General features: G+C 38.1%; 1 protein-coding gene across 1 annotated transcript; it reads left to right on the plus strand.

Annotated features, from left to right (window-relative positions):
- Window positions 1–22,599: 22,599 nt before the first annotated feature.
- DNAJC1 (DnaJ heat shock protein family (Hsp40) member C1) lies at window positions 22,600–121,423 on the plus strand. Its single transcript, XM_082753491.1, has 12 exons — window positions 22,600–22,849; window positions 58,886–58,987; window positions 59,976–60,022; window positions 66,402–66,567; window positions 67,477–67,574; window positions 68,605–68,698; window positions 78,413–78,503; window positions 88,431–88,597; window positions 107,406–107,525; window positions 118,360–118,408; window positions 118,921–119,405; window positions 120,459–121,423. The coding sequence occupies exons 1-12, from the start codon at window positions 22,706–22,708 to the stop codon at window positions 120,525–120,527; spliced, it is 1,632 nt and encodes a 543-aa protein (XP_082609617.1). The 5' UTR covers window positions 22,600–22,705; the 3' UTR covers window positions 120,528–121,423.
- The last annotated feature ends 473 nt before the right edge of the window (window positions 121,424–121,896 follow it).

Raw genomic sequence — 121,896 nt, forward strand, 5'->3', positions numbered from 1 at the left:
TCTACATTGACATTGACTCCATCCCAAATTCAGAAGTTCATGTAAGGCTGAATCCAAAGTTGCTGACGTAAATGACTCCCTTTCATTTTAACAGCCTGTGTATTAGGCTCATGATGCCTACAGTGTCTTAAATTCTTGTATAAATGTTAAACCATAACTTTGTCTTAACAGAACTATTAAGATAACTGAGGGGGAGATAATTATGATTGTAATTACTCTTCTTTTATTATTATCTTATATTTCAGTTGAAGTAACCTCATGTTGTTACTTTCTTTTGATTACCACGGTTCATTCTTTTGCTTACATTAGATTATTATTTTTTTAAATATCATATACTTATTTAATCAACTGGCCCTTTTAGAACAGTTATGATTGTAGTAAAATTGTTTCAACACTGACATCTTCAGCATCTCCCTTGATACCTCTTTGCATCTATTTCAACAAATTGCAGGCTATTTATCATTATTAATTGTTTACAGTCTTTCAAGCAGTCCACGATTTATCTCAAATTATTTAATGTAGACCCCTCATTTTTTAAAATATGAAGCTGAGTTATGTCATTTTGCCAATTATCTAAGTAAAGAGAGAGTGGGGTTATTCTGCTCATTGAAAAACAGTTGTATTTTAGCAACTGTGTGGTAGTACAATATATACAGCCTCATCTAGTCATGTACATCTTTCCAAGCAAGTAACAATAAAAACTTATTTGTTATGTGATACATGACTATGTATGTTTGTATATATATATCTATAAAAACACACATACATATATATGGTTTCACATTTGCTTCTATTTTTTAATAAAATTTTAGCTGCATTGGAGTTAAGATGTTTTGGGATTCTCCACATATATGGCTGTATTTGTAGGGCCTTAATTCTGCAAAATATTTAAGAATGTGACAGTGTGGAATTACACTGATGTCAGAAGAATTAAGGTGCTTGAAAAGAAGCACTTACAATCTTTAAGTAAGTTTGAGCTTCGAGAACCTGAAGATGAATCAATTCTAAAATAATGATGGATATTTTTCTGGTAATACAAGTGTGAATATTTAAATGGTGGATATCTGTTACTGACTTACTGATGACAGAAACAAGCATTCAGTCCTGTAACAAAACTCTTTTTATTTTTTATGATGATAGAGATCTAATTTTTAGCCCTTTAACTACTCATATTTTGAGACTGCATAGTATACATCAGTACTTCTGACATGTATGATTTCAGCGGAAAAAAAAAATCCACATTTGAGAGGAAAAAATATTTTCCAGGAAACAGGCTGATAAAATTTAAATAGCAGGTGTTTGAAACTGCTCAGTTGTTTAGAAAGTCAGAATTTGCTGAAAGGAAAGGAATTTGTACCCAAAGAGCAGGCAGCATATTAAAAATTCATGAAAAACTGAAAAAAAAAATCACATATGATGTATTGTGGAACCATGTGATAAAATCAATTTCACGGCGAATCATGCAGCTTTGCAGTTGAGTGTTGATAACTCATGGTTCTGCTGAGAGTGTTGGAATATTTAGTATTTTATTTTAAAGCCCCAACTCTTAAATTCATATGATTACAGTGGGAATTCCAACTTTAATTAAATTGAAGTAAGTCCCTGCCTGGAGAACAGAGCTACAAGACATGTTCATGTATGCTCTAAAGACCTAGAAATCAAAAGACAAATAAAAGCAACCTGTAAATTTTTGTTTGTGTAGACTTTTATGACTATTAGATTGTAAATAAATTTTATTTGTTTCGTCTGGAGACTGCTTTATTCAAAATGAGTAACAATCTACAATACTGAGCTAAAGATGGGAACACGATGAAATGAGACAACCTACACAGCAGTCTTTAATTTAATACAGGATTGCAAAGTGACAAACTTTATCTTGGTAAACTAAAGCACTAGCAATAAAGGTTAATGAGGTAAGAGCAAAAAAGTAATCTACCTTGCTGCCAGTGAAAAGACCCACCCAACTGCACCGTGTATCTGAAATGCCATCAACATTCATAATGAGCTGTGTGTAAAGAACTCAATAAATGATGAATCAACAGACAAAACATTTATCTTTCCCCACTGTTATTTTCAGATAATAAACCCAATGACTTTCTCAAAGAACAAGAAGGTTTTGTTCCAAGAATTACCACAAATGTATTCCTTTGAAACTCTGGGATGTCCTTTCAGCATTCACTCTGGTCAGTTCTGGGGACCATACTGGTATATTACACACATAAAAATAACAACAGCATTACAGAGCTTACAGAATCCAGTACTTCAAAATCTAAAAGTGCCACAATCGAGGTTTTGTGTAACTCCAGTGTTTTATGAACTCAAATCTGATTTTTGACTGACACAGTTGGTAAACCTTAGCACTCGTACCTAATGTTGGAGATTGGCCTTTCTATTTAAGTCCTGAAGAAGGATTTGTCCAAAACCCTTTAAACTTGATTTCATAAAAGACACTATGCATGACTGAAAATCTTGCTTGACAAGCATAACCGATACATAGTTTTTAATCAGTGATATATGTTATCTCTTTTACAGATCAACCATGAGTTCAGACACTTTTCTTCACATAGCTCTTCATCAATTATCAGTGTGTTCCCTACAGGCTAAAGGCAAGCGGTCTCTAAATCCAGTCCCTCCTGCCTCCCCCTTGCTCCTTCTCCTCATTTTGTCATCACCCTCTGCTCCCTGATTTCTTGTCCAGCCAGTCCCAGTTTCACCAGTCACTTTATAAAGATCTGTTCCATTCCCAGCCCAGCTCTGTCCACCCAGACCCAAGTGGCTCCTTTCTCAGGCAGCTTCTGTGAAAGCAGTGCAAGTCACTGGCAACACAGAAATTTCATGTTCCTTTTTTCTCTGCATGTTAAGAACAAGTATTACTGGGAAAGCTCAAATTCTGCTGCATATATTTGGTTGGAAAAAGATGCTATATGGAACAATATAGTAACATAGGAGACTGGAAGCACAGGAGAATACTCCGTGGTGCAGGGGGTGGCACTTGCTTATTTGTAGGCACACAGGAGCTGGAGGTAGGTGGAGCATACTCTGCTAGAAAAGTGAATGATGTTGAAAAGATATTTTTTATGAGCCTTTTAAAACAGAAATAATAACTAATCTTCATGTACTCATAGCTTTCTGAAAATTTACATTCCTGAATACTTTGTCATTTGGTTACAGAAAGCTCTGCATAAGTTAAAAATAAAGTCAGCAAATAGTACCTGATGTGAAAACCACAAAGATAGTTGCATCTTCTACAGATATTTATTTATACAAAGAGAACATATTCACAGGAATATGTTCTTAACACAGAACAGTGTTTTCCCCTATTCTCACTGAAAACGAAACTGTTCTGATATTTTTAAAAAAATAGTAAACCCAGTGAGGTAGATAGTTCAACATGGATACTTAAAGGTTAGCAAAGCTACCAGTAGTTGAAAATGGAGCTTCACGAATGGTAGTTACAGTAACAGATTATGGTAATTGAGAAGAACAGGGATCAAAAAATAGCAGGCGTTATTTCCATGAGTGATTCATTCCTCCCTTAGATATTTCAGTTGCTTTGTCATTTAGGATTATCAGGTTTTGGAGATCAGTTCAATTCCTAGATGCAGAGCTTCATGAAATGCAAATGCACATGAAATCCTAAACCATGCTGTCTAAAGAAAGTCTCCTTCCCGGGCTGCTCCCCCCTCTTCATCATCCCCAGACCTCCAGTCCTGCCATGATGGGAATTCACTATGCATCCCATTGGGCTGATACAACTTTTCCAAGGCTATCCTGTTAGCTGGCTCACTGAAACAGCCTGGTTCAAGCTCACCTCTGGGTTTACTCACAGCCTTTTACAGCACAGATAACTTGGATTTCAATATGGAGGATGCTCCTCTCGAGGTCTGCTAATTCAAGTGACAGTGGCCGCCATGCAAAATTTCACCTGGAGTGCCTACAGCAGTACTAAGAAATGGTAACAATACTTCTTGGGATACATCCCAGGATCCTTAGCACTGCAGTTCACTAAACTGCTTTGAAATTTTTCCCAAGGAACTGTCTTTGTTGGATGGTAAAGAGTGTGGTATAGTGGCACAGAAGAGTGTGTGGTAGTGCCTTCACTGTGCCTCCATAACTACAGGATATTTATACTAACAGTTGATGAATTTTATTGGTTTAAGTTGATAATTCTTGCTGATCTTGGGTCAGCCAATATAAACGGGAAATAGCTTTATATTTGATTTAAGAATATTTTGTATGTGGTTAAGATTCAGGTCAGGGCAGAGTTCTAAAATGTCTATTTCTGCCCATTGTGGTTTTCAACACAGAATCACAGAATATCCTAAGTTGGAAGGGACCACAGGGATCACTGAGTCCAGCTCCTGTGTAAGATGTCAACATGCCCCATGCTTTTTTGCTTTCAGTATTGCTGTCTCTTTTTAACTCATGTCATTGCCTGCTTGACTCAGTCCCTGCGAGGCGGCGACAACAGAAGGTGGAGACAGCAGATAGTGGGAGAGAAATCGGTTACCTTTCAGTATCCTCCAGTCTTTTCCTGAGTTAGTTCCTTGCTCAAACTGCTCTTGTTCCAGATGTGAACTGAGGAATACTTGCATGTTATCCCTATATGATTAACTATGTGATGAAGACAAAATCATTGAAAATTAAGTCTAAGCCTTTTTATGGGAAGAACAGTTAAAGCACCATGGGGCTTAGTGGAGCTGCTTCTGCTGACGCAAGGAATGAATCTGGACAAAATTTTACTTTAGTTTCTAAGTTCTGTGCATTCATGAGTGTTTGCATCCCCTTAGCTCCACGTGACCTTTCTTTGCATTTCAAGAGCAGTTCATGAGACTGTATCTCTGCAATCACATTGGGCTCCTATCAATAGGATTGTTGTGCTTTCTCCAACGAGATTATAAGCGCTCATTTGCTTGCAGCAGAAGTTTTACCAAGCATCTATTCATATCATAATGGATTATTGACATAACACAGCAGACTGTTATGAAGTATTCCACCATGTGTAATTAGAGAGTATTTAATCTGCATAATAAAAATCCATATGAAAAGTTGTTGTCATTCATGCCCAAAAGCTGCTTATCTAAATGAAGTATCTAGTTTGCCCCATAGACTTGGGGATGGAAAACAATATTTTGAAAAAATCTCATGTAAATTCAAGATCGCTAAGAAGGTGCTTTTACGCAGCCAGATGTGGGCAATCTGATTTTTTATTTTTCCAAAAAAGAAAATAATAAAATGGCATATGGATTTGAACATTAGCTTCCAACTTTCACCTCGGATTATGTTTTTTATAGCCATTTCATAAATCTTTACTTTCCCATTCATGCCTTTGGTAGGATGCCAAGGCAGTATACAAGGAGCCTGCTCAGGGTCCTCCTGCCAGGGCTGGGGAGGAAGGGTGAGGCAGGTTCTCTGCACTGTGGCACCTTGTAATTGTTTTAACAATCCATCCACCCAGCGCTCCCACGCTGGCACAATGGGCAAAAGGTCAAGCTACCATCTGTATATAATTTAAGATCCATTAAGGTATGTAAAGTAGACCTTAACTGGGAATGGGAGTGATTCATAGACCATCACTGGGTTCTCTGCATTAGGAGAATTTTAAAGTTTAAAAAAATGAGGTAACAGAAACTGTGACTGATAAAGCAGTCTAAAGCTGGGTAGAAAACCAGGAAGTAGAAGAAATATTCCATTCCTATAACCTGCTTGGGCTCCCTTCATGCAAGCTTTTACTAGACCAAAATTTGCAAACAAAGCTGTGCTAGCATAAAATAGGGGCTCAAAATATTTATAAATATGTTTATTCATGTTTTTTATTATATTTTTTCACATGTTTTAATAAACAGTCTTTTGATTTTTATTTTGCTAAGGAACCTCACTGAGTTCAGAATTCACCAAAGCAGAGGGATAATAACTTTCATTGCAAAGAAAGGTTTTGTTCAACTGCTGCCACTGCTTGTTATGTCATGGCAAAAATCTGTCTGTAAGTAGCCTGAAAACAGACAAATAAAAAGAAAAAAAAAAAAAAAGGAAAAAAAAAAAAAAAAACAACCAACAAAACACAGAGGTAAAACCTCAGCTATAATTTTCACATCAGCCTTTTACAGTCAGAATACAATATAGCCATTTTGTGGTATCATAAAGGGTTGTTAGTTGTTCTTCTGGTGATTTAAAGCCCTAAAATTGTCAGTGTAGTCTAGAATATTATTGTGCACAAAAGAAAACTACGCTGCATAAATTTCATAGTAGCTTTTCATTTTGGCATCAAAATAATAAACTCAATTACTTGAGGAAAGGCACATGTAAGTACAGTAGGCTTGTCATGGCTTTCATGAACCACTACGTGTGTGTTGAATTATGCAGAAGTGTAGTTCACAAAGAATTGAGAAATTGTGCTGACACACGAAGGTAGAGCAATATTCAGGTGAGCAAGCTCTATAACGCAACATTTAAGCGCCCACTGCAGAACTCTTACTTTTCTATCTAGAAATTAATGTCAAAGTGAGAACAGATGAATGGGTAGTAAGTTGTTCTAGAGTTGGCCTTAATTTTAGTACTTAACTTTCGAATATTTGTCTTTATAAACTTAATGACGTTCTTTTAATATAGCTATTTGCATAATAGGAATTTAAGATGATCAGACTTGTAAGTTGCAGGCTCCTCCACATCACAAGATTAAGAGCATGTTTTTGTGGTTTTCAGCTGAGAAGCTAGGATTTGGGGTTGTATTGTAATTTAAACCAAAGAAATGTTATTGTATGCATAAAGCACTTGGGGCTATCTTAGGAGAGTCCCAAGACAGGCTATCAACCCAGATATTATACAGAGCTTTCAAGAAATGGGACTTTGAATGTCTGAGGTTTTAAAAAAAGGCAAATGTGATAAGAAATATGTTGAAAGGCGTTCTAAATCCCTTCATCAGAGGGAAAGAGATAAAAATAATAACACTTGGTAGCTAAAAAATATAATCTGTAGAAATCTTAATGAAGCCTAATGACTCATGTGAGCTGTATTGTTAAATTTACTATCCCAATTTTACAGATAAGAAAGAAATATGAAAGTGAAGACTAACATTTTCATCTTTCAGCTGTGTTAAATTTTGGAACTTGATCCGTATTTACTCATGTGAGTGTTGTGTTCTTATGTGCTAGTGAAAGAGGACTCAGAATCGAGCCCTTATTGCAAATAAAAATTAAACTATCCCATAAAGGAGGGAGAAGTTTGGAAGGGAGAAAGAAAGACCCCCAGTTTGTCAGGCGGCTAATGATTAGTGACCCTAACAGTTGTTGTTTGAAAGCAGGATGCTGAAAGCTTTTTTAAAAGGCCAGCCACCCATATGTCTTTGCCCTCTGAAAGAAGAATGTGTATTTTAATGGTTCTCAGTCAATGTCAGTTTGGTCTTCTCTGTCTTTTGGAGCCTGTACTTGAATTCTTGTAGAGCAAGTAAGCATCCATTAGGTTTTAGTTACTGTGTTGTTCTGCTCGTGTCCTTCTCATGTTAGCTGGTTGTCCCTTGGCTTTGTCACAGTCTCTTCTATGTCAGAATTTGTAAATTCAGAATCTTACTCATTTTCCTCATTCTTTTCCATCACAAGCTGTGGATGTCTCCTACCCTCTCTGCAGTCTCTGTGTAACAATGACCATCTCAATTGGAGAATACTGCCTTTTGAGCCCCTGATTTGCTGTTACTTATGACTTGCATACAATGTGCTATCTTGTGGTTGCTTAACTATGCTTCACCACAGAGATTTTTACGGTATTTCTAAAGCATTTGTATTTCTATGGGTTTAGCAAAGATGGTTATATAACCAGCTAGTCCTACAGATTTCTATTAAATATTTCATCAGATGACAATCTCAGTTTCAAGAGTTCTGCTCTGTAATTTAGTTAAGTAGAGGTTGCATCTCCAAGGATTTGTTTCAAACCACCTTTTAACAATTTTGACATAATTTTCTATTCAACGAGAATTGCACCGTGCAAATGTTATGCCCAACATTTTGGTCTCCCACATCAGGTTCTGCTTTTTCAATTTATTTTTTTCTTTGGTATGCTTTAGCACTGTTTTTCTGTCATTATCGTGTTGATGCTTTTTGGCTATTTGCAGTGAATTTGGTTTTCCCTCTTGAGTAACTATCTGCATGGATCTTCACACTGTCGTGTACAGATGAGCAAGCAAAATTATCCAAGTGGGAGATGAGCAAACAGCTCTGTCCTCATTCCAGGCATCCAGTGTTGAAGAATTCTTTGGCCCCATCTCAGTGTGAAGGAAGACCCCAGACCCTCGTTTCAACTTCTATACTTGTATAATTATTTATAAAAATAGCATGCCAATAGAATGTATACGTATGCCTATTTACATAATATAAAGTGTATCTTTTAGTACTCCACATCAGTGTAAATAAATAAACAAAAACTGTGCTCTTTGCTCAAATTTTCAGCTCCTTTTTTGGCAGAAACTTCACGGGCTGTCTGTGAAGTTGCCCGCTTCCCTTACTTGGCATGGGATGCCGGACTTTCCCCTGGGGAACCCGTTTTTCCACTTCTGATGGCTGCAGCTTTTTTTTCCTCAATGCCTGAGGGAAGTGCACATCCCTGGGAAGATGTTCAAAGTGGGATTCAAGTCCTGGACATGTAGGCATCACTGGTGCTATCTCTGAGAACACCTGAGGAAACTAGAGGGTACTTCAAAGTCAAACAGCTTGGAGAACAAGTTGTCCAAGCTTCTAGATTGGTTCAGATTTCTACACCCAGAAAGAAGAAACAAGATGTGGACTAAAGGGCTATTCTCTGTCAAGATGTGTTTTGGTCAGATGCAGGTCTACGAAGGTTGGTTGTACTCCTTTAGGTCAGAAAATTTCCCACAAAACCTCCTGTTTTGGGATGGTGACTCCTGAGCCTCTCCAGAGCAGCTGTGCCTCTCCCACTGCTGAGACACAGGACTTTTAATACTCACTTCATTCCTGCCTATGATGATTCTTACAGGTCCTATAACATGACACCAATTCTTTCTTCAGATTGCTTCTGTTTGTGTCCGAGGGCTTACCAGCTTCCTTTGTGAGGCTATTGATTTGATAGCACTTACCTTTATAACTTGAGGGTTCCTTTACATGTAAAGTCCATCAGAAGAGAAAGCACAACACTCAACTCGAGCTCTTCCTCATCTTCCCTGGGAGTTGAGCAGGCTTTCCTCTCTTCTGTTAAATATCCCTGTAGGAACCTGTAGCTCCATAAGCAAAACCAGAAGGTGAAGCTAACAGGGGCTCCAGAAACACTGACCTGCCTCTTTGGAGCAGGGCAGAGTAAGGGAAGAACCCTCTTTCAGTGGGCTTCCAGGGTGTTCTTCAGGAAAAAAGAGCTAACCGAAAATCTCTCATTCTTTTTTATGATTATACAGCTTTGCTATCACATTACTCCTCCACCTTAATGTAGCCAGAGGAATTTCCCATGGACTATGATTTACTTCTTCCTTGTATAGACCAAGCCTCTGAAATCCATAATTAATTGAAATTTGATTTATAGGGATACTTTATGTCACTTTAAAGAATTCCTCTGAATCAACTTGGTGGATATCTTCTACCACCGACCAGAGGCTGTCCCTTGTCCCTTGGCTGTCCACAGGAAATGCCACTCTTCCTTCCCTGGAGATGGCTGGCCTCTATAGTTCTTAGATGGTTTCTTGATTCTTCAGCCAGAGTATTTCTTCCCAGAAATTTCTTTCATGACCATAGTCATAGTAGGTAAGACAAGGCATGACTGTAGTGATTCTTTCATGGTCTGTGGCAGTTTTTGCTCCAGGACGCCTAGTCTCCTGGTACAGTGACCTAAAAAAACACCGTTATTCAGTGCCAAATCCTCCTTGTGCTGAGCTTGCCTCCAGTTGGCAGTAGGCAGTGGCTGTCTGGATTACAATTTACCTGTTTATCCTGGTTGGTGACACCCTGGTAAACAACTGCAAAGATGTCAGCAGGCACATGCAGAAGGTGTGCTGATACATGATGATAATTTATAGGATAGGACTTTTTGATCTGGTTGTTGAAGTTTCCTGGGCAGTCACACCCACATTGTGTCATCAGGTGGAAGAAGGTTTTCCACTGGGGCTTGCTGAATGTTTTTGAAAATCCCCAAAGTTTCTTCCCGTCACAGGCTTCTAACTCATTGCCTTATAAGCTTGTCCTTTTATCCTTGGTAGGACACTTTCCAAACCAATGACTTCTTGTTCCAAATGTTTCCTTCATTTCCAAGTGAAATCAGCCTTGCAGCTATTTTGGTCAGGAGAGTAAAAAGAAATGGTGGGTTTCTTATATACAGAATGCTGTTTGCTACCTCTTTTTAGAGTTTACCTTTTATACTCATCCTGAATACCTTCATAAGTAGTGTCAGAATTCTGTCTGAGTTGGAAGAATGATTTTTATCAGCTGTTCCAAAGCCACATGCTTCCAGGACCGAGCTGTCTGGCATACCTTTGATATTATGTCTCTTGGACTCAGAAAAAAAATATCTGGCTAACCGTGCTTGGGTATAGTTACACTGACAGTATGAGTGACATTTAGCCACGTATCTCAAAGCAAAAGAGTTACAGACAAGCTACCTTTCCTATGCTACTTCTCTATACAATTATCCATTTCATTAGGTTCTACTTTCTTTTTATATTTTTGTTTTCTGTTTCCTTGAAGTTCTGTTTTTCTTCAATGTGTTTTTTTTTTCATCTAATATCTGACTTTTGCAGTACTAGAATAGAAACAGTACTTCATTTCTGAAACAATTGCAAATGTTAACCTTTCCTAATTTTGTCTTGCCTTTGCTTGCAGTTCACACTCACCACAGCACAATTAGCCTCCTATGAGCTGAATTTTTGTTTGTATTCAACACAATTAGATTTTAATTTCAAAAGTCTTGCTGTAACTTCAAATATAATATTACTTGTGTGCTGTGTCCAACTAAATAGCATGCCGTCTTTTCATATTCAAAGCTATTATCCAGTCTTTGTATGTTCATCTCTTGAATAATTTTTGCTAATGATTTATCCTTTCTAGCTCTTTGTTTCTCTTCTGCTCTGGTCTGCAGACTTTTGCAGAATAGTTTTGTTCCTTCCAAATATAATGGATTTGCCCAAAGGCTGCTTTGGTCTATATTTTATTTCAAATCTTTGTGCAATCTTTATGTGACTTCTTGCAAATCCACTCTGATTGTATTTTGTAGACTTCTCTATAGAGCCTTCTGGTTTGTTTTGCAGTTGCATCTTTTTGTGGATTTACAGTTTAATACATATAAAGCAGCACGTCTCCTTTTTGATTTCTTATATGAAAGTGATACCTCCTCAACTTTGCCTTTCTGTAACTGAAGAATATTGTTCATTTCTTTAGCACTGTGAAATAGTTGTCTTTTTCTTTTTTCACCTGCATGTAGGCTATTGATTAAATCTGGTATTCCTGACCAGCAGTATTTTTAGGCTAATTATAATTTTCTCAGGAATAGAAAAAATACTTCACCCACTTTGCTTCAGTTTTCTAGTGCATTTCTTAAAAGTTAGAGGTATCTTGTAGTCATTAATGATTTCTCTAAGGTACCTTATGCTTGCTGTCTTTTCTTCTACTTGTGTATCTATGCCATTGCTGCTAGCACATGTTTTTCTGAGGTGGCAATGAAACACAACTCCAAATTGTGATTTGTAAGTACAACAAATCATTATTATAACTAAAGATAAGCTGATGTTGGGGAAAGATCTGCGTGTCCTACTCAATCAGGTGGGTAGTGCTGGCTGAGTGTAACAAGAACTGCTTCAAACTAGAATGCTTAAAGTGCCTTTTACCATGAGTGTTATTCATAGGTGTTATGTACTTAAAACTGTCTCTGAAGTTAAATGAGGAAGGAGCTAAGTGGAATATTTACACACCAAATTTAAAAGAGCGAGGTTAAAAATTGGCTTGTAATGCCTTACAGTTTAGGAGTTCTAATGTTCAGTTGAATTATTCAATGTTGTTTTTATGGAGGTATTCCAGAAAACTGCTTTCAGTTCTGAAATCACCGGTCTCTTTCTAATTGAATGAAACTTGGCAAGCCTCAGACCTACAACAAGCACAGGATACAGGTACAATACTTTAATATAAAAAAGATTTTATTCCTGTATTTCTAAAATCAACGTAGCTGAGAAACCACCATTTTGTCTCACTTATTGTTCAGGAAGAAAACAAAATGGAAACAGAAAGCAACAAGATCCAATTTGCTCATTCCTCGACTGCATAAGCTCTTTTTTTTTTTCTTTTTTCTTTTTTTTCTCCAAAATAAACCTTTACGTTGCTTCTCTGTCCTTCTAACAGATGTTTTGGTAACTTGCTGGTGAAAATGAAGACAGGAAGTAAGACAACAGTTTGTGAAGGGTCTTTTCTCATGGGAAATATTACTTTATAGTAACTGTAGTATAATCTGCAATAACTCCAAATATAACAGAGAAGTACAAACAGAAAGCAACAACAGTAAGTACTTCATGGTAATTATAGCTCTTTGTCTTAGAAAGCTGATAGCTAAAGGCAATTTAGATGTTTAAACTGACCAGTTTGATTTTAGATCCAGATCTCTCTATTAACAGGCATGTAGATTGATGTTGTGTGCTAGGTTTTGCAGAGCGAGGTACAGTTTCAGGAGACAGCTTTCAAAAAATACTGATAAAAGCGTGACAGAATGATTTGTAAGACAACCTTGTGCGTAAGAAAATGTATATTTAAATGATAGCCAGAAGACTATCATGACCACCATTTGAGTTTACTTTGAGTGCCATTGCTATTTTGTACAGTTCTTAGTATGGACGAGACAGTGTCTCTAGTTTCCCTACATATCCTTTTGCAAAACACTTGCTGAATATTCTTTTCCATGAGGCAAATATATTTTTCATGTAAATTAACAGATGATTATCTTCAGCAGTGAGCCATGGAGTGAAATTACGGTTTTAGAAAGCTGACTGCAGCAGTATTTAAAATTTTCTATAAAGACAAATAGGCATTCCAGCTCAGGAGGGACTCATTCCTGCACCCATGCCTCTTTCCAGATCTTTTTTTTCTTTCTTTTTTTTTTCAGTATTTCTGTACTGTAAAAACACTGCACAGATGATGAGATTTTGGCACAGACTGCAAGCACTGTCATTATGAAAGTGCCATCATTCTGATGAATTTTAGCCCTGGCTGAGGGATGACTGCTAAGTAGGAGCCTTATCCATTTGCCCACCTTCTACGCAGGAGCATGAAGAGCTGGGGAGAAAGAACACGGAGTTTAGACATGGGGATGCAGAGACCCAGAGCAGCTTTCCCCCTCCCTGTTCTCCCAGGACAAAACTCCTGGAGACAGGGGAATGGAGGAAGAGGAAGGGGAGCAGAGGCGGCTGGGTGGAGGTGTGCTGGGATTAAACCTGCCAGCTCTTGGGACTGTCGCGCAGAAGCGACAACCCATCTGGGGATGACAAAGGAGGAGCGGGTGGTGGGGAGGCAAAATTGTTGTGACTGGTGGGAACAGGAGATGTAGTGTGGGGAGTGGGGGTAGGATCTGTTACTGGGCCTGAACATGGGGAGCAGGTGTGTAAGTTAGCTCTCTTTTAATTGCAGAAAGGCCTAGGTTACATTTTTTAATACTGCTGGGAAACCAGGCACCACTAACAGTCACACGTGTGCCCAAGGGATAAGTAAAAATCATTCAAAATCAAAACAGAGACCAAGAAAAAACACAGTTAATCTTTTCAGCAGCAAGCCTCATTATTTTTTACCTCTTGTGTTTGAATGCACTGCATTCTTTAACAGAAAGATTTAGCAAAATGCTAGGAATATTTCTACACTAACTAGGAGCTGCACCATCTAGAGGGCTCGTCCTTCTCTCCGTCAGTTCTTCAGGGGCTGGTGGTCACAGGGACATGCTTCATGCTCCTCTGACCTTCTTCTGCTTGGCTGTTATGGCCAGAGTACTTGACCTGTTCCCAGCTGGACCTGGTGGCAGAACAGGCCTGTTTTGCCCCAAAGCCCTGTTTTGTGAAAGGAAAAGCTACCCTGTTAAAGGAGAGCTGGGTGGTTGCTTAGGTCTTTTGTGAAAAATTTGTCCGCTATGAGGAGACCTGGAAGGTTACCAGGTGTGTTCCCAAGCCTGGGTCAGCTTTGCCTCTGGATGGAGAATCCTGCTGTGCCAAGAGGGGACAAATACGCCTTGGTCCCAGCTCCTCAGCCACTGCCAGGCTGGGGGAACAGCCAGGGAGCTCGGAGGGGCTGGGGTGGATGGAGCAGAGGGAGAGGAGGCTGCACAAAGTTTGGAAGGGGCAGCGCTGCTGTGGCGCTTGAGCTGCTGGTGGATGGCAGAGGTCCCTTGTGACACAGCGTCCCGTATGGAAGTTGTGCCCCTTTGTGTGGCCATCATGCAGGAAACAAACGTGCCTGTTTTTTGACAGCAGTTAGCTTCAAAACTGCATGGTTGGACATGCTCAGTCTGTCTGCTTCACCTGCCAGGTGCGTGATTTCCTGCACGTGCACAAATCTGCACGCGTGCAGTGCGGCTGCCCAGGACCCTCACGGCTTTCTAGGCACAATCTCTTGCCCTGTCGTCGGTACGCCCGCAGTCACTGATGGCTGGTGGCACATAAATTATCCGTCAGTGACACAGGAGTTGTGGGAGGGCAGCCTGCACCCAGCAGGAGGTACTGCAGAGAGAATTCCTTCTGCCCTTCCCTCTAACACGCCGCAAGAATAAATCACCTACTCAGCTCTAAATGGTGCTTAAGTGATATAATGGAGTCCTTCACTGGCCTGTAGACACAGATAACAGCACTTTGATCTAGTGCTGATTAAAACTGTTGGTCTGATGCTTGTTTACTGTTTCAAAATAAATATGTTGCTACAAAAATAAAGCCAAAAATAGAATTTGACTATGCAATCAAATCTGGGATAAATGGGATAAGGACTATAGGGCTGTTCTTAAGCTTTAATATTTATAGACAAAGGGTCATCAAATTCCTTAATATTTGCAGGCTATGAGTTTTCTGAGCTCGCATTGTGGGCTAAAAAAGAAGAGAATACTTGTGTGGCAACCCAAGTCAAACACATTTGTGGATCTATAATTTAGCTATTGCATCCATTAAAACATCTATTAAAATGTGGTTCCTTTTCCCAGCTTTCACAGTCTTCATTTTGGGAAGATTGCCATGCTATTGATGATCTATTAAATATAGCAATTTTTGTGTTGCAACTTTTGGATACTTTGTGCTCAAAGGATGATTAATTGGTATGATGGACACAAAAGTGGATCCAGGCAATGCCTCTGTGCAAGGTCCTGCTCCATGCCCTCGAAGCTGCCTTCTCAGCACGCCAATGCCTGGGAACACCTAACAGGAGCATCCACAAACTTAAGTGATTTCTTTCTGTACATGCCACATGGAGAAGTCAATATTTATACGTCATACTTGATAGAATTCATTAAATATATTTTGCTAAATAACACCCTATATTACATATTCCTTGTCTAATATTTGCATAAGGAGGAAGTATTTGTTATGTGAATTGAATGCCTGTTAAGAAGGACTAAATGAGTGCACCATATTTAATATTTATTTGGTAACACAACGCAGTAGATATGGGGGAGGTGAGAGAGAATGCAAATACAGGAGGAAGAAAAAAGTGATTAAAGGGCATGGACAGAACACAAAGTATTTCTGTATGACAACAGTGGTTCTGAGAAAAACAAGCAGCACGACAAGCTCAGATATTTTGAATTTAGGTTTTTTAAATTAAATATTTTAAATAACAAACAATACTTGAGAAGGGCCATGAATGACTATTCACAGCAGACATGATTTATCTGAAAATGGTGTTTCAGGGCGTCTCCAGAGGTGACTTACTTCTCTAAGATCTGGACCATTAAGGTTCTTCATGTTTGGGGCACCTTTTATCTTCAGCGGCAGGTTCTTAGTAAGAGAAATCTTTATTTTTACTTTTCTGTTGTTTTTCTGTCATGTAGTTGTAATGAGTGAAATTCATACTCCAGCAAAATCTAATAACAGCAACAACAAAATGTCCACATTGTTGAGAGCTGTTAAAGCTCTCAGGACTACCTACTGGAGAGTATAGATCTGGAGAAATTGTACTGGGCAATAGGTTTTTGTGAGAAATTGTATTGCAGAATTTTGGCAAAGTGCTCTGGATGGCATTTTGTTTTTCTGAAAATAATGGTTTGCAGTTGTAATGAAAGTATTATCTCTCTCTATTTTCTGAAATTGACTCCTTGAGAGCAAATGGAAGCCAAACTGTACAGACAGAGAGGAAGGATTTGGGCTATTTTTGTTACAATTTGAGGAAAAATCAAATATAAACTACCAGCAGCAAGATGCTGTGATATGTTGTTAAAAACAAGCACTGTCCATGATTAACTCCTATATACGTTTGCTGTAACAAGCCCTTCCCTCGTATTTTTGTCAGGTTGTGCTTGCGGCTGGTCAGCCTTTCTGTGCATGGTCACAGTTCTGTGCACTAATATATTTTGTGATGATGTATTTTTATCTTTTGCTTTAATTTACTGTTATTCTCTTCTCCAGCATTTTTTGGTGCTAATATCTTCCCTTCTTGGGAGAGAGATTTTTGCAAATCTCACAAACATAGGTACCTCCATTTTAATAATTGGGAGGTAAGTGTTACATAGTGTCACAAACAGAATTGTATCATCTGGGATTTGGTACCTCTTCATAGCAATAAGCAAATTCTTTGATAATATGCAATGTTAAACTCATCCTTTTTCATTTGCCAAATCAAATTTGTTTTTTTCTTATCCCTAACACCAGGTTTACTGTGGTAAGGCAATGAAGAATACAAGGAGGGACCAGTGCAGGCAATTAAAACCAACTGGAATACAAATGTTAGGACACTGGTTATAGGTATCATTGAGTTATTATAAGGAAGGTATTGTCACCGTCCTTAGCACCTACATGTTTTTTTCTTGTAAACATAGTGTGGGACCTGGCAGAGGAGTGGTAAAACCACTACGTGTACAAAGAGGACCGAAGCTGCTCTCACATAGCAGCCATCTTGTTCCACTTCTTCATGGTCCTTCAGATTGCTTTCCCAGCTTTTGTCTTAAAATCAGAGTAGTCAAGATTGGAAAAAAAAATGGTAAAGATGTCCCTCTGGTGTATTACTAGGTCTGCACACTTTTTTTTTTTTTTTTTTTTTTTAATATATATATATATTTATCAAGTCTGTAATTACTGTGAAGTAGAAAAGGACCTTGGAAGGGTCATGCATCCATGAAACTGGTATAAAACGTTCTCTCCAGAGAAATAGTTCTTTGCCCCCTGGTGGTGAATTAATTTTTAAAAATATTACAAAACACTTTTAGGAAAGTTTACTTGAAATTAAAAAGGGATACTAGTTGCTTCAGCGAATACCAGTAAAAGTAAACTGCTAAACAACACTTAATGTGTCAAACATAATTAAGGAAAATCCTGTAATGAACAAGCTTCATCGGTCTTTGATAGCCACTACAGAACAGAACAAAATGAATCAACATCACCATTCAAAAACTCTACGAGAACTTCTGCATTTCTAAGTCATGTTTCTCATTTTGCCTGGTCTCTGGGTTTAACACAAATGTCTTGAGAACATGTTGTAATCTTGAGAATAACTCATTTCCAGTGTTCTTATATTACAGACTGAAGAAATTATATTCATGCACAGTATCTTTAGATAGACCCCACTCTGGAGACTACTAGTATCATCTACACACTCAGAGCTCTCATTCTTGGAGACCAGTACAATATTCCCTGGTACAATATTAAAAGACCTGTACCTATTTCTAAAGGTTGACTTGAGGTTTTCAGCCTGAGTATATGGAGTGAGGAGGTAGGTGGAGTACCAGGATATCGTTCTTGGAATAGCAATAATAAAACTGGCATGGAAGTCATCCACTTTCAGTTTAAACCACAGATCATTTTGAAAGGTGTTAAGAATACATTATTTAAGAAGATGGTATAAGCCTTCAAATCGCTGATTTTGTCTTGTCTTTTAATTCTTGTGCCTCCTGAATTCTGCCTGAGACTGTGCTTCCCTATGTTGATGTTCTGCTACAGGAAAATACATATTCAAATATAATGACAAACTACTGTCATGTCATGGAGCAAAACATTATGCATTTATGCTGGGAAAAGGCCACTTATGATGATCAAGCCTTTCACTTGTTGGCCTTATACTGTTGGGAAGTGGTTGGCATTCTGAAGATGAAACCTTTTTCTCTGTCCCATGGTGTGTGAGTTATCCTGTATGATGTTAATGTGGCTTCAGGTAGCTTTTCAGTTTGGAAAATAACATCACCAGGTATGGCATACTCAAGGCAGGGCTTGTTTTGGTTTTGGTACTAATGATGTAACATGAGGGGAAAGAAAAAAAAAAAAATTAACATAGCTAAAAGAGAGGACTGAGCTGCCCAGACCAGGCATGAAATAGCTATTTCCTAAATAATATTCTTTCATGTCTGATGGACTGTAATAGAGTCAGCTTTCTGTTTTTAGCTCTGTTGCTTTTGCTTCTCTTTCCATTCCCACATTTCTTTCTCATTACTTTGACTTATGTCTGGCCTAAGGTAACAGCTGGTCTACACAAATGGCATATTCCTTACAAATCTTTCAGGGGGCAGGGTTGCTATACCTTTCAGGGGGCAGGGATCCTGTTCCCCCTTATTTTTCCACTGCCATGCTGGATGCTACCTTCCCTCCTTCTCTGCTCCATTCTGACTCATCCATCTGTGTGGTTACATCCATCTGTGTGGATCTGGAAAATGATCTGGCTGTAACAAACAAACCCTTTAAAAAGCCAGATCAGTTGGCTGGCAGGACAGAGCGCTAGGGAACATCTCTGAGCAAGGTGCCTGCCTTCTCACCCTCTGTGGGAAGGCAGCAGAGCCCTCCGAAATTCCCTGCCAGCTGCCAAGGAGAATGCCTCCCTCCACTGCGTTTAGCCTCACTGCCTGGGGAACAGCTTGCTTTGAGCTCTTAGGGTATACTTATACAAAGGTTGTATTTTTATTTTTTTCCGATGGGAAAGCCGGTCTAAGCCAGGCAGTTTCCTGCCTGCTATGCCCTCTTGTTCTTGCTCCTTCATCGCAGTTCGCTGTCCCCTTGATTGTGCCGATGCAGCTGTTTCTGGGCCGCGCTGTAAATTGGATCACTGAAATAAATCCGAGTTTTTGTGTGCGTATGTGTATGTATGTGTGTGTGAACAGCTTTTTTTTTTTTTCTTTTTTGGAAAAACCTGGATCATTTCAGTCATTTGATTTATAACGTGGCCCACAAAGAGGTGAATTAGCACAGCCGAGGAGGCAGCGAACAGCGGCGCAGAGGTGGGAACAAGCGTCTGGGCTGGGGGAGGGCGCAAGAAACTCTTAAGCCAGCTTTGTTAGCACAGAAAACTACTGTTACTATCCAAACCCATGCAGAAGCACCCAAACTGAGCAGCCAGAAGGGAAAATCAGAATAGACTGCGGAGCAGTCAAACTCGTGAATTGCTAAGAGAGAAGGTTTACCTTTAGGGAGAAAAAAAAAAAAAAGTGGTCCTTTAATAAGCTCTTTCCACTGGTCTTCTTCTATTTGAGACACCAAAATAGCAGGCTCACTCTTTAGCTATTCAGAATATGATTGTGTGAATCCTACTGGGCTTTAAAGTATGTTGGTCTTTCAGTGGTGTTAAAACAGTAATAATAACCGGTTCATGCCTCGGGCCTCGGGTGCTACTGTCAATTAGCATCAGAACATAGATTTATTTAAACAAGATATATTCCTGCATATGTTTCTTGCCCTTACGGTTTGCAAAGGAGAGCTTAGTGGCTGAGTGTACCTGGTTCGGTGATACCTGCCTGTGTGTGCAGGCAGAGAAACTTCAAGGCAGGGAAAGGAAATGCCATACTTGCCTTTGCAGCTCCCAATGTTCTTAAAATAAAGGTGCTGCCCAGCTGGGGAGGCTGCGTACAGAATATGGTGCTCAATTAAAAACACTCCTCTGATCCTCTAGCCATTCAAATGTCATGTATACGTGTTAGAAACAAATAGTAATACCTCCCAACATGAGTAACTTTAGACCACGATGACAAAGTTGTGTGGAATTTTCTACCTTCTCTGTGTTTGTGTCAGAGTTAGCAATACCAAGACTTAAACTGTCATCACTGCTCATCTCACTCAGCCGTCACTGCCCCTGTCACTGCAGATTTCTCACATATACTCTTTCAGCAAGCATTGCTGAATTGGTTTATGTTTGCTTTGTATTTTAAGTATTTTTCTGAATCCGAGAGAGAGAACTGACTTCTAATTTAGTTGCTCTATTTTGTGCTGTGGAAGTCTAATGTGACTTGGATTAATTGAAGTGTTGGAGAAGGGGGAAGGACTCTAATGACTCACCAAGAAAAAATAACTGCTTATGACTGAAACAGGAAAACAGAAAAATGGAAGAAACTGACATTATTATGGTGGTACTTCAAGTCTTTTAATAGCATTTTTAGCATTTTCTTCCAAAAAATATCAGTATTTATTCTTGGGGTACAGAATGATTTTAATGGAAACTTTTAAACCAATCTCATTGTCTAGCATTAAAAAAATATATATAAATAAAAATTTAGAAATGTTACATGCAGTATCAGGCCTTCTCTTCTAATAGTTTACAAAACAGTGTAAAAAAATGGGTATTCAAATTTTCCACATTGTTAAAACTGATTGGAATAATTGAAGTATGCTGACTTAAATGTAAGAGATCTCTTAAATATAAGAATCATAATCCTATTATCATCAGTGGTTTTTTTTTTTCCTGTTATTCTTTCTAAATTCCCATTCCTCTCGAGTGAAAGGCAGCATAATTTAGCTGAAGAATTCTGAGATGTTTCTTTCAAAGTAACTATCATCTTCTGTTGCTCTATAAAGGATTGAAGCCACAATCTACCTGAAATTGGTGGTCAGCATTAGGACAGTTTTTCCTAGTCTCAACAGAACTGATCAGCTACTTTTATCATTTTTTTCAAGGTTTTAACTTCAGTTTCAGCAAGAGCAACCAGAGACAGATTTTGAAAGCGGTCATCCTCTGTTACAAATTCTGAATGATAAAAAATAAGATCAAAATTAAAAAGGCTTCTTTTCAAAGGATGATCATTGTACTAGATCAGCTTAACTAAAGAGGCTTAGGAGCTAATGAGGCAAAATGAAGTACATATTGAAGATACAAAACAAGGCAGAAAGGAAGGCGAGTTTGGAAAGCATATACTAAGGGGACTGGAGTATTGTTAGTCTGACATTTAAAAAAACTCTTTAAGCTGGTTTAAAAAACAGACTGCCTTGTTGAGCTCTTCATTTGCCTGTGGTTTCTGATGGTACTTTGCATCTTTAGACTTTGTACTACAGCCTTGTGGGTTGGTAACTTTTTGAATTGAAAGCTGGTATTTTTGTGCAATAAAGCTTGAGGCTTGAAAGCAAGGAGAATCAGACAGACTAGGCAACAAAGGGAATTTATGCTATGAGTACTGCTCTACAAAAAAGAATAGATGAAGAAAATAATTAAGAGGGAAGAAACCAATTTGTAACAGATTCAGTTACTCCAGCAAAACAAAGCAGCTGATAAAACAGCTAGCCCAAGACTTCCTCATGACTTTGCAATTCTCTAGGAAAGGATTATTTTTATGGCTCTGTGATGAAGTGAAAGAAGCACTTTTTAAGATGATCAGAATTAACAGTTAAGCGCTCCTTTTTGAGAGGTGTGAATTAAAAAAAAAAAAAAAGTCAACATCAGATGTTGGTTAAATTATCATTTCCTGGCAAATGGGTTTAGGTGTCTTTTCAGGAAACAGAGCCAGAGGCAGAATTGTGGTCCTAACAGCCCAGAGGGCATGCATATGGGATGTGGAAACATAAGTTTAAATGTCAATCTGATTAATATTTAAGTAGTTTACTCAAGGGGGAACAGCTTCAATAGAAGAGAATGCCTGAGACTCCTCCGAGTTGGAAAATTATAGAATCATAGAACATGATAAAGGTGATGATGTGTGTGATAGATGAATTATGTATGTATGATATAACTTCTATGAAATTGTGATACAATATGAATTGATGGGGGTTGTTTCCAGCCCGATCTGAATGCAGCAGGGAGCCACGTCTCACTGCCCCCAGCACGCACCCAAGGCTGGTGTACGCAGTGCCTCACTCCTGCTAGGACGTCAGGTTAGCAGCTGGGATTTTGGTAAGATACTGTCAGGAAAGGATTTTGGTGAAGTGGAAAAAAAAATAAAAATGCTTTCTGAGGTTAGTTTCAGAAAACCACGGGTATTTTGGCGGTGACTGACAACGGCCTTCCTCAGGGCGACAGCTGGGCCTGGAGGGGAAGGGGATACGGCGAGAGGAGGAGGAGGAGGAGGAGGAGGAGGAGGAGGAGGAGGAGGAGGAAGGCCGAGGCAGGAAGGGGAGGGGGCAGCACCACCCTTCCCCCCCCCCCTCCACCGCCTCCACTGCGCCAGCGCCGCCGGTTGCCGGGGCAGCTGACGTCACGGCGCGCAGCGGCTGCGATTGGCCGCGGGGAAATTCCGCGCTGCCCTCCCTCCCTCCCTCCCCGCCGCCCGCCCCCGCTGGGGCCGGCAGCCGGCGGGGCCGGGCCTGGCGCCTTCCCTCCGCGCCCGGCCGCTGCCGCCGCTGCTGCTGCGCCCGCCCGGCCACGTCCTCGCCCTCGCCATGGGCCGCCGGCCGCTGCTGCCGCTGCTGCTGCTGGCGCTGCTCCTGCCCCGCGGCCGCGCGTGGGACAGCGGCGACCTGGAGCTGTTCGACCTGGTGGAGGAGGTGCCGCGGAACTTCTACGACTTCCTCGGGGTGCAGCAGGTGAGCGGGGGAACCCCCCGGACCCCCCCCGGGCACCCGGACCCTGCCCCCTGCAGCTCGCCCCCGGGTTCCTCGTTGCTGGCTTCGCTGCCACTCTGCACCTTCACCTGGGCTGTGCTGGTGCCCACCTGGTGGCCTGCTGCTCTGTGCTCCGTGCACAGCCTGGCTGCACCTCTCGCACACCTCTGCCATCTTCTTGACGCTGTCTCCAGGCAGCGTTCCTCTCCTGACTGTCTAATCCTTTATATCTTTAACGCTGTCCCCAAAAGACCCTTCCTTTTAGGTTTCTCTCCTAGCACCCCTATGTTGTGGTGGGTGACCCTGCTGTTGTAATAACTCCCTTAACTTTAAAGCCTGTCCTGTATGGTCCTTGTAGTTGTTGGGAATAAGGCTATATTCAGGTGCATCTCGTTAGGGCCTCTGCAAAAAAAAAGGGAGGTGTCTGCACCTGGAAGGGTCCTGGTTTTTGGAAATTACCAGTTGCAAGATGGTAGCTGGGGGATTCCGAGCCTTTCATCTCTTTTTGTTTTACTTCTTAAGCTTCTGGTGTGAAATACTATGGGATGTCATCCTACGTACACCCCAGAAACCTCTGCTGCACAAATCTCATGTTCATGAGCCTAAAGATTGCCTTTTTAATTCCTGAAAGGCAATTTTAGTGTTTAGGTAATTTAGGGATACAATACTTCATGTTTTGATTACTGATGTTCAAATCAGATGCTCATCTTTTTGTTCGTACCCTCCACAGACCTTTTGTTTAGGGCTGAACCTGTACCTTGCACAATCAGACTAACAAAATATAATGTGAACTAACAGAGTACTTCCTTACTGATGTCGTACTTCAACTTGGGCATTACATGACTAGAAGATCACAATGGAGAACTTGAATCTCCTGCAATGTGCAAGCAGAGAAAAAGTTGAAAAAGCTGTACGGGTTCACAGGTTCTTCCACGTGGCGTCTTCTCCTGCTGCTTGCTTCTCCAGCTCTGGCCTGTCCCTGCCTTTCAGACACGGCACTGAAGTAGGGCTCTGACTTGGGCTGACTCGTAAGGTCACAGCTGTGGTTTGGGTTACCGTGGCCAGAAGGTGACTGGTCTTGTAATGGGGTCAAGGAAGTGCACAAATGTCAGGTATTTTGTACTCTGCCTTGGATGCCTTAACACAAAGCTGCCTTTTACCATAATGTCTCTGTGTTCTGTTTGCACATTTCTTCAGGTTTTCTGCTATTTTCTAGAGCTATGACTCAATGGAGATAATTTACTGGTTATTTTGTACGTCACTATTGTTTTAGTTGGCATGCCTTTGACTACAGTGCTGTGATTATCTCGTAGTTCTGGCGCTGGTGGTTGTGTGCCCAGATGCTCAGGTGTTTTTCTTGGGGTTTTCACATAAGAGGGACAGAGACTGTGTGAATATAGCCTTTGTGGCTGTGCCTTTGGACTGTTTCACAATCTCTCATTCATCAAAGCTGGTTGTTTTTTTTTTTTTCCCCTGTCTCCGTATTCCTCTGGTGTTCATTGGTATTCATTGCCTTGTATTGTGTCTTGATAATCCCTTCCCCCATGTATTTATGGGAGAGGGAGATTGGAAGCAGGATGTAAGTTCCATGTCTAAAATGCAGATGCTCAACCACGCTTATGAATGGCAGCATATCAGGCTGCCATATTTCTCCAGACATGTCACCTTGTATTTAAAAAAAATAAAATTAAAAAATACAGGGAATGAGTACAGTACTTTCTAAAGGCATTACAGCATTAGATCTTGGTAGGAGAATTGTGGTACTGGTGTTTTGCTGAACCTCGCATGCACTGTCAGAGGCTGCTATTGCCCTCAAATGGCAAGGTGACTGTGGGAAGTCCTCTAACTCTCTCGCGTGCTTTGATGAAGCCTCTGGCTGCTGGATTTTCCCCTGGAATTGGAAAGAAATTATGACTTTGGTTGCTAGTCCATATTTACTGGACTAAGGGGTTTGTGTTTTGCCTTTTTGGTGACCTTCTGGCATTGCACTCGCAGAGCATTAGGTTCAAATGCTACAGCTGTTGTGCTTTCTGGCATCAGTGGCAGGGATGTTGGAGGATGTTATAATGAAAACGAGTTTTGTTGTGAAAATGGAACGACAAAGAGTAAGATTGTGACTTAGTTATTCTAATAACTGTGGTTAGCGCTTGAATTCAAGGAAGAGTTGGCTGAGAAATCTACAAGGGTTTGAGGACGGAAGGGGCCTCTGGAGGTCATCTTAGCCAGCATCCAAGTCGAGTACCTAGAGGAAGAAGTATCTGAATGGGATGCAAGGACACAATCTGTTAAGCCATTGGATCCATAATAACATACCATTTATAAAGGAGAATTAAACTTAGATATATTTTTTTCTACTGCCATTTTGAGCAATTCCTAAATTGCTCTACCTTCATATTTCTTTGGTTGTGCTTAAATTGATGATGTGATTAACTCGAATGGCTCACTTAAAATATTACGGTTCTAAAGAAGTTTGACCTAGCAAAATGGAGAGATTAAGATAACCTTTGGCTTGATAAAAGATTACATTTCCATGTCTTCCACTTCTTTACCAAAGTTGTGTCCAAATGAGGCAAATTAGAATCATAAACTCTTGACAGATCAGCTGTAATAATCGCTCCCATAATCACTTCAATATGGAGAGCTTCAGACTGCCAAAGGGATCAGGACCAGATAGCACTCCTCTCAAAACTCAGATGAAGTTGCTGAATTAAACCAGAGACTGTGCAGACCTGGTCATAAAATTACCTTGTTACCTGAGAATGTGAATGTGCAGAAGCGATGTCAACTTCTTGGAAAAAATCCAGGAGGATCTGGGGAACTGTGAGCTTGTAGGGCAACACATGCCCCGGTGGAGTTAACTGTATCTGTTACAGCTTTTACTAGCCAATACCTGCATGAATGTGGCATGCTCTGGATGAATCGAGCTGGCATCAGCTGCACCCGTGCAACTTCTTGCCAAGGTATGCTGTTGATTATAACTGTGTGTATGTGGCTTCAGGGGGACTGCCCGCTGCTTTACTATTTTTGGCTCCCTGGAAGGAAGGCACCGCAGGCCTCTGATGTCTTGTGAAGCTTTAGGATTTGCTATAGAATACGAGAGGTTTGATGGAGAGGTTTTTAGGAAATGTTGCATGTTTGTTGGTGTTACCAACACTCGGCAGCATGCCGGTCACATGAAGAAGTGCTCAAGTGCACGAGCTGTACTGTGAGAATCAACCAGGGCAGGGCAGCGTGCCTCGAATCAGTGGGGACCAAGGAATTTCTGAATGAACCTTTGGTTTCTGCTGGCCGTCAGATAAGGGAACAGGTTTGTATTGTAAGTTCTGCTGGGCCCGGGCTGTGTATGAAAGCAAACACAAAGTTTCTCCAAGCATCCTTTGACGCGGTAGAAGAGGCCCTGGGACCTTGTATTCCCGAGGAAAACTTAATGTGGGGGTGCGACTTGCTGGCCGACACTGTGGGTGAATATATAGCCTCCAAAAATATTGAGTGCCTTCTTTAGTAGCGGTTTGTACCTTCCTTGTGGCACATGAGTTTTATTTTGGAAAAGCTGAATGCTGCATTGGTGTCACTACTAGGCAGCAGATTTGCTCGGTGACGGTGCAGTGCCAGGTCAGAGCTGCAGCCTGCGAGCTCCTGGTGTGTTAGCAGTTCCCAGAAACTGCAAGACGTGAAAACCCAGGCATCGGGTTTCCTTGGCTGCGAGAAGCCACGGCCAGCTGGAGGTGTTGGGCCAACGGGCCCCTTCAAAGGCCGCAGGAACAGAGAGGCTGTGTGTGCCCTCGCAAGCGGCGCAGCCTGGCAGGGCCCTGTCTGCAGAGTGCAGCGCTTGGTGCCGAGGAGCTGATGCCCACACTGTTTGCCTTTCAGGGGATTTTGTTGCTGAACTCATTCCAGGCTGGCCACGTGGGCTCGGTGCCCGCTTGTGTTGAAGCTCCTGGTGTGTGTATTACAGCTCGGTCCTGCCTGAAAGGAGCCCAGTTCGGCCCCTGCAGGGCTGCTTCATGGCACGCTGTCAGTGGGAAAAGTAAGGAAGCTTGCTTGGTATGTCCTTGGTATGCTCCTTAGCACATCTGTGCTGAGAAACTGAGGTAGATGTGCTTTATGGGAAATGGCTTATGCTGGATTTTACCTCTTGCCGTTGCCTAGTAAGGCAGAACCTTGCCAGAAATGAGCCCCGTGACAAATTACCTGGCTCTTACGATATTCCCAGGCATGATGTCAGTCGAAGAAAACTTTCTCTAATAAGTTCTTGCATGCTGCAAGTGTGTTGGCTGCTGATACTCATCACCGCAGTTCTAAAGCTGCAGATTCACGTGTGTAAGAAAAGTTCCTGGGCACAGAGCTGGTCATTTCTTAGCCATTCATTCTGGACACCTCTGAACCTGTCAGTGTTACATCGTCTGGTGCTGCCTCGGTTCTTGCTTTGAGTGGTCACTGTCCAAAAAAAAAAAAGCATCAACCAAAACAAAACCCAACCAACTAGACAAAAAGATTTTTGCTGTAGAGCTTTTGGGGAACTTGAGTACACAGAGTGGTCCCCTCAAGTGGGAGGAGGTGTGTAAGGGAGAGCCGTATCTATTCAAGGAATGCTCTCGAGTCCTCAGCAAAAACAGCCTACCTGTGGAGGTTTTCACTCTCCTGGGGCTGGCGAAGTGTGTGTAAGCAGGATGAGGTAGGAGAAATAGGAGAGATGCCCAGAAACTGAGCAGTCTGTTTCATCTTCCTAGTGACAAATTGTATCGTGCTCTAAAGGCTTATTTTGGTTGCTCCTTCTAACACTCAAGGCTGTTCTCTTCCCTGATGCTTTCGAAGGGTAACGTATGTGGGCGCAGTGTTACTAAAGTCATCTGCAAATGTTTTAGGGAGAAAAAAACCCTCGGTTGGTAACACTGGTTTAGTCTCCCAAGCTTTGTAAGTATTTGATTCAGTGAGATAGAGCTTCACACTCGCGCAATTATGACGACTTGCTGAGATGATTGTGACAAAGCTGTGAGCTTTAGGCTTTTCTTACTTTGTTTTGTAAGATTACTTTGTCTTTGCATGACAATTCGGATATTCACTCCGACTTTTGAAAGCCTTGTGCCACGAAGCACCACGTAGCAGTTTGATGGCTCACTACTCGCATGGGAGGAATCAAAGTTGCTGGGATGGGGATGAAGCATCGCGTCTAATGATTCAGATTCTAGATTCAGAAACCTGTTTCAGATTTTCTGCTTCATGTTCAAAATACATATTAAGGGGGTCTAGTAGTTTTGGAAGGGTTAGACTTTAATGCACAGTTGGCCACAGAATCTGAATTCCATGGCCAGAAAATGAAATGTTGCATCAACTTCAATGCTCCAGTCTGTCAAAAATAATTAACTTCTGTAACATCCAACTGCGCATAGTAGTAGCAGACTTTTCTTTGGATGGTGAGAGATCACAGTTATTTCTCGAATCTGCATGTTTCTTTTGGGTGGTGGATGAAAGGAAGGGTTCTTCAGAATCTTTTTTTTGACTTTGGTTCCTGTTACGGCAATTACAGCTGATGCCAGTTACAGCCAGGAAGACCACCAAACCCACTCATCGACACTGAAGCTGTGGTAGACTTCGTTGCAGTACTCCAAACAAAAATAGCAATAAAAAAATCCCAACAGATTTCTTGCTAGTGGCTTTTGCTGTAATTTTGGTTTATTCCACAAAAGTAATTGTGTGTTTTTTCTCAATATGTTATTTAGACATAACTCTGCATCCCTTCATGCTTTTTAGCTTTCTATTTAAATCTGCCATGTTGAAGTTATACATGGAAGTGAGATTTCCAGCAGTTCTGGAAACTGTTTTTCATCAGAAATGTAAATCAATGCAAGTTGTGCAAAGTCGTTGTTGAGATTATTCACTTGGATCATATCGAGCCAACTTGTTTTGACCTACGGGATGGTTTGCTTGGAAGAAACGCCATAGAGAACCACTTGTGATACCTGTGCTCAGATTTGTAACTGAGAATGGAGCAGGCTGCTGGATTTTGTATTTATTGTTTTTAACAGTGCTGATCTCTCAGGTAAGCTGCTGCTACTTTATGTAATGTGTTGTGTAGGTGCACCGACAGGTATCGTGTGTGAATAACAGTCCCTGATGCTTTTGTTCATGGTTGCATTATTTTAAAATGATTGAGAAGTCTAGGCTTGAAAAACTTACATTTTCCAGTAAAATGTGTTTTCTGTATTGTCTTCTACTGACTTTTTGCTTGGACATTGTCCAAGGAAATCTATTTTTGTTTCTTATGTTGTTTTTATTACTTTGTTTTTTTGCTTTGATTGTTGTTGGCTCCTGTCTTAAAGACATGAAAGCGTTGTGGAATTTGCCATTAGAGGTAGTTTCAGACACTTACTGATAGCTTTCCTTGACAACTCAGTCATGTCATACTTTTCTGCTTTATTTCAGATTATTTTTCTTTTTTTCTTGCTGTGCAGAGGGATGTGCAGCAGGGAACCCAAGGGAGCTAACAGCATGCAAAGGGCTGTGGAAGGGATAAAATAAGGAGTGATGATTTATTTGTTTTGTCTGCAGCAACAATAATGTTTTAGCTGTTCTTCTCTTGCTCTCTGTGCTTTCCACTTTGCTAATCCGTTAAGGATGTGCCCATAATAGCTTGGTCTTCAAATCACAGAAATAAACAACGTGCTATTTTAGCTCCTAGAAGTTCTGCATTTGATTTGCAATTGGTTGAGTGACCAGTTTGTTGGGGGGGGGGGGGGGGGGGGAGAATGGTAGGTGACCTGTACCGGTGGCCTCTGCTGCTTGAACATGGGTGTGTTTTTATGCTTGTCTTGAATTCATGTCCTTTGCTGCAGTTCTGTATGGGATGATGTTGACCACCACATCAGGACTCGTGCCATCTCCCCCTTATGTGGCATACATGGGAGGGGAGGCAGCTGTGTTCCAGTGGAATATCCAAAAAGCGTGGCTGTTTGAGCAAGCTACCCCGTCAAAAATAATTATCTTCCTAAAATGTCCCATGAATGTGATACTGGGGTGAAGACTGGAAATGAGTGCAATATCTTCACTGCTTCACGGCTTGCAGCCAAACCACCTGGGACTCTACAAGCGACCCTTGTGCGAGCCGTGGGTGGGTTGGTTGCTAATAGCAAGTTCTGCTCGTGCAGCTGGAATGGGAAACACTGCATATTTGTCCTATCTGGACTGCAAAATATCGAATACCTGCTCAAGATACAGTTCTATCTTGACTGAGAAATCAATTTCAGAGACCAACCCAGTCCAGTATTGTCTTTTCTGGCCACGGTATTAATTTAATTAGGTTTAGCCAACTGTCATCAAAGGCCCTCATACTTCCTGATAGCAGGCAGGATAACTAGTTCCCTGATGATGATGGAATCCTGTTAATTAAGACACTGCCATTGAATTTGTTAGAAAAAAATATGGAAGCCATGGGAATGCATCTTACATATTCCAGAAGTGAAGAAGCTCAAATTTTACAGTTTTCTGCTTGCTTTAGGACAGAAATTTTAGAAGATACCATGCCCCTGCTGATAGTTCTCTAAATATCACACAGGTTTTCTTTAAAAGTTCTTTGTTAAAGTCCTGAACTCTGAGGGAAGCAAACACAAAGACAACAAACGAAATTATATCTTAGGAAGAAAAGACATCTGTAGTCAGTGTTAAGTGCTGTTTATATTCTCAGATGTATTTGCATGAGAAGTTGGTGTGTTGCAGGGTAAAACAGCAACCTGTGCAAGGGCACTTAAATAAGTGTCCCATTTTTTTCTAGACTTCAAATACAAATTCAAATGAATACAAAGAACTATTTTGTACTGAAATCTTTAAAACATCTCAGTTTAAAATATGACACACAACATCAGGATTAAAGTTCTCTATTATTAAGGTAGAATTCGTACTTCAAGTGTATTTCTCTCTAACTCTATCCCTTTTACAGGGAGAATGAGTAGCGTGTATTTGAATACAAAATGTTCAGGTAATATGACAAACTTACAACTTCAAAGGCTTAAAAAAAGGCTCAAAATTAAACATTGTGGTTTTACCACAAAGCTGAGATAAAGCTTAGGCATGTGTGATAAAGATCAGCTACGCTACTAAATAATTGCACTAATGTATCTCAGTTTGCTGTCACGCTATGACAAATTGCAGCCTACTCAGGACACTCTTAGGTCCAACTGTTAAGGTAGCTCAAACTAGAAATCATTCACCAACACCTCTCCTATGAAACTGTCTGATCTTAAGACCATCCAAATGCTGCACCGAATACCTTGTACCTACAAAGCTAGACTTCCTGGAAGGTGCAGATCAATTTAGTCTTTCATTGCCTCATGCTAATTATTGTTCTTTTGGCTTCTCAAACAATCTCTCACTCTTCAGCAGTGCAGATGACAGCAAAGAGCCAAGTCTACCCCAAATTCACATACCTTGGCATTAGTCAAGGTGCATGCACAGCATGGAAGCAGAGGGTAGGATTAGATCCAGGGTTTAATTACTTTAGGTAATACCTAGAAGTATGAGTATCTCAAGAAACTCTGTTTAGCAGAAAAAGAAAATAGATTGTACACTAAAGAACTATGCTAAACCCTTGAAATACTTGATTCAATACAACTTTTAACTTTCATATGCCAACTTACAGTTCCCACATTTCAACCAGGTTCCCTGGTGTGAGATTTATTTTGGTAAGTTTTAAAAACTTGGAGAAATGGTGGTGTATCATAAAACTGCCTCATGTCTTTTTCCTCAAAGATTCAAGGCTAGCATTTGATAGAAAATGAAAATCTAAGTTTTCACAGTGATTTATATAACCAAAAAAAAAAAACAACAAAAAAAAATAATCTTACTTAGCCAACAGGAATGATCAGTGACCTTACTAATAAGTGGCAGCATCAAAATTAGGAGATCTTGAGTAAGATAAGTAATCTCATTGCTTCCAAGATGATGAACTTCAGAACATCACAATAAGAAGCTTGCTTAGGAGTTGATAAATCCACGGAATTAGTAGGGTATGAAGGTACCATTAGTCAAAAGGGGGTGGGGAACAACTCTGCGTTAACCTTACCTCAAGCAACAATACAAACCCAAAGCCTCCCCAGGACCTTCTGAAAAGACAACTCCTGTCCAAGTCTGAGATGGTACGGAGTTACTGCTAGGTGCAAAGTTAACAGAAGCAGGTGATACAGTCTCAAAATCCTTCAGAATATCTCAGAGGCCTGGGCTCCTGAGAAAATGTGTGTAATCATACATGGATAACAGTAGAACAACAAAGCTGCATTAATAGCAGCTATTCTTTTAAGTAATTGATGAATAAAATGGCAATTTGATCGTTTCTGGGCCAGTTCCCGTAGAATTGTTTAAATATGCAGCTAAAAAATGTGTGGACTACTTCTAATTTGTTATTATAGACTTCTTATTTAGTTTGCCAGAGCAAACTAAAATATCAAACTGCTTGTCTTTTCAAAACCTCTGTATTTCTTTAAATGTAATCAAAAGCAGGGTGCTGGCTATGGACTGCTTGATGACAAAAATATAAAAAGTTTCATTTGGGAATAAAGCTACAGCCCTGCAATTGGTTAACTCATTTCGTGAGTCTTTCCTGTTGGAGGTGTTCAGGAGATTCCAACACCAATGCATTCTTTGCAGTAAACAGATCAAGAGAAGCTAATTAGCTAATTCAATTTGAAGTAAATATACAGGCACGTTTATGTATATATATATGCATACAGGAAAATCAAATGTGAAGATATTGCCAGGATGATGGCTTCCACTTGAGATCATTGTTGAAGGAAATTTCTGTACAAAGCTGCAGACCTGCAGGTGAAGGAGGACCTCAGTACTGGGGTGAGGACACCACAAACTGTGCTGCCAGGGAGCTGGTTCCCATCCGTACCAGTAAATAAATGAGAAGAGATCCCGAGAGATACAGCCCAGGAAGTCTGACATCCATCCTTGCTGAAGGCAGTAGGGTCTATAAAAGTGAAGTCCCTGGAGCCAGGATGTGCTTGGTCTGTTGGAAAGACACAGCATGGCTTCTGCAAGGAGAAACCCTGCCTCACTGACCCACCAGAGTCCTGGTGTGCTCTAGTGAGGGCATGGAGAGAGGATCCAGCAGGCACGGGGCTGTCTGGTTTGGCAAAAGGTTTTGACAGGGTTCCACACCAGGGGTTATCCAGGAAACTAACTTGCCACAGGATGGGACGAGGGAGTCTTAAAAGCACAAGATTGATGGTCAGGACACAAAAAGCAAGATTTAATGGCCAGTTTTCAGGGCTGAGACTAGGAAGCTGAGAAGTGTCCTGCTGGGGGATTGGTGTGGGGACTGGCTGGATGCAACACTTCCAGTGACAAGCTGAAGAACAAAACACCTGGTGACATCTCGTGGTACTGTGAGATTAACTTCACTGTAGGTAAGGTGACAGGCAAAAATATATAAAGCCATAGTTACAGAGCAGAACTTGAAGCTGGCAATTACAAACCATGAAGCGACCTTAGATGCTGCTGACAGCTCTCCAAACCCAGTGCAGCAGCAGCTGGTTGAACGGTGCCGTCCGGAATGCACCCCCTAACATTGCTGATCAAAAACCGGGGAATCTGAGAGGTGCAGGGAAAAACTGGGTTGCAAAACATGACTAGGTTCACATGTTCTCCTCAGGTAACACCATCCATTGCTCTTGGCTGTATTATTTTTGCTTAAGAAGTAAATTTAAGGGTCACCTGGTCAGGAGCGTATACATAGGAAACCAGGCAGTGCACACAGCATCCAGCCTTCCTGGAAGGCATCCAAAACAAGGTAAAGCTATTCAGCTTTCTCAATTGCTAATAACACGAAAAAATCCATGATTTCTAAACTGGTACATATTTATCCAACTATAAATCCTCTTTGGAAGCCATGCCTGAATGGCACCACTGAGGAAAAGATGCGTATTTCCTTTTTAAATTGATATCTTCAGTGATCAGAGGAACGTGTAAGTGCACGGAGGTTGTGATCTTCAACAACTCAGTCACAGGGCCCTGGTAGTCTGTCAGCTACCTGCTCTATCCCTTGTGCTTAAATTTAAGTTTACTAACCAATGGTCAGCACTTCTGCCAGAAAATTAAGGTGTCTACACATTGTAGTCATTTATTAGTAAGAAAGTTAAGTGTAAAGGTATAAAAGGCAAAAATCCCCATGATCCAGATAATTAGCAAATCAGTAACTCACGGACAGGCTAGGCTCTACCTGACCAGTAGAGAAGCAGCTTTTCTTTGCAAAATTAACAGAGCTTTCTGGTTAAATTCCTCATATTAACCAGAAAACACAAAGACCAAGAAGATTTACTGAATGGATTACTGGTGTGCACCAGCTTGGGAACTCTCACTACAGAACTGAACATGAAAGTACATCAGTTATATTTCATCTTTAAGTACAGCACGTAACTTAGGTACAGGAGAGGTTTGTTCTTTCACCGTTGTAAACTGCAAAATGCAACTGACTGCCTGACACCTTCCATCTGTATTTCGGTAGATAGAGTCCAACATTTGAATCCACAGTTTTGTTTTGATCATTGCTGGGTTAAGCTTGTAGTGTTGAAAAAGTATTGGAGCAGGAAAAAAAAAATCGGTGGAAGTGAAACTACAAACTACATGTTACAAACTCACAGCAGTATTTCGTACTTGTTAGCTGGGAAACTTGTGTTGGAAAACAAGTTTATTCAGAATTTTTGATCAATTGAAAGAAGTACTTGAGATTTTTATCTTTCCATTGAGTAAGCTTTTAAATAATTCCTAATAGGAAATGAGAAGAGGCTTCCATTTCAGATATTTTAAAAAATATAATACCTACTGTTTTATTGTAGCAGCCATGGTTAGACACAAGATCCAGTAAAAGCAATGACTAATATAGTTATAAACTGTCATAAAACTCTACGTGGCATTCAGCTTTTCTACCTTACCATCACAGCATTTATATTCCATAAGATAACGCCGGGTGAATTAATCAGTGACTATGCAATGGTGATTATTAACTACATTAACTGTAAAAACCAATCTAAATCAGTTTGAAATTTAATCAGAATCATTGCAGAATCGATCACAAAATATGTTGGGTGAGACAGATGTGTGGATGGGGTATTTAGGGACATGGTTTAGGGGTGGACTTGGTCCTGTTACGTGATGGTTGGACTTGATGATCTTACGGGTCTTCCAACCACAGTGATTCTCTGGTAATGATGGTAATGATAATTACTGCCCCTTAAGGAAGAAGCTACTTATCTGTATCAGTGCAGTGAGGCTCCTTCAACAAGCAGACACGCTTTGTGTTGAGACAGCAACATTTCAGAGCTATAGCCATGTACAAAGCACAACTACACTAGTTCTGCCTTTCCTCTGTAGTCAGGGAATGACTGGAGTGACATTATTTCAAAATTTCCAGTGCATCTTCAGATTTTCTCCAAAAGTTTTCCAGATCAGCACTGAGAAGAATTTCAGATGTAGCAAAGATGAGGGACTGCATATTAACTGTCTCGTGGTCTGATTCCACCGCTCATTTGCTTGACACCAAGAAGAACACTTGGAAGGCCCAGGAGCCAGGTCGTTTAAGAAATTTGCACCTAAGCCATCCATCAGATGGGAGCCCAGTAATACCCAGCATCTTGGCACAAACTCTGCCAGGGGTTTCAACCCGGTTTTCAAGGGTTACATTCAAACTGTGTTCTTGTTTATAGAACAGTAACGCACACCACATGTACAACATAGGCTGCCGCGTGCATTCGAATTGTTTACAAATAACCACTTTTATACAAAACTATAATACCCAAACAAGGTTGACAGTCTCACAAGCTGCTAAAAAGCCCAACAATCTCTTCGTATTTTATGAAAAAAAGCTTCAGAAAAAAAATATGTACACACACTACTGTTTCATAACCCAAAATTGAGCAAAACAAACTTTTACCAGACACAACATACTAAGCAAAAGCAAGAACACCAAGAAGCAAGCCAAAAACAAAACTGCAGGCTTTCAAATGCTGCGTTAACTTCTTAGTCCGCTAAGATATTGTGGAAAACTGAAACAACATTCCAGGTATACATTAATTTTCTCCTTTTATTCTTTTTAATATCAGAGCTATTCTTACAGATGAAAACCCCTTTGTTATTGCTTATGCTCTCATTCCTTCTGGCTCAGCTGTTCAGCAGCACCACATGCTCTTTGTTGCTGGCTCTGCTGAGAGCATAAGGATCATCAACCAAAAAACATTTTTAAAAACAGATTTATTTTTTTTCAGTATTGCCAAGTATTGCATCCTAAAATTAAAATAGCATCAGATGTGCCTCCAAATCTCCCTTAAAGCTGAACTTTATCTAGATCTGATTAGAAAACCGTGTTAACCTTCATTGTAAAATGGCTCTGTTTTATACACCAACGTAGGAGGAGGAAAGGCTCCTTGAAGGACATTGATCACTCAGATAGCCCTAAGAATGAAAAACGAAAGAAAACTGGTGGGCTGCAAAATGGGAATTAACTGAACTTTTCCCCCCAGTATTTAATGGTGTCTTTGCGTAACTACATTAATACTAAATGAATGTTAATTTGCATGCAGAAAAATGCTGTTTTATGGTAGGAGTACTTGAGATAATCGTACAGGCTTTAGAAAATGCAGTTCTGACCCTGTCACGTGCCCGTGCTTTGGCATCCCTGGAACGTCAGGAATAACAGATCCGCGTACTGGCAGCAGGCACCTTGAGAACAGGACTCATTCTCACGAAGATCTGTCTTGTAACGACTTGATTAGTGAAAAGTATCATTACAAGAGGTGAAGAAAAAAAACCTCGAGGTGAGTTATACTAGTGTAAAATCTATCACCTAGCCAAGTGTGATACAGTGTGGGATAGCACTTTGCTGGGTCTTAACACGCTGGTGAGAGGAAGGGAAGCCGGAGAATTCCAGCGGGTACTTGGAGCAGCCGCTGCCGGGATGTTTCTTACCACTGCTTTGCAGATTACTTCACAGCCTCGAGCTCTTCTGCATTAAATTTTTAAGGTACATGTTGAATTGGTGATCTTAGCAAGAATGATTGCATATGCTCCGGTACAAATGCTTTAAAACTGTTTGATTTTAAGCATCAGTAATCTGGAGGAAGTCTTGTAGTTGCTAATGCAAACCAAGGAAAGAAGCCAGTCTTCAAATGAAACGCTGATCTTTTGGTGTCATGTGGAGTTACATCTTGCTTATCAGGACGCTCTTTGATTTCTGGTTAAGTTGAACCTTGGTAGTTTTACTTAGATGAAGTGTGGAAGCTTGTTTTCTGCCAAAGCAGTGTCCGGACAATGTTTTGGATGAGTTGATCTTAAATTTCTAGGCCATAGCGTTCCTTCTAGGAGTGAGACACCCTTCGCCCAGAAAAGATCCAAACAAATCCCTGAAATGAGTGAATTTCTCTCTGTTCCTCTCTAGACTTCATGGCAGATCTGCTTAGACCTGCCCACTAGGGTTGTGTTTCCTAGGTTAATCTAATATTTGGGAAAAGGTCTGCAGTTTTCACTGGGCATCACAGAATTTTTATTTTCATTTTGCCGTTTCCATTCTCTTCAAATTATCAATCCCAGAATAATGATAGGGAACAAGATAGTTACCTAAATATAATGCTTGTTTTTCTTTGCCGTGCCATGGGCTTTATTTTCCACCAAGACAGCATTGTTTCTGGGGCTGCACTGAGGGTTTTTCTTTATCGAGGGCGGTATATGGGGTCCCTGGTGGCCGCAGCTGAGAATCGCTGAGCTGACACCGATGCTCGAGTGCAAAGGCTGTGTAAATACCTCTTAGGAACCCTCTGTGTTGCAGTTCATGGTGATTGTCCACGCAACCCCTGGAGCTAATAATTATTCTGTCTTTTTTGATGATGTTTTCCATGGCTTTTGTGCTGTTGGTTTTCTTCCTTCTGTTCTAACTTTCAGAAATAGAAGGAGTGAGCAGTCTGACAGTGCTCTGTCCTGCTCAAGCATATACTATACTTTGTCTTCTCATTCCTCTTTTTTTTTTTTTTTTTAATCCTCTTATTAAGAACTACATTTATCAGTCAGAGATACCGTAACTTTTAAAACACGCTGTCTCTGGTTACATTTCCCTATCAGCGCATTCAATACAGCCTTCTGAGAGATCTGCGATTAGCTTGGGTTACAAGTAGTCATGTTCAGGAAGAATAACTAAGGATTTTATTTCATTTTTTAAATCTCCAATGTCTTCTACTTCTGTTTGTCACTCTTAATCTTGGAGGTCATCTTTTCTCTTTATTCTGTGGTTGGCTTGTTGGTTTTTAAATGTATTCCTGCTGCCGTCGTGTTTTACTGTGGCTTTCACTGCTCATCATAAATTCAGTCCTTTCTTTTAGCTCAGGAGCTGAAGTGCTTGTGTGCACCCTGGTTAACTTACATTTTAATTGCTTCAGGAAGAGCCTTTTTGTCTAATCCCTGTGCTTTCTGTAACTAAAATGACTGTCTAAAATTGGTGTTGGCTTTTCAGTTGGACCTCGAGATTGGATTGCCAAGCAACAGGCGGTTAGAGCTGCCTCGAGCTTAAAGCTGCTAGTGATTTTAGGCTGCAAGTTATAATTCTTCTCTGTGTTTCTTTTTTATTCTCTTACTTTCTTGCTTTAAAAAAAAAAAATCTCATATTTTTCATTTTTTGGTATCTTTGTACTCATGTTGTTTCTGAAGGTCCATTTGCATTTCTGCATGTCAATGCAAATCCTGTTCTCCCTCCCTCAACAGTGCAGAAGAAATCATTGTCCTGAGTTTCATAATACATATTCCTGATCATTTGTGGCTTTCTCTAGTCATCCTTGAGCAAATATTTGATGTGGTCTCAATTTTGGTATATAGGTGTTACACCAGTGGTTGTTATGAAGGAGAATTTTCCACAACGGTGTTTGCGAATTTCAGCATTTCAGCATCGTTGGACGTGCAGGCTGGGTTTTGGGGCTAAGCAATCAGAGAAGTCAGATCTCTCAGACTGCCTTTTGGCACATGGGTAGCATGGGTCTCTGGAGGTTGCTTTCCCAATGACATGGATGCCTTTGTGTGAGCCAAGAGCTTCTTGGCAGAGCTCGCTGCTCAGTGGAAGTAGGTGAGCAGCCACCCGGTTCTTTGGCAGCACAGATTTAATCTGTGGGCTGGTCTGTATGGGATCTGGTAGAAGGTATTCAGTGGTTGTTTCTGTACTAAGGTAGAGGTATTTCAAGTCGTGGTGAAGACCTTGTGAGGTTTCTGTAACTGTGATGAGCGGCCACGAGAAGGTTGAACCCTAAGTCAAGGTGTTTAAATCAAAGTAACCAAGGGCTTGCAGTGTGGCTTTATTCTGCTGCTCCTCATTAGCTGGGTTTCCTATTTATTCCACCTAGACAAACCCTCCCAGGTTTTGGTGCGGTCTGTGTTTGTGTCCCATAGGTTGGTGTTGATAGCAGAGCCTTCTGACACAGCGAATGTCCCCACTTCTCACAGCTGGGCGCACAAAGGCAGAGGCTGCCATAGCTGCATGCTTTTTTTTTTTTTGGTGCTGCCAAAGTCACTGCAGCCCCTGCTTTTGAGGGACTGCCAGTAGGCAACGCTAAGGCTGAGGAGATGCTTGTGCTCTTCCCTCTAATTAACGTTGCGGTTTTCCTTCTCATCGCCAAATTCAGTATTTTTCAAGTGTATTCAAGTGCATTTCAACCGTAATGTCTTGCTTCCATTATTGCTAAAAAAAGTGTTTTTATTGTGAGACCTTGTTGTTCTCAATATGATGTTGGGGAATATGGATGTAGACCTTTATTCTGTGCAATTTGAAGTAAAAACGAAACGTGGATTTTGCAACCATTGCAGAATTTTTTGCGTGAGGCTTCTGAGCACTCCAGAGCAGATGTGCAAGAACTTCAGTGATAAGAGCCGTGAAGGTTGTCGGTACTCTGTATTCGTAGTTGTCTCTGCACTATGGTGATCATTTAATCTGATTATTGAGATTTTACATCTTTAAGTTCAGTTTTGGTTTCTTACCACTTGATGGCAGTGAAGGAGCTAGTGTTGCCAGGCAAAGGTTCAGGGCAAGAACCATTATGAATAACAAAAGAGGAGGTACAAAGGAAGCCTCTGACATTTAATATTGTTCACATTTCTAGGTGATATTACATATACCACAAATGACAGCAGAGGAAGGAAAGCCTCTAGATGGAGCTTCAGTACTTCCAATGGGGACGAGTGGTTTGCTCCTATTTATAATAATTATTTCAAGCAGCAACTTCCCCATTTAGGAATGGAATGATACCAGACATAATCAATAAGTAATATCGGTGCTTCTGCTATTACAAACATACTATCCCTCTTGAAGAGCATGAAATTCTGACATTTTTCTCACTCTTCTCTTCAAATCCTACTGCCTCTAAACGCTCTTAGGAATTCTCAGATATTGGTAAAAATATGCTATGTAGGTTGAGTATCGGCGTAATTATTCAAGATTTTTTTAATAAGGTTAGGTTGATTTTAGTGGTGGACCAAGAACAGAAACATGGGGTTGAAATTGTCGAGTGTCCTGTGGTATTTATTGTTTTGCGTGGCCAAGCCTTGGCGCAGCAGCGTTTGTTGTAGCATTAAATATCACAGTGCACATCCGTGCGTCTGAGGCACTTTATTAGCGAAGGCTCTTTAGGCTCTTTTGCACTCCCTACACCCATGTACACCTCTTGCCAAGCTGGTATGGGGAAATGAACCATATAATGGCCCTGCTATAGTAATTGGCTCCACATGGGTGGACTCTAGCGCACAGACAAAACCTTATTTGAAGTAATTGGTGCTTTGTGTAGGTACAAGGGTCTGTACATGCAGATTTATTTTGGATCCTGGGTCAAACCTTGGCATTAGTAAAGGTTTCAATTTCATGCAGTGTCTTTGACATGTAAGTGATTTTGAATGAGTATCAAAACCATCCATACAGATAATAGCAAGCAACTTGATTGAACTTGTTCATTTAAAATACACACACCTAATATTTTACAGTTAAGTTTTTTTGATTGAATACTGAAGAAAGACATCGGCTTGTTGAGTTTTGTGAAAAGTACAGCCTGTTATTAATTTTAGAAAATACCAAAAAAACAAATGATGACTCTGCATAGGTATTAAATATCTTAATCATTAGTAGGATTGTTCTAGTTCTGTGAAAGGCAATACGATGTAAACTCTTGGATGAAAATAAATAAAAATTCGCGGCAGTTATCACATATTTACTTTGGTTGCAGTTGCTGTTGGTATTTTTAAAAAGCATTCTTATTTTAATAAAACATTTAAACTCACTATTTCTAGTATTAGCTGGCGTCTGTTTGCCCGACTGAAATGTCCTTGTCATACTGTGGCACTTCTTCATCAGTGGTATTGTAATGAGTTCCTTATCAGTGCTGTTTTGAGTAGGATTTGTTAGAAAATAATGTTTTATGAAGTTTCACTTCATCGTGTGGTATAAGTTGGTTGTATTTATTTTAATGTCAGTGGAAAATTTTAGCTACTGTGGTGCAATATGATTTTAAAAGATGCTGGTGCAAGCTTTGCCAGCTGCTACTATTTGATTTAGGGGAATCTGAAATTTGAAAGGTACTAACAAAATTATCACAGCATTTGGAACATGAAATCAATTTGTTTTAGGAAGTTAGTGTTAATCTTGCTTCGTCTGCATGCCAGGTTGAATAGCATAATTGCCAAGAATCAGATACGGACAGAATAGATATGTATGTGCAAAATAAACTTTGTTCTTCTAGGTGATTGTCAAGAAATGTAGCAAATGTAACTCAAGAAGTAGTCTTTTTTTCTTTCCCCCCCCGGAGGCACGAATTTTACCTAGAGGTAAACTTATCTTGGCCGACGGGCAATTTATTCATTCGGGTATTTATTTTATGACTACATACAACTGCTAAATCTTACGTTCAAGAAATCTCTTTTCTTTACAAAAGGGAAAAAAAGACCGTGGGCGTAATGCAGCTCACACTTCCTGAAGGCTAACTAGTTTGTACTAGAGAGTTTCTGTATTAATCAGAGCCGTAGTAGCAATTCCCCAGCAGCAATGTGTTATTTTTATTTCTCCGTATCTGATTGAGAGTTGTTGGTAATGCTAGACGTCTCAGCTTCTAGGTTTTGTTAAAGCCAACGAATTCATATTGATCTTTTAAAAGTCCTTTGGCTTTTTTCTTTTATTGTACTAAATCTTGGGGTCATTTTTGCTCTGCAATTGTCTTTGTTGCATCTGTGTATTAATTTATCATTAAAACTCTGAGGTTGTTTGGCGTTTAAAAACAAAACAAAACGGTGATGGCATTTTTATTTTTCTTTGTCTGCTGAGCAGAGCTCAAACGGTTACTTCCTGCTTTGGTTGAGGGAACAAGTGAGTTCTTGGAAAAAGCATAAAATCGCAAAAACTACCAACCGATGGATAGACAAAATTTCCTTGAACGTTACTGGATTTGCAAAGAATGAATCCCACATCTGTAGACAACACTTCACTTTTGTTGTTTGCAAGTAAAAATGCCCTGCCAGAACTGAAGACTCGGTATTGTTGTGGAGTTCATTTTTCAAGCCCTAGTTTACTTTTCCAGTGATGGAAAAGCTACACTAATTAATGCTAATCATGAATTAGTGAAAATAATCAGAAGTTTCCCTTCTGTGATGAGATCGTCTAAACAGTTTTATTTTACTTTATGAAAAAGTGATCCTATAAAACTGTCCTAATGTTTAAGGAGAGCAGAATAAATAAACACGAAGAACTTAAAATTGCTTGGAGAATTAACTCTTCAGGTTTTTGTTTTGTTTTACCATACGAGAGCACTTCAGAATTTTAATTTCATTGTGTTGCAACACATCAATGCAGTGAGCAGGCACTTTTTGTTTGTGTGCCTTTATTTGATATTTGCCTAAATTTCAGACCCAATTAAAAAATTCAGTAGACTTATTTCAGTAGAGAACACAAAAAAATAAAAATATATATTACTTTTTTTTTAAGCACTAAAGCTATTATTTTTTTTTTCTGTCTGTTTTTCCTTGTACCTCCATCATAAAGATTAACTGAACAAATAGCCTTGAGTAGCTGTCTAGTTGTCTTCTAAAAAATATTTTCATTGTCACTCTTTTGGTACAAATGCTGACACAGAAATGTGGAAACTAATTATAGCTGTAATGTATCCTGATGGACCACATCCCAATTTCCTTTTGTCATTTCCTCATTTCTGAGAGTTGCTTCTCTCCCCCAGTTTCCCACTTGGTGTTTTCAAGATTACTAGTTGAAAAGAGATTAGTGGTAACGTAGTTGTTTCAAAAAATTGTTAATATAATGTCTTTCAGGTGAAGAACATTATAGAGTGTATGTATACAGATTATAATCTGTGTGTGTAGAGTCTTTCTGAAATGATTATGGAAATTGTTCCCATTTCAGTTTTTCAAAGGGTCCTTGCTGTGTTAAGAATCCTTTGTAAGCAGGACTCTTTCTTCCAGCTTGAGCTCAATACAAAAAGCAAAGTTTTCTTGGGTAAAACAAACTGTTCTCCGTATGGAAAATTGTCTTGCTGATAAAGGTGCCCTTAATTTTTCAGTTCATGGATATTGAAGTCTGAGTCAAGATCTGTAAATATTGGTGGGTGAAAGCTTAGTGCCTGACAGTTTATTTGGGGGTGCAACTCTACAAGTGTTTAGGCAGCTGTCGGATTGGACTCACTTATGAGTCCTAGCATTTCCCAGAAGCTTGCAGAATTGCAATTTTAAATTTAAAAATAATCTTGTTGAAATTGTATGCAAATTTTGATTGATCCACATGGGAATAATACAGTTCTTTATTTTACATTATTTTATTATTAAATAGCGCAGGAAAACTCCATCCAACACAAACCACATGAAATATTGTTTCAAAAGCACAAGTACAAATACTTTCTTAATTCTTTTTTACTTTTTTTTTTTAAAAAAAAAGAAAAAAAGAAAAGATGTAGGTTACTCATGTTTATTCAGCTTCTCGGAGTTCATCTTCCAGAGCGCATAAGGTTTTTTAATTCCTATACAAATGATTTACATTAAATGCGGTGATGAAATGAGGCAGAGGTACAAAAGTATTGCAAGTATGTCTTGTATTGCTGAATGCTGACAATACCATTCACATAAGCACAACACTTCAGGATTATTTATAACCTCTGGAAATGTGCCTCAATTTACATTTTGACAAGATTCCCAGTAATTTTGATAAAAAAATAGTTTCAGTCACTTGCAGTCTGAAAGTAGACATCTTCATTTGTGCTTCTGGAGTACTCTCACGTGTAGAGAAATAATGCTGAATTATTAACGAAGAACTCTACTGCACCTTAACAAAATTAGTAATTAACAAGCTTAGCCTGTTTCTCGTGCGGCCGCCATTATTTTTAGAATCTCATTACTTTCATTATACTTGAGAGATTTTACAAGGTGCTGGGTCTCGTCCTTCTTTGTCTCAGGCAATGGAAATACACACGCCTGGCAGAGAAAACGCTTGGGAAATACTTCAGGGGCTGGGGAGACAAAAGGTGCACGTCCCCGCAGGAGAACCGCCGCTCGCCTGGACGCTGTGTGCTTCCCAATTGTCCGTGCACACCCGGGCTCATCTGATTTTAATCCGGGCTCTGCCTCTCCCTCCCCTCCTTCAGCGCTGGGCTGCGTTTGCTGCTTGCTCCCCGCCGCCCTGAGATGGGTGTGCTGGTTTTCAGCTGCCTGCACACAGCCTGCTGCTGCCCGCCTCGGAAATGCTGCACCCTCAGTGTTTTAAGGAACGAGCCGTCCTGGGTTAGGTTTGCCTTCAGCTCTGCAATTTGAAATAGCTGCTAATTAGCCAGATTGGGCTTCAGATCCTTCAGAGAGCCTGCGCTTATTTGTAGGGGAAAAATCACCGTTGCATGTAAGTTAGTATTATAAAGCAGCTCTGCGCTGCTTGTGCAATTTATGTTTTGAATCCACTCGTTCCTGCCTTTTCCTCCGCCAGCATTATACACTCACGTACCAGAATACCACATCTGAAGGCTGCTAACAAATTTCTGGGGATGCATGCTGTAAAATTAGGCAATGTCAGTTTTTAGAATGTCTCAAATCTTAATTTGGTTTCTTTGTGCTTGTTCATTGTGATGATTTTTAATTCACTACATTATATCCTACAGGGTCTTTACTTATTCAGGCTCAGGGAGAGATCTGGCCCCAGTGCAGCTTCAGGCTTATGTATTGAAAGAGACTGTTGTCTGTAAAAACTGTTTAACCTGTAGATGTTGAGGGGATGTAGAGGGTGGGGGGAGAAGATTGCAGGGGGAAAAAAAGTGGTTTCATGGGTAAGCTAGTCAGACGGAAAGTGCCCTTGAGGATTGGATTCTGTGCCTCTCTCTGCCACAGAATTCCTATGTGATGCTAGGCAAGTCGTTTAAATGAAACTTTTCCCAAGTGGTGACTAATTGATTTGAGTGCTCTGCAATTCTGGTTGCATAATTTGAGGTACTAGGGGCTGATATGCAGAAAAACTGAGGGCTTGCAGCTGCAGCTGAAGTCGATTAAAGTCTGTGCCCAGGCTGTATGGAATGGTGTTTGATACCAAGCGCTCAGCAAAATCCTATCTGAGATAAAAATTAGCACCTGAGATGACTGAAGATTTTACCTTAGTCTGTGCCTCATTTTGCAATGCATTTAAAAAAAAAAAAAAAGTATATAAAAACATTGCAATGCATTAAAAAAAGGAAAGTACTGCACACTTATCTTAATGATGTTACAAAGGTGAATAATGTTATTGATGAACTCCGATGCCATTGTGATGGGCTTCAAAACAAATAACCACGTCTTGGAAGCGTGTTTGAATAGCATGCAGCTACGAGTGGATGAGGCCACACATGAACAAACGTGTGGAGAGAAATCCTGAATAGCTGCTGGCTGGGGAAGCAGCCGTCCTCTGTGCGACGCATAAAGGCAGGGCGGCGGAGCAGTGGGGAAAGGCTGGAGTCCCTTTCCATGGAAACACCAAGCTCTCCCCAAATCTCCTTTACCTGTTCAGAATAATCATTGTCATGTTTCTGTTACCCCTTAATTTTTAAACTGTAAGTTTAGAATTTAAAGAAATCAATCTTTTAACAATCCCACTCTTTTAAACAGTCATTTCTCTTGATGCTTACTAAAAAAACAAACCAAACCAACACCCAAAAAATAAGGTACCAACTTTTCTCCTGATAACAAAAGAGAACAGAAATAGAGCTCGACCAAAACTTTTTATCCTTTCGGTGTCTGTTTGCCAACAGCGTGCTCTTTGTTGACATTGCCACGGGGTATTCGGCTCCCACTGCTGGCATCTGCCGGACTGCTCGGGGTTTGTGTGGGACTAATTGGGAGAGGGAAGCTCGACAAGGAAACGCTCATTCCAGTCCCGTTTCTGCCTGCTTACTCAGTTTCTTTGCCCCGCAGCAAGTATTTCTTTTATTTTGGCCAGTGACACTTGCTGTGACTTACTCTTCCAGAAATAATTTTGCAGTATTTCTGCCACCGCTATTTGGTTTTTGTTTTGTTTGTTCTGACAAAGAGCCTTCCCCCGCCCCTAACAAGTTACGAGAGGAAGAAATTGCATCTGGCTGATGCAATTTCTTGGATTCGATTCCACAGCTGAGGTTATGAGATAGAAGGAAACGTGGCTTTGGCCTGCGGTTTGTGCTTGTGGGGTTGTCAGTAACGGAATGCTTTTTCCACATAGTAGCTTGCAGGCTTGCAGCTTTATTCCTTTCTTCTCTACCTGTGGCAAAAGTTACTAAATATTCTCGCCTGCCTGTTGATCTTTCATCAAGTCCTGACTTTCTGTTTATAACTTCTGGGGAAGAACCCATTTTAAAATATTGTATGGTAATTTATCTTTGATTCACTTACGTCCCGTGGTCACAAAACTTTTGCTATGGCTTTTGGTTTTGAAACAGCCTACGTTTGTCAGTGCTTCTTCTAGAGACCGTGGTATCAGAGTTTTATCTGCTGACTTTCACTGTTATCTTTAATGCTGATAATCCCGTAATCCTACGTTGAGAGGCAAGTAAATGAATTAGTAATAGTCACTATCTTCTGCGGTCAGTTGGCTGAAACAGATTTCTCGTAGCGTAGTTAATGGCATGTAACCTGTGCCAAGTTTTTATTGCTGTTCACTCAACTGCTAATTCTTCTTTTCCATAGGCGTAGAAAAATGCACGCTCTTCCCCTTTATTTTGATCTTTCCTCCTTTTGCAGTTTGTCTTGCTACCAGCTCTGCTCAGCCAACTCTCTGCTTCCTGCAGTCGGCTGCTGCCTCCAGATTGAGGAGCTCTCCTTCCAGTGCCAGGAGAAAATGCCTCTTATCTGCTTGTTGCTTGGGCTCGTGATGGTGAGGAAATGAAAACGGAGAGGGAGCAAACAGATACATTCCTTATGACGAGAATGGGGCTCTATGGGTGAATGAGAGATGAGAGGAGGCAACTACGGTCCCTCCAAATGCTGCCTTTTCCTATCAGTGACTGAAAAATGGCCGTACATTTGCTCCATTACTTTGACTTCAGAGGGTGAGAACTATTATTTTGTCTCTCTCAGCCCTGTGACAGTGCTGACAGGCTACTTAGCTTCCCAGCAAAAAAGGCTCGTTTGCACTGAATTATCTTAAAGTCTGGGTGAGGAGAGGAGCAGGCATGTGTGTGCTCATACATGTGTTTGATACCCGCTGCCTTCTGTGCCCTCCACATGTGAGTAGTGCCTGGAGGTCTTGCTCTGGTCTTCTGCCTCTTGCAGACCAGGAGGTTTGCAGTTTATGGATCTGAATGAATGAATTCCCTCCTTTCCTGGCACAAACGGGGTGCCTCCAAAGTAGTACTGGAAAAGAACAGTAACTCCTTGCAGGGAATGGTTTTATGAAAAGCAGGAAAGTGATCTTTCTGCCTCCCACTTGGGCATGTGCAACTTTCTGCCTCTCACTTGGGTTCAGTTCAAACACTTGAATTTAAAAAACATAGAGGGCAATTCAGGGAACAGTGTGCCACTGTGTGTAACAGCGTCTGCCTACAGCTGCCATAAATTTTGAGAGGTGAGTATCTTTCTTCAGGTGTACTTGGCTTGTTCACACTGGAAATAATGTCAGATAGGCATTTTTAGCAACCGTAATACCGATTTCCATACAAAGTCACTAGTGAATGGGAAGGGCTGTGTTCAGTTCAGTTCCATCACAAGTCATGGCATATATATGTTTTTTCAAATAAGGGCAAGATTTTTTAATGAAAAATAATTTAGTTTTGTTTTACTTCAGCTTTCAGTGATGTATAAATTCAATGTGTGTGAGAGAGTTTTAATTGACGGTTCCTAATGATAAGCTTGATTTCTTTATGCAGGTTCCTTTGAACATCCCTTGGCTAGTTTATGGCCCATAAAGACCTGTCAGCTTTTGTGAATGGTCGTTTGGGATGTCCTCTGCTTTCTGCCGTGTCCCTTTATCAGATGTGCCTTGCTGTATGCCATCAAACTGTGAGCTGCAGGCAGGCAGTGCTCCTGCTTTCAGCTCACCCTGTTAGGAGGGTGGCAACTTTTAGCAAAGCGGTGGGCCGTAGTAATAGGAAATCTGTTAAGCTTATCAGAGTTTAACTGAGATGGTTTTTTATTAGGGTTTAGGCTGGGTTGTGTCTTACAGAAATTTTGCTGACACTGGCATCTGTACTACAGAGAGTGATGGAGGGCATTCCTATATTCTTTCAAGGAGGCTATGTACTAACTCAGCAGTGAATTACTATATGGGTAGTGGCATGTTACAACCTCCCTGAGGTCTTCTGAGTCCCGAGGTAGTAATAGCTCATTAAAATGGTAGTTAATGAGTATAAAGGGGTCATTATGCAACTCCTTTACGTGGTGGGTAGGGCTAAATCCTAACTAGTTCTGTAGAAAGTGGTCTAAATAAAGACGGAAGGAATTTGATAAATGCTGCTGGTAGTTCTTTATAAACCTAGCTATTTACAGCAATGCGTTTGGAAAAAAAAAAACAACAACACTCAAATACATTTTGAATAAATTAATACCTGTTTCTGAATGTAATTCAGGGCTTTCAGAGGAATCAGAGTTACTTTAGTATAGTTTGTGATGAAAAATCTTTAGTTAAAAATCTGCAGCATTTTGCCAATCTTGATTAGTTGACTATGGGGAAAAATCCCTGTTATTTATTTATTTAACATCTCAAGATCCGTAGGCATTTTCTGTTCTGTATAGCAAAAATAAATGGTGAAACAATTCTATTTTTTTTTTCCAAGGGAGGAGGGGAGAAACATAGTATTATGTTGTTCATGGAAAATGTAACTACCTGATCCATGAGATCTTCATGGCCTGGTCACTTTTCTGTGGGTTGCATTTAGCTGATGTTATTTTCTGGAGAAAGGTTTTAAAGATTTACCTAGATTTTGTAGCAGATTGATGAAAACCTTTTTGAATTCATTCAGCTCTTCCTGTCTTCTTCCAGGCTCTGTAAGGACAAAGAAACCAGTAAAAGACTGCAGGCTGAGGTACATCTAGAGCTTAGGAGTCAGGTTCGGTGGCCAGGACTATTTTTAGGCATCACTAAGCTAAGAAAAATAACATTGCTGCTGAAAAATGACCGCCTCAGAAATATTACAGTACGGTACAGAAACTAGGTAAATAGTGGGGAAAGGAGGGTGGAAACAAATATGACATTAAGAAATACAGAGTTTTGAGAGAGGTGCTCCTTCTTGCTGTCGTAAATGAAGGTATTATGACTGCCATGCCTGGATATGGCTTAATACAGTGTCTCTACCGTATCCTCAAATAGGTGTTTTTGTTGCAGGAATTAAATGTGCATTTATAATAAACCAAATATTACGAAATAAACCAAATATTAATGAAATACTTTCATTCGTTTTCAAGTTTTTATGATCATTGTTGAAACTCCTGCCTGCTTTTTTTCTCATCCGATTTTCTTCTTTTCATCTGACATTCCCAAGGAAACCTTGCTGATCCTGTCTGTTTATGGTATCTTCCTAGGCTTAAAGCTGATAAATCTGGTGGAGTCTTCTCAACTCAGATAATATGGATAACTTATTCATGAACATCTACTGCAGGATGATTTTCTCAATGATTCAGATTAACTGGTCTGTAGCAGGAAAAATAAGCCCAATGTCTAGCAGTGCAGGTCATGGAGCAGGCCCCTTCTGGGCTTCAGATTCCTAGAAAAGAAGAGCTCCTGCCTCCTCCTGGTATTTGCTGCTCCTTCTGAGGACCGCTTAGGTTCTGTGAAAACCTCACGGACTCTGTTTTGGCAGGCAGAGCTGCCATCGTCACTGTGACAGGAGTACTGTCCTCCAGCTAGGAACTTCTAAACTACCGGCACAGTTGCAATAAATCCTGTTGGAATATTGTCAGTGTAAGTACTAAATTGGTCTTCAAAGGGATATTTGGATCCTGAAGCACAGGACTGTTAGTAATTCGCTATACCCGACTGTGGCAGAACCGATTAAGGCTGAGTCCCGCCTGATAAACCCATGCAAGATCTGCTGGAAACAGAGGCTTCGTCAGCCCATCCGATGCTAATGGTGCTTCTGGAAACTTTCATTATTTCTAACTTGAATCTTCTTGAGAGTTATTTAACTGTTACTGCTTAGCCTTGATACGGACAGGACAATTACTCCATTTCTCTTTGCAGCTACCTTCTGTCTATGTGAAGGTGATGTGTTCCTAGTCATCTGCCTTTCCTTCAGGCTAAAGTCACTCCTGTTCTTTCAGTTTCCCTGAACAAGTCACTTTTTGTTTCTCCCACACCTCTTACTACTCCAATCTGTTGCTTCCCTCTGCATTTCTTCCAGATGGGCTCAGAGCTGTCTTCAGGAGCGTTGCTGGAGCGGAGGCAGCAATCTGCTGAGCTCTTGCAGCTGCGGCGTGGCGTGGCGTGGCTGCTCGCAGCCGTGCCGCCGGTGTCACAGAGAGGCAGCAGCGTGACACTGCCTCTCGCTCAGCTTGGGATTCACCCCTCCTTGCTGCCTGACTGCTTTTTTCCATCCCGTGGTCGCACAGTCAATGATTTCTGTCCAGATGCCAACCATTAGTCCTTCCCTTACAAAATAATGCATCTTTAGAGCAGTTGTGCTGTTTGTTGGGATCTTGTAGGATTTGAATTCTGTTCTACAGCATCTCTGTGGGCTTTCCGAGGTTAGTGGTAGCTACCAGCATAATGGTGATCCTGTAACTCAACCTGACAGTAAAAATACTGAGTATCACTGGACCTGAGACAGAGCTGATAAAATCCTATTTGATACATCTTTTTGTTTTTGATAGATCCTATAACTATTCAAGGTATGTTTTTTTTTCTTTCCTATTGGTTTTGCACCTGCAGTAGAAGTTCCATGTTACCCATGTTTCTTTCATTTGTTTAAAGATTTTTGTTCATTAAAAGCATTACCGAAGGTAGGAAAATGTTCACTGTGCATTCATTCCAAGCTTAGGTAACAGCTTTTATTTAAATGGCCTTAAAATGCTTGTGAAGTCGAGCAACAATTAAAAATATAAATTAAATATAAAAATATAAATTAAAGCACTGTATAAACGTGAAGAACTGCTGGAGAATTAAACTTGTTTACATGAGTTTTTATATCAGCATCTGTGTGTGAAAATACATATTTGATGGATGTGTGTAGCGGGGCATATAAATTAGTGTCCTTCACAGCTGATGGGACTGAGGAAGTTGCAACTAAGTAGTTAACATTTATTTTGAAAGTAAATGTCTGTGGGGATTACTCACCATGTAAATGCTGTGCTGATGCATAAGCTAGTGGGCAGATTTTAACAGCTGTGTTAGAGATAGTTGTTCTCTCTTGGCTTCTTGCATGGCTTTCTAATCTTTTCAGCCATACATCCTATATCCTGTTTTCTCATATGTCCTTTTTCTTCTCATTTTTGGAACATCAGAACTGAGGGTTATAAATACCTTTCAGAACTAAAAAGTTTTACGTACTTTTAGAGCTTACAAGTCAATTAAAGATGTAGTCACAAAAGTCACAGAAACAATTCAGGTACCATGGGAGTCAGTAATTAGAAAGTAGCCAAAGCTTTTTTTGTGTGTGTGTTTGTGTGTTATTTTTTATTTACTTTGGTCTTTGATTTTCTTGAACACCTTCATAATTAAGTCTGTGGTCATCAGTGATCTCCCTCCAAAATTTCTGCTTACATTGAGGTCTGGGAAGCTGTTACTTGGAAGGACAGGCTAGGTACGTGGGAGAGTGGGTCCGTAACGTCAGTTCTGGTGGCAGGATGTAATGGGAACAGGATAAGCCAGAGGAGGAGGAGATAAGAGCCTTGGATGGGTGTAGCCTTGCTGATTCTTATTTCCTTTAATTCCTTACATACTTAGGAACATACTAAAGCTGAAATGTAGCAAGAAAAATATATTACCAATGAAGTGGCAGCATATTTGGGGCATTACATAGAAGGAAGGGTTGGAACTTGTCAGATCCAACACCCAAAAACTGCCTTGTACTGGTGCTCCACAGCTGTTGAGTGCAGCATCAGCCATCCATGGTTATAGCAGTGTTCCCTCCTGTGTGAACCAGGGGCTGTCGCGTTTTTTTTCCTGGGATTACGTTGCAGGATCAGGAGTCTTCTAGGTGATGCATTTATCTGAGAGCTGTAGACTGGAAATCTGTGCAGCAATACGCAGATTTTCAGGAGAACCCCTGAGAAATAACTTTTCTTAGTCTGCAAGGGAATACACACACACACACACATTTTGTAAATACGTATACACAACTATCTATACTAAAAAATGTAGATAACATTTTATAAAAATCTAAGCAATAAATGCAATACATAAAATAATAAATATATGACAGCATTCCTGGAAAATTGTGTGAAATAAATAAAGGATACCTACTTATTCCTTCCTTTTGAACTACTAGAATGAAAAACTAAATGAAAATAAACCATAACAGTAGGGCAGGATTTTAGATTAGTCTGTATTGGCTTGAATTATGTCCTTAGTGATTGTTTGATAGCTTTTCCTCGTTTTGAATTTGAGGGAATAATTCTAAAATCGTCGTGACAGAATTAGTGAGTGTTCTTTGCATCTCAGATACGAAGCTCGTGTTAAATCATAATTTGTGGCTATACATGTTGATGTTCTCTTGGGCAATCTAATTTTTCATATGAAAATAATGAATTGCTGAAAATCTAAGTAAAAAAAGGTAAAATGCTAAAACAGTTTCAGCAGAAAAACAAAATACATACAAATACTGTTGTTCAGATCGGCCAAGAAAACTGGAGCTGGTGTAATTGTGCACATGTGCCGAGGAGAACACACTTTTTTAGGTTTCTCAAGCATGAGGCAGCAGAATTTTCATTCATTTGGCACGCGAGGCTGGAAGCAGAGTCTTCTTTCATTTGACACACTCCCCTGTAAACAAACATGCCAGCCAAGGGATTGTGCCAGTTACCAGAAGCCTACAGGAATACATTGTGCTGGTTTGTGTTCATTTTCATTTCATGAATTGCTTTAAAACTTAGCGGCATCAAAAAGCATTAAAACACCTTTTTAGCATTATTTTTGGTCCCTGCATATTTCCCTGCTGTGCTGTTATTCTGTGTAAATCAAGGGAATGTGGAGAGGCGCATGGCTCCGTCTGCGGCAGAGCAGCGCTCGGCACCGTCCTGGGCGCGCTGGGAGCTGTCATCTGCAGAGAAGCACCAAGTGGGGGTTAAGCTCGTGCTCCGTCCTTGAGAAAGAGGAGTGCCTTAGGAAGAAGCTCTGTAAAAATAAAGGGGGAGTTGAACAAAGGTTATGCAGCAAGAAAGCCAAAACTCAGCTCGCATCTGTTAGCTATAAAGGTTCGTAGATACCGCGGGGTCTTCTGGGAGAGGGATGGCCTTCAGGATTGCCAGCATGTCCTCCCCTCCTCTGGAATTTGCTACAAGACTATTTCCATCCTAGATGCATTTCCAAGTATCGACTTGGCAAACCCAGGTGTACTTCGTGGACCTGATGTGTTCATCAGAGCTGAAATTGAGACCGGGTTGCGGTGAATGCATGTAGGGAAGCACATAGGGGAGTGGTATTTCAGTCAGGTTTGGTATGGCTGAGCCTTCATTTATTTCCTAGCCGTGTGCTGGTGGTAGAGGAGTACGTGGCTCTGCCTGCTGCCTCTTGCTGTTGCTTTTCCTCCTGGTGTTATTGAACAATTTGTCAGTGCAGAAATACCGTGTGGGCGTGATTTTTTTTTTTCCTTTAGGGAAATTACTTGAAGATGTTAGGGGAAACAGCGGTGTTTGTGCACAAAATACATGTGAAATGTAAGGCTATTAGTACTGATGGTGGGAATTTTGTGTGTGTGTTTGATTTACTGAGGGGCTCTGTTCACTTTATTAACAAGAGAAAAAAAGGATACAAGGTTTAGAGTGAATGCAAGCCATTGAATCGTACAGTTTTGGTAGGAATTTGGTGAGAATTACCTAGGAAGGGTTCTGGAGCAAGTGCAGTTGCTCTTCTATCCCCACGTGCTCCAACACAACATGTGAAAAGGTTTTTACATTTCATGGCTCGTGAAGGCCTGCCTGTGCTGGGGTCATTGACAGGTCTAAGATTTCACACACCGCAGTGCAGCTCGCTGGGGCTGTGTGCAGGCATCACTTCTGGTTGCCATACAGCTCCAGCAGTACAGCCTGTGGCAAATCCTGCACAGCAGCGCTGCAGTGGTACAGACACACCGATGCCATCCTCTTTTAGCCCATTAACAAGTGATTGGACAAGCGGCAAGTGAATAGAAATGGGACTTGTGTCAGCTACCCGGTCCTTTGGACCACGTGCCTTCCCCTTGCTAATAAAGATAACGCCACCTCTTTGAAGACATCGGCAGGCATATTTAAAACCCAAGATGAATTGAGCACATTTCCTGCGTTGGAAGCAGTTGCTAAATTGTAAGTAACTAAGTCTTGTTCTATAACTGCATTGCACTCAGGGGAACAATTTAGGTTTTGAATTGTATATGTTGGTAAGTGAAAACTATGTAGACATTGATTATTTTTTTCCCCTTGACCTAATCATTGTTTGCCTATGGCAATATCTGATATGTTATGTGTTCACCAAGAATTGTCTTGGGACCACAATGAGGCTTTTTTGAAGCTTCATTAGTAATCATAGTTACATTAGGCATAGCAGGCAACAGAGTAATAGAGTTGCACTGCTCTACACCAGTTTTTCTGTTTATTATAAAGGTGGAAGTGGACTCTGTGGGTGGGACTCTGAATTTGTATAGGCAGATGACAAGACTAGATTTAAATCTGTCAGCTTTTATGGATTTTCAGCAAGAGTTTAATTTTTTAAAACAGAAAGCAAATGTACATTATTTTTGTCTGTTATTGTTTGTGACAAAAAATCCATTCTTTGTTTCTCCTGATGTGGTTGTAGTCTAACGATGTAACTTTTCTTTACAATACTGAGTAATGCAAAGTAATGCTGAGTAAAATAATATTTAGTAATACGTTTTTCATCATCTGAATTAAACAAGCTGCAAAAAATAAATGGCATAAATAAAGAGAAGAATGTTTCTTTTTCTTGCCTACCCTGGGAATCTGATAGGTATTGTCCTTCAGAAAAAAAATGAAAATAATTAAAACAGAGTACCTTATGTATGTGGTTAACTTCTTTGTCATATGGTTGATTCCTTCAAATGGTAAGCTTGTTTGTATGTTAAAAAACTTGTTTGCAGTGCAAAGGCCTTTGCTGAAAGATGTAAAAGATGAACTTCTACTTGGAAATCTTGTAACTAAATACACGGAACTCTACTTGTTCAATAAAGTGTTAGTAATTAAAAAATTCCCTCAAGAATACTTGCATACATTTGCATACAAAAGAGGCCAGGCTGTGGCCTGACAACATATAGGCTTGTTTGGTATTTCTGAGAACTAATTCTAGCATAAAACACCTTTTCCTCCCTTGACTTGTCTACTGTGTGCCTTCTTTCCAGCTACACAGCTGGCAACTGAGCAGTTTTTGGTTTAGCTTAGAGAGTTCATTTTGCATTGCCTTTTAATGTAAGTGCTTACATTATGCTTTTTTAATTTTTTTTTCTCACAAAATATGCATGACGGAGAATTGACTTTTTCCTACTGACAAACATTGGAAGGCTCTCATGAAAGCAGAATTAGGCACAGAAGCGTAGCTGCCACTGCAGTGAATAGTTCTGAAAAGTAAACGACGCCATCCAGCTTCTCCTCTGAGATCTGTCTTTAAAATGAACAAAACGAGAGTCCTGGTCTTTTCTCCCTAGTCTTTGGACTTTTTCCCTAGTAGGTAAAATCATAGCTTACTGTAGAAAGCACTGATTCTTCAACTTGGTGTTTTGCTCCTCAGCCTTCATGGAAATCTTACTGAGGGTGGCCAACAGTCATCTAGCTATAAATGAAAGTCTCTTGGAACAGCTGGCTTCAATATGGTAGATATTTATTTATTAGTTCAAAAATAATTATTCTTGTAGCCTATTTTGGGCCATACAGTACTAGTAAGTTCTGTGGAGATGAGAGGTTTTTGTTAAAATGCCTTCAGTTTGCACCCCTAAAGCCATTCAGGACAGCTCCTGAAGGATCTGGAACCTTTCCTAGATGTGTAACGTTACTCACAGGTAGCACTAATTAACATGTTTGGAACTTGATTTTCAACACACATGATATTTTTCTGTGTTATGCTGTGAAGAATCAATCAGTTAGCTGGCAGGCTTACTGTCATTTCGGAAATGTATGTGAATCAGTAGTGATGAAATCATTTACAGCAACATCATAGCAAATATTGAATCATTTCTTGTTGTTATTGTCCCATCTTTGACCTTCGGGGGGTTTAATTACAATTAGCTGGTATGTTAATAAAGATCACTTAGATTATTTAGCTAAAACCATGGCCAGTAAGCTTATTCTTGATTTTTATTTGCTATGGTAGCATTGAAATACTGTATTTTGTATTAAGGACAAGCCCATGTTGTGTATGAAGTGGCTGACTGGGTTGAAAGATTGTTTTGCCTTCATCTACCAATTATTTCTGTTAACTAAGGTGAATAACCTATTTCTGTAAATTTTTGTTTCAAATTCTCAAGATGAAGCAACATATAAGTTTAAGCAATTTTTTCTTTTTCAAAGTTGACTTGGGATCTCATGCTTTGATTAAGTATGAAACAGAAAAACATTTTTCCTGGTCTTCTACACAAAAAAAAATATGTTGCCCCTGTATGAAACTTTAGCTTAAATCGTCCAGATAAAACTGAAAACACCGTAACTTTTTTGCGTGTTTGTTGTTTGAAGTAGTTGGAAGATTTCTGCCAGACGGCTCCTAAAACTATGGCTTTCTCAGGTTTTAAACTGTTCATTGGGAGTGTTCAAAAAATTATGCCAAGCACTTCTAAATGTGTAGTAGAGAAGGAATAAGCTGTGGTCTATCCCAAGCACAAAGCCTGGAGAGACTCATTTCTTGAGGTTATCATGGTCTCAATCCCTCATTTTTAAAAGATTTGTTTATATTGTGTTTTCCCTCTTATTTCATGTAATTCTACTAAGCCTGCATCTCAGGAATGTCATGTTTTGTAGGGTTTAGAAGAGATATTTAGTCAAACTGTCTCTTCTTTCCCCTTAACTAAGTGTTAGAAATAAACATATCAAACGATGTTAATCTGAAATACCTCCCTTGCAGTAAGCAAGATGGAAACGAGCAGGTACTTAGTCAAATTTGCTTGTGTGTGCCATAGGAGTAGCTGTTGGAAAATTTAAAAATGAAAAAAATATGCAGTCTTCTAGGATGAATTTTCTGTGTGAGAAATCAAAGCATCCTCTTTGGACAAACAATAGACTATGGAAATTTTGGTGTTGCATTAGGGGATAACACCAATTTCCTTACGGTGTGTCATTCACTTTTCCCACTTTCTCCTTTTCCCCTTCCCCTCTCCCAAATCTTTCTCTGTTGTTCCCTCCTGGCCCAACTGGTACCCAGCCTTTTGTTATAAAACTGAAATTTTAAAAATGAAAATAATGATTTATAATAAAAAAGCTTGACAGACTAATTACAGTATTGCGTTAATTATTATCTTATTTCAGCCCCGTTCCTCTCACAGCTAGTTCAGATCTGTTCTTTGGGTGTGTTTAAATCCCTATTGACACTATAATTTTGATAAAGAGACTATACTGGGAGCAATACGTATCTAAAACTATGAAATCAAAGTTGTCAGAGGAATACTTTATTTCTAAAACGTCTCCTTGGCCATGTTTGTTAAGGAATGCAAGTACTTCTGTTTAAATTTAGAGCTTTGCAGATATTTTGACGAGTGTAACCCCGATATATCCGATTCCTGAAATCTTCCTTTTCTGGATATCTTCGTAGCATGTACTGCATGGCAGACATTACTTCTGAAGTTTGGGCATTGTGCAGCTAATTCATATTGTTGCAAATCATTGTCTCATGGATGCATTTTTCATTTCTGAATTTTATTTTTTCTCCCAATGTGTGCTATTTTTATCATCATCCAGATATAGGTTGATGTCAGTGCTACAAAACAGCTTTAAAAGTGTAATTTGAAGCTACTTTAGAAAAATACAGTTCTTTAGATGTGGTGAAGCTGAAGTTGAATGGAAGTCCTATTAGTGCTGAATTTCACGTAAATGTTAATAAGGGAAGTGTTTGTGGCAAGTCCCGAGTTTGGGAAATTGAGCATGATAATTTGCAGAAACGATGACGTGAAGGTACGCAGCTGCAATAATTTTCAGTTTTTACTGGAACTTTCAAGGGGTGCAGAAGGTGCACTGGTTAATTTTTAAGCAAGAAAGTTTTGGCAAATATTTTTGTAACGAATGTCTGGTAATGAAGGAAGTTAAGATGAAAGATGAACTGGGCTGAGTGATTATTCAGTCGTTTGGGCTAGTCTGGTTGCATGATTTGGTGCTTAGATTTGTCAAATGTTACGCCTTAGTTAAGCACTTGCATGACTGTCATCACATCCTAACAAAGGTCTGGGAATTTGTTTCTGACGTTTCGTTTCCATTTTTCAGGATGCTTCATCTGCAGATATTCGGAAAGCGTATCGAAAGCTTTCGCTTATTTTGCACCCAGACAAGAATAAAGATGAAAATGCAGAAACACAGTTTAGGCAAGTAAGTGCAACATGTGGTAATAAAGGTTTTATGGAAAATAGGATCAGAAGTTTTTCATAATTATTTTAGTAAGAACAAGGATATGTCTTTGAAATTATAACGTTGAACATTACATTTTTTCCACGGTAGCCAGATTTTAAAAAATACACAGATTTTGAATTATCTTGTTAAATAAGTCACCTTTAATATTTACCTGAATATTAAAAATAATTCAAACATAATACTTGGACATTTACTCCTAAGAGGAATATGTATGTTTTGTTCTTTATCTGAAGACTGCTTATAACCATCCTTTTCAACAGCAATGACTAAAATTTCTGATCAGTTCTCAATGCAAATCATATGTGGGAATAATTTAATGAAAATTAAATGGCAGGGGGGTTGGACTTAGGTGATCTTTAAGGTCCCTTCCAATCTAAATAATTCTACCATTCTATGAAAATAATGCCTTATATAACTCATTCTATGATTCTAAGATTGTATTTTTGTTTCTGAATGTTTTCTTCTTTCGAATCTTTACAGTATGAAACCATGAGAGTGTTGTCATTAGTTCTGCCTTTAAAAATATACTCCAGATGACTAAAGATCAGCTACTTAATTTCAATAAAATCTTTTGGATGAAACAAATGATACATAGTTTTTTTGTTACTGTTGTTGTAGTATTGTGTTTTGTTCAGAGATTGGAGGAGGAAAAAGCCCTTTGCCAGACGTTGCTTTTGTCAGAAGTTGCTTGTTTGTGTATCTGATATGTGTTATCTGATATGGTTATGTCACTGTGGTTTGTTGTGGTTTTTTTTTGTTTGTTTGTTTGTTTGTTTGTTTGTTTTCATGCTGAGTTTAATTCCTAGTGTTGTGGGGAGAAAAGTGAAAACTATCAAAGAGCATTTTCTGGCAAATGTAAATACAGTGCTACTATTTACATTTATATAAACTCAATTCTAAAGTCAACTCCTTTTTTTTGTCTTTTTGTTTGTTTGATTTGTTTTAGCTGGTGGCTATCTATGAAATTTTAAAGGATGAAGAAAGGAGGCAGAGGTGAGTTAATCTTAAATAAACTATTCGTTTATGCCAGTGATAAATTGAAGCCCTATTTAATTTAATTGTAAGTATTTGGGTGATTTTTGTATAATTTAGTTTGTAATTCTTCTGTAGCTGTTTAATTGGATATTGTGTGGGCTTAAAGGGGAAGCTGGTTATGTATTTTTTGTGATATACTGATTTTTCTCCCTTAAAATTAATATGAAAGAATTTTAAAAGCTGTTTGTTCTTTGGAGCAAACTTATTTTTTAACACTTAGCACTCACTTTTTATGAGTTGTGTTAATTATAATTGCTTGTTTTATTAAAGCTGTGGTTGAATATATAGTCCATTGATTCAACTGCCAGTTATATCTCACTATATCAATAAGAATTTATTTTCACAGTATTTAGGGATTATTTCCAGTGTATACCTTATGTAGCATTGTTTTCTGCTGCTTGTTTCATAGCTTTTCTTTCAAATGTGTTGTCTATAATATTGTAAACTTTGATGTGGATACCATTATATGTTTTGATAATTGATAATTGCCATACGAGTAGGTCCAGCAGTACATGAAGGGGATAAGTCTGAAAATCTGTGGTTTTCTGGAAGACTTTTCTTTTTAAGAGGCTGTCCATTTAAACTAACGATTATCTGGACAACAGAGCTATTGAAAAAGTTTTGCTTTTAGCTTGGAGTTTTAGTAAATCATCTTTCAGCTTACAAGTCTTTAAGCTGGGCTTTACAAGACATTTCTTGAAGGGGTTTTGGCTTTCTAGATATCTTGGCATGAGTCCAGGTTTTATAGTACAGACAATCTACGTTTTGATAATCCTCTCTTTAAGTGTCATGAAAATGTACTTCACAGAAGTACTTTTGGAAATTTATAGTTGTTTTTTTTTATTTCATTCTTACCAGATAAGTTCCTTGTGAAGTCCTAATCAAGGAAAGCTTTAAATAATAATAATAATAAAATGATTAGTTAAGAGGCTGCAGACCACTTGAAAAGTTAGTTATCCCCCAATTTTTTTCACCTATTTGTTTATAACATTGTTTACATATACTTTGTGATACTGCCTCTGTGGGATTTCTTTCTAGCATGAAACTGCCCAGAATTACCTTGCAGCTGTACAGTGGCTTTTTTCATGGAGCTGTGATGCAGTAGCTTGTGAGCATTATATTTTAAGCCTTGTATATATGACACTTCCTAATTTACCCAGCTTGTTTGAGAAAATATTGTTAATTAGTATAACACAGTAATTGCAAATGAGGAGTCAAAGCAGTGGTAGATTGCTCCAGCTTATGGGGATTTCATTGTCGCTAACTTCTTTTGTATGTAGGCAACAGCTGTTGTATTTTTCTTGCACTGTGTAGATACGTAGTTGATATTTCTTCTGTCACTGATTAAGTATAAATATAGCTGAATAAACAGCATTCAGAGAATTTTCTGGAAATAATACGCAGAATTTAGAATAACAGTGTAAGTTCTCTTTACTGTATGGAAACCTTTATTCATCGGATTTATTACACTGTCTAACAGTAAACACAGTTGAGCTGGTGAATGGAGTCTTTTCTCCTTTATCCTGTAAGGCGTTGTTGCCTCATGTCCTTAAAACAAGTCTTAAGTAAATGTGCTAGGGACTGCCCCCCTCTAATGTTTCTGTTGTAAGGTAACTCATGCGTTTCTTGGAACCATATGGCAAATGAAAGGGGAGAGTGTGGTTGCTTCTGGGGATTTTCCTACTCTGGATATTTGTTGTGGGAGGTGTTGGACCTAGGGGAAGAGGCTCGAAGTTTACCATCATCCCCGTGCACAGGGGCAAAGCTATGCTGCACCCTTTGTCTACCTCAGGGCTTACTGATTTACTTTTATCCTAATTCCAGAGACAGCTCTCTGGGTCTGCTTTAACGAGGCTTTCTGCCAGTTTGTTGTTTTTTGTGTTTTGTTTTGTTTTGTTTTGTTTTCCCTTGGCAGTGTGGTAGTTTTTATTTCTAAAGTAACTCAAAGTCCTGCAGGGGTGAGAGGGAAATCGGTCCCAGTTCTTGCAAATTAGTTGGTGGCACATCCTGGCAGTTTAGCAGGGAATCCCTTTGGAAAAGGACATGTGAATGGTTTGGGGCACGGGATTACATCACCTTGGGAAGAGCGGGTTTTAGACACTTCATACAGGGAAGTCAGCTGGACCTGTTCATCTCAGGTGATGTAATCTGGCATTGATTTTGGTGCTTGCACAGAGGGTAGAAACAGTTAAAGCAGGAATAAGGACCTGCCCTGTATAAGTGAGTGACAAACTCATTTTGAAACAATAAAACTCTGTCTAATTAAACCCTTCCTCCATGTCTTGGTGAATGTCAGAGGTGTTAATTGTTTGTGTGTATACAGAAAGCGTTCTGAAAGGCAGATCTGTTGGCTAGCTGAATGTAATCATTTTTTTTAAAGCCTTTCTTCTTTTTTTCTTTTATTTTTTGTATGTAGCACTGAATTTTTATCTGATGACAGAAGCCTTTCTTAAAATATTATAGTTCTACTGAAAAATTTAATACAAGGCTTTATAATTAAAATGTGGCTTGCTTATTTGAGAAAGGTATATAGTTGCTTGTATAAGTAAGAATACTAAATACATGAACACTCTTTAGTGCTATATTCTGTAGTAATCCCACCATGGTGGTACTTTTCACTTACACATTTTAACTGCTGTGTAATCATAACATTGTAATATTCTAACATGAAACGTACATGCAGCATTGTTTAATACAGCATTAACATTAAGCATGCGTGCAGCTTGGTTTAATACTTCATGCTCTGTAAACATTGCAGAGTGTATGAAATTCTACAGAAAAGTTTCTTTAGGAGGGTATGCAGAGATAGTCTTATGTATTTCAGGAAACGAACCTAAGTCATTTGAGGGTAAATAAAGTCGATGTATTTTATTATTTTTTGATTATTTTTAATTTATGAAAAAGTTTACACAGTTCTATTAATTGTAATTAGGCAAGAATCTTAGATGTTAATTTCATTGTTGCCATTTTAAGGAGCTTTCTCTTTACCTACAAGGCTTATCCTCTTTAACAATATGGACTTGATTACAGGAAGCATTTGTAAAGGAATCAAGATATACTTGTTTAGAGTAAGAAAGGTGTTTATCTTAGCTCTCATTATAATTACATGTGTATATTCATAGGAATAAATTGTTCTGGCTGACGTTGAACTGGATGTCTTTGACAGCTCGAGGAGAAAAAGCCCCTAGAATAAAAAACACTGGTGGATTATTCCCATAGATCAGAATAGATCTCATTAATTCAAGCTTATAGTATATAAACTATATCAGATTTCTGAAATAATTTGAAATATGAAATGCAGTGGCTTGATTAAAGGGAGGAGTAAATTATAATTATATTTAAATAGATGATACTGTAATTAGCTACCACAGTTAATGGATTTTTCTTGCAGTATAATTGATTCTACAAAGAGCTCTAAAAACTATTTTATGAAACTTTACAGAAGAATGAAATTTTAATAGTCATGCAATTGGTTACATTCTACAGCAGACAACCAAGTCTTGTATAGAATCCCCAGTTTTTAAAGAGAGATTCAATTTAAGTTATACATTTATATATATTCGTCCTTTTGTTTATGAACTGGTGCTTTGGGGGTTTTTAGTTTGCTGACTTCTACATTTCAGAGGTACCTGGTAAGCATACTCCCATGCAAAATATTTGCTGCATTCTGTGTACTTAGGTCTGAGAAAAAATACTGCAGATATATATTTCCCTTTCAGTTTGATTTTTCTTACGTAGGGTAGCAATTAATACAGGTCACCAAAAGAATGCTTTGTAATTCAGTTTTGAATGCAGTTCTACACATGACTATCCTTCGTCCTTAATACAGGTTTCTATAAAGAAATTATTTAATGAGAAATCTACTTTTAATTAAACCACATCCTAAATTTGGAAAGTAAGATTTAAAAATTATGGGAAGCTTCTCAGTTTCAGTAGGATCGTTTTCCAGTTGAAAACCTAAAAATCATTGATATTTTTATTTTTCAAATACAGAGCTTAATTAGTATTGAAAGCAGTGATTTATCTTTTAACAGTATATATTCTAAAAAGTGGGTTATAATAGAAGCTATCTTCCCTTAAAATGGCCAGTCGTGTGAGCCATAATGCTCATTGATAGTAAAATCAATAGAGCATTGATTCTGAGACTTAATCCTTGGAGACTGTTGTTCTGAACAGCGGACATAGCCTAGTAAATACAGAGTGCTGTTTAAAGTGTTTAATGCAAGAGACTCTGCTGTCTTAATTTATTTTTTCTGAACAGATAATTTATAATAGAATGTGGTTGTCAAACATTTTTTCCCAGTGCTTTTTTGAGTATTCCTGTATTGTTGCCATTAGCATATATGGACCCTATTCAATTTGTAGACAAATTTTCGGTGCCTCAATTAACATTTCTTATTGTATAAGAAAGCAAATGCTTATTAAATGTATAGTAGTATGAAAACAATTTGTTCTTTTTGGATTCTACATATTTATTTCCCTGAAGCTTTCACCAGAACATATTTTGTGAAGGCTTTTTATCAACCCATTTTTAAAAAGTGGTTTTGTTTCTAAGATATTCAAGATATTTCTAGCTTTTATTTTAACTATAAAATGTTGCAAATACATTGTTATATTTTTATAAATGCTAAAACCTCTCTGTGATTCTTAAAGAAAAAGTTACGAGAGATTTAGTTTTGAAACAACATGCTATTTTTTTTTTCTGAACAAGGAATTTGTGTTAAAGCATCAGTAGTTAACCTCCTTCGGACTTAATGGGAAAGGAAAAATTACATCAAAATTCCTGTTAACGGATATTAATCTTCGTATCCTCATAATTGTCACCGAAGATAAAATTCTGCAATCCCAATTTTACTTGGGGTGCCATTCAGAATACTGCAGAACCTTGAGGTGCTGAAGCTTTTGCACAGACACAGCCTAGCAACACTTGGCAACTTGAACAAATGTTTAATCAGAAGTCAGGTTTAGATGTGCTGAATTAAAGGATATTTTTTAAAATTTAAAACCACTGCCTCTTTTTCCCGCTTAAAAAAAAATGATTTTGCTTGTGGAAATTTTTTTTTTTTTAGTACATCTCCAAGGTATCAATTTAATAACTATCAAAGTAGCTAGTGCAGTTGTTGCATTTAAATTGATTTACATGTCAAGACTGGCAGTTTAGCAGCTGCGCTATTATTCCTGGATCGGTCAATTTACTTGAGAAAAACCTACTACTGAGTTCTACTGACCTGCATGACAATATAGGCCCTATTTCTATTCCTGTAATTAGGCCTGCGACTAACTCAGAATATTTTTAATTAAAATATTTTGGTCAATGTGTTGCACCAAATTAGGCCTTTCAGTGCAGATTTAATTCTGGAAATGGTGTGATTGGAATATGTAATGAGTGGGGTGCAATTTAAGATTAACAGGTTGTGCGTCTTGAGCACACAGGTTTTGGAGTTCGCTGTATAGATCTGTTTGAAACTTCACTCTGAAAAGGTAGCTAATAGAAAAAAATGTAAGTTTCTCACCTCTGTGTTTAATTTTTTAAATTTGATTATGTTAACGTTCTGTAATTAAAAGACACTGCAGACATGGTAAGATACTTCAAGATTTTTCTGTGGAGAAAAACTGACAAATTGTCATAAAAACGGTTCCTATAGAGACAGTGGCATTAGTAAAATTAAGCAGTATTAGAATAGATTGATTCTGGAGACAGCTTTTCAAATAGAAAATCAAAATCGTCTAGCTGTGGTGAACTTTGTTTTCTAACAACATAATCAAGCCCTTAACGCAATTTCATATCTGACTCCAGAAGGGATACTCGCTCTGCCAGCACCTCATGGCCGTGGTGCCACCGGAGAACAAAACAAAAGCACAGATACTTCCCCCCTCCCCCCAGCACTCGTGCTTTTAATTTGGAAAAGGGAAAAGGGGTTACAGTGCCGGAGACGTTTGTTCCTCGCTACCTTGCATTTAGTGCTTCGTGGCCTGGTGTTTGCTTCCTTCACGAAGGCCCGGCCGCTGCTCGGTAGGCAGGTAGAGCACAGCCCCCTTGCTCATCAGTCGCATCTCAGGAGCGGTTGGGTTACTGGGTTTTCTGAACAAAGCCTGGACAGATTTCCACAGCGTTTAGTTCTGGATTTTGTTTGTTTCCAGGTCCCAGCCTAGCAGTTGACAAAACAAGACGCTGCTGTGTTAAAAAAAAAAAAAAAAAGAAATTACTAAATGATCTTTTGTGTGCCTTCTATTCAAGCAGTCTGTGGACCGTCATTTGTTTTGTTTTTATAATTGGATGGTTTGGCTTATTTTATTTTTAGCTCTCCATGAAAGCCTGTTATATTTGCTACTGTAGGTATGATGATATTCTGATCAATGGACTACCAGATTGGCGACAGCCTGTATTCTACTACAGGCGGGTGAGAAAAATGAGCAATGCTGAGCTGGCATTACTCTTGTTCATTATACTCACAGTGGGTCATTATGCTGTGGTTTGGTCAATCTACCTGGAAAAACAGCTGGTAAGTATTGGTAATAAATCAAACTCGCTTCAATTATTAGTATTGAATTCCCTGCAAAAGTTTGCATATTATAGGGATCTCTACCAGTTTTCCTGCTTCAGATTTGGATTTTTCGTATTTTAGAATGATAACATTTAAAATGGTGATAAATACAGAATGAGATACTCAACATCACAAATAGTAATCTAAATCCTGCTTATTTTATCAAGAATCATTAATAAATAGAGAGAGATGCTTCTGTGGTTTCTAACTGGAGGAAAGAAGAGGAATAAAAACTCTTCTATCATCTATTGATGCAGAATCACATGCTGCTGTAGTCATGTTTATGGTTTTCCTAATGTTATTTAAAAATAATCAGTTTTTATTCATTTAGAAGTCATACTTGCTTTGCCTTTGTTCTTAGCTAAATGCTTTTTTTTTGTTTTGTTTTGCTTTGGCTTTTTGTTAACAGGATAAGCATTGGTAAGCAGTATAAACCATTTTTGTTGTTTTTTTTTTTTTCCTCATGTAAAAGTCTATTGCTAGACTAGGAAAAACAAACAAACAAACAAAAACTAAGCATAATTTGAAAAATATTCAACCGTTAGCATTTGTTTACTTTTTTATTTTCTACTGCATTATTGAAGTTGATGAATGAGAAAGGCAAGTTGAATGCTTTCTCCTCTTAGAAAACTTTGATTGCTATGGAGATACACATGAGTGACAGAACTGGACTTCATGTGTGTTTAAAGACTGGGTGCCATGGCAACAGTTATTGTTAAGATAGATCATTTTACTTAATCATGTAGGACCCCTAGCTACATTTGCATAAATGCTACTCTAATGTTTACCCTTCACAGAAGAGTCCCAGTAACATTTGTGGTTTACATGTTAATGATAACCTGTAACCGTAGTTCTTTCTACATCAAGGATGAACTGCTTACCAGAAAAAAGAGGGAGAAGAAGAAAAAAGCAGGAGGCAGGGGTACAGATGAAGCCAAACTTGCTGCTCTTGACAAAAATGAAAGGTGGGAAGAAACTCTTTTGTTTTCTGCATTTTAAAGCATTTCACGAGCTACTGGTTTAGGTCTGTAATTTTCTCCTCGTGTTTTCGAAATATTTTAACAAGAAAAATATCTGTAATGGTCATTGCTGATATAAAGTGCCAGTGTAGATGTGCTTTCAGTTTTAGATTTTGTAAATAAATGTGTGGTATTTATTCAGCAGATGAACAATAAATGAAATATTAAGGCTAAATTAAAGGTGTCTTGCTTGTAGAAGGCTGCTATTTCTACAAGTTGTTGTTTGTTTTTGTTTTTGATAAGATGTTACAACTTTTCCTGTCCTTGAAGATTTGCTTTTGATTAAGAAATTTCACTTTATTTAAGCTGTAATTTATTACCATACCGTGTGAGGAGTTTTTATGTTTTCTTAATGCTTGTCTGAATTAATGCTTTTGTCTGATTAACTTAAAAACGAGCGTGTTGGTAAAGGCTTCTAACACTATTGTTTAGTTAAGAAATACATAGGGAAATGGTGACTTTCAGGACACTCCAAAAGATACCACCATTTCTTCTATTGATTCATAGAAAGAAATAAAGGGTTTAAATAGTTCACACAGCAGGGGCATGAACTGGATCAATGCAGGATGGAGATCAGAGACCATTCTGCCTGTCGTCTTTCCTGATGACATCAGTGAGTAATGCTTCAGTGAACTGCAAATGACATTAATTTTTATGTATTGTTTTGTTTATGCTACAGTCTTCATATCTGGTTGTCAGCACTTGTGAACACTTGATTGAGGCTTGAGCTTTTTTTTTAAACTGAGTGATTATGTGCCTTATGAATTTATTTTCTTGAAGAAAAGCCCTTTTTAAGAGATTAAAATACAGAGATGATTAGAAGTTAGCTGTTGTGCTATATATTTTGAATTAAATATTCCAAACATATTTTTTATATGAATTGACAAGTGCTAATCATTTTAAAGGATAATGGGAGAGTTCTGACGTTGAGATTTTGTGGCAATATTGAAATATTTTAAATTTTATTTGGCTGCAGAGTACTGGACAAACCACAGTGGCATGATTTACTTCCGTGCAAGCTGGGAATATGGTTCTGTCTCACTGTGAAAGCTTTACCTCAGCTATTCCAGGTAATACTAATATTTTTAAGTTACATTATCTTTCTTGATGGTGTTATAAATAATCATGTGTGTTGCACGTTTATATGAATTTTCAGGCTCAAGCACATGTTATTTATTTTTATATTTATATATATTTATATAAAATTACTCTTTGAGGACAATTTAGTATCGTAAGTTCATCTAAACATGAATATATTAAAAATGGTTATTAATCTTAACATGCTTAGGTAATTCAGCAGCAGTTCCTGCTGAGCAGAAGTACAGGAATGAATGGTAGGAGAAGGTTAAAATATATACACGCCTATATTAGAAATAACAATGTCTTTTAAAAAATCTGTTAACAAAAATATTTTTATCTCAAATAGGCAAATGCTATATATTTATATTTGAGAGAACAGTGAAATTACTTCTGAATAAGTGAGCTTTCAATTGAGTCACAGGATAATCATACATTTACCTTTATATCTATCTTAACAATCTTTTATTTTTACCTGTTTTAAATCGTATATTTAAATTTATATCTGAAATTAATAAAGTACCAAAGATTGTTGTCATTTAGATACTTAAACATGGCAAAGTTGGCCATAGTTGTGTTTTTTCTTTTTTTTCTTTTTTTTAATGTGAATACTATAAATTTTAAAATTTAGCTGATATTCAGTCAGCATAATTATTGTCAGAAGGTCAGTTATCAGAATAACTTCAAATATCAGATACTTTTTCTTTTCGTTTCCCTTGACCACATCTATTTGTTTTTAGTACTGTAATCACTGCTGAGTAATGAATAGAGATCAGGGAATTTAAGGTGGATTTTACTTTGGTTTACAGAAGTAGTAAGTGTTAATTCTGAAGTATAAATGGCATAAATGTTCATTTTCTCTCTGTGTGCAAGCCTAAAAGAAGTGTATAATTCATAATTCCTAATCTGTTAGCCAAAACGCTTGTAAAAGTTATAAATGCAATAAAGAAAATTCTGGTGTTTCAGCTTCTATTTTTATAGCCTATAACTTTTCCTACAAAGAGATGCAAAAGTTAATACCCTTTCATCTTTTAAATGTTTCATCAGGACCGTGTGGTTATTTTATTAAAGCAATCTTTCTTAATCTTTTTGCATGATCTTAAAGTAAAAATGACAATGCATAATTAAATCAACTGTTAAAGTGTCCAGAGTAAGCTTTGATGTACCTCCTTGATTGAGGTGAGTCAGATGGAAAAGAATTAATTTCACCAATTGCTGCTGCTGTACTTTTGAAACTTTCTTTATAATTACAGTACTTTCCCTTTTGCCTTAATTGAAAAATATTAAAAAATCTTACAGGATATAGTAAAATTCATCAAGAAATTTAAAATGGGACTTCTAATAATCTTTTTAAGTTGTCATATTCTCTGTTTCTTCATTTTGAGAGAGTCTATTAAGAAGTCATTATAAAGTGTTTCAGATTTCTGTTCAGACAGCAGGTCCTATCTCTGCTAGACTGCCCAGAAACAGATTAATATAACCAAAATGATGTTTTGAGCTTTATAGATCAATAACTATTGCTGTGTATCATAATCCATAAAATTAATGATAGGGTAAAACAAACTGTCCCATTGGAGACCATCAAGCAGGGATATGGTGGCAGGGGAAGCAGGATTTAGAGGAATTCAATGCAGAAAAGCTTTGGACGAAGCAAAGAGATGGGATTCTAGAGTGAATCACCCCATACATAAATTATTCTAGTTCTTAATGGTGGGGTACGTTTTGTTGTTGTTTAAGATGACCTGCCAATTATTTAAGTGAAAATGCAATAAATTATAAGTAGGCTTCAATGTTAACAATATCCAGAACTTTAGATAACTGAATTACTGTAGTTTATTAATTAAAACAGGTAGTGTGACCTCTTCTGAAGAGCATGAGAGCAGCAGTGACCTCATGATGGGCCTGCTCCTTGAAAGAACAGTGCAAAACATTCTTTGTATGTTTTAGCTAGCAGGACAGAGGGACTTCTGGGCCCTTTAGTTGTATTTAAGGTTTCAGCAAGTTCTATCTTAATTCCAGTTATCAATATCTAGCAAAAGAGTAGTTGTGCTCATGCGGTTCTACCCTGGTACAGAGATCCTCTATTGAATATACACGCTGTTCACTTCAATAATACACTGACATAGGTTTGAGGTTTCAGAGTATTTCAGGCTTTCAGTAAGTACAATCCCTAGGGCAGCTTATCTACAAGATGAGATGCCAACATCTGAGGTACTGAGTAACTCAGTCTTGTTGTGTGTGCTAGTTACAAGGTGTTACAAGGGTTGACATAGGGATAGCTGTTAGAGATTTTAGATGTTTATTGAGTTAATCTCCATGATATTTTCAGTCACTTAAGAGCCAACAAATTATTTTCAAAGTTGACTGGCATTCATCTGCAGCTAATGCAATCGTAGACTAAGTTCTAAAAATGTCATCCATATTTAAATAAACCATGATTGGGACAGAAAACATTAAGAGTTTTAGCAATGCTTATAATTAAGTGTGGCTTCTGCTACAGAGTTTCAAATCCCTCAGGACTGTCATGAAATAGCTGAACTGTTTCTTCAAATGAAGGAAACAAAAGTACCTGCCTGTGCATACAAGATCTTCCTCAAAGGAAACCTCTTTTTAAAGTGAGGATGAAGTCAATTTAAACTTTTTGCCACTTCTCATATTGATGATTCCCTTTACCTAGCATCCCACCCATTAGTAAAGTGAATATTATTTTTACAACAGCTCTGTCTGAGGATTCAGGTTTCTGAGCTTCTGCCCATGCCTGAGTCTCATTTATCCAATTGAGTGTCTTTCTCCTACTTCCCCTCGTCCTTCAAAATGTCAGATTTCAGAAGGAGGCACTTAAAATAATTAAGGTGGGCCTTTACTGAAGAAAAATGCTTTGTTTGCATGCCCTCATGATGGCCTATGCCATTTTATTGTAGTCTGCATTTTATGTCAAGAAATTGGAAGAAAAATGGGTGAGAGGAGGATGAGAGAAACTCAAAAATGATTGTTTTTTTAACTGTTGACAATTGTATTTTGAGGGGGACTACATAGGTTTTTGTATCCCTGCATTTAGTGTAGTTAAATGTCAGGGTGAAAACAACATCTTAAAGCTCGTTTGAAGAAGTGAAGAGAAAAGAATCCATAAAATGTATCATAAATCAAATATCTGTGATGTGAAAGAAACATTAAGTGGAGTGTAAATTACATGGACTATTACCAATTTTAATTCTTCTAATGAAGACACAAGAAAAAGATAGAACAAAGAATGCAAGTTTTTTCTAGGGTCATCAGAATGACCTGGAAGAAGGCTATCTACTGAAAAACCAAGAAACTCAGTAAAAATGCTTGTTGGAAGTGAAAACTGTTCTCACAAAGTCAGCTAAACAGCTAAATACAGTGTGCAAGTATTTCAGTTCAAATAGTCCATGTAAAATAAATAGGTGGTGTTGGTGATTATCCTTTTTTTTTGTGGCAGAAAAGTCGTGTAAAATGGATTTTATTCCCAAAATAGCTGACCAGTTTTTAATTGGGTTGTGCAGACAGTTTAAGAAAAGTGGTATTTCTTAAAAATGCTCTTCCTTAGTCTTCACAAAATATTTCATTTGGAAGACTGAAGAGAAGAGCATTTCTTCATATTCCTGACAAATATTTTTCATCCAGCTTTATGTGGTGAAGCTTAGTTAGGAATGTATTTATTTTTTTTCACCAACTTCAATGCTAGGAAATGTTTTTTATTAGTTGAATTATGATCCTACTGTTGTTCTGAGAGTAATGAAGCAGAAAGCATTTTTTGTTTGTTTCATACAGAAATGTGGATTCTTATTAAGAAAATAAATTTCCCTATTATCTCCTGTCTGTGATAATGTAGGTGTGTTGCATACCCTATCAGTGAGCTGCTAGAAGAACTTCTGGTGGCTCTCCAGCGATGAGAAGGCAGTCCAAGCTCAAGATGTGCAACTGCACTGGGTATAACCTAGTGAGATTATGAACAAAGCTTTCAATTATGATTGAAACTTTTGTTTACAAAGACCTTTGTGTAGTATGAAGTGAATTAAAACAAAAAGGCCAGTAATTTAGTTTTATGTAGACTACCAGATGGTAATTACTGAAGCTGATTTAGTAGCCTGGAATAGATTCAAACTAGTGACCCAGAGGTGTTTAATTTCTTGGCATTTTTTCCTCAGGTTTTCTTTTAATCCATGATTACATTTCAACACCTGCTTAGAGATGGTTCAGCCCTGGCCTTAAACGGATTGGCAATGTGTCATTAAACTCTAGAGGCTTTGCCAGCAGGGCATCTCTTTTGGCAAAGTTAGCTTTTAGACGAGATTTGATTAGGTCAGCCAACAATTATGTGGTTGATTTTGTCTTCACATATGACTTTATGTAAAATCACAATATGAGATTCAAAAAAAATACTGCATTTAGTAATGTCTGCTTTAAAATATATATTTTCAGAGGGATTTGTTCAAGTCACAAAGGTTAAATATCTCAGCAATTCCGAGGTTACAGGGTTTTGAGGTATTCCAATGCACTGTACAGCACCAGTGCTGATAAAAGTTGTGGAGGGTGAGCAGATGCAAGATGTGTGGCACAAGTGATTGCCCATTTGCTCTGTTTCTTGCTATTTCACAGCTATTTCAAGAACCAAAGTAGGGATGAAGCTCTTGACCCTAAGGTCAGTTAGAAGATAAGATAAAGGTCAGAGGAGAGTAGATGGTAAAACAAGTATCCTGCATGTATGCCAGTGAACAAAAATAATTTACTTCTAACAGGGTTTTCTGGAGAAAAAACGTGCTTTGTTGCTTAGTAAAAGTTTCAAGTGAGCATAAGACACAAAACAAATTTGCCTTTAATTGCGTGTTGTTCTGTGGTAGCCAGGTTTGTTCTGCTCCCTCAAATAATTACTCACAATATGTCTGAATATCTCAGCATTTTAAAGGAGTGTAGCTCCAAGTGTAGCCTGTGAGTACAAGGTGATACTGGCTCTGAATGAATTGAACCATTCTCTTGGGGTGTGAGGCTTCGCTGGGTATGAATGAGGTTCCCAGGGAGGCCTTGCAGCACTGGCTACAGTTCCTCCTTCTGGTTGCCTTTGTTTTCCCACTGTGGATCTGGAATACCCAGCAGATTCTGCATTAGCACAGCCTGCTGCTGGTCACTTGCTGCATCTGAGGCTTGGGAACCACTCCCCAACTGCCTGGCCACACCTAGTATTATTCCAAGGTCAAAGGAAATAATTTCCTGATTAAAAGGAAGGAAGTAATGCAATTCCTATTTATTTACTGGTTTGTCTTTGAGTAAACATGTAAAAATAACAACCATTCAAATCAGTGTTTTAACTTTTTTTACATTATTTCTTGCCATAACACGTTGATAATACTGATGTGTAAGCCCATCAAAAAAAGTGGTTTTCCTGTGGTGTAATGCCTGGCAATTTTATTGCAAACAAATAGCAAATTGAAGGTTGGATGTTGCAATCATTTTAATTTTACTCCTTTATCATCAACAATCATATACAAATGTGCTCTCTTCTGTGACTGATGTCACTTGCGTACAAATTGTACAAGAACACTGTACTCAAAGACAAAAACCAGTTCAAGAACTTCATGTGAATATTTAAATTGGTAGATTGACTTAAGATTAATGCAAAGAAAATGGTTTCATTATACTGATTTTAAATATGCTTGTAGGAAAGCTTCCAGTTAACTGTAAGAGGGGGGTGCATTTTGTTTGTATTAGCCCCTCACTCCTGAGATGTAGAATGTGAGGCTTGTTCTATCACAAAATCTGTAATGAAGATTCAGATATGGTCAATAATGCAAGTTGTTTCCAATGTTTCACTTATTTCTCTAATCTGCAGTCTTTCTAAAGTAGACCAGGAAGATTAACTGGAGGAAAAAAAAAAGAAAGGAAAGGAAAAAAACTCAGAAAGCAAATAGACCAACAAAACCTTGTAACCCTCCCAGAAGTCAAGGAGAGGTTGGAGTGACTGAGCCTTATTCAGAACTGAAGATTTTAGTTCCAGGATTAGCACAGTTTAAATAAAAAGTGTATCTATCATTAAAAACAAAATAAAACAAAACAAAAACAAACAAACTTAAAAGTCCAGTATCAAGAATTTCTGTATTTGTACATACCTCAATAATGAGTGCAGTTTTGTCCTGGCAGTCTCAAGTTTATTAACAGGAGACAACTCACATATTGAGAAGGACTGAAATACAAGAATTCCACAATATTCTTCATTCTTATTTGTGGTTGAAATATTGAAAATACATTAATGAAGTGTTTATCTGTCAATTTTATTTTTCTTCTGCAGCACTTTTTGAAAATTTTAATTAGCTATAAGGGTAATCACAGGAACTTCCTGTACCTGGTAGATGAAATATAATTTAGAAATACCAGTAGCACAATTCTGAGTTTCTAATACACTCCCTTCTCATTCTGTTTCCTATTGGAAAATGGATATTTGAATCACAGTATAATAAACCAGCATGTCTTTGCCCACTTCATTATTATTCTTACTTGACTACACGTATATTGCTGCTTTGGCAGTAAAGTAGTGTATTTGTGTTCTTTTTGAAAACTTCTCAACCCGTTGCAAATGAGAACAAAATATTTCTGTTCTGGTTAGGTAAGCTGGAATAGTTAGAATAATTCCAAGCTTTGTATTTGCCCGTGCCTTTTCTCTGTCCCTTTCCACCCCCAGAAGGTTCAAAATGTCACTTGTTTGTTAACTATTGAAGTGCACATCAAGTATAAAATTTTGGGGTTGTGCATATTTTGTACTGCTGGGGACAAAAGATGCTCTTAAAGAAAAAATTACTGAACCTTGGAGAAGGAGCAGTAGGTTGGAAGAGGCTGTATCCATGTTTTTTGTTGGTTTTAGGGTAATTCTCAGATTATTTTGGCTCCAAAATACTTGCATTGAGGCAAAGTGATTGTTTATCAGGTTGGAAAAGTAAAAAATCTGAACATAAATTTATTTTGAAATTTACTACTGAAACTGAATATGCTTGAAAACTAATTTTTTAGACTGATACAATTGAAAAATAATGAGAAAAAAATGAAATGGTCTGATTTATGCTGAGGCAGAAGTTTTCTTTAAAGAACCTCCTATTTTTAACTGTTTCCCAGTGTTTCTTTCATTGTAACTTCCCAGGTATTTTATCCATATAGTCTGTGTCTGTGGCTAAAATCTTTATTCAGGTATGTCTTTTAATTCCTGTTCACAACCTGTAGAGCTATTTCTTCTGCTTTGGTGGAAAGGTTTCAGTTCTCAAATCTTTAAAATCCACTTTGATTCAATTCTTATTTATTTTTTGCTTTGCTTTATATGTATACATTTTCACAGGCTCTTCAAAATGCTCAGTACGCCTGTTTTTTGTGATTATGGTATCAGCAATAATAACCTGCGATTAATAAGATAAAAGATCAGTGCTGCATTTGTTACCTGCATATTACTTCATTTGCAGCGATAATCCATTTGATATCTATAAAGCAACAATGCCACTAAATTTCATTTACGTGCTTCTGACTAGTTTTCTTTGTTGTTCAGCTATTGTGTCTCATTTTCATCTGAGCCACATTTCCAATTGTTCTGTGATTGACATGCTGGAGAGATTGACAGTTACCCCCTAGTGCCTGCTGTCTGGAGATCCCACAAGCAATAATGGATTTTACACCGGAATTTAGCATCAAATATTGGCTTTCAGTGTCAAATGGGTTAAATTTAAATGCCGGTTAATTGTAGCCATTTTGAAGTCATAGCCTTAAACAAAAGCATTTTTAGCGTATCAGTACGTCTAAGGCTTGTGTAGGCCACACAACCCAAACGTCTCCAACTTGCAGCAGAAGTTAACCATTACAGCTGTGCCTCTTTCTGTTTCTTAATTCTGTTTCTAATGCAAATAGTCCAGACTTGGAGACTGCAAGGAAAGTTTCCATATGTGGTAGGGATTTCATATTTCAGGTAAACTGAAGAGAGAACCAGTGCTAACCCGAATTTTGTAATTGTATGTTTTAACATATAAACTGAATATATTTCTTTGAAGCCTTTATATCTGCTGTAAATGGTAATCCTCCTGCATGGTGTACCCTTTTAAATGGTTTTAGCCCTGGTTTTACTAAAAACCAGCACCTCTTCCTAATTCCCTAAAACAAAACCATAAGCAAATGAGATGCCCTCATCTGTTGTATGCCAGTAGTGAAAAGTTACGTAAACTCCTTGAAATTTCTTCTGTGCTCAGAGTGACCTATGTAATCCTGACAGAGAAATGTATATTCTTGTTTACTGTGCCCAAGCGTAAAGAGACAGAGTAAGAAAAAGTAGTTTGGAAGGAGAGGTAATGTTATTGTCAGAATTGTTCAGGAGTGCTGACTTACATTGGTGGGCTTTCTCCGAAACATTACGGCGTTCTGCTCAGAGCTAGGACACAATTCTGTCCTCCGTGTTGTCCCATCTCCCTCACGTGTCTTTGAAGAGGTAGATAAATAACACAGTGTAATGCAAAGAACAATTGTTGGGTCATGTTATCCTCCTTTGCAGGAGGCCACGTTTCTATATGGCTTCCACCATTAGATGCAGCAGTCATGTCTGCTTAACTCAGCTTTTATTTCCAAAATTTATTAAGATTTTATTTTTTTCATTTTTAATAAGACTAGTTTATTTTCAGGTTTATGGGATTCTAGTTGAAATTCTAAAAGTATTTACCAAGGTTTTACAATACCTTCTACATTAACATTTAAATCATACATTATGTGTAAAAAGCGGGACCGTGATGCAATAACAAGAGAAAAATTATTTTTGACTGTGAAGAAGTAAAAAAGAGGTTAACCTAATCATGTAATTATTTTTGGTATAATACAAGAACTGTTCTGCATGTTTGGAAATAATAAGTAATAGTTTGCCTGTTTCAGTATTTCTATTATAGTTTCTTTGATTTTGAATGAGTATATAAATCTCTTAAACTGGTAAGTGAGAGTAAGAAAACTCTCCATATCTCCTAATTCAGCAATCTGGTTGCTCACGTTTGGAAAGCTTTCAACACAAATCTATAATTGCTAATTCATCAAATTTTGGAAATTTGTATCTTACGAGATTTTTGACAGGACTTCCAATTTTATGTGTAAATATACTAAATAGATTTCACATTAGAATCTAATCTAATCCCTGGAGGGAAAAAAAAAAAAAAAAAAAAAAAAAAAAAACACTTTTTAACGCTATAATAGCAATGTAGAAGTTACTAAAAAAAAAAAAATACATTGGTTCTCATAACGTGCAGTTAGTGATACTTAATGAGTTTGTGGTAAGATCACTGCCTAGCAATTGCCTTTGTCCCTGCACATAGTACTCTAATTAAAAGCTTTTGTTTCTTCTTTGAACTTCCAGATTGCTGATGTGAGCAAAGTGGGTGCATGGACTCTTAAAAAGTTGTGAATAGTGATGAGAAATGTTTTTCTAACCGTTTTGCTTTTCAGGTTGTCAATAAGCATCATAACCTATAATGTCAACACTATTACACTATTAGAACATTTATTCTACAAAAGTTCTACAGTCTAAGCAAATAATTTCTATACTGACAAATTCTGTATTTCAAGAAACAAATGTATCTTGAATTTTCTTTTTATCTTTTTGTGAGGTTAAATGAGAAATTAAAGCAGAGCCGTTGAATAACTTGTTTGTATAAGGATGCTAATGTCATTGCAACATTTTCTTAAAGGATGCCAGACAATTATATGTAGAATATAAAGAAACAAAAATGAAGGAGAAAGAAGATGCCCTGGCTAAGGCTGAACTTGAAACACTTCAGAGTGAGTTTTTATCACTGTCTTAATAAACCAAGATGTAATATAACGTACCTACTCCACGACATGAATGTGAACAAATTATGTTTGTAATCTTCTAAAATATGTGCTTTATTTATTTCTATACTGCTGTTGAATTTAAATGAGCTTTTAATTTGGTGACTAATTTTGCAGTACTCTGCTGGCTGTTTTCTGCAGAAGCATAAAACTCAGGTTATAGTTATATAGTAACTATGTATAGCAAGAAAACTATAACTATATAGTAACTATATACTTGTAACTATATAGCAAGAAAAGCATACTTTGCTAGAGATGTTGCTTTACAGGAGAGGGGAATTTCAAAAGCATAGATCTTGAAGTATACATATTCAGAAGTGACCTCTCGGTTTTGAGTATTCCTGTAATACTTTTTTTCTGTAAATAACTTTTAAAAATGATATATTTTGTGCTATTTTATATAAATCGAGTTTGTACAAATAGAAATTGAAAATAACTCGAATTTCCAAAAGCATGGATGCAGACTTTGGAGATGGATTCATGCTATTGTTGAAATAAATGTCTTTAAAGTCTTTATACTCTTATAAAAGACCAGAGAAGGCAATTAGCATTTCATGTAATAAAGTATTCAGAATAATTATAGGTGACTTCCTTTTCTTCTCTCAGCTATTTCCTTTTGACAATGATTAAACCTACCCTCTTCTGAAGACAATTTTAAAAGATTTTTGTTTGTGTGCGTGCTTGCTTTATTTACTGTACTTAAGTGCATGCTTTTAAGTTCCTTTATTCTGACAAGTGCATTGAGTGCCCTATAATAATTTCCTAGCTTTGAGTATGCATAAGCCTTTAGGCACTTAAAATACAGCTGCATTATTTATATTTACAAAATAGCTTAATTTTGTAAAATCAGCAACATGATGAAGCTTGAGCAATAATTCCTAACTTATCCGTAACTAAATCTATTTTGAGAAAATGGCTAATGTTCAGCACCTCAGTGAGCACTGTGGACCCAGGCAAAATCTAGCAGACGAGTGCATGTAATGCTTGTTAGGGAGACCTGCTATCACGCAGGAAATACCTACCGCAAAATGGGCCCTCGCAATAGGTCTTGACTCCAGTTATTAAAAATTTGTTGTCAGATAGCAATGTTTTGATTGTTTGGCATAGATGAAATCTTTGAACTACTACGTACTTTGTATATATTGTTTTAAAAAGACTAGTTTCTGAAAACAGAAGTGCAAGTGAAAGTAGGAGGTCATTAAAACCATCGTGTGTGTGGTCCTACATTTCACTGAATTGCTGAGTTTCACTTTCAGTCAACACCTTTTGGTGTTTCTCCTCTGTGCAGATCTGCCAGGTGTCACGTGGGATTTGCTGGTTTCATCTCCTCTTCTGTGGGCCCCTGCCAGTAGCAGTGCCCACATCGAGAGGTGCAGGTTTGGTGCCCTTAACCCCCCCAGGCCTCTCGTGACTTGTGACAGTAGCATCACTGTCTGCTGTCACACCAGAATGAGAGCTGGCACCTGACCCCCCTGCCTGTCAGGTGAACCAGTGGCACACACATGGAGCAAGAGGAGGGACTGGTAGTCACCACCTGTACTTAGTGGAGTTTGAAATTTAGCATAGCATTAATTTGGTTAACCAGCACAGTGCAGGGCAAAAGAACAAGCCATTATTTCTCATTTTTTAAAAGAAATGGGACTTCCAGAGGAACAAGAAGATATATCTGTAGACAAAAAATTAAAAAAAATATAAATAAATAAATACCTTTTTTTCTCTGAAACTTGCATGCAAAGCATCTGCTAAATTTGCTTATTTCATTATATTGCTCTGTATTGTACACTTCAGAATAGCATGGCGAGGTTGTAAATCACCAAATGAGCGTTTGGTGATCGCTTGTTCCCATTTTTAATTTTAGAGACAATCCGTAGAGTGTGAGTTCATAATAACAGATCCATCTATCTAATTGAGTAAATGCATCTCATGCAGATTAGCAATAGCTGTTTTACAGTGATTGTTTTTTCATGACCTAATTGCTAGTTTACCCCCACGTCTGTCTGCTTTTCCTGCTGAAATTGTGCAGTCTTCTGTAGGCGCCTTGAACTAAAACCAGAGAAGGATATCAGAGGAGGAAAATACAATTTGCAAAGTAGGAGAGAGAGAGAGGACAGTTCTGAGATGTCATTGAAGTGCTATATTTGGTAAGGAGTGGGGAAAAAGTAATTTCTTGGTAAATCAAAAGCGTGCATAATACTGACTTATTTTTTGGCACTTTTGCACTGTTTATGTTATCACTTCTCAGTCAATTCAAAACACTTGTTACTACCTAAGGAAAATAGAGCAACTGTAGAAGTTTACCTTAGAAAATACAGCAACTTACAATACAGGCTGTATTTGTAGGAAATGTATTTTGTGTGCAATTAGAGATAACTGTGAGTTTCATCTACAAAAATAGAAATGGTTTACCTTACAGTTTTGGTGTCCTTTTCACATTCAGGTACCAGAACACAAAATTCCTTTTTTAAAAGAAAGCACTTAATACAAATTATTAAGCAATTATAGCAATTAATACAAATTATTAAGCAATTATAGCAATTAATACAACTTGCTGTTAACTTTTCCTTTTCCAGTACTGTCACACTTGCATATAATCCCTGCATCAGGCAATGATTCTGTTACAATAGTCTTGTTCTTTGTAGTCATGGGATGTAAAATAGAATATATATTAACTGATCTGGATAGTCATTAAGCTGTGGAGATGTAAGCATACATTGTCAGGACAGTAGACTCAGCCAGTGTTTAAACTTAAATTGCAAAGTTTCAGTATTTATCAAGACTGATTCCAGCAGTTGTACTGGCTCCTCATGGAATACAGAGTGCTTCTTTCAGCTGCATCAGTTTTGAGGGAAAACCCATCTATTTTATTTTTTTATGCTTAACTGCTTAACTTTGGTAGTTCTCTTACTCTCTGTTCTTGTTTACGCTTGTTTTCCCTGCCCTCCAATAGGAGGGCTTAAACTTGGATTTTAATACAACTTTTTAAATAAAAAGCTGCTGCTAGATATTGTAGGTGAACTTCTCATTTACCAGACATATTTGAAAACCCTTTAAATCCAGAATTCTTGCCCAGATGTATGAGGCATCTGTAATAATCCATGGCAAGAAATGAGCTTCTTTCTAGTTATAAGCCACATTGAGTAGTATGTTTTTTTTGTTTGTTTTTGTATTTTATTCACTCTTATAATTCAAGCTTGAACTAAAATAAAAAGTTACATGTATACACCTGTAGGTGTGTGACCAGCCTTCTTTCTGTGTTCTGGTTTTAGAATGGTATTGATAATGGTATTTATCTCTCTGTATGGGGCTTTATAGTAAGATGTGACTGCCTTACTGCCATGAAAATTCCCGAGTGGTACTGAAACCTTGATTTCATTAAGTTTAGTAAAGTTTGGGTGGTTCTCCCTTTCAAGACATTTTAGAATATAGCAAGTTGTTTGGGTAGCTTTTTACATTGTTTCATAAAACTTAGGGGTTAAAGACATCACTAGATCATTTAGTCTAATGTGGGTTTTTTTCAGGCCCTTACAGGTACAAATCAGTGAAAAATACTGATTATCATTATCTTGCAGTTGTCTGGAGATAACCAGGTATCAGTGATGTGTTTTAGCTTTTGGCATGTTGTTATGCAAGATACAACATTGATCAGAAGACTTTGAGAAGGCTTCCATTCCTCGTGGCTAGTTTACATAATTTTACTGTTACATAGGTATATCTTAATTGCAGTATGGATTTCTCCAGCTATAGCTTTCAGGTTTTCATCAGCAGCAATTGTCTCTGCTTGAAAAAATAACTTGTATATATCTGCAGGTTTTCTTTATGAAAAGCATTTCTTTAGCCCTTAATTTCTGTGGCTTTTCTGTACTGAGTTGTTTTCTAGTGTAGCTGTAGGTATTGGACACTGGCTTTTGTGTATAGCATTCTAACATTTTCCATCTGATTATAAAATCATATTTCTGCTGTTATCAGTGTTGTGTTTACAGAGTCACAGATCGCATTATTTCCCCAGCTCTGATAGCACATTTCAGATCACTTGAAATAACTGTGAGCTTTTACATCAAAGCTTCTTTGCACACAGTCCCTCTTAAGTGCAGATATGGCCTAAGGTCCTAAGCAGTGTGATCCAAAATACTTTTGGTTTGAATAATCCCAGACTGCCAGCCAGTCCACGTCCCTACATCTTGCAGTATGTTCCTATTCATTTTAAATTGTTTTGCCCAAATTTATGTAATCCAAAAATATGCTGAAGATGACTTTTCATTTATTTCCAAATAATTGACAAGTATCTTGGATAATTGTGTTTAGTATTAATCCCTGCCAAAATGCAGTGTTCACATGCCTGCTCAGCAATGATTTGCTGACAGACAGGTTCAGAGAAAATTAATTCATATAATGCATGCTTTTTTGGTTAGCGTGGGTGTGAATGTTCTGATCACTTAATTGTTACCTCTGAAGCCTAATTATGGCAAACTAAGTATCATCTGTTTCACTGATTGTTTTGGCAGGCCTGCTGAAGGAATTCTGAACTTGTGGCTCATGTGCTTTTTCCAGTTGGATCAGCTAGTCTCTATGATACCTCTCCCTGCAAAACTTCCTTCAGATTTTACAGAAAATAAATATTCAGCTAACAGACAGTGTTATGAGGTTCATTTGAAAGAGACGTGTCTCCTTTTATGTTTGCTGCAAGGCAGATTAATTCTTAAATATTTAGATGTCTACTTCTAACCCTTTCGTATTGAGGTATTGAGTGAGGTATTTAGAGGGAACAGAAAGTTGGGGGAAGGATAGATATTTACAGAAAAGATGAAAGACATCAAGTCTTTTAGCTTGTGGGCCTTTTTTTGTAGTTGAGGATGCATTAATTACTACGTTTTTAATCAGTTTGCTCAAAAAACTAAGTTCTAGGTCTTCATGTGGCGCATGTATATATGGCTGTTACTGGTGATGCATTCATGTGATCCCGTTGATTTTATTACGAATACTGATATGTGTATTTTTTTTAACACGTGATTGTTTGCTCCATAATTGCTTTAGTTTTAAATTAGTGTGGTCCATTTTTTCAATAGACAGCAAAAACTTGGGGACAACATTTTTTCCAGACTTTTGGATCTATTGGATCCAAAATAGATATATATTGGATATATATCTACATGCAAGTGAATTTTTCTGACATGTTTTAAGCAAATTTTAATGCTGTAACTGCTTTGCTTGTCTTTAGTAGTTACATAGGTAAGAGAACAGTATTGAAAGAAAGAGAGATCTCAATGCAGTATCTCAGTGACTTGCCGGAAAGATGCTTGCTGTCTACCTGTGATTGTGGTCACATTTTTTGCTTATCAACATACAACATAGCAGTCAGTGTCCTCTTTCTGTGACTTTCAAGACATCATTGTCTTTTTTTGACTATTTCTTCCGTGAGTTCTTACTGATGCTGAAATATAAGGCTTTTAAGTCTTGCTGAGAGAGAGAACTCCTGCTTAACATGTCATACTTCATTGTAGAGGCTCAGCACTTGTGTGGATTGCTTTTTTTTTTTTTTTTTTTTTTTTCTTTTTCCTTCTTTCCTATATGAAGTAGTCTTTTTTCTGTGGAACTGGTAAATGCTCTTTGAATTCTTTAGGGTTATATCAGCTGGCAGGTAAAATCAGGATATAGTTTTCAGAAAACTTTGAAATACGTATCCCTGTTTTGTTTTGTTTTTATGAAAAAAGCACTATTGTTTTATTACATGGCACTCTTGATCCAAAATGCTGGCTGATTCCTTATCTTCTGAAAATGGCAGCTGGTGGATCTTAAAGTAAATAGCCCTTAGCCCCAGTTAACTCTTCCACTGATGAGGTAAAATTAACATGATAACAAGGTAAAAGGACTAGCAAGGAAGTCCAAAGTATCCGGTTATGTGTAAGTCATTCATCAGACTTCCATATGTGAATCATTATAAATCAGCAAAGCATATAGCCAGTACTGGAGGCCTTTAGAAGCATTAAGTACTATACAGGTAAGAGAGTTAGCTAATTGCTATGGTTTAGGTCTGGGGATCTCAGCGTCAAGTATCTTATATGCTGTTTAAACATAGGGAGCATTTTTTTATTATTTTTATTTTTTTTACTCTAAGATGTTAAATACACAGGCAGATTTAGTCTTCTGGTGAAGAACTCCATAGTTCTAAAGGTGGAAAATACAGAAAATTAGTATCCTAGCAGTATGAATTCAGCAAATGATAGATCAAAATTTCTCCTGCTACAAAGACTAGAAGTACAGAAAAGCCAACTCATGGAAACTCATGGAAAATGCTGATCATTTTAAATAGTAGTAGTAGGTATTAAACGATTAGCGTGGTGCTTATGCTATTGCATTATCCATTTACTTTCTGTTGTTGCCTGTTTCTTTTTTATTCTACCTAATAAACTAGAAGAGTTAGTACACTGTAATTTGGGAATTAAAATACATAATGTTCTCAGAAAATAGTAGTGAGAGTGGGAATTATCCTGTTGAGCCTGATGTCTGGCCCTGGTTTCACCAAGGCTGTTTCTCTCTACATCATAGTTGTATGAGCACCAGTAACTCTGGTCTTAATTAAGGCCCACTGGATGTTGGTGCCCGTGTGGGACATAGTGCTCTAATTAGGTCTCCAGTGGATAGTGGGCAGGCTGTCACAAAACTGGGAGGAATCTTTCAAATCCTTCTTTGTATGTTTTTCCTACCTTTCAGTTAGGTTTATAGGTCAATATAATTAATATTAAGGGAAGACCTGCATTTTCAAACTTCGAATCATGGCTGCAATTGTTGCTACTGTCAGCACCATCAAACACATCCTTGGCTTAGGTTGTGGTGGTGGCAGCAGCACCAGCTTCCTGGTTGTCTGCCAGACCTCAGCAGTTGTAGGATTCAGCTCTATAGGCATCATTTGCTGTATAGAAAACCTGATCCTTATTCTCTTCAGAGGAAAGCAGCAAGTAAGGTCAGAAGTGTCTTTTGGCCTGCCAGTTAAAGTGCTGATAATGAAAAGATAACGTAGAAACCGATAGGTTTTCATCCAAGGTGTCTGCTGTGGACTTCTGATGCTCAGCTAAATGAAATTTCAGCGATCTGGTTTGCTTCCTCCGTCTTCACCTGAAAGAACAGTGCTCCACTGCCCTAAGTGGGAGCTTTAGAAACATTACACGTCATTGCTTCTGAACAGCATTCTTCGTAACTCACACCGACCAAGTGTTTACTGGCAGTACTTGAAGGCCGTTAGCGTTTCACCAAAACTCTTAATGTGCCATTATTTTAAAATAGTAAATATTCCCCTATCTGAAATCCTGTATGGTGTTGCCATTCAAACTGTGTGCTTTCCTGTTCTGAAATGTGGCTTTTGAAATTAGGAGGTGAAGCTGTTTTCAGTGAGTTACGAAGAGCCCTGTGTCAAAGGTGCTGCGACTTCAGTTTTATTTATTTTTTAAAAAAATTCATTGTGTCTGACAGCCATTGTGGTATGTAGGGGGTAGGCCAAAACTCTTTCATCTTTTAGTATCTGCATGGGAGATAGTGGAGACAGGTTTCTTAATTCTAGTTGAGTGCTTGTTTGAGAATGTACAGCCATCTTTAGGCAGGATTTCTCTTTCCTTTAGTAGTTAACAATCAGAAGGATGTCTTATCTGTATTAGGTCTTCCTTGCTTATCTGCCTGAAGAAAGCCTAGATACTGTCTTCGATACTAGATTTTAAATTGGGGTGCAGTGCCCTCTGGAAATACCGTTGCAGAATTACTTCTGGAAATATAAAAGAGCCTAGACTCTACATTTTTAGAAGTTAAAGCTGTAACTACCCAGGCTTTATCTATTTGTGTCCTTTGAGAGGGAAAATCAGCAAACAGTAACTGATGAGGTACAAAATACAGGAAAACCAACTGTCTGAGTATGTGTTCACTGTTCAGTAATCCCAAATGACCACTCGCTGTATACTTGATTATTTTGCAGGATTGAAATACATTGGTAAAAATTGTCACTTCAGGCAACTTTCTAGAACATTTTTGTCAGTTGATGTGTTTGTAGTAAATAGTTAGCGAAGTTGTTGTTACTTGTCCCTGTAAATCTTAGTGCTGACTCCAGAAGTTATTACATGTGGCTGCTTTGGAGAAAAATGAGATAACAGTTGATGTCTATGGCTTGGTTGTGAAAATTACCTTTTGCAATAGACAAAAAGAATTTTGCACAGGTATTGTCTTTAATGAAAATTTCTCTCATCTGGACAATGACAGGAATGCTGGTTAACATTTTGGGGCTTTTTTTAGTTCTGTTTTTTTGTTATCTTTTTTTTTTTTTTCTGATTGTACGTAATTTAATTATATTTACTATGAATTCCTAAAGAAAGATGCCAAAACAATCTAGGGATGAGGTCTTTACTTAATATTTATTGAGAGTAATTTGACAACAGTTACAGGCAAAGTTAGAGATTTTCACAGAAGTTCTCAGAACAAAATAAATTTAAAAGGTCATGACTTTTGTGATCTGTTTCTTACGACCTCTGGAAGGTGCCATGGAACTATTCTCACTCCAGTTGTTTTTTTCTTAAGTGTTCAATTCCTAGGAGCTTGCCAGGTACATGGGATATAATCACCAGGCTCTCCTTGTACCTATAATGTTAGGAAAAGGAATTCTGCATTACACTCTGTAGGGAGCAGTTTCCCTGTCCTCTTTAGGAATTTGTAAAAGAAGATTTTCATGAGAGAAAAAAAAAGGCAGATAAAAGCTGATCTCATAGCTGAGTGTTGCTGTCCCTCCTCTTCCATTCCTACCGCCTTTAACTGACTTAGATATTTTCTTTTTGTTGAGTGTAAAGGGGTAATTTTCTACTAGATTAGTGAATGGAATATGTTTATGAAGTGGTTGAATGACTGTCAAAGCAGAAAGAGAAGAGAGGAGCACACAGGCACACAGTAGGGAGTAGAAAGGTGAAAGCAGTGTACAACTTTCCTCTTTTGGCTGCAGCCAGCCATTAGATCAGCTCTTTCAGTTTGTTGATTGCATCTTTAGGAACATCCAGGTATTGTGAGTACAGCATATTTAAACAAACAAACAAAAAAAAAGGTATACCTGAGGCTTCTGAATGCTTTCTGGGTCTTTATGCTTCTCTTTTCCAATCCTCTTCCTGTCTTTCCTAAAGTTACGGCAGTCTTCAGTCAGTCATAAAGCTTTCTTTTGAGATCCACTTGTATGGTGGAGCTGTGTTCAGTTACTGGGATTTAGGTTGTTGTTGTTCCTCCTTCCCTATTGTCCCTAAGTTTGCCAATCCCTTTTAATATCATTTGAAGGACAGTGAGAGCAGAAAACAGTGGTCACTATGGGAAATGAGGTGCAGTATTTAAAAAGTCCTTTAAGTTTAAGTGATAGAACAGAGCTATCTGTACTTAGAGGAATCCAATAACAGCAAAGCTGTCTGTTGGTTCAGAAGCTTTTACTCAACACATCTAACCATAAAGCAGTACAGAATTATCTAAAACTCACTTTTCTGCCGTTGCTGTTTCTTTTTGTTTTTCTTTGAAGCCAGCAGGACTTTGGAAATCTTGTAACAGCTGCCTATGCTTTCGCCTCTACTAATTTTAATTGTCAGATGACAAGAGCTAACTGCGTTTTTTGAGGTGCTCCTCATTTGGCACTTTAAGTCATAGTTGCAGGTAGAAGAGGGGCTAAGTATATACGTTGCTATTTACTTTTCATAAAAATAAAATGGTTATGCAAATTACTAAGCTGCCTTTTTAACAAAGAAATTTAAGCCTCTTCCAAAATGAAAATTGAATATAGCATTAGAAGTTGGGGAGATAAGCCTGCTTCTGACGTATACTTCTCTGCAGTATTTTTAGCATTGGTTTTCTTTTTTCTTTTTTGTTTTTGTGCAGAGGAGAAGAAGCCTAAAGTCAAGAAACCAAAATCTGAATTCCCTGTATACACAGTTCAGGAATCGAATGCATACATACCATCATATGACCATGGAGCTTCTATTGAAGAGATTGAGGAACAGATGGATGACTGGTTGGGAAACAGGAACAGAGCACACAAAAAGAAGGCAAGTTCAAAATCTTTAATGTAGTTATCTATTTTAAATATTGATTCATTTCCTTGCCTCTTAAGAGGCATGGTGTATGAATACCACTACAATATTTGTATACCACTGAAGTCTAGAGAAGTTTCAATTTTCAAGTAGAGACATAATGGAAAAGACTGTATCGATGTTCAATATAATTTGTGTAATGATACTGGAAATGTTGTTATAATGGGATGTAGTTAATTAAAACATATGAAAGCTCTCTATGATTTCTAATATAAATACTATTCTTGGTCACTAGAAATTATTGGAACATAGTGCCGTCAAGTTACATGAGGTTTGGTTCTTTCTCTTAATTGCAGTTAATAACATTTTGCTTGTCAGAATAGCTTCTCTATTGGGAAAAAAAAAAAAAAAGAAAAAAAGAAAAGAAAAGAATAAGCCTTCATAATATCCAGGAGTAGTACCTTTTGATTATGGAACTGCTTATGTACTTCGTACATTTGAAGTGTCCTAACTGTATGTGAAGAAGTCCTAACAATATGACATATGTCTATTGTTAAGATTCCTGCTACTTAGAGGTCAGGGTTCTTAGTAGCAGTTAGTGTAATTAAGTTCTGGTAAAGTTTATTAAAAAACAGTGGCTTGAAAATGTATAGTTTTCATCTTAGAACTGAGTTGACAGAAGAAATGTTGTAAATTGGACTCCGTACTTGAAAATCTGCCTTGCCTGGCAGACTGAGATGAGAAGGATTGTGTTCCGGGTGAAGTTAGGGCAACACATTGACATTAGTGTCAAAATAGTGAAAAAAGTTCCTTCTGTCATTTGTTTGTTTATTCTGTGCTGCAGATTTTCTCACTCCATTAGTTGGTTGAAAGCCTGTAGAGAATACTCCCTCTCCTTTTTCATACAGACCTAAAATTTTTACAGAAGTAATTTGCATCTTGTATGTCAGATTTATTCATCTGCCAGTACTGGATTCCTAAGCTTCATGACTTCCCAGTTGCCAAGTTTCTCTTGCTGTATGTTTTTATGCCTATTGATTCTCTCTTTCTCTATTATTTAGTACATCTGCATTATGTTTACTTTTATATTTCTGTAACAGATCTCTTCTGCAAATATGCTCAGCTTTTCGCTTCTGTGTAAGGAATTGAAACTCTGAATTCTTCCTTACACACTGGAGCATATTTTCACCCCCTTTCTCTAAGTAGGAACTCCAATCCTTAGTTCTGTGGATGAGTTGCCTGGGAGTTAAGAGCACATGTTTACAGTCATTGATTGCTTTGTGTACCTTAACACAAGAAGTCCTTGTGGATTCCTGCTAGTTTAATTTCTGTAAACCAGCTTTTTCTACCAGTCTGTGTTGGCAAATTATTAAAGAAGAAATACGTATGATGTGTGTTTGTTTACTATAGTTTGAATTGGTTGTATGTTTGTTGGACTGTATGGATCCCCAAATTCAGCTACCCCTCTGATGGAAGCTGCGTCTTTCTTTGACTTTCCATGAAAGTCTTCCTTCAGATTTCCACTGAATGAGACTAGGCCTATTCCATCTATGCTTTTGTACCTGCTACATAACGTTATGTAGAAGCTGTGTCCTCGGAGACACTGCTAAGGGAACAAAAGCTGTATGTACATCCTTTCAGAAATAAGAATCACAGAAATGAAAACATCTTGAAGAACTGTTCTTAAAAGGTAAGTAATTTGTTTTTCTACGCTTATACTTGGAGGTTCAGTATTGCTGAATCTCATCTCATTGGTCCATAAGCTAATTTTTTGAATTCTATTCTGCTACAAATGGGGTTAACATTTTAGGGACTGACAGGCAGTTTGCAGGTATACTGTCTGGGTAAGGTGTTTGACCTGAACAAGCTGTGATGAGGTATGCTTCCTCCCCATGACATCTAGTATGTAGCTGCAATGTAAAATAAACATTTAATACAGTAGTAAAGAGCAACAGATTCATAAACTGTGCAAAGAAATTGAGAATATATGTTGCTGGCTGTTGTAGCTTCTAAGACACATTTGTATGTCTATATACGGATGTTTGTGTCATATGATTTGTAATAAGCTCACTGGGAAAATGCTTGTACCATGAGTGAATTGTTTCTGACTGTCATTCAACTCATTTTCCATTTTGGAAAGTTGTATTTTCCTCCATAACACATCATTGATGTGAACCTGGATGGCATCTGTCTCCCTCTTCTGCTTCTTGCATGGACATACAATAAAGTGATGTGTAACGTTCATTTCTGTTTGTCTGAGGGAAAAGTTACTCTTTCACAAATCATTTTGCCATCAGACTTTTTCTTGCGATTGTCATGCTTCACTCATTTGAAAGGTTGTTAAGTTGTGTTTTTTTTTCCTCCTTCTTACAATAGCTTAGGGATGTGCACTACATGCAGTAAGCCAGACTTGAGAGTGGTTATCCATGTGAAAAGATCAAAGTGGCTCAATAAAACAGTATGTTACTACATCATCCATCTAGAACTAAGGTATTGGAGTTGCTCTCTCTGATGTCAGTATCCCAAGTCTAGATGATGCAAGTTGATGATACAGAAGAGCAAATATAGTTCTTCTTTGTTTTAAGAAGGAAAAACCTGTCAAACTACCAAGTAACCTGTCAGTTAAGAAAGGAATAGTAGTAATGCAAATATACATGAAAAATAATATAAAATAGATTGGGGAGTACCAACGTGTGTTTCAGATTGTTCTACTAATTTTTATTGGTAGTTCAGAAACCTTTTTTTTCCCTGTATGTTGTCTGTATATGGTGTGGAAGCTATTAAAGCTATTAATTAATTACTGTTTCCACAGGGTTTAAACACTGAAGTAGATAAGGAACAGGCTATAGAGATGAAAACTTGCTTCTTAGGCAAGTTAAAATGGTCTACAAAATAATGGAAAAATATATACAACTCATAAGGGTACATAGCTCACTGAAAACACGCTCCTAGTGCAATAACGTTATTCTCCTCTCTTACTTAGGGACCTAAGCTTACCATGTTCTCAAGGGAGTTTGTCTCACCAGGTTGTTACTCTGCTTGAAACTGGATGTTAAAAGAAACTATGGCAAATCTCCTTTGGGAGATACTCAGATAATGTTCGGTATAACAGAACTAAGAAGTAATTTTCCTGCAATTCTCAGCAGCAGTGGTCCACCCCCATTTAGGATTTTGTATAGTTTTCATTGTTACACTTTTCAGAAAGGAAAAAAAAAAATAACAGGAAGAATAGATCAGCAGTAAAAGAAACATAGAAAATCTTTATTTATGAGGAAAAGTTGAATAGGTTGAGTTTTAGTCCAGAAAAGGGAAGCTGTTGGGAATAACTGGATGCATTGTTTTTCCAGTCCATTCCAGGCTGTTCTAGGTAAAATAATAAATACAACCGTTCATAAATACAGAGAGAAAGAAATATTGAATTTAATTTGCAACAAGGAAGTTTAAATTGAAATGTGTGAATGTGTATGTGGAGACACATGACTAGAGCATGTTACACAGACCATTTATGAAACCATCTTCAGTTGTCTATCCTGTTCTTGAACTCCATCTGTAAAAAATAGTGTGAGCAGACTCAATTGTATTTGAGAGCATGGAAATGAAGTAATGAGACTCTTGAGATTTTTTTCAGTATAGGAAATACGTACTTAGCTAGCCCTAAATTGCATATTCATGTAACACTGTCTACAGTATTCATATGAACTGCATATGATTACGAAGCTGAGAGGAATTACTAAAAGCTCATTCTCATGCCAGTTGACAAACTTTTTCTGTACTTGTTTGAAAGAATTTCTAAAACTATCTTTGTTTGGTCATTAAATGTTTATGCTGCCAGATTAGAACTTCTTTAAAGTTGTTAAGAGCAGATAAGTAGATAAATTTACTTAGCTTGAGCTTCCAATTTTCACTTACCTGCCACCAAAAATTGACCAGAATAAGTGTTCTGTGTATGCTTGTTAAGATTTAAGGAGTGCAGTGTTACTGTAGGCTTCCTTCTAGGTTACACTATTTTGTTGCCCTGTAAGTGTTATTTAAGTATTTCATTGCTTTGTAGCCATTTAACCCTTCACTTTCCTGTAAGGCAACCTGTTATGTAGAACTGGATGAAAAAAGAGCAGCTTGTTAAGGGACATGCTAAGTTGCATCTGAACTTGTTCTGTCCTTTCTGCAAATATTCATGCAAAGAATGTATGTACTTAACATTTCCGGAGTCACTCTATTGATGAATCATTTCCAAGTAATTTCTCTACCAGAGGGATTTCTCTCATAATCTTTGTTCTGATTTGATTTTACGTGATTTGTACCAAACGTTTTCACGAGAGTTCTTTGTTTATGTGAATAATGTTGTTGTTGTAGGAAAATCTTGGCCCTTGAGAAATCAATGGGAGATTTATCACGGTCTTCAGTGGGAGCAGGATTATAATTCCTTTTGGTTTACAGATTCTTCATTTTCTCCCACTGGAATCTCCTATTCATTCCATATCATTATTTGACTTCATTCATCTCTGAAGATAGGATTCCAAGTTCTACCTCAATGAGGGATGAATACTTTTGACCTTTTGATATTTGCTTGCTCTGTTAAGGGGAAATAAAGGTGGAGAAAGACAGTGCCTGATCCCTTCCAGCTGGACCAGATGTATGGATAAAAAATCATGTTTCTCATTATTTTTGTTTTTCATGTCATCCTGCAGCACTTCTTGGCATTTGGGTGTTTTTGATATTGCTGGAGCACCTGGCTTGGTTTTACTAAAGCAGGAGTAGTAAAAACTACTTTTGTGCACAGAGATGGGAAGCTTAGATAACTTGAATCTCCTGCATTTTCTACATTTTAGTTTTTGGCCTTAAATTGGGAAAATTAAAAATACTACAAAAGAATATGTAAGCATTGATTTACAGTTTATTAGTAGATGCTGGAAACATAGTAATTACCTTTTTTTTTTTCCAATTGTTGAACTGTAGGCTGTAGTGATCTTGTACTGGACTCTTTGTGGTTAAAATGCTGATTGTATTTTTTATTTTTCTCAGCCTGAGCCTTCAAAGTACTATACGTCATAGATGGGATATTGATAACTGAGTCAGATATGTAATCATGAAGGTTTTATTTGAAAGCTGACTGTGGAGCAATGGTATAAAATAACTAAGCTGTAACCAAACAACAGAGGTCTCTCCACTTTATAACACTATAAGGCAAAATGCTATACAAATACTAAATTATTATTTTGTTAGCTTAAAAAGTATGGTTTGGACAATTAAATCTTAGTCATTTTATAATCTTGCACATTTCATAATTGCCAGCTAGCCTGCCACCTGCTCTCTTCTGCCTTGAATCTTCCCACATCTGTGCTGCTTTGAAATCTGAGTATGCTTTCTCTTTAGTAGCAAATAACATGGTGCTTGTTCTAATCAGACATCATATGACAGATTACCTGAATACAGTTTCCAGGCTTTTAAAAAATGTTAATTCTTCAAGCAAGCAGTTTGTATCTTAGCAGGATTAAGGTGCTGCGTAAACCAGATGTTTTAATAAATTGGTCTTTGAGGGAAAGGATTATACTGTTTTAGTGTGCTACCTGAGGTCACCTAGTTTTGAAATACTCAATTTTCTTACTCTAAGCAGTGAAAGAAATGCAGTATCTGAAAAGTGTGTTTGTATTCTAACTCTCTTTTATTCTTGGGACAGAGACACGTGAGTAACTAGCAGTCTGAGGTTGCACATGGTGTCCTGCTAGTGTGCCTCGACCCTGACCCAGAGGGATTGCTGTAGGTTGAGAAAGTAAATCACTCTGTATGCCCATTGAGTTTAAGCTTCTATATTGAGACTGCCAGCAACCATACCTGTTAGTGTCAGTTATGATGCTATTCACTAGGAGCTAGTCTAAGCTCATAATACATTTTAACCTGAGCTCCAAACTCTCATCAAATGGTGATGACTTGGAGTCACTATTGATCTGGGCCATATTGAATTTAGTGACCCTGAGGTGAAAATCTCAGTATTCTATTACCAATCTCTTAAGCAATGTAGTGTCACTGAAAAGATAACTTCATTTAAAAAAACATAAAAATCTGCATTACCATGGTACTGAAAGTGTTAAGTCATAAGACTCCAGGCTTTCCTGTGGTTTATTATGGTTTGTGTCACTGCAGATGTTGCAGACTTAGCATGAGTAAAATGTTGGTTTTTATATTTTAAAATAACTCTTCAATTAAAAATACAGCTAATGTATTTTTAATTTTCTTTAGAAACAATGTAATTATTTGCTTTTTGAATCCTTTTTCCCTGAATGCAGAAAATAGTGTTTCTTTCAGACTTGTGCCTGAAATATTTACACCCCTATGGACTTTACTTTGGACTTGAATAGCTTTCAAGAAGAAACTAAGAGTGATTTATTTTATTTTTTTCTCAAATACTATTTTTAGTTTTCCTTGGGGAGGATGACCCACGTCTTTAAATCAGGAATAAGACCTTTCTGCTGTTCAGCCATGAATATCAAATCATTAGGGTAAAAATCTAATTTCATTTGCAGTATTTAACATGCAATGCCTTTAACTTCCTCAGCTTTTCCTAAGGAAGAATTAAGTTGAAGGATGATTGCAATAAATTCTTTGACTAACATCTCAAGTTGGTGTCTTCAGTGGTATGACAGATACCCATCAATGAACAAATTGTATTTATAAATACAAAATGAAGAAAATAAATTATCATAGTGATGGGTTCAGAATAAAATAGAGTTTTTGTGACTGGTGTAAATGCCAGAATGTGTAAATGCTAGAAGTGATAAACATTGCACCAAGAATTGTGGAGTTCTGCCCCAAATTGGTCAGGAATAGAAAAAGACTGGGAATAAATCCCAACTGAGCCACTGCTATGTAAGAATGTGGAATTTATATATTTCCTTTTATGTCTTTCTCTCTTTGACCTATTATTTACGTTGGATAGGTTGACAAAGCATAGGAAACTTTATTTCTTTATTTATTTTATTTATAGAAAGCAATGGAATGTTTATAAATATGTAATTCAGTAATATTCTGCTCTCAGCTGTACTGTGGCTGGCCAGAATTAGTCTGGGTGGAGAGGTGTCGTAATCCATGCAAGCAGGAAAGCTATGCTAGGAACCTTTAAGGAGATTATAGAAAAGAATCTAAATATCGTATAAATTATTTGATATGACATCTAGGGAGAAAGTTTTTGTTAACAGTGCATGTTTCACAGGACTACCAGAATTGTCTAGTTTGCAAAGAAAACAAACAGGAAAAATATATATTCCCCTAAGGGCGTTTCCAATGCATAGTTACAATATGTTGTATAAACACTCTTATGCTAGTTCAAAAAAAAAATACAAAAACAGCAATGCAGATGTACTGAATTAAGGCCATGCAGTTGATATTTGTCTGATATTTCCTTATCTTGAATGAGTTTTTAAACTTTCTGTCTAATTAAATATAGCAGGGTAGGTTCTTGTCCTGGGCAGAGCAGACTCGTGCAGCCTGATTTCAGCTCCGTGCTGCCGATGCTGTGGTGTCCATGTCCAGGTACAGCTTTCAGCGGTTTTCCAACTGAATCTGTGTTCTCGAAAATGTGATTTCTGTGACCTGCAGCCATTGTTCATAGAATCGTTAAGGTTGGAAGAGACCTTTGAGATCATCTGGTCCAACCATCACCCTAGTTGTCTGACCACACAATTTTACACGTGTATTTTCCATACCTAGTCCACAATTTTTGGAGCCTGACAGCTGAAAACCACCAAAAGCTCAGGTTAATTGTTCGAAGTGTACAAACCTGCAGGGCTTTCCAGTCACAGCTCTCTTTTCTCACTGGGCAGCACTATAACCTCTAGTTAGACACCTGCCTGGGCCCAGGCTCGGGCTGCATCACTTCCAGGGCTAATGTAAATCCTGTTATGTTAACTTTTAGAAGTCAGGCTGAACTTCTTCATTTACCTCATGTCCTAAGCCTTGTTTCATTTCTGAGGCTGACGTGATGGCTGTCTGTCACAGGGAGACACGGTAGTTGACGTAAGGAAGCCTGGTACCTGTGAGGAGAAACGGGGATGTGAACTTTCCCAAGCAGCCCTTGACAATCTGACTGTGGCCAGAGTGTCTCTTCTGACTTGACTCTTATATCCATTTTACATAAATTTGCAAGATTATCACTTGTAAATACTAGTCTTCATTGCACAGGTCTTGTCTTCCTCTCAACGTGGGGGAGGCTGCTTCAGTGGGGGCCCAGGTGGGCCCAAGAGGCACTGGAAATCCCAGTTTCCCTCGGCAGTATTCTTCTTGCCTGTCACCTCACAAAATGTGTGGTGGCTCCTGTCTCTAATGCAGAAAAGAAGAGCAAAGAAGCAAAGAGGAGACTACAGTTGTGTAAGGGGTGGAAGCTGGAGAAAGAGGTAGAAGCTAGTCACTCACTGTGACCTTGCCCCACTTGCTGCTGCCCATCCAGCAAAAAGGAGAGGGAACAGTCCAGCTTTGACATGTATCCGTGGAGTTTCTCCAATAAACCAGAGGCAGGGACTATAAATATCCCTGAAATGGGATTTTCACAGGATCCACAACTTGGGGATCAGGAAGAGTTTGCAGTTCATGGTGTTAGCATCTGTAGTGCATTTCGCTCATTCTTCTTCCAGCTTTTTGAATCTAAATTTGAAATGTTTAGACTGTGGCAAAATAGTTACTTTTCTCAGTATAAGTCCAGCTATTTTTAAATTGGAGAATGAAGCTAGTATCAAATAAATCTAGTTTTAGTTTATAAATGTAAATAAATACTGATTTTTCAGTATTTCTGTATCATCTTTTTCAGATAAATCAGTTGGGGAAAAAAAAATCTGGTTCAATTCAACATCTGACTTTCTTGCATAATGCACAATGCTGCTTCTTCTCTTCCTGAGTCCATGACTATAATGGCTTCTGGTCACATTTATTTATAGAAATTGCCTAGAAATTATAATCTAGGGTAGACTCCAGCAACTAAAAATACACTGAGCAATGTGAGATACTTGGCTTTTGTTTCACCAGTAAAGATAAATATGTAATCCTGCCTTTGCCGAGGAATGATTTGATACTATTGTCATAAGCATTTTGCCACTTAGGACTTTTCAGAGAACCTCGATCTGGTTATTAGCCATTTTCTGTATAGTTTTTGACAGGCAGGAAGCGGTCTTGAAAATATCACCTTTAGTCTTCAAACCCTCAGCTGAGCACAGTTAAGCATGCAGTTACATTCTGTTTAAGTGAACAGGAATTGTGTCCATGTTTGAAGTTAAGTACCCTTGGAGTTGGGATGCAAATTATTTGGCCTGACGAATCCTTTATAAAATGTAGCTGGATTACATATTACTTACCCAAACCCGCAAAAGGGGAGAGCGCTATTAATTGATGACACGTTATGAGAATCTGCATATTGCAGTCAAGGGGTGTTTTCATGGTGGTTACAGCACTTCCCACTATTTCCAGGAGGCAGCACTTCAGAAATAGGGTGACTGTGCTGAAGGTGCACCCTGTGAAGGAGGGGAGGTTCACGCATCATTTGCCATTGAGTGCTGTGCTGTGAAAGGAAAACCTGCGTTTGGCTGCAGCCCTCAGACTTTCACAGCGGAAAAAGTAGCCCAGCCTTCATGGTTATGTTTGGTAATTTGACAGGCAGATTCAATGTCTATATGTTAAGTAGTTGAAGTAGAGTTGCCCTTATTCTCAGTTATACAAACACTTTCATGATAATTAAAACAATTTTGAAATTTAGGTTTCCCTTGGAGGTGCAGATACTTGAAGTTGCCATCACAGATGTGTTTTATGAATTTGTGAAAACTTGTCAGATTTTTTCTTTCCTGTGTTATTACATGACAACTTGGACTGTTGCAAAGTGGAAGAAAAAGCTTAGTTTAGTACAGTCCATGTTCATGATGTTTTCCAGGTAGTTTGTTTGGGTCCTAAGTGTGTATCGTTTCTGATTCTCACAGACGTATTCCATTGGGTCAGTAGATTATTTTTCTTTTTATATATTTTATATATTCTTCACAACCAGTTGTTTTGAACGATGTACAAAAAATGTTAGGCAGTAGGCTAGATAACATTCTGAAGTTCGGGTCTTTGCTGAAGAGAACTAGTGTATTGAAACCAAATCTTTAAATACTGGTATTCTGCATAGCAGACTGTTATCATCTTTGCTCATCTTGTACATCCGGAGAAGGGTGCAGGAGATCTCCTTTGAGTTTAATATATTGATTGAGCTAACTCGATGAGCCATACTTAACGTAGAAGAAATATTTGAATATTACTGATGTCACTAACTGCTTTGTAGTTGTGTGGCATGCTCATGCATGTTTGTGATCCACAGTACCTCCTGCATTCAAGGTAAAAAAAATCAAGAGATCAGAATATCTGAGCTATTTTAGGGAATAACGGAAGGAAGAATGTTATCCAGACATTAGTTGTGGTGTTGAAGTAGTTCTGATGGAAACACTTCAAGCTGCATTATGAAGAAAGGCATGGGTCAACGTAACGGACACTGATTTTTGGATAAGCTATTTAAGGTGGATGAAGGTAGGAGAAACAAGTTGCCAGTAACAGACCAAGGTTAAAAAAAAAAATAAAAATCTAGATGTTAGTGAGATTAAGATCTATGTTATGATAAAGTATGCCAGGAAGGAAGACAGGAAAAAGCTGGACAACGAACAGAAGTGAGCAGCACAGAGAGTGTCATCAACAGGATTAGCAGGGTAATAATATTGTGCTTGTTATAACAGTCTTTGAGATTGAATATGGTTTAGAATATTGGATATATATTTTTAATATCATACATTAATAGTTTCAAAATACCCATAACGTGCTACATTATCCTGATGTGGGCCAAGGAAGAGAGTGTTTTACACTGTCCAAAGCTGTTAAGTGTTTGAGACTTGCTTAGTCTGCTTAGTATTGTGTGAGACAAAGTAAGCCTGCAAGCACAAACACTGTAATAATAAAGACTAATCATATGCTTTAATGTATCTAAATGTCTCTGGGTTCATCTCACCTAGCAAATTGAACAGCATGGCCAAAGATTTAAAATGTACCAAATAATTATGAAAAAAAAAAGTTGCCACCTGCAGTCTATTGTTTACTTATACCCTATGCACTTATTTATTGAAGTTTCTGAAAGCTACAAAATTATTTTCCTGAAGAATTAACTGACATACATTCTAGAAGGTTTGCAATATCATATTCTATATCAAATGGAAATACTTTTGAAACTGCTTTTAAATATCCAAATAGAGTGGTGTTTTGAGAGAGAATTAAACTAAACGGTTATTCCCTTTCTTTGGGAATTTGTCTCCACATTAATGTATCACAGGCCAAACCTAATTACCTATTCAACCGATAGTTTATTTGATCTGCATGCCTGAGTGTCCTACAATCAAATTTACTGAAGAGCTTCTCACTTTTTTCTGCATTGCCTTGAAGCAGCTAACAATTAAAAAATAAATGAGTTAACACTTTCTGCTAAGTGCAACCATTTAAGTTGTAATATGCAATTAAAAACTACATTTTAATTTCTGTTCAATTACATTGACTTAAATAGTAATTTTAGTGTTATATTTATGAACCATTTAATTGTGACATTTTTCCTTTGGCTTGCTTGATGGAAAAGTAGATTTGATTTTGAGAATGCAGCAGGAAATAACCTGTCTTTTTCCCCCATGGTTTGCTATAATGACAAACAGGGAAGAAAAAAAAATAAATAACAACAAAACACCACACACACACAACTAATCTGGGTTTTGTATAAATGCTACAGAAAATTTTCATTTCAAAAGCCGTGAAAATGTCATAATTTGAATTATTTTTCATGTTTTTGAAAACTCTCTACTGTCTAGGAAGAATATTCAGGTTGCATTATGGAAATGTAGGCAGGTATTTGAAACATTCCTGCATATGTCTGGTCACGTTAACTGCTGTGTGTTGGAGAGCTCCATATTAAATCTAGAATCAAAGCCTGGTAGAACCCCAAGTATGAACACACAAAATGAATTGTAGAGCAGCTGCCCTTACAGCAGTATATTGCTGTAAGGGATCCCTCTCTAGCAATGTGGATTTACTGTTTTTTAGCTTTAGCAGGTACCTTCATGGTAGGAAATTCGTGGTGCTAAAGGGCTGTTCAGTCTAAGAGGAAGAAATAGAGGGCCAGTGGCTAGGAGTGCAAGCCAGAGACAGTAAAATGGATCTAGTGTAATCGTAATCATCTTGTGAGTATAGAGCTGTTTCATTTTTAAGTCACTGTTTGCCACTTTTTCTGTCAGATGACTGATCACTACATTTTTGGAATATTTGCAACTTTCTGAATGTAGTCATAACATTAAAAACTGCCTTACTGCTTCACGTAGCAGCCGCTTAGCTTGATTTGTATTGACTTCTTATCCTCTTCCCCTCCTTTTTGTCTATCAAAACACACATTTTTCTGTGTTAAGATACAGCTTATTATATGAATAGTGTGGCAGCACCACATAATACTATCAGTGGTTGCCTGCCTGCAAGAGGTTAAGGAAACAATAAATAAAATTATAAAATTACATATATATTTATATATATGTAAGCTTATATATTACTTGGCTCTGGTGAGGCCAAACCTCAAATAACATGCTCAGATTTGGACCCCTCACTACAACAAGGACATCGAGGTGCTGGAGCATGTCCAGAGAAGGGAAACGAAGCTGGTGAAGGGTCTAGAGAACAACAAGTCTTATGAGGAGCGGCTGAGGGCTCTGGGGTTGTTTAGCCTGGAGAAAAGAAGGCTCAGGGGAGACCTCATTGTACTTTACAGCTACCTTAAAGGAGGTTGTAGAGGGGTGGGGATCGGGCTTGTCTCCCAAGCACCAAGTGACAAGAGGAGGGGAAATGGCCTCAAGTTGTGCCAGGGGAGGTTTAGGTTGGATATTAGGAGACACTTTACTGCAAGGGTTGTGTGGCATTGAAACAGGCTGCCCAGAGAGGTGGTCGAGTCACCATCCCTGGAGGTCTTCAGGCAACTTGTAGATCTAGAACTTCGTAGAACGGTTTATTGGTGGGCTTTAGTACTAGGTTAAAGATTGGACTAGATAATCTTAGAGGTCTCTTCCAACCTGAATGATTCTGTGATTATACCTATATATAGGTACATATACGTACCCCATATAGGTACACAGCTTAGGAATGAGCTGAACAATAATACTATTTTGACCCATATTAACTATGAAGTTTCTGAATAGATGGAATTTGCTTTCCTAAAAACACAGGAGAGCTGTAACATTGACAGTATAAATTTATGAAGATATTTGAATTTGGGTTTATAAGTTGTTTAAATTCTCATCGTAAATTTATAACTTTCTATTTTTCATTGTTTAAAAATAGTCTACTAACAAGATTATTTAAAATTATTATTTGATTTAAAAATAATCTACTACAGTTAGGATGAATGAACAGAGTGCTTGAAGGTTTTCAAAAAATGTCAAACTTCTGTATCATCAACGTGGTAGTCAGTGGAAGAATCTCAGATATACCTACTTTACTGGAATTATTATTCATGTCTCCAACTAAAAACTGAAGATAGCTGCTTGAGTGGGGAAAAAAGCTTCAGAAAGGGGAAGGCTTATGTGGAAGAGTGTAAGATTTGAAACACAAATGCAAATCCATAATAAGGCATGCCCAAGAACTCTGAGGAACATCTTGTTAAACGTGTGAAAAATTATTACTTTTTTTCAAACAAAATAGATGCGGGAGCACTGCGAAGGATTTTATTGAACTAGGGGATTATCAAAGTAAGAAGCAATTTCAAGAATGCTAGGGCTAGAAGTCCTTTTCACCCATGTTTACTACAAAGCATCTTAGGGAGCTGAAAACATCAGATATAGGAGGCAAATGAGGAGGAAATATTTTAAGGTTGAAGCATTCATCTGAAGTTGATAAATAAAAAAAAAATGCTCCTTCACTATCAGTTGATCTAAAAAGAACTCTAAAGCTATCTAACACTGCTGTTAATATTTTAGCAATTACTTAAAGGAGTGTTGCAATGAGAGATGGAAACAGGATACTGATTTTTGGACTTCATTTTGGATTCTGGGTAGTACAGACTGGTGAGATAAGTTCTATGCCGGGTGATTTTTTGAAATTACAAAATGAATGGTATCAGTATGTGCGCCGATTTAAAAACAGTAGTAAAAACAAGCAGAGTTCCATTGTGTAAATTTATGATTAATCCTCCCTTGACTGCTGTGTGCAGTTTGGCACATAATTTCACAGAGGTTATATTGGAATTGGAGAAGGTTTTGAAAAAGGCATGAAGAAAGTATCGTGCACGAGATGGCTTTTACATGAGAAATCAGCTCAATAGGCTTGGACTCTTTAGCCTAGAAGAAACAACTTACAGGGAAATATTTTAGAGGGGTATTTTGAATGTTGTGATGCGGAGGTGAGTAGACAGGGACTCAAAACCAGGAGACAGATGTTTTCAAAGCTAGCAGGAGCCAGGTTCAAAACAAAAAATGAGGCAATTCTTTGCGTAATGGCTAGTAGATCTGTGCAGCTTCTCATGAAGGCTGTTTCACAAATGCAGAAATTTTAGATAGTTCGGGAAAGAGTGGACAAACCATTGAAAGAGAGATTCATTGAGGGTTACTAAATAGAAAAAATGAATCAGGCTAAAGAGATTCCTTAATCTGAAAATAATTGGAGGTAGGGAAATTGTTAGGGAAATTATGGTTAACATACATGCTTGCTTCCCTCTGACTGTTGGTATCTGCATATGGCCCCTCTTTTTTCAAAGAGAGGGGGACTGGAAAGGATAAATGATAAAACGGAGTCCTCCTTGTTACCACAAAGTATATGTTAAAGTTTTCTGCAGTTGCACTCCCTGAGCACTAATTATGAGCTTACTGGCCTAGCTTGGCCATTGGTCTGAAACAGTAGCTGTCTTTTTTTTTGTTGGCTCACGTAATAACAATTGTCCTAGTAGAAGTTGGATTTGACTAAGAGCTTTGAAGGACCAAAGGGTTATGCGAACATGTTGTGGCTTTGAATATGAATTCAGATCATTAATAATTTAGCAGATCTTTAGAGTTTTAGCAGATCTTAAGTGTGCAGCAAACAGCTGGATCACAGTATCAGATGTGTATGAGATAAAAGAACAACTTCAGATTTAATACAGGTAAAGCAATAAATTTTAAGAATACAAAATAATAATATAAGAATAAGACAATACGGGTAAGAAATTAAATCAACAATCCTTTTTCATCCTGTTCTGATGGTTACTGGGTAGAAGCACCACCTACTTGTAGGTTAAATGTATGCTGAATTGCAAAACTTTGGGAGTTCACTAGAACCCTTGTATTACAAATGTATCCACAGATATTTTTAGGTACACACTGCCTTAGGGTTCATTTGCAAGATCTTTATCTAGATATGCTCAAATCAGTAAATTACCAAATTTAGATCACAGAATCACAGAATTGTCTAGGTTGGAAGAGACCTCAAGATCATCAATGATATATAGCACAAAGTTCTGGGCAAATTTAAAACATTTTCCAAACTTCCGTATAACTTTCATTTTAATCGAAGAATTTAACAGTGTCTTGATGACAGTCTAAAGCTAAAATTTAATCTAACAAATCCAATTACTTCTTGTTGTCAAGTCAATGTAAATACCTTTTAAACTTCTTTATAAACTCTAATACTAACCACTTCCCAATTCTATCAATAAAATAGTGTGAAGTTTTTATATTTAACATTAACAGGTCTAAACATATCACTCTGCTTTCTTGCTAACAAATGCTTTGTTGTCTAAAAATCGGTTTTTCATGTCATTGAAAATATAGCTTCTCTTATTTTTTGAAAAAAAAAAAAATCCTAATAGTGTAAACTCTGTTATGCTGAAAGAGATGGTATGAACTTGCTAAGTGCTGATGCATGCGTAAGTGTGGTGCTAAACAATAAACTGCATTCTTATTTTTGCTGTAAAAGGTCCAGAGTGGTTTGGATGAACTAATCCTCCAGTATTGCCAGTTATGTGTGCTAAACCATGTTAAGGGATTATTATTTAAGGGAGTGCTATGATTTTTTTTGTGTGTCCACTTGTAGTATATTTTCATTTTCAAGACGGTAGAGCGTAACTCTGTACTTTTTATTTTGTATTCAGTATGGGAAGTTAATCCCAGAACGGGGCTTTTTTGATGCAAAATCTGAATGCTTGTGTAGTAACAACAGCTGTCCCCTCACCATGTGGTGTCTTCCATTGCTTTACTGTAGAGATGAATTTTGGCCCAGTGTTTCAGTAATATTGGACACACATGGTTTTAGGTGACAAAGCAGGATGTTTATGCATTTATTTGACTCTCGCAGTTACAGTTGGCTACAGATTAGAACAGGGAGAATACATTCACACCATGACCACCCTCATAGCTGCTTTTAGTAGTTGGATCACAGTAGGCGCTGTTGCATCTAAAGGCACAATTAACTGTTGCTGAGGAATTGCAAATTCACAAAAGCTCTTTACAGCTTTAGCGGTTACGGGTGGATTTCCTAAAAGCTTTTTCAAAGATTTTCCAAATTTATAGATGTTTCAGATCTTTACATTCTGGAATTGTCAGCTTCAAATAAGGTTAATCAGTTGATATTTTAATTTAGCTAATGAATTCTTGTGCTGTGAGTTGGCTATATAATCAGTTTCAGATCTACAGAATGATTACAGTATAGTCTATTATTTAGGAAGATAAAATTACTTCTGTAATATTTACAAGTGGTTAGTAAAGTTTTTGAGCATGGAGAAAAACCCTTATCAAGAAGTCTGAAAATGCAGCTTATCAGAAAGCTTCTGAAGTGTGCACATCTCTGAAAAGATCATCCTGATTTCCATGTGTAATTGCTTAGATATGCTTTGGATGTGGTAAGAAAGAATAGCTCTGAATTTACCTAAAATTAAAAAAAAAAAAAAAAAAAAGTTTTAATACAGATTAAATAGAAAATTACAGTAAGTTGCTTATTAAGGCTAATTTTGAGATATGAAGTTTGACTAATTTTTTGAACAAAATGCTTTTAACCAAAACGCAATAAGAATTCATTATTCAAATGACAGTGATGAAATTTTCATCAAGTAGAACGTTACCCCAAAACTTCCCTTCAAAAAAATCTCAGGGAGATGTCTTAGAATAAAATATTACCTTGCTTAATACAATACAAGAAAGAAGATTATTGAGCCATGTGGAGATGTGCCATGTATTTCCCATTTCTTCGATAGGCCATCGTGTAATTGTATCATTATGCCTGTAACGAATGAGAGATCTATGGCGCACGTTACACACATTATTTAAGCATCTTGAATTATCTGCAATGACTCAAATATATGCTAGACTTGTATTAAAAACTATCCAAATATGAATGTCTGAGGCTTTCAGCATTGAAGAAAGGACTACATGGATCCAAACCAGGACGATTGATGAAATCCTTGCTACTATTGGCTATTATTTACTGTCTTTTAAGTGGCAGGTTGTATTTATGCCAATTTATCTGCTTCAGGGAACACTCTTGATAGCAGAACAAAGTGAATAAAAGTAGTTTGCTTTGCAAATGAATGCAAATGGTGGAGCCTTTCGGGAAGCCCTTTAACAGGAGCAATGCACTTTGATTATGAGTGAAGCTGCCATTTGGACATGGTGAAAAGAGCACGCTTGAACCATTGATTGGGGGAGACAGTAAAAAGTCAGGAAGGGCCCAGTTAAGCTCGCAGTGCGGCAGGCGGATGTCAGTGTGGTTAGAGCACAGTGGGAGAATGACAGGCAGGATTAGTGTCAGGGAGAAGCTTTGCTGTAGTTGTGGAGATGGTCCCTGGGGTCACTCACCTCTGACTGTTGTTCTGTGCTGATGGCTCTGTAATGCAAACTGCTTGATATGTGCTGGTCATTATCGGAAATGGTGATTAGAAGAGGTATGTCATAAGGAATTCCTTAAAAATAAATAAAACGGCAAACTACGGATTGTAACAAAGATTCAGCTCTGCAGATGTCGCCGAAGATGCTGCAAATGTCAAAGATGGTTACTGTGTCCTGCCTTCTGAGGCAAGCAAGATTTCATGGCTTAAGCTGCTGTAATTGTGTGCTCCCTTGCTTTGTTCACTTTCATTTGGCCATTATGAGCACGTTTTTTTTTTCCAACAGATCGTCTTATTGTAGTTAGAGTGCAACATTTCAGTATGTTTTGCTTGTTGGATGGTAGAAGCATCCTGTTTGTGGTGTGACTGGGGTTTTGTTGCTGGGTGCGTGGGGGTTGTTTAATAGTGTTAGCGAATATTGGAATCAACAGATTTCATTCCTGAATCATACAAGAATGATTAAACATATGATGATTACAGTTACTAAAAGCTAAAATAACTGTTCTGTTAAGAAGCTTCTTGAAATATAAAAATGAGGATTTTTTTTCTTTGTCTTTGCTGGTAAAATCTTGCATGTGAAATTACAGAAATTACAATTTTTTTATCATAAACTGTGATTTAATCGTTTATGAAAGTATTGTTGCTTTTACTTTACTGCAGTTTTATAGTGTTTATCCATTGTATAAATATGCTAATATAGATTGAATGAATTAATGTATGTAATATACAAAATGCATTTTTTGCATGGTAAGCATTTTTAATACCTTACTGTTGGTCTGATGTTCTTATGTATTTTCGGCAATAAAACAGGGAGATAGTACCTAGATATTTGAAACTATTACATTGTAATTTTTTTTACAAGATTTGATTAATTCGTGTGGATTTTTTCCAGTATATTACCTCACAGAAATATGTCCAATATCCCAGTGTAATGAATGTTTTACAAATGTTTTACAGGCACCTGAATGGACAGAAGAGGACCTCAGCCAGCTGACAAGAAGTATGGTTAAGTTCCCAGGGGGGACCCCAGGTCGATGGGAAAAGATTGCTCACGAATTGGGTCGATCAGTGGCAGATGTGAGTTCACTCAGATTTGCATTGTAGAGAGAGTGACAAACCAGAACAAGACAGGCAGTGTAGAAGGCAGACATATATGGGGGCTGACATTGTCTTTTGAGAGAGGCTACAATCCTTTTAGGACCTGGAAGTGAACCATTAACTAACTATGCAAGAAGCAGATGTCAGCCAGTTTCTCGCTCCGCAATTAACAGCTGTAACTGATCAGCTGTATGGGGGATTCTGGTGCTTGGAGACTCGAGCTACTGTAACCCAGTAACAGCCAAACAATGCCACTTCGGGGTTTGTAGGAACCCCCTTTGACTGCAAGCAAATATTTGTGGGTCTTGGTTAAAGATTACATTGCTGTTTCAAGCCAGTCCTTAAAAAGCGTAGATGAGCTAATGGTGTTTAGACAGGTGGTTTCCATTAATTAAACTGAAATATCTGTGCGAACTGTAAAACAAGTTATACATATGATACTGTTTCAGTCCGTTTTTCTAGATTATAGCATGGGCAATAATACTGTGTAAAATGATTAATATCCTTGTTAATTCATATTTTATAGTATTGTACCACATATCAAAGAAAGCTTGTACTTATGGATTTTAAGTGTTATGATCTTAAAACCCTTAGGGGCTAGGCTGTAAAAGACTTTTCCTTTTCAAGCAATAGATCACTAGAACATGATGTAGTGTCTGCTGAGGACCATTTGAAAGCCTTTTCAGCTGACCCTATTTTATAGGCTTTGGAGGGGTTAATGAGAATAATGTTTAAATCCGTTGATGTACGTTTTGAGATTAGATATTCTTCATTTATTATATTTCAGGAATTATCTTAAATAATGTGAAACAAAGCCTCAAGCTAGAGTGAAACGTAACCCACTATAACCTTCTGGGCAATTTGAATGCTTAAGTGTTTGGTTTTTTTCTTATTGATACAATCACAAAAATATGTTTTTAGACGTTATTTTTAAAGATTTAATGCATCTGTAGAGTTTCATTACTCGTTTATACTGGAAAACGAGCCATTTGCATTCCTATCATTTTAGAACAAGACAGATTATTTGCAAGTAATAAATGAAAGTAAGCAATAAGTTACTAACCCACTATGCAAATGGAATTGATTCCTTTTTTTGTTTTTGTTTAGTGTTATTCATCATAATACTGAAGTGGAGTGACTGTAAAAAGCTGCTATATTTTCCTAAGCAGATTTTAATAGCAAAATATTTCACATGACTTGATAGCATGCAGTGTGCATGGGATAGATCTTTGAGATTGCCTTCCAAAAGGGTGAATTCACTGGTTAATGACAGTACAGACATGCGGAATATTTCCACATTATGCCCATCACAAAGCTAACGTCATCTTGAGACTTCCTCTTGCACCAATTTTCTGCTTTCTTCCTCAAGGCAGATATGAAAATGTTCTTTACCAAGAGTCCTTTGCATAATATGATATATTTGGACACCATACTTGCACATATCCAGTGCTGGAAAGAAAAATGAAGCTCGCTTCTTCCATGAGGTGCAAAGTTTTCAATGGCATGCTCTTCTTTTCAGTGAATTGGATAGAGAAATGAAAGAAAGGTCTGTGCTCTAAGAGCTGTCTTCTGGTATGAACAAAGGAGTTTTCAGGGATTTTCGTTTGTGGAGAAAGGTCTGAGTGTGATCCTTCTTTACTGCCAGTAATGAAACTATATGATTAATGCAAGTGTTCTCCACACAATTTTTAATTTCTCTAAAAATTTCCCACTGTTGATGCTAGGTCAGCTTTCCTAATGTAGACTACGTATTAGTGTTTCTGCTCCTTTTATTATTGCATTGCAATCTGCAGTCTGCACTTTGTTAATGACTCTTTAAACAGTATGAAGCAAATTTGTAATGCCCAGAGTTTTAGCACTGCTTCTTTCACATGTAAAGAAGGCCTGAAAAGTTTGTGTTTCTTGCTTATTTCCAGAGATTTGTTCTTCTTGGAAAAATCTTCCATGATTTTGCTAGAACATTACTGTGACACCTTAGAACCCAGTTTGCACATGTCCAAACAGTAGCCTCATCTATGTAGGAAATACTGCCCATTGAATCTTTCATATTGGCACAACTTCCCCAAGATCTTTGTCATTCAAAGTTAAATAGACATTAATTAAAGACAACAGTGCAATGCCAACAGAAGTTGTGCTTTTCGGTTGCTCATCTCTTTCTCTCCTGGAGCAGAGGGTGTAATAGTGTGTTTTATGGACCCCCCCCACTGCATGAGGGATGCATCCATCCCACCAGTTTTGCAAAAGTCATTAGTTGTTCACTGTCCAAATGAAGGAGCTCATCAAATAATTCAACAGGCTGTGTTCTGGACGTGGTGGTGTTTTTCACCTGACCTGTCTGAAGAAAGATGATGGAATAGCATAACTACTTCTTGAACTTGTTCACTGTTTGTACCTCTTACAAAGCTAAGAGGAACTGCATATATAGTGGAAGATGAGTAGAATTCAAAAAGGTCAGGACAAAATGAGAAACAATATGCAAAAAACAGGGTTAGAGTTTGCGATAGGCAAATGAAACAGGCAATATGTGCTAGTATGCACAGCAAAATGGTGATCAGGTTCACAAATAAAAGATGCCAAACAGCTAGGGATAGCTTGTGAAAAGCAGGAGGGATGCAGGGATTGCAAGAGATAATTAGCTAGATATGGGTCAGCAAATGGCCCTTTTTTTTTTTTTTTTGGAAATGGGCAATCATCTTACTGAGAAAAGACAAATAGGAGGATGGTAAACCTACATATATACATCCTTGTTTGGGTCCAGTTTTTCAGTATTGCACTTAAATGTGTGATTCCATACAGTGACCAGAAAAGAATAACCATAGCAAGTCTCTAAAGTGTTACCTACAAGAAAAGCCTGTGAGGGAATTCATGTGGTTGAACTGAAATAAAATATGACCTGAGAATATAAGTATTTGACTATGTAAAAAGAGAACCGTTAAGAAGGAAGGGGCTATATGCTCTGACTCAGTTTTATAGGGCAAGAAGTAATTACCTGAAATTTTATCATAGACTGCATTGTTAGACACTGAGGGGCAAAGAATTAAAATGGATAGTAAAGCAGTGGAATAAGCTGCTGTGGAGTATCCAGCTCTGAAGGCCTTTAAAAGCCAGGTTAGACAAACATCTGCAAGAAACGACATCGATACAGTGATTCTGCCTGAGGTTAGGTCCTTCTCTTCATGCAGGCTGTGATTAGACTAGCAAGTGCAAGCTATCTAGGAGGAAAGGGGGAGGAAACAAAACCTTCCTACAATTGGAAGCATGTGTGAACTCTCTTTAAAAAATGTAAAATTAAAGCCAGATAGTGACTATATATAGCTGGTTAGTAATCACTGCGTATGCCTTAGCTTGACGGTGCGTAAATTCAGTAATTCCTAACAAGTAATCTTTCAGATGCTTTTTCTTTTCTACTATTATCAAAATCAATTGTGTTTTTTTTTCTGGACATCTAAGTCTGTTCATTGTGGGATTTCTCGAAGTACTTCACAAATAAGAATTGCTATAAGATCTGTTATCCTGGTATGTCCCCCAGCTTCCCTGTCCAAACAGACACATCCACACAACCTGATGCAGGACAGTGGCAAAGTGCCAGCCAAAATCTGACAATAAGCAGCTGTGTCCATGCTGTAGTGCATCTGAGCCCATGCAACTCTACCGTTTCTATTCATGCTGTCTCATCTGATACCAGCATGAATATCTTTGCAACGTATTCCTGTGATCTTCAGCTCAGTTAAGCTTGCAACTGTGGCATAGACATACTGTGCGAAGACTTGTTACTCCAACTTCTGTCATGTTGAGTACAGGCTATCTGTTATCTTATCTCTCTCAGGAAAACACCCTTTAACAGCCAATGAGTAGGCAGCCCAAAACCGATGAAGTTGTGCTCAGTTAGTTTAATGATTTAAATTGCTAATTTTCATTTTAATATGTGGATATTGGGGATTTATCAATCTTCTCCCATAAAGATAATTTTCAACTGCCTTAGTGTAATGAAATCGTATTGCTTTCACAACTGAAAGCTTCTACAGCTTTTTAAATCATTTTTATTGCAATTGGCTGGTGGTATAAATTAGATTTTCAAGTATTTTGATTATGAAAGGGAAATGGAGTTCAGTTAACTCTAATCAGAGTTCCTGCCGGCTGACCTGGTTACCTGTACCGCTGCTCCCTGCCATCCCCTGAACATCTGTTCTTTGACCCATTTTCCTTGCTGAATTTGTTGCTCCAGGGTTAGTTCTCATTCCTGTCCTCCAATACTTAAGGAAATAATTGGCCTCTTAAAACAAAATAAAAAGTTGTGCTTGAATTTCCTAAGCACTGGGAACACTCTATGATATAAATTATGAATAGAATTTCAAGACTACTATTTCTACAAAAATTACATTGTTTGATTTGACAAACGCTGAGCCTTATGAAGATTTATAAGGATTGTTAGCTTTTGCCGAATTCAGAGATTGAGAAAAGGCACTTAGATGTGAAATTGTAACAGTATATTTTACTTGACAATGCCTCCTTATAGATTAAAAAAAAAAGAGTTTAAAAAAAATATTTGCTGAAAGGCATAAATTAATTTCAGTAACTACAAAGGACATTCAAATTGTAAAAATAACAGAGGAAGTAAAAGCTGTCTGGCATGCCAAACAGACTTTAATGTGATTATTAGGTACAGGTTTTTTAAATTAAAGGCAAAGAGATCTCAGATTTCATACTTGTGAAGTAATATCATTCACTTGTCTTACAGGATTTAAACTGATTCTGTTTGCTCCTGCAGTCACTAATCTCGTGCACTTGTGTTGCAAAAACAGGCTGATAGGGATTTGCTGCTTGTATGGAAAAGGACTGAGGTAGACAGCAAAAACAATAGGCAGGTGTAGATATGTGAGCAGGCATTCGGAGTTTTCAGGAGACCTGAAAGCACAAGGTTTGGAGGCAGTGCTTATTTTCTGATTATTTCCCATCTCTCCAGACAGCAGTTTCAGCCTTTAAGTCTAAGTGCGTGAGTTCATACGCACGGTGCTTTTACATGTCATTATAAAAGAGATCTCTTATTTTTGGCAAATGCAAGCTCATTACACTGCCAGCAAGAAAACACCTACATGAGAAAAGATCCATATGTAAAAGTTAATGAATTTATTAGGGTTTTTCTTTGCTCCTGGAGATTAAGTGTTTTCCTAAGTCTGTTTTATATTTCATTTTATATCCTATGCATGTGGTACCTCAGTGACTGTGATCTCCAGTGGTGGCTATTCTGAAACCGTCGCTCAGCTTGCATATATTTATGTAATCAATAGTCCTTTCAGATGCTTATTGAAGTATAAAGATCTACCTCGGGATCAAGGTCCAAAAGAGGTTATGAATATCTAAGATGGGATTTAGATGGTATGTAGGTCATGTAGATCCCTCAATCTGAGAGTGAAATCTTCAAAACACCTGTCTAATCCCACAGACACACCAGAGTGTCTGTTGATACTTGGTGGGAAGGAAAAAGGAGTTGCTGTTTACAATTCCCTCATTGCACAATTTTTATTTTCTTTTCTTATTTTTTACAAGCTCTTCTGTACAGGTGGCCCTGTTTTTGCAGAACTGGGCAGCATGGTACGTTTCATACCCAAATGCAAAACAGATTGATTTCCTCCTTGTGAAGCATGGCCAGAGCATTCCTGCCACTGAAAGGAGAAAGCTTTTTACAGAAGCCAGTGGGACACCAGCTTTAATTCAAATAGATGTCGTATGGAAGGTCAGGCCCGTGCTGCTATAACTTTTGAGTGTGGCTTGAATAATCTAATGGCCCACATACATCCTGGTGAGTTGGGTTTGAATTCCACTGCAGAATTCAAATCTTCTGGCTCTCAGGAAAGGTAATGCAGTTTGCATCAGCAGTGATAAAATAGGATGTCCAAGCAGTTGTTGCAAAGGGCATTGGAGCCTAACCCCTCTGTTACCTGAGTATTAATAGTACTGAGCTAAAGACTCACAAACATGGATTTCAAATGACAAAACCAAAACAAACATGGTTCGAAGTATCCAACATCATCCCAATTGTAGTTGCTGAGTTCTTTGTGTCCTGAAAGGAGGAGCAATTCTTCTGCTGTTGCAAATTAACTATTTGGGCACTTCAAATGGAGAGCAACTGGTGCTCTGAATCCAGTGATTTAGGCCAAGTTTGCCAGTTTCACAGGCCACATCTTTGACGGCCCCGTAATTGCACACACAGCTGTTGGGATTTCTGCTGTAGCTACCTCCGCTCCGTCTGCCGTGGCAAGGTTTGGAGTCACACAGCTTCAAAGCCTGTACGCGTAAGAAAACCAAACTGTTGGGGGCTGTCAGTGGTGGGTCTAAGGAAATTGAGGTAAAATTTGTAACACGTCTCTTGGTTCTTTCAAGAATAAAAGCGTGTTGGCTTTAAATTCTCATACGCTGTGTTAGTATTAAATTCAAGGTGTAATTTACACAGCGGATAAAGACTGGTTGTGGTTCACACCTCTGGGACAGTCACTACCAGCCTGCTGAGCATACTGGTGGGAGCAGTGTCAACGCAAAGGTGCATCTTCTCATTGGCAGTGCTTCATTTCTGGAGATCCAGAAAGTTGTAAATAAGGACATTTGTTTAAAAAAAAGGCAGAATGATTGGGCTTGATCAAGTTTCACCAATCTGTTAAAACTGGAAGACAGTTTTAGCAGTCTTTTAATAAATTTACAGGAAGGCAGTTTATAAAGCAACAAGTTTTGAGTCTACCATGTGAAAGTAAAGGAATGGGTCATTATTGTTGGCTGACGTGGGTCAAACAGCTCTTCAGGTAGTTGTGGTTGTTGTGAAAAAGCTGCTTAGATCCAGAACAGCTCAGTGCAGCAAGTGGTGTTTTGGCTGTGGGGAAGGAACTTCAAATCTGGCAATTTATCCTGTGCTGTTCTAAAAAGTAAGATCAACAAGGCCTATTTCTTTGACAAAGCCAGGAAAGAACTAAAAATCCTTCCGTGTCTGGTTTTCCTGTATGAGAAAAATGTGATTTTAACTCAAATTAGACTCACAGATTCAAGAACTTTCTCATTGCTGCATGCTAGGTTGAACTACTTGAAAGGCTGTATCCACTTTTTTCCATTATTCCTTAGATTTTGACTTTTTCACACAACAGAAATAGATGGAGAGGAGAGCATCAGAAAGGCAACGAACAACTGGGTGAACAGAACGCTGCTACAGAGACAGCAAGCTGAGGATAGAGGATGAGAAACTCTGGCAGCTTTAGCGGTGAACTTCTATTATATAATGTTCATATTTTTTGTATATTTAGAGAGCTTTTGCTTAGGAAGATGATAGTAGTAGTAAACAATTGTACTAGTATGTCCAGCAACACAACCTGTCACCCTTCTTTGCATCTGGGAAGCCAAGTGACATGGGTTGTCTGTTTGTCCACTGATGTTTTCTCAGAATGACGAGAGGGCTGTGCTTCTGTAATTAGCTGGTGATCAGAACTGATCAGAACAGCATCGTATTCAGAGCAGGAAGGTAGACTGCCTGGAGAGGATTGCCTGGAGAGAGCAGAGTGGTGCCAGAGCCCCGCAAAGCCAGGCTTCTCGGGAAGCCAGCAGGACCAGCTAACGCGACAGCGTGGTGGTGGCTGCGGGGGAATGGAGCTTCATCTTCTGTGAGCAGGCTCCTTCTGTCTGTTTGGTGTCAGAAGGATCACTGTGCCAGACTTCACAGGGTTTTCGCCCTACATCTGTCACAATTCTGTGCTTTTTTATGCCGGCATTCAGAAAGGAGGTCATGTAGAAGCAAACTATTCCTGTGGTCCCTTTCTATACGTCCCAGAGTAAGATGCTTCAATTTCTATCTCAGTTTGATTGCTTGCAGCCAACATTTTTTTGTCGTCTTCTTTTATCTAAGAAAACATTTCATTGTGCATGTGATTACCTGACGTTGTGACTTCTGTTATCCCTGGCGGACTACGAGGATGCCTAGGTGATTTGGGCATGGAAAAGATGCAGTTGGTTCCTATGGAATAATGCAGTATGGCTGTGCAGCGGTAAAAATCCTTGCAGGAATACAAGATCTGCCCTCTTCTGTTTTAAATCAATTTCACAGTCTTGATCCTGATTATTTGAAGTGTCCCCAGACCCAGGTTTCCTTAAGAGCTGACTAAGACTTTTGTGAAAGCTGTTGTCAATAACAGGATTTTAGTCCAACTTTTCACAGCAATGATAAAACTCATAATTCAGTACAGATTAAAACTATAGTTTTACAGCTTTGTGTACTTGAAATCAGCAATAATAATTAGAAGCATAGTTCTATAACCGCTCCGTACTTTGAGTAACTGTACTTCTGAGTAAGTTATCTGTCATCTAATGAAAGAGTAATAAATCGAAGCAAGTTATAGGAAGAAATGGAGTAGAGAAAGCAGCAGAGCAACTTAACGCTTTTCAAACTAACTGATCAGAAATACCTAGTAGATAACACAGCTCACCACAACTTTAAATTAATATTAGGGATGTCAGAAAGTGTGGAGGAACAAGCACCAGAGGAATCCGTAAATGTGAGTGACACGAGCAATGATTAAACTCAAAACAGATCAAACTGCAATACAGATTTCCTACATGCCATAGGACGGATTCCTAATGATCCCTCATAGGTCAGTACTGACAGGTTATGATTCATCCAAATCATCCAAAAAGGAGAAAGATGAAAAAAAAAAAGGAAAAAGAATAATAGATATTTCATCTTCTTACATAACCTGTGAAGGATGGTAGTAAAGCTGTTAGTAAGAAGCTTGATGAGTTAAGTCAGCTGAAGGTGCTTGACCAAGCTTGTTCAGTGTTTGATATTGTAGATTCCCAATATCTGAACCATACACACGGTTTTTATTTTGGGATTACCTGATGGATATTCAAATTGAAAATCCACCAAAAATGTGAACAGGTATCGTAATGCCCTCGGAAGAGAAAGTGTAATAAATGGAGTAACTGACTACAAATGCTAAATCTGGGTTTACCAAGTTCCTAGTGCTGAAGGCATCCAAGAAAAGATAACCTAAGATAAGACTGTTACTTCTGCTTACATGTAGGGGGGAATGTGAAATGCCATTAGGATCTAGGCATAAATCTAAGTCCTTCACTGTTGTAGGAGACGGCCGTTTCAGGTTCTAATTCAATTAGGTGTAACATGCAGCAAAATTTATGTCTGGTATGGGCTACCTGTATTGACCTAATTTGGGAACATCCATCTTGTAAAGGAAACGTGAGTACAGGATATTGATTCGCACCACTTCCAACGCAGTTTATGCTGCACGTGTAGGCCCAGTGTCAAAGATGAAGCGATAATTGCCAACCTCCTAAAATGACGGTGGCTCAACATAGAGAAAACAGAAGGGTGGTATAGGAATTGCTTGCCGTTTATTCTGCTCTGTTCAGCTTGTGGGTCTCTTCTTGTCTCTTCTCCTCACTTTTCCCTTTTGAGTAGTTTGGAAATCTTTGAAAGAAGTACTTCAAAAGTAGAACAGTGGTTTAGGAACAGCTTTCTGGAATCCGTGAACATAGACGATACCTTGTCATACTCACAACGAATCCACTGCGTCATTGCAGGAAGCTCAGCAGGATCAGCAACTGTGTGACAAGTTCTCCTCATTCTTTTCAAAATAATTTATTATCATCTAGTTTAGATTACGGTAATTTCTATTTAAGAGCTGCATAGCAGGTCTCAGCTTAGGATCCATTCTGTTCAGCGGTCAAGGATGCATTCCTCTGTTTAGTCTTTTATAGTATTGGGCCTACAGGGATGCTCTGCTAGTAATGGGACTTAAACATTCTGATTTGAATGAATTTAGACTCTTAAGCTTTTCAAGGAAGGTGATTTCCATTAGTGGTTTACCTCCGGTAAGGGGGATCCATCCTGTTTTTTCTAAATCAGGACCATGTAGTTCACAGACAGAACTGTAAGTGCTGGTTAACATTTCCTGTTCACCTCAGCATTCTACGTTTTTTCTCCTTGAATGATTAAAATTTTGCCATACTGTGACAGTAGGAACTGGACCTTTTTTGCCAGCTGTCTACCTCTGGACAAAGGCTTTGGTTAATGGGAGCTGGGATTTTTTTGCCCACGGAGGTCTCATTTAAATCTAATCATCCCAGAAAATGAGGTTTAATTTGTGGGGAAAATAGACCACTTTGCCTTGTTAAGTGTCGCTGTCATTTCATTAAAGAGGTCCCGCACTTGTCTGTCCTTAAAGCAAAGTCTCACAGTTTCATGGGCAGAAATGTGGTGGGAGGAACCACGCAGACTTAGACGAGAAGCAGAAGATACTCATGTACTAGACTTTTTTCCTGAGTGACCATGATGTAAGAGGTATCTTTGTGTATCTTTGGCAGTCAGACTATCGCACGGTATGTATTTTTGGGACTGAATGCCTGTCCATTAGCATGCTTCAGCATCTAGACCTATGTGGGTTATTTTGTTCTTCCGTTCAGTGTTGAGAAACTAATACCTAGAAGACAACTTGTTTCCTTTTCCCCCTCTCCTCGTAGCAATTTCAGGTTATAGATAAAGGGCTTACCAGTGAAAGAAGAAATTTGAGTATTAGCTGCAATAATGTGTTATGGTGATAGAAGTGTATAGCATTGCTTACATTTATTTCAACAAGATAAGAATAGATATAACGAGGTAAGAATTGTTTTAAAGGACAAAGTTATTAATTGCCAATTTGGGATCCATTTGTGAAAAACACCATCCAAACATTAGCCTTGCGGTATTTAATGTATGCTCACTATGAAATCTTCAAAAGCACAAATAATGTGATTTTTATTAGTCTTTCTTTCTTTCCTGCAGGTTACCATGAAAGCCAAGCAACTGAAGGATTCTGTTACATATACACCAGGTGTGTGCCTCTAGATCCTCACTGATGCTTACAACAAGCACTGCAGTTAGATAATTGCTATGCAGATGAGTGCATTTTGTAACTTCCAGGTATACCTTGTCACTTTGCAGCCAGGCTTTTGCAGCCTTGCCTTACTCTGAGCAACAAAGAGAACCCACGGGTGTTCTGAGGGAATGTTTCCTTTTTAAGCCACCTCTTCCCAGCCTTTCTTAGCCAGTTTTTTGTGGGTTTTGTTCATTTGTTTATGCTGTTCTGTTTGTTTATATCCGTGTGGTAATTTATTAGTCACTTCACATATACCAGCTAAGCTATAATTGGCAAAGTCCATTTCTTTATATTATATTGCTTTTATTACAATAAAAACCTTGATTTCAGGATAAACGTAAGGAATTGAGCTCTTAATCCATAAGAGCTTCATCTGCTGTCTGCACAATTTCGGGTCCCTTCTATCTGGCAGTTCCCTCTTGGTGGTGGTTTATTTGTTTAGACGTGTAATATCGGTACCTCAACAGGTGTCATCAGGCTCTCCGAGCTTAAAACCTTGGCCCAGAATTCCAAGAATGTCAAAGTCAACGTGAATTTACCAGACCACATAATCACCCAGAGAGAAAGAGAGGAGGAAGAGGAGGAGGCGGAGGAAGGGAACTTCAGTCAAATCCCGGAGCAGACAGACAGCCAAATGGATCTCAAGGAGACCGCTGTGAGCGAAACCAGGCATCGCAAACGAAAACTTGTCAAAGCTCCTGAAACGGGTCTGACAGCAACGAAAGAGGTACCAGAAGAGAAGGGCAGAGGAAGACGCCAGAAAGATTTTGATAACGCAGAGCAAGAGGAGGAGAGTGATGATGAGAGCAGAAAAAGGGAGAAAAGCCGTGCCTTAGAAGACTTGTGGACTCAAAATCAACAGAAACTTCTCGAAATGGCCTTGCAGCAGTATCCAAAGGGAACAACAGATCGTTGGGATAAAATAGCAAAGTGTGTTCCTGGAAAAAGCAAGGTACAGTCAGTGTTGTTTGAATTGTAGTGTAAATCAAGAGGAAAATGATTGTCTACCAGTTTATGATTACCCTAAGAACTGAAGGTCTACGCAGGAAAGCGAGGTCTTTACTTAACTTGTAACTACCAGGCAGGACGTGTTTGACCTAAAGATCATTACTGTCATGGTTGCTTTCATAAAGATATTTTCATTTAAATCACTTTGTTTACTATATTACAGAAAATGTTGAAGTAGCTCCTGTTCCATTTAAAATACCTTCCTCTCCTCTGCCTTTCAGATCTTCAGTTGCAGAACAAACTAGATTTTAAAACAAATTTTGATTCAAAGTTAGTAACCAAATGTCAGTGACCTGCTTTGTTTACATTTTTACAATACCCTTCTCAACCCACCTCAATGAACAAACAAAACAAGTAACCCAGCTGCAAGTGTTAAATGCTCGGTAACTTATCTAATATTCTCTTAGTAAGTACAACCTTCTTAAAATAGCATTTGCTGTCATTGGTATAGCTGGTCTGTGGTAGATTCCGTAATAGTTGTGCTAGCTTAGTGTGCTTGCTTCAGTCATGGTAGCTGCAGAAAATCCTTATTTTATTTGTGCCAAAAACAGGGTGAGAGAGCAGGAAATACAGGCTCCAAGTAGTTCTCTGGCTATGAAGCTGATGTGGCTGTCAGTAGGAGCTGTTAGAGTGAGCGTAAAGGCTCATCTTTACCTGCGGTGCGGCTCGTACCCGAGTACCTGTTCTGGAATAGGCAGCACAATGCAACTGCTCAACAATTGCTTTTACAGCCATTGTCAAGAAACACTGAACAAATGTTTTCTTGGCTTTGTGTGCTCTTTGAAGAGAGAAATTACCTGCTAAGAAAGGTAAACGAAGTTCATTTATCGAATCCACTTTTCAGGAGATGTATGTTCTTCTGAAATTCATCGCATGACTAACTTTGGGGGAGAAAAAAAAAACACAGAACAGCTCTCTTATAACGAGGTAGCATGTATAGAGGTAAAGCAATACTAAAATACCAAATTTTAATTAATACTTCTGTTTTTCCTTTCAGGAGGAGTGTATAGCAAGATACAAACTGCTTGTGGAACTGGTACAAAAGAAAAAAATGGCTAAAAACTGAACGTTCAGAGCAGAAGAGATTTAGGTTGTCTTTGTCAAAATGGGGTTTTAAAACTCATATGCAGGAAACTGCATTTTTGTACCTCAGTATTTCTATATGTCATGTGCCTTAGTAAAAGAAAATATCAATAAATCTGCCATCATCTAGTTTGTGTGTTGAAGAATGAAGGTGTATTTTTGTGCAGGAGAGCTGCTTGTGCACATACGTGAGAATGTCTTAAAAATCTGTGGATCTTAAGGAAAACTCCCAGCGATAACTGCATACTGGAACGGGTAGGTTTACAGTTAAAAACATACAGAATATGAGGAATTTCAAGTGGTGCTTTGAAAGACAGAATTGATCTGAAAATGTTAAGCAAGCATGAGAATAATGGAATTCTGCACTCAAGGGTTTTTGTGTTTTAATTTTTTCCAGCTATAAATACAAGACAAGATGCTTATAAAGCATGTCTGCTGCTACATAAAATGTCCCTTCTATTTAGAAATAGGAGTATGTCTAGTCTTAACTTCCCTGTACATGTACATGCACTTGCTATATAATTTCTCTTCTCTAAACCTGCAGCCTCATACACAGCGATTTTCAGTAGTGCTGTTATTTGGTAAAGTTGAAATGAGTAAGAAGGTTAAAGGTCTTTAAGATATTTAAAGCATAATCTTCATGACCAGTTTTTAAGTACAGAATTGCACTTAAAAGCCAACGTTATTATGCTAAGATTTCTTATATCTTGTTTTTCATATATGCTGGATTCAATAGAGTTTGATTTCATATTTGAAGAGTGGGTAATAAGAGTTATTGTTCGTTATTTGCAATATTATTTTTCATATTTCTGGAAAAGTTATACAAAGCTTAAAGTGCTGAATAATGGGTACTTAATGGGCTGTAAACAGTATCAATAAATCAGAGCAGTGATTATTGTCTTTTGCAAAAAACATTTAAAGACTTGCTTTTTTAAAAAACAAAAACAAGATTTACCACCCAGATTCTGATTTAATAGTAGGATTTTAATAAGCTTTTGAACCTCAATTGAAAATTAAAATGAAAAATCAGAATACCACGTATTTGGAAAACTCAAAATTGGAAGGCTCAAACGCAGAGCTTGATGGCCCAAAAATCGGTTAATTTTCTGAGATTTATTCTGAAGATTTCTTCCAGTAATTACTTGCCAATTGTGTTGCTTTTGTCACATCAGCATTTCACAAAATTTGATCCCATTTCCATAAAACTTCAAGGGACAACGATTTAGGGAAGATGAGAGGGTTCTGTAGTGGTTCTTTACCAAGTGGAACATACTGATTTGTTCGGTCTTGTTAAAAACACTAATCTTAGGCTGTCAAAAAAAAGAAAATATAGAAGGCTTACTAGACACGGT

This window comes from Aythya marila, assembly GCF_965140915.1.
Source record: "Aythya marila genome assembly, chromosome: 2".
Classification (NCBI taxonomy): Eukaryota; Metazoa; Chordata; class Aves; order Anseriformes; family Anatidae; genus Aythya; species Aythya marila.

Coding starts and splice junctions, on each gene's coding strand:
- DNAJC1 (XM_082753491.1), top strand. CDS start 22,706: ATGGGCCGCCGGCCGCTGCTGCCGCTGCTGCTGCTGGCGCTGCTCCTG. Junction 60,023..66,401: donor GATGAAGAAAGGAGGCAGAG/GTGAGTTAATCT, acceptor TTGCTACTGTAG/GTATGATGATATTCTGATCA. Junction 119,406..120,458: donor GTGTTCCTGGAAAAAGCAAG/GTACAGTCAGTG, acceptor TTTTCCTTTCAG/GAGGAGTGTATAGCAAGATA.